Consider the following 144,179-nt stretch of genomic DNA (forward strand, 5'->3'; position numbering starts at 1 on the left):
ACAAGCTCACAGCGCGGCACCGAGTGCCGCGCTGCGAGCTTGTAGATCTGCTATTTTTGAAAAGTTGTGAAAATGTGTGAAAATCTTTGAATATATGTATTTTTTTAAGCGAACATTTCTAACTCAAATTTTGCTTCTGGGGGGGGTCCCTGGAACTAAATATTTTGAGATGGGGGTCCGTGGCCAAATACACATCATCTTGGGGGTCCTTGACATAGGTTTCTTGCACATTTTCACGATTTTTCAAAAATAGCAGATATATAATACAAGCTCGCAGCGCGGCACTCGGTGCCGCGCTGTGAGCTTGTATATCTGCTATTTTTCAATAGTTAACATTCATGGGGGGCCCGCTGTGAATCCTTGTACCCAGGGCCCAGAATTTGGTGTGACGCCCCTGTATACCTTTATGGTCTTCCATTGTTCTCCTCGTGCCTCTCTAGCAGGGATGGGACCATAAACGATATTATCGTTTTTATCGTGATAAAAAACACTCAACATAATCGTATCATGGAGATTTCATTTATCGTTATATCGTCCTCCGTCATGCACTGGGATCAATTTGTCTTTTTTTTGCCGCATATCCGGTACCACTTAAACCTTTAATAATTGGTAAAAGGTACTTATATATATAACATACGTACTTGATACATACTTGATACAGTCTTTTTTTTTTTCACTATCAAATGTCTTTGCCAAAAAAGATAGCCGAAATCGAAGAAATTCCACAAATTAGAACACAAATGTTTAAGAAGTAGTGAAAATAGCCGATCTACAAGCTCACAACGCTGAGCGAAGCGTCGTGTTGTGCGCTTGTAGATCTGCTGTTTTCACTAGTTTGGGTCCCAGGCAAACGTCTAATTTCTTGTACATACAGTAAACATAGACCATTTTGCCAGTCATTGCTTCACTGCTTCCTTAATTCCTTACATTTTATCCAAATATATTTACTTTTTACACCACCAAATGTACCTAATAATTGAGTCAATGGCAGCTTAACTCATTCTGAGCCCCAGACATTAACGGATTATAATGTCCAGAGTGCCTCCTTCAGGTCCCATTCACTCCCGTTGTCTTATTTTGAAGGCCAGAAGTCCATAGCGTAAACACTTCCGGTCTGACGTCATCGCGTCCTGCGCCAGAATCGATCATTGTTTACGTGGTGTCATGGCGGATCGCATCGATCCTTTTTAACATGTGCTTTATAAGCGAGCATCTGCCTCCATCTTCGCTTCTAAAGTGTAGTTTTGAGATAATGGACATTAAAGATGAGATCCCCCGTCCACCTCAATGTTATGGGATGACTATTTTGTGCTCGTGGAGCCGTGATGATGACAAATCAGCGACGGATTTCGGCTCCGGACCTCCGGCCATTCTTCTCTGTAATGTACCCGCCGTTACAGTAATATATTACTTTTCGCGAGATATCTCGGGAATGGCACTACAGATACTCGAGTACATTTCGCGAGATATCTCGGGAATGGCACTAAATCGGTTAATACAACTGTCCGTGTAGAGTACTATACTGGTTATGCAATCTTTGGGGTGAAGGTGGTCCATATACAACAAGTATAGAGTTTAGGTTGTTATGGTGAATAACACAGTTACGATCTCCAGGCTAATAATTGTTATCTGTGATTTATGTCAGAATAGGACAGGCCTCTTATAACCACATGAACTGTAGCGTCCCTATTTTGGGCATGTCCTAATAGGTGGAACATTCGGGATAGGCATGACCCCATGAGCGTGAGGGGAGGGAGATAAACCTACGATCTTTGATGAGCGTGAGGGGAGGGAGATAAACCTACGATCTTTGATGAGCGTGAGGGGAGGGAGATAAACCTACGATCTTTGATGAGCGTGAGGGGAGGGAGATAAACCTACGATCTTTGATGAGCGTGAGGGGAGGGAGATAAACCTACGATCTTTGATGAGCGTGAGGGGAGGGAGATAAACCTACGATCTTTGATGAGCGTGAGGGGAGGGAGATAAACCTACGATCTTTGATGAGCGTGAGGGGAGGGAGATAAACCTACGATCTTTGATGAGCGTGAGGGGAGGGAGATAAACCTACGATCTTTGATGAGCGTGAGGGGAGGGAGATAAACCTACGATCTTTGATGAGCATGAGGGGAGGGAGATAAACCTACGATCTTTGATGAGCGTGAGGGGAGGGAGATAAACCTACGATCTTTGATGAGCGTGAGGGGAGGGAGATAAACCTACGATCTTTGGTGAGGGGAGGAAGATAAACCTACGATCTTTGATGAGCGTGAGGGGAGGGAGATAAACCTACGATCTTTGATGAGCATGAGGGGAGGGAGATAAACCTACGATCTTTGATGAGCATGAGGGGAGGGAGATAAACCTACGATCTTTGGTGAGGGGAGGAAGATAAACCTACGATCTTTGATGAGCGTGAGGGGAGGGAGATAAACCTACAATCTTTGATGAGCGTGAGGGGAGGGAGATAAACCTACGATCTTTGATGAGCGTGAGGGGAGGGAGATAAACCTACAATCTTTGATGAGCGTGAGGGGAGGGAGATAAACCTACGATCTTTGATGAGCGTGAGGGGAGGGAGATAAACCTACGATCTTTGATGAGCGTGAGGGGAGGGAGATAAACCTACGATCTTTGATGAGCATGAGGGGAGGGAGATAAACCTACGATCTTTGATGAGCGTGAGGGGAGGAAGATAAACCTACGATCTTTGATGAGCGTGAGGGGAGGGAGATAAACCTACAATCTTTGATGAGCGTGAGGGGAGGGAGATAAACCTACGATCTTTGATGAGCGTGAGGGGAGGGAGATAAACCTACGATCTTTGATGAGCGTGAGGGGAGGGAGATAAACCTACGATCTTTGATGAGCGTGAGGGGAGGAAGATAAACCTACGATCTTTGATGAGCGTGAGGGGAGGGAGATAAACCTACGATCTTTGATGAGCGTGAGGGGAGGGAGATAAACCTACGATCTTTGATGAGCGTGAGGGGAGGGAGATAAACCTACGATCTTTGATGAGCGTGAGGGGAGGGAGATAAACCTACGCAGAGCTCTTGATGACTTGGACAATCTCGGACCACTGTGGCTCCTTCTGTTTGTAGATGGTCTCCATGGCTGTGACGTTGTTGTAGTTGGACAGGTACTCCTTATAGGCAGCTTCAATGTCTGAGGACAGGCTGAGGAAGGAATCACCTGCAGGGACAGGAGAACACATCAACATGAATCTGCCTCTGGGAAAAGTCATTCTCATTGCCTTCACAGAGTGAAACGTACTGTTAAGACCCTTACCATTTTGTTGAACAACATGAACCCTAGCGTCCCCATTTCCCTATTCTGGGGGTGGACAAACCTTGAAAATAGCCAAACTTTCTGCAAAAATGGTCGAACTAAAAGCTCACAATATGCCACCATGTGACACGTTGTGAGTAGGGCTGTCACAATTATGACATTTTACATGACGATTAATTGTCACTCAAATAATTGCGATTAACAATTTAATTGTGTATTTGTCGTTGACAATTACATTTCTTTTTGGCTTGTAGGCTTTGAAGTTGCACATGGCAACCATGACACATAACGCAAAAATATGGAAATTACTGACTGATTTGTAAATGTTATACTTAAAAAAGAACATTGATAGTGGAAATAGCCGATCTACAAGCACTGCGACGCGTTGTGAGCTTGTAGATCTGCTATTTCCACTACTTTTTGAAAATGTTCGTAACTACATCAACATTTCTCAACATGGAAACGATTATGACGATTATGCAAAACAATTGCGATTACCTAGTTGTGAGCTTGTACATCAAGCATTAGCAGTGTTATGAATTGTGAGCAGATGAGTAATGCACATGATGCATAATCTCTCTGTTTATGTCTGATATAGAGCAGAGAGACACATAAATACATACTCTTCTTTGACTGGGGTTCCCCAGGGGCGTATGCATGGGTCCCTCCTTTTCTCCCCTACACAATAGACCTGTCATCTACAAGTTCACGTGTTGCGTTGTGAGCTTGTAGACTCCCCTACCGTCACGAATGCTTGCCCATTTCCACCAAAAGTTCACATATCAAGATATGCCCAGAATAGGGATTTAGGGACACCAGGGTTCTTGTGGTAAATTACGTTAACTCCATCACCATAATCTTGTGTGAATGAGTCAAAAACATGGGGTTGTATCCATGTTTATCCCAGGTTTTTGAGCGGTGGTAAACCGCTCCATAGAGTGGCTGTGCGTGTGTCTGTAGCCACTTTTCCTCAGCGTTTTGCCATAGCAATGTGTTTTTCCTCAGCGTTTTGCCATAGCAATGTGTGTGTGTGTGTGTGTGTGTGTGTGTGTAGCCTGTATTACATCACCAATTACATCCTAGTCTGTAGCCACTTTTTCCTCAGCGTTTTGCCATAGCAATGTGTGTGTGTGTGTGTGTGTGTGTGTGTGTGTGTGTGTGTGTAGCCTGTATTACATCACCAATTACATCCTAGACCTATATCCTAGTCTGAAGACGTTCAGACTAGGACGACCACCGCTCACTTCACATTGGGTGTGATTTTTAATGTGAAGAGGGAGAGAGAGCGGTAGCCAGACAATATTCCTGTGATCCGAGAAAAGAACATTTAAGGAGGGGGGGATGCCAGCCCACTACCAGACTGGTGCAGAGCAGAGCAAATACACTGCTGCTGCCTCCTCAGTATCTTCAGTGCTATCACCATAGCAACAGATGATAGGGATGAATAGCAGCTAGCTGCTAGGTAGGGCAGTGGGACTCCTACGCCAGATATTGCAACACCAGTGCCTGCACGTGTAAGGGTTGTTTTCTTTGTTTAACCTCTATAGCGGGGGTCTTCAACGTTTTCAGGCCAAGGACCCCTTAGTTGAGAGAGAAATGAAGCAGGGACCCCCAAAATCTGTTCATAGACTCCATATAGTTTCATTGTTTGTCAGCATGATCATCAGTGTATTTTGGATTCATGTTGATGTGAGTTTTCGGATATTTAACCACTTGAACCGTCAATACTTAATGAACTTGACACTTTCACTAGTATGTACTTAAGTCTGCTCTTTTCCCCCTCTACACCAAAGCTCTTTTCCCGAAAAGAGCAGATCTACAAGCTCACAACGCCTCGCGCTGCGAGGCGGCTTGAGCTTGTAGATCTGCTATTTTTGGCTAAGTTCTCTGAATATGGACGCTAGGGTTCAAGTGGTTAATATAAAATAGGAAAGGTTTGGAGGACCCCCTATAGTAACTCTGGGGACCCCCTAGGGGTCCCGAACCCCCTGTTGAAGATCCATGCTCAATGGGGCTCTTAACTCATTTAGTGCCTATCCCGAACTAGTTCGGGATATTCTGGATCAAAAACAATTTTTTATTTGCTATTTTACTTACCCCGAGCTGCTTGGAGCAACGTGGGTGGTCCCGGCTCGCTAGCCGCTAGCCAGCAAGCCATTCTACTCTGTCCGACGATATATTCCATTGAAAATGGTTTAAAATAAAGTTTAGACCCCCCCCCAATGTTCACCCAATGTTCATTGTAGGCGGCGCGACGTATTCCATGGTGCCTCTCCCGAACTAGTCCGGGATATTTAATGAAAATGAATAAAATGATAAGAGGCCTTCTGAAGCCTGGCTTGATTTTTGTAGCTACTAGCCGAAAGCTAACAACGTCCCGGCCGGCCGTAGTTTGCGAACGAAATCGCCAATCTCCGCCTAATCCAATGAAAGGCAACATCTTTAAAGTCTTATATCTCTTTTTGTGTTTTGAGAAAGCGGCGCGAGGTTTCTTTACGGCGAAATCCCCCAAAAATGATCTTTTAGATGAAAAAATGGGAATGGCCATTCTGTTAGCATCTCCATCCGGGACATTTCCATGCTGTGTATCAACGTGAGGGCGTGAGGTCCTGGAAGCTGAAGTCATGGAAGCTAAAGCGCTCGCCTATGAGAGATGCGCTGGCATTCTTTGGCCCCTAGAGGGCGCTGGCACGCAATGAGTTAAGTCTGACATCATTTTGTAGGCAGAGGAGAACTTTTGGTGCCAAAAGGCACCAGCGCCCGTGAATCTTTTTACTATTTTTTACTATTTACACATTTTTCTTCTCTTTCTTGTTGACAGGAAAGTGGTAGAATTATACTTTAGTCGTTATTTTTGTCTCGGATCTGTTTAAATAGCGAGGGACACAGCTGACTACAAAATGATGTCATGGCTTAAAAGCCCCATAGTTTTAAATTAGACGCTTAAAGAGGAAATGGAAAACGGACAGAATGGCTGAAGCTGCGACTGTAACCAATATAGCAAACTATTTTCACTTTCAGTATTTTAGAGCATGTAGGGGGAGGATGTATAAGAGAGAAGAAATGAAGAAGTATTTCATGTACAGATAGATTTTCCAGTTGAAAATGAAACCAGAAATACTGGTTGTGCTAGCTGCGATTAATGTAATGGTTTCTTAAATTAGAATGCACTATCCCATTAAAAGGCAGTAACACGTTATTCCCTTCGTGTGAGGACCTTAGGAATGTCTGGCATTCGAGTTGGATGATTAATAATACTGATAAGCTTAGTTCAAAAGGTTGCCAGCAAGATGTGTGTGTGTGTGCGCGCGCGCGTGCGTGCGCGCGTGCGTGCGTGCGTGCGTGCGTGCGTGCGTGCGTGTTCATAAGGGAAGGTGAGTTGTGTTTATGTTCACTCATTACCAACTACAGTACATGGATGCAAATTGACAGCTGTGAAGGAATAGGGGTCAACACCACCTTTAAAGGGCTGTGAAACTTATTTAAACCTCCACTTACACAATTAATCAAAAGAAAGATAATTGCAATATGATTTGACACTAACTAAAAAGCTAACATTTTCAGAGGGAGGAAAGGAGTTTCAGATAGCATTCTGAATGTGTTTTTCCAGAATTCCTGGCCAATTGAAGTTGCATGCCATGGGAAAAAAAAACATTGTTCAAAGCAAACTGAAATGTAGACAATAGCTGCTATTGTCTAGGTTTCATTTTACAACGGGAAAGCTAAATAAAATGACGTTATGAAAAATCGGTTGCAGGCCTAAGGATGCCAATAGTAGTTTTCAGGAATATTCAGGAAGCTTGTGTTGCCAGGCAACAATCAGAATTCATGTGGGACTTTTTTCCCCCACACATTTTGGCTAATGATGATGCAACAAAATTAAGCACTAGCTGGTGAAAATAGATAGCTTCTAATGATTTTACAAAAAAATAATGTTGCAAGCATTTATATGACGTGTTGAGTATATACTGTATACAGTAAGTTTCTTCAAATTCATCCCGTCAAAAACTAAATGACTTCTCGGAGGTACAGAGACCAGAGGGGGATGATGATGACGGCACCGAGGCAGCTGAAGGCAATCTGGCTGACCATCGTCAAAGAAAATGGAACACCCTCTCTGTCTGTTCCTCTTCCTTTGATACATATCAGAGTCTGTCTTGAGAGATAAGCTGAAGGAGACTTCATAACACCTGACACAGCGACTCCCTTCAGACGACGCGCTTCCGCCGGTGAAAACAAGTGGACACTTTTCAAATCCGACTGGTTTTCCAATCATACTGTAGCATATGTACACTGCCTTAAAGCTAGAACAGTGACAGTTTAAATACCAAACTCATCTCCTGAGCCACCAAAGCCACAATAGCCACATTCTTTAGCATTATTAATGACTTCTGGTTGATATCAAATGCATGGGTAAAATGCTTGATCACCGTTACAGCTCATCCGCACTGCCCGCGATACGATGCGAGCGACGCAAGCGATTGTTTCAATGAGGACGTCCTGACCTACCACGAGCGACAACGCGTCGTGTGCGTCGTCGTCCACCCCTCCCGTTTTCACTAGCGGATCCTCTATTTGAGCGAGGTTTTGCGTCAACGTTCATAGACGTAAATGTGAAAAGTTATAATCCGCACTCACAGTGTCAGGTTTAAGAGTCTTTTTTTTTATGCAGAATAGCAGCAGCAGCAGGCAAACAAACAGACGCGTTTCGGCTACGCCGTCATCAGTGTTAATGGTCTGAGGGGAACCCCCTCAGACCGCTTACTGAAATAGAGTTGAGCTGACCTGGCCCTGCATGAAGAAAGTTACATAGACGTAAATGGCCATGTCCCGTCCCCCAAACACTTTATATTATTATTTATTTATATTATTATTTATTTATTTATTTGACTGGTTCAGGCTACGACGCAACGCAATGGCCGACGCTCTGTATGCGGACAGTATTTCGCGGGGCGTCGCGTCGCTCGCGTGCAGTGCAGATGAGGTGTTATGGTGAGTAAGAAGCACAGCATAATGTGAATACAACAGGAGGGTGTTACGGAGAAGATTGTGTCCCTAACTTACAGAGTGTCTCCAGGAAGAGCGGGTCTCCGGGCTGAACGTGTTTCTGGTCCAACAGGCTGAGGAGACGAGCCGACACATCGATCACCTCCTCTATGTAGAGAAACATGCTGTTGAGGTTGGGCAGGGGAGGCTAGGACACACATACACACAAACACAAATAGAGTTAATAACTTTCATCATTTATAGTGTTCCATTTTCTACCATAGTATACCGTTAAGGATTTCACTCCAACCAAATAAGAAGCTACATCAGGGATCTTCCAACGTTTTCAGGCCAAGGACCCCTTAGTTGAGAGAGAGATGAAGCAAGGACCCCCGTCCCCCAAAACCTTTTCATAGATTCCATATAGCTTCATTGTTTGGCAGCACAATCATCAGTGTATTTTGGATTCATGTCAATTTGTGTTTTCGGATATTTAACCACTTTAACCGTCAATACTTGATAACGTTGACCTTTCACTAACATGTACTTAGTCTGCTCTTTTTCCCCCCTCTACACCAAACCTCTTTGCCAAAAATAGCCGATCTACAAGCTCACAACGCCTCGCAGCGCGCGGTGTTGTGAGCTTGTAGATCGTACATGGTTGACAAAAAAGGAGAAAGGAGAAGGTTTCTATCACACAAAGATTTGGAGGGCCCCCTATGGCAACTCTGAGGACCCCCTGTTGAAGACCCTTGAGCTACATATTTAGCAGAAGACCTCTCCTGGTAGCTACTGGCCTGGGTGAGATGCACGTTAGCAGCCAATCAACAAAACAATCAGACTAGACTAGTGTTTACTACGGTTTAGTTTAAATGAAACCCGCATACACTCAGTCCTCCAAGCTAAATGATTGATATCATGATTGATATTGTGGTCATTGGCCATAGCTGTATGAGTAGAAAGGCCACCTTGGAAACAGAAGGTCCCAGGTTCGATTCCTGGCCGAGGTGTCCCTGTCTCCTGAGCAAGACACTTAAAGGGGAATACCACTAATTTTCAAACATTGCACCATGTCATAAAATACCTTAGAGCTGTTGTGTGGAAATAAGAAATAAGTCTGGATTAACAATATAACCATCGCTCCGGTATGAAGTTGTGTTCGGGTAGGCCGAAAGGACAAGATTGCCCGTTATGAAAAACATCTAGACTACTATTTTTGGGAAAGAACACAAACTAAAAGGTAAAATAACCTTCTAGGCCGAGATTCTCCTTTAACATGAATGTTTTTTGTGTTGCAGCAACTATGTACAATGCCACAGTCATTAATTTAGGCATTCCTCTATCCCGAGTGAATTACAAATGCGGAGCAGGTACCATAGGGGTTCAATTGTCTTGTTCAAGGACACTTTGATAGGACAAAATGTCTGCAGCAGGGACACACACAGGCTTGGAGCAGTTCCATTATGGCAGTGGTTCTCAACCTGTGGGTCGGGACCCCCAGGGGGGGTCCCCAAATTATTTTGGGGGGTCCCCAGATGATTAACTTAATGTGCAACATGGTTTTCTCACTCAACAGTAAACAAACCAACATAAAGTTGAAGTGTATAGAGGGTATCTGCACATTTCAAACCTCTAAAATGACAAATTGGTCAAATTGTCAAATATTAGAGGCAGAAATTGTGAAGATAGCCGATCTACATGCTCACAATAGAACCGTGTTATACACAATGTAATGCCTCAACTCTTAGTGCTCGCCGGGATGGGGGGGGGTCCCCAGTTAAAATATGGTTATTTTGGGGGTCACGGCCTGAAAAGGTTGAGAACCCCTGCATTATGGTACTGCCACTCTTACCACTATTCACCTGTAGCAGACAGGCCAGCTATCACTGACACAATCATCTCCCAGTGGTGGAAAAAGTACTAAGTAAAAGTATCAATACTGCAATATAAAAAAATAAAAGTAAAAGTCCTGAAATCAAAATGTACTTGAGTAAAGGTACAAAGGTATTGGCATCAAATTGTACTTAAAGTAACAAAAGTAAAAGTACTCATTATGCAGAATGTCCCATTTCAAGTTTTCAAATGTATAAATATATCTTTGAAAATAGCTGATCTACAAGCTCACAGTGCGTCACATCGCGACTCATTGTGAGTTTGTAGATCGGCTATTTTCAACTGGCCAAAATGTTTTGTAATAATAATCAAAATCTACAAAGTAATTAGGGAACTAAAGTTCCCTAATTAATGTAGTGGAGTAAAAAGTACAATATTTGGATCCAAGATTAAGTGGAGTAGAAGTAAAAGTATTGGAAATTGGATACTCAAGTAAATACAAATACCTCAAAATGTTACTCAAGTACAGTACTTAAATGACCACCTCACCTCTGGGACAACCAGATCTTATTTTATTGTTGTTTGGGACACGATCAACACAATCCTGAGTTATTTTTTGTGTTCAATCTGTGTTTTTAGATATTTTAGTATTTCAGCATGCTACAACTGGTCATATGATGCATTTTGCATCATGTGATGCAATAGATGATGCAATATCATGCTACAAAGCATCATATGACCAGTTGTAGCATGCTGAAATACTAAAATATCTTTGATTGAACACATAAAATAACTCAGGATTGTGTTGATCGTGTCCCAAACAACAGTAAAATTAGATCTGGTTGTCCCAGAGGTGAGGTGGTCCTTTAAGTAAATGTACTTTGTTACTTTACACCACTGACTTTTTTTCAGCACCCAAGTGTAAAACTGGTAAAACATCTGGAGTTGTTTATTTTGTTTAGTGGAATGGTGGAGAATCTGCACTTACACGCAACAGAACAGAACAGTGAGTTTACAGCCTGACAATGGCTCCATTCAGTGAGTCACATCTATTCCATCTGTGCCCTGTCCCAGCACTAGCACCCACCCCTATGTTTCTCATGCCTCTATTCGCCCTGCTCGTCTAAAGATCCAAACATTGACCAGTAACAAACAGTAGTGTACCATGGGTCCGTATCAGTGTGCCGACGGGCCGGTATTCCGACACTAAAACTAACACTGAAGGTCTTTGCACACTGCTGTGTTTTTCGGGCCGAATATCGGAGTGAATTTCGGAGTGCGTGAAAAAAAAATCAACCTCACGTTATGTCAATCACGTTTGCACACTGCCGCCCGTTTCGTATTTATTTTCGGACCAGGGTTGATTTTTCCCGATTTTCGCAGCTGTCGCACTGAGTCCCTTGCTCTCTCTCTCTTTCCTCTCTCTCTCCCTGGCTTTTGGATTTCGGATTTCCAAAACGCAACGAAAACACGCAGTGCAGTGTGCAACCACCTTAACTCTACCCCTAACCCTAAACGTAACCTCAGTAACCTTACCTCAGTAACTAACCTGCAGACGCTAGTTGGAACAGCGGCCCGTCGGGATAGTGAGCGGACCCCGTGTACCATTACTGAATTGCTTAGGGGTGGGGGGGTTCCCAGATGATTAACTTAATGTGCAATATTGTTTTCTCACTCAACAGTAAACAAACCAACATAAAGTTTAAGTGTGTATAGACAACGCCTCGCGTTGTGAACATGTAGATCGTCTATTTTCACAATAACTGTGTAACCAACCGTGTTACACAAAATAGAATTCCTCAACTCTTAGTTAGTGTTCATCAGGGTGGGGGGTCCCCAGATGAAATATGATTATTTTGGGGGTTGTGGCCTGAAAAGGTTGAGAACCACTGCCATAAGGTGGTTCTACCGTCACCCTGGTTCTTCAAGTGGGGCGCTTCAGTGTCATCCATATTACAGCGTTATGGTTAGGCAATATATCAATATTATATCACTATTGTGATGTGAGATTAGATATAGTCTGGGATTTTTACATTATATTGTGATATATGTGATTTTAAAGGCTACATTACTGTAAAGTTTTCTGAACATACCTAACTGTTCTGATGATAATGTGCAAAAGATCTCATTTTGTAACCTTTTATGAACGCAACAAAAGCCATCTCTACAAAATCATTCACAATATATCTGTATCTGTCTTCCACTTCATAAAGCCAGACTCCACGCCATCTTCATCAGAACTCATTTCATTAGCGGCCCCATAATGAAAGATTATTGGATAGCTCTAATGGGCAATATCTGAGAGGTGATTGAAAATGAGAACACAGCATCTAAGCATAACCATTTCATACAGACACGCTCCTGTCAGTTCAGTTGTGGATTGCTCAAAATGTAACAATAAATGTAATTCAATACATTACATACAATAACATCATAGAATAGCCTGCATCCGATGAATATGTTATCCTACATGAAAATGATGCGCCCAAACAGGCTTGGAATACCCAACTCTTCTCTGCCCACACATGCATGGCATGCATTTTATACATTATGTATTGGGTCATGATTATGAAAGTTTGCTAGTACATACAATGGTAAATGTAAACGGTATGTTTATATGGCGTCCTTATCCAAAGCACTTTACGATGTGCATTAAATTCACCAATTTACGCACACAGTCACACACCAAAAGGACACAGGAAACCATGCAAGACACCAACATGCAAGACACCAACGTGCTCATCGGGAGCAGTTAAGGGTTCAGTAGTCTCGCGTAGCCAGACAACTATTCCACAATCTCCGAATGCTATATAGAGTCTGGAACGGCAGCTCCCGAACGGCGAGTATCGGAAGTAGCCACTGCTGCACTGAACTGTAGTCCCATTGGAAACATAACAGAAACACAATAGCTCAGACAAAGTCATTCGAGCTGCCTATTCTTGTTATGAGTATTTAGTTTAAGAAAACGTTTGAAAACATCATGGAGGTAACACCAATAACACCAGAGAAAGACGAAATAAAGCCCCCAGAAATGTTGAAAGGAGACTTAACGTTTCCAGTAGGACATGTTATTGCTACTGCACCAAGGGAGCGGTTGCGTCATATCCGCTTTATCTCGCACTCATCGTTTCTTCTTCCGTTTGCCAGACTGTATGCCGGGAGCATTTGCCGAAATCGCGGAGGCAACAGTCTGGCCACGCGAGACTAAGGGTTCAGTGACTTGCTCAAGGAGTCAAGGACACTTTGACACTAACCCAGGGGGAGCTGTGGTTCGATCTGGGAATATTATTATTGTATATTATTTTTGGCACTGCAGTCATAAGCTAGTTCCTTATGTATGAATGGACCATTGTAAGCGCTTTGAGTTCACATCTTGCTTTTAAAACACGCTATAAAATTGCAATCCATTAATAAGTATTACAGTATTAGTGATGTGTCGTGACTTTATTGTGGCGTTGACTCTTTCTCGACACCATTTATAATTGTTTTGTTTAATAACTTTTTTACTTTTGCTCTGTATGTTGTTTCTTCTTCCTCGTTTGTTTTTTCACTGTTCACAACAGTACTTTTTCTTTTTCATACTTCCCTGTAACTTGTATTCTTAACTGCTGTGTCGCCTCTGGGCAATTGAATTTCCCCCTTGGGATAATCTATTTATCTAACATTCTGATTCCAAAAGCTGCTTTACCTCCAGAGGCACTGTGGCCTCCAATATTTTCTGTGTATTCTGCTATTGCATTTATTGTAAGATACAAACCTAGTTTTGAGCTGAGCTACAATGAGGCACATATTCCACACCCATCCATACCTGTAGCTTCCCGAGGTTGTTCCTGATGGTGACCGTACTGAGTTGCAGCATCCGAAGGAAGTTCCTTTCAGTGTAAACTAGCTCCTCTATTGCCAACAGCTGTCTCTGGGCAGCCCTCTCCTTGGCTAAGGCTTCCTCTTCCTCAGACCTCTTTTTGGCTGCTGCCACCTCTTCTGGTGACTTCTCCTGGGCCGTGGAGCTCCCTTCCGAACATCCATCTTGGCCCTCCGAAGTGTCTAAAAGTTGCTGCGCTGTCCCCGGGTCGGCAGCCGCTGCCTCTACAAAAACAGATACGGCCGATTCGGTGGCTTCGTCCTCCGAGCACGACGCCTGTTCTCCGGTGTCCTTCTCTGCTTCGCTGCTTCCATCTGTCCCTGCTCCGCCTTCCTCTGCAGGCTGGTGGTCCTCTGAGGGGCCAGCGGCGGGGGGTGGGCGGCGGGAGGTCTGTGAGGGATGAGGCAGCTGAGGACAGGCGGTCTGAGGCCTCCGGGACACCTCCATGTTGGAAGAGACCTCTGCTGGAGCAGAGAAACAAGTCAATTATATGAGATACTTAAATGGTCATTTATATGAGATACTTAAATGGTTTCCTGTGGAAATAAGCTTAGTCTTTTCATGGATCTCCTTTTAGTAGACCTTGTACCAGTGAATTGTACCGTCATGAAACTGTACCTTTTCCTATGCAAACTTCTAATAAAGTCTTCAATCAATCGATCAAACACTGACCATATTCACCAGGCAGACAAAATACCTCTGTACTAGGGCTGTCACAATTATTACATAATCGTCTAATCGCAATTATTTGACATTTTTAAAAAGTAAAAAAAAAAGTGGAAATAGCCGATCTACAAGCTCACAACGCGTCTATCAATGTTCTTTTTTCAGTATAAAGTTGTCAAATATGTCAGTAATTTCTTTGTATATTTAGGTTATGTGTCATATTTACCATGTGCAATTTCAAAGCCTAAAAGCCAAACAGAAATGTAATTGTCAACAACAAAAATAACAATTGAATCGTTAATCGCAATTATTTGAGTGACAATTAATCGTCATGTAAAATGTCATAATCGCGACAGCCCTACTCTGTATAGTGAAATCACCAGGTAAAGATCAGAAAGTCACTTTGCCTGATGATCTTTGTTAGCAGAATAGGAGCTTCAAACTTTGGAACTAGAAGCCAGTCTTTGAATAATGAGTGCTTTACATTTGCTTACCACCTTTTAGTACAAGGTGCACACTACTATTTCTCTTGAATTGTATGCTTCACATGAACATTGACATCTAGACTCTGTCCATTGGGCTGGCAGAGGGCTGCCATCTACTACAGATGCTGCTGCTAGACAGCTGTTATCAAGTATAATCTAAAATAAATATACAAAGATTAAATAGTATAGTGCAAAGATTGTAACCTATACAGCTCGACTTTAAAACTGGTAGTTGTTTCTTCCATTCACAAATGTGATCCGTCTTCCAACCTTAGCTGCAACACATTCTAGACTAAAAGGGTATGACTAAGCAACATTGATCAGAATGCCCGCTATTTGGACAGCACAGAGAGAAAACAAAGCAAACGAGCCAAAGTTAAAGCCATCTCAATTCTTCCTGAAATCAACCGTACGTGCATGAAACTGACATCATATCATTTTACAGCCTCCATGAGATCACATAATAATCCTTACCTCGTGCAGAATCCCTGAATCAGCTCAGCTGCAGTGGGTCTGCGATCCCCTTTCCCCTCTCTCTGTGTTCCCTGTGTCCTAACCCTGTGGAGGAATCTGCTGCTGCAATGGTGAGGCACGCTGTTTGGGAAAGAACACAAACACACACCACTCATTGATGTAACAGTTTGTAACTTTCTCCAATGACTCACACTCACACACACCGCAGTTTGCTGCTCAGCCCCATGTGGCAGGGGTGTGTGAGAGAGGGAGGGAAACGGGGGATGGGATAGGAGGGTCAACAAGCTGTTTTGCAAAGCATGTGTGTGTGTGTGTGTGTGTGTGTGTGTGTGTGTGTGTGTGGGGGGGGGGGGGGGGGGGGGTATGTGGGGGTAGCTGCGAGTTAAAACCTCTCTCTCACACACACACACACACACACAGCTGAATAAACTGAGTGACTGCAGCAGCCGGTGGTGAAGAGGGGGGGAAGTGACGCCTCCTCTGGTCGGCATTCGACGGGGCTGACTGTGCGGGCAATGTGAAACTCTGGAGCCAATCAGGGGGAAAAACACTACGCTGGACGACCAATGAGAACACAGACAGAAAGAGGGAGAGGGAGACAGAGCCCTTTCACACCAAACAAAAGCACCGTGGGGCACTGCATCCTCACTCAGGCCAAGTAATTGTCAAGATTTTCATGGCTAACAAGACAAAATTTACATCTGTTTCCTCCACTTTGACCCTTGAATTAGAACTTTATAGGCACGGTCATACAACGCACTTTTATTCTACCTGTGAGGGCGGATTCTGTCAATGCATTTCAATGGGAATGAAGTGTTTTTTTTTTTTTGCAGGAATCCACAACTGGCAGCAAACCGCTCCATTCCCATTGGAATGCATTGGCAGAATCCACCCTAAAAGGTAGAATAAAAGCCCTTAGATAGAAAATCTAAATATAGAAGCTAGAAATACACTTCCTGAAGACACTGTTCTTTTGTAGTTTGCCCATGCTAAACATATTTAGTGCACAGACAAATCTGACTCTCTCATTTAGTGAGATAAAATGAAAAGAACTGCAACAGACGAACAAAATGTAGTATAGAGCAGTAAATGGTAAATGGTGCATTTATATAGCGCTTTTATCCAAGGCGCTTTACATAGATTGTGCATTACATTCACCCATTCACGCACACATTAATACACCGATGGCGGAGGAAACCATGCAAGGCACCAACCTGCTCACCGGGAGCAACTAGGGGTTCAGAGTCTTGCTCAAAGACCCTTCGACATTAACTCAGGGGGAGCCCGGATTCGAACTGGGAACCCTTCGGGGACCCTTCGTGCTCTAATAACGGTTTCTCTACCCCTGAGCTATGCCGCAGTGGTTCCCAAACCTTTTAGCTCAAAACCCAAAAGAGAGATTAGATGTTTGCCCGGGACCCAATGTAGTGAAAACAGCACAGCTATTTTAACTACTTCTAAACATTTTTGTTCTAATTTATGGAATTTCTTAGATTTTCCTTTTATTTCTTCTTCTCTTTTGGAAATGTTTTTTTTTTAACGTTTTGAAATAATAATTAGAAAACCATGTAGGCATCAAGGAGCCCATAAAAATGTGTCTGCGACCCACAAATGGGTCCCGACCCAGTGTTTGGGAACCAGGGGGAAATTGCATTGGTACATAAAACATCTGCATCAGGGGCGTCAATTGGGTATGGCAGGGGTATGCAGCTGCCATACCCTGGGTCCAGGGGGGAAGATAAAAGTTAGTTCTAAATATAAATCCATGAATGTCTCTTTGTCTATCTGTGATGGTTATTATGTTGGTAAATTACAGTAAAATAACTACAAATACAAAATTTAACAAAATGGTCACTTTAACAAGGTATTATAATTATATTATAGGTATATATAACAGTATATATAACCGTATGGCAACATGACTGGTGCGCGTGCAAGACACCAGTCATGTTGCCATACCTTAGCTTTTTCTGAACTGACACCACTGATCTGCATACAGTGCAAGAATCCTTACTAAACCAGAGAAATAAAAGTGAAAGTAAGCCACCTCAGACAATGAAGTACTTCAGTGCAGGAAGATTGAATAAGTGTGGAATGTGGCTGTTAGACAGACAGGGAGGACATCCAATTGGTCTGTCCTCGTGCGACCGCGTATTTCCCGGTGAACCTAAGCACAACGGTGGGGGCCAATGGGCAAGGAGGGTCGCGAGCTTATGAGAAACAACTAAAATAAGACCGTAAACCTGGCGAAAACAGTTGTGTGCATTAGCGCAAGATAACGATAAAGGAAATCATTAAAGGGAAAACGTTAAATTAACTTCTGAAAAGCCTACTAGGCCTTAAAACCTGGTGAAAACAGTTGTGTGCATTAGCGCAAGATTAGACGAGGATAAAGGAAATCATTAAATGGAAAACATTAAATTAAGGCTTCTAGGCCTACACTAGCCTACTAGTAAAACTAGTGGAACCGCGATCTTGCCACACGTGAATAATTGTGGTTGTAAAAAATAACACAGACTAATATAAATCCTTAGTCTAATAATGGGAAGAAGGGTTTATCATCATGGCCCCAAATAACTTTTAAACATCGTGCAATTGGCGACGAGTCTCTTACGAAATCGGCAAGAGTGCCTCTCAATACAATACACAAACCTCCTCTCCATCATGGGCAATAGTCAGTGGTGTGTGTTCCCCTCACTCCCACGCCCCCACCGTTGCGCTCAGCTTCACCGGGAAATACGCGGTCGCGTCAGTGAGGAATGCTGCCAGGTGGGGTTATGAGCTGCTTCACCATAGTGACGTTGACTAGAGTTTACTTCATTACAGTACTGAGGTTTTTTTTTTAATGAGTATATCCAATTTTCTATAATTTTGCTTCTAACTCCATTACATCTTGGATCCAAATATTGTACTTTTACTCCACTACATTTATATGAAAACTACAGTATTTTCTGGACTATAAGGCGCACCTGACTATAAGGCGCACATAATAGACACTACCGTTGCGTTATGCATCCAACAGATGGAGCTGTGCTAAAGGGAATGTCAATGTCAATGAATGATCCATATATAAGGCGCACTGGACTATAAGGCGCACTGTAGTTTTTTGAGAAAATTAAAGGCTTTTAAGTGCGCCTTATAGTCCGGAAAATACGGTAGTTACTAATTACTTTGTAAATTTTGATTATTATTACAAAACATACATTAACCACTTCAGCACTATTATTTCAAGAGATTTCAATGCATTTGAAAACTTGAAATGGGATGTGTCTGCATAATGAGTACTTTTACTTTTGGTACTTTAAGTACATTTAGAAATTCTGACTTTCACTTAGTTGTAAGTTGTAACAGAGTATTTCTACATTGCAGTATTGATACTTTCACTTAAGTAAAACATTGGAGTACTTTGTTTTCCATGTGTTCACCATAGTGATGATGATGTTGACTGGAGGCTTTCTGAAGCCACGTTGTTGTCGTTACAGCAGCAATCACATGCATGAGATCACGTTCACACTTATATCTTCACTGTGGTGTTGTTGGGCTGCTGGGAGATCATTACATGGACATTTCTTAAAATATTAGATCAGAACAGCAAACAGACAGTCCTGGCCTGTTTTGTTTTGCCATGAGCAAAACCACTTAGGCTGGACTCACACAGCTGCGTGAAACATCTTCTCTGTATCGTCTGAGAATGGCCACTGGGAGCGCCATACTAATGCATTGTCAATGGAAGATTGTTTGGTTTTTTGTCGTTGCCGTGTCTCAAGCTCAACCGCAGCCTGTCTTTTGGCCAAGAGACACGGCAACGTCAAAACACCAAACAACCTTCCATTGAAAATGCACTAGTACGGCGCCCCAAGTGGCCATTCTCAGACGATACGGAGAAGATGTTTCACGCAAATGTCTGTACGGCGCCTTAGGAGTGTTTTGTTTATTGTCTCCGCCAGGACGAAGACTGTTTGGCACTCTGGTCCGTCCGGTCGCGTGTCCGTCTGTGGACAGCTAATCTCCGGCACCGCTGGCCAGATCGACGTGAGACTGTGCAGTGTGCACACACCACACACACTTCCTGGATCATGGCAGTGCAGAACCACTGCCCCAAATGTTTCACATGGGCCTGTTATAGCGCCACCAGGAGGCCGATCTTTGCAAACCATATTATTTGAGCGGTGGCACACCATCTCCTATACATCACTGCGTGTGTAGGTAACTATATATGTAACTTTGCATGTCTGTAGCGTAGCATGAGCTGCAATACCGCTGGGTGACCAGTGGCGCTGTAAAGCGCACACACTCACACTCACTTTTAGTCCCCACGGAGAGGGGGGTTCACTGCTCACTTCAAACTGGTTTTGATTTTTATATTACTCCTACAGATTTTGTACAAACATCACGCAAATTGGTACACAGCATATATAGTCATTAAACGAAACAGTTCTTTCAGATTTTTTAGATTCAATCCCGATTGGCTTAGTTTGTAGGAGTGGCCCATTTTGAACAAAATACCTCAAATGTTAAATTGTCTTTACGAGGTTAATTGTGGGCTCGCCTGAAAGGCGAGAATAATGTTATCCTCATTATTTATATAGTGAGTTCCGCCACAGACAGTTCAAAGGCGAAAACACCATGGTTTCATTATTATTTCCGCCGCATATCGTGTTCCGTTAGCCAATGAGGCGCAATTGGTGGAAAAAAATCTGGGAGTGGTGTTAGCTGGAGTATTGGTTGAGCTTCACGCGACAGTTAGCACGCTGCAGAATATAGTCACGAGCGAGCCCACACTGTTTCGTAGGAACAGTATTTCTAGTTGAGAAATGGTATGGCAGAAACGGCATACATTCATAATCAGTTTGTGAGTCTTACCCAGGTTTCTTTAATGAACAGTTCCATTCAGCCAGGCAGCAGCAGCTATGACAGCATCTGCATCAACAAGATTAAAAACATTTTAAAATCAATTCACACCATTTAATAATGAATTAGTAATTAGTAATAATGAATAATAGAAGTACGTTATCTGCTAATCCTTTAGTTCCAATGTCTGACTGTACCTTGTGCTGTTTACATTTCTCACTAATAAAGCATTCAATCAATCAATAAGCAATCTGTATCCCAATTATCCAATGTAACCGTCTGTCTGTCTGTATGTCTCTCTCTCTCTCAGATGCATTACAAAAGACATACAATAATATAAAAGACAATCAACACTACAGCAATAAAAGCAATGCATATGTACAGTAAATTGTTAGGGTGGGGGTGGGGGTCTTATTTCTGATGTTAAAGGGATAGTTCACCCCCAAAATGACTTTTCTCCCCCTAACCTAAGCCAATAATCTGAGGAGACTCTTTTGAGTCTCCATAGGGAACAAAGTAGGCTCTTTGTGTCTCCATAGGGAACCACTGCTGGTCATCAAATGATTGGCTTAGGTATATGACAAAAACCTAAAAGATATCCATGAATTCAAGTATCCATGGGGTGAGTAATCAAGAGAGAAAAGTTATTTTTGGGGTGAACCATCCCTTTAAGCTTAGACTTTATACAGGGACCAGTTATTACTGACAGGTGCTCTTGTAATGGTCGTTTTGAAGGAGGGGGTAAGAACAAGAAGTCACACTTTTGTATGTCTGTTGGTAGGACATTCCACAGAACGACACACACACACACACACACACACACACACACACACACACACACGTTCCATTTACGGGTGATCGCAGTGACAACAACAGTGCGTGTAGATAGACGCACAAACGCACATACACGGTATGAAAGGATTGGAGAATGTGGTGATCGTACCCTGTCCAGCTCCAATCCTCAAGTACAGAGGATTTTAATGAATACTTTATTAGAAGTTTGCATAGGAAAAGTACAGGACACATTGCAGTTCACTGCTACAAAGTCAACTAAAAGTATCAATTCATACAAGGATAATTGTTATGTATGCAGATTTAATACAACCAATGAACCTATGATGTAAATTTGTGAGCGAGCATTCCAGGTACTTCAGTGCGTCAGGGCGAGCATTCTGCTCCTAAACACTGTCTGGCAGCGATCTGGTGGTCTACACGTGGTCTGTGGAAATGACATTTCAAACGCTTGCAGTAGAAGGGATAAAAATGCATTATTTACTTACGATCGGCGACGGCGTGTTTAGATCCTCCAGCAGCCTCCAGCCAGTCAGCCGACTCGACTCACAGCTCAGGAAGGAAGCAACGCTTTTTACCCTTCAGTAACCGAGGAGAAGGAATGCGTTCTGTCATCACAGATCACAGAATGTTGGCATCTCTCGTGTAAACCGCGGATTTTGTCGGCCCATTGTTTACTGTTATTCTATCTGCATATCCACCTGTTGTGTTTGAGCGGTTGCCGCCTTGGCTTGCTTTCCTGCTGCTCTGCATATAAATAAAGAGTTTGTGGGTGTGTCTTTTTGGTTGCTGTGAGAGGAGTGCTGAACAGTGACCTATATTTTTGTCTTTATCGCTAGAGACAGTAGACGGTGGCGGTGCGACGACTGCGGTCACGCTATCCACACTTCAGGAAAAGCTGGTCGCGCTATCCTCACTTCAAAATATGGTGCGCTTCTACACGGCTGTTTACGGTTTGACAAGGGGATGGTGCGTTCATGCTAGCTGGTAAATTAGAATTTCTAGACTTTCGAGACCAAGGGTGTATAAAATATGGAACTACATACTATTCAATCAACAGATGCTTTAAATTAGACCCCCCCCCCCACGTAGTGATGTCAGTAGCTCATATACTGAATGAATATGATGCATAGTAGTGATGTCTGTAGCTCATACTGAATGAATATGATGTATAGAATAGTGATGTCTGTAGCTCATACACTGAATGAATATGATGTATGGAGTAGTGATGTCTGTAGCTCATATACTGAATGAATATGATGTTTAGAGTAGTGATGTCTGTAGCTCATATACTGAATGAATATGATGTATAGAGTAGTGATGTCTGTAGCTCATACACTGAATGAATATGATGTATAGAGTAGTGATGTCTGTAGCTCATATACTGAATGAATATGATTTATAGAGTAGTGATGTCTGTAGCTCATATACTGAATGAATATGATGCATAGAGTAGTGATGTCTGTAGCTCATACACTGAATGAATATGATGTATAGAGTAGTGATGTCTGTAGCTCATATACTGAATGAATATGATGCATAGAGTAGTGATGTCTGTAGCTCATATACTGAATGAATATGATGGCATAGAGTAGTGATGTCTGTAGCTCATATACTTAATGAATATGATGTATAGTGATGTCTGTAGCTCATATACTGAATGAATATGATGTATAGTGATGTCTGTAGCTCATATACTGAATGAATATGATGTATATAGTAGTGATTTCTGTAGCTCATATACTGAATGAATATGATGTATAGTGATGTATGTAGCTCATATACTGAATGAATATGATGCATAGAGTAGTGATGTCTGTAGCTCATATACTGAATGAATATGATGCTTAGAGTATTGATGTCTGTAGCTCATATACTGAATGAATATGATGTATATAGTAGTGATGTCTGTAGCTCATATACTGAATGAATATGATGTATAGAGTAGTGATGTCTGTAGCTCATATACTGAATGAATATGATGTATAGAGTAGTGATGTCTGTAGCTCATATACTGAATGAATATGATGTATAGTGATGTCTGTAGCTCATATACTGAATGAATATGATGTATAGAGTAGTGATGTCTGTAGCTCAAATACTGAATGAATATGATGTATAGAGTAGTGATGTCTGTAGCTCATATACTGAATGAATATGATGTATAGTGATGTCTGTAGCTCATATACTGAATGAATATGATGTATATAGTAGTGATTTCTGTAGCTCATATACTGAATGAATATGATGTATAGAGTAGTGATGTCTGTAGCTCATATACTGAATGAATATGATGTATATAGTAGTGATGTCTGTAGCTCATATACTGAATGAATATGATGTATAGAGTAGTGATGTCTGTAGCTCATATACTGAATGAATATGATGTATAGAGTAGTGATGTCTGTAGCTCATATACTGAATGAATATGATGTATAGTGATGTCTGTAGCTCATATACTGAATGAATATGATGTATAGAGTAGTGATGTCTGTAGCTCAAATACTGAATGAATATGATGTATAGAGTAGTGATGTCTGTAGCTCATATACTGAATGAATATGATGTATAGTGATGTCTGTAGCTCATATACTGAATGAATATGATGTATATAGTAGTGATTTCTGTAGCTCATATACTGAATGAATATGATGTATAGAGTAGTGATGTCTGTAGCTCATATACTGAATGAATATGATGCATAGAGTAGTGATGTCTGTAGCTCATATACTGAATGAATATGATGTATAGTGATGTCTGTAGCTCATATACTGAATGAATATGATGTAGTGATGTCTGTAGCTCATATACTGAATGAATATGATGTATAGTGATGTCTGTAGCTCATATACTGAATGAATATGATGTATATAGTAGTGATTTCTGTAGCTCATATACTGAATGAATATGATGTATAGAGTAGTGATGTCTGTAGCTCATATACTGAATGAATATGATGCATAGAGTAGTGATGTCTGTAGCTCATATACTGAATGAATATGATGTATAGTGATGTCTGTAGCTCATATACTGAATGAATATGATGTAGTGATGTCTGTAGCTCATATACTGAATGAATATGATGTATAGAGTAGTGATGTCTGTAGCTCATATACTGAATGAATATGATGCATAGAGTAGTGATGTCTGTAGCTCATATACTGAATGAATATGATGTATAGAGTAGTGATGTCTGTAGCTCATATACTGAATGAATATGATGTATAGAGTAGTGATGTCTGTAGCTCATATACTGAATGAATATGATGTATAGTGATGTCTGTAGCTCATATACTGAATGAATATGATGTATAGAGTAGTGATGTCTGTAGCTCAAATACTGAATGAATATGATGTATAGAGTAGTGATGTCTGTAGCTCATATACTGAATGAATATGATGTATAGTGATGTCTGTAGCTCATATACTGAATGAATATAATGTATAGAGTACTGATGTCTGTAGCTCATATACTGAATGAATATGATGTATAGTGATGTCTGTAGCTCATATACTGAATGAATATGATGTATAGTGATGTCTGTAGCTCATATATCTTGAGTGGGACTTGGAATAACAATGTCTGGCTTTTGTGGGGCCTTCGCAGCTCCACTCGCATCCGACCGAGGGGCCTCCACCTCGGACTCCAGAGTGGCAGACCCTTCACCCGGGGACCACCTCCAGGGACCCCTGGCGATATACCAGCGCCCCTGGGGATATAGAGACTGAGAACCGGGTGGCGAGGGGCCGACGCCGCTCCTTCTCGCATCCGACCGAGGGGCCTCGGCTGAGGGACCAACCAGGGACCCCCTGGAGCTCCGGGGACCCCCTCGCGCCGCTCTGATTTTTGGACCTCCAATGTTAACTACGATCGGACAATTATTTTTTTAGAAATTCGGGACTTTGACTTCGTAGACCCCCTCCAGGGGACCCATGGAACCCAGGAAAATTGACAGCGCCCCTGGCACTGCAGCGCACAAAAATCGACAAATATTACCATAATACATTCGCTATACAGCAAATAGTATAAAATCAGATAAAAATTAAGAAGTTTGTTACCATAAAACAACTATGTCACCTTGTTCATGATGTACCTAAGTACCTCTAAAAATATTCCCAACCTGTTTTACAGTGACAATAATTTATAATAAATTCGACAAATATTACCATAATCCATTCGCTATACAGCAAATAGTATAAAATCAGATAAAAATGAAGAAGTTTGTTACCATAAAACAACTATGTCACCTTGTTCATGGTGTACCTAAGTACCTCTAAAAAAATTCCCAACCTGTTTTACAGTGCCAATAATTTATAATAAATTCGACAAATATTACCATAATCCATTCGCTATACAGCAAATAGTATACAATCAGATAAAAATTAAGAAGGTTTGTTACCATAAATCAACTATATCACCTTGTTCATGATGTACCTAAGTACCTCTAAAAAAATTCCCAACCTGTTTTACAGTGCCAATATTTTTTAATAAATTCGTCAAATATTACCATAATCCATTCGCTATACAGCAAATAGTATAAAATCAGATACAAATTAAGAAGGTTTGTTACCATAAATCAACTATATAACCTTGTTCATGATGGACCTAAGTACCTCTAAAAAAATTCCCAACCTGTTTTACAGTGCCAATAATTTTTAATAAATTCGTCAAATATTACCATAATCCATTCGCTATACAGCAAATAGTATAAAATCAGATAAAAATTAAGAAGTTTGTTACCATAAAACAACTATGTCACCTTGTTCATGGTGTACCTAAGTACCTCTAAAAAAATTCCCAACCTGTTTTACAGTGCCAATAATTTTTAATAAATTCGTCAAATATTACCATAATCCATTCGCTATACAGCAAATAGTATAAAATCAGATAAAAATTAAGAAGGTTTGTTACCATAAATCAACTATATCACCTTGTTCATGATGTACCTAAGTACCTCTAAAAAAATTCCCAACCTGTTTTACAGTGCCAATAATTTTTAATAAATTCGTCAAATATTACCATAATCCATTCGCTATACAGCAAATAGTATAAAATCAGATAAAAATTAGGAAGGTTTGTTACCATAAAACTACTATATCACCTTGTTCATGATGTACCTAAGTACCTCTAAAAAAAATCCCAACCTGTTTTACAGTGCCAATAATTTATAATAAATTCGACAAATATTACCATAATCCATTCGCTATACAGCAAATAGTATAAAATCAGATAAAAATTAGGAAGGTTTGTTACCATAAAACAACTATATCACCTTGTTCATGATGTACCTAAGTACCTCTAAAAAAATTCCCAACCTGTTTTACAGTGCCAATAATTTTTAATAAATTCGTCAAATATTACCATAATCCATTCGCTATACAGCAAATAGTATAAAATCAGATAAAAATTAAGAAGTTTGTTACCATAAAACAACTATGTCACCTTGTTCATGGTGTACCTAAGTACCTCTAAAAAAATTCCCAACCTGTTTTACAGTGCCAATAATTTTTAATAAATTCGTCAAATATTACCATAATCCATTCGCTATACAGCAAATAGTATAAAATCAGATAAAAATTAAGAAGGTTTGTTACCATAAATCAACTATATCACCTTGTTCATGATGTACCTAAGTACCTCTAAAAAAATTCCCAACCTGTTTTACAGTGCCAATAATTTTTAATAAATTCGTCAAATATTACCATAATCCATTCGCTATACAGCAAATAGTATAAAATCAGATAAAAATTAGGAAGGTTTGTTACCATAAAACTACTATATCACCTTGTTCATGATGTACCTAAGTACCTCTAAAAAAAATCCCAACCTGTTTTACAGTGCCAATAATTTATAATAAATTCGACAAATATTACCATAATCCATTAGCTATACAGCAAATAGTATAAAATCAGATAAAGATTAGGAAGGTTTGTTACCATAAAACAACTATATCACCTTGTTCATGATGTACCTAAGTAACTCTAAAAAAAAGTCCCAACCTGTTTTACAGTGCGAATAATTTATAATAAATTCGACAAATATTACCATAATCCATTCGCTATACAGCAAATAGTATAAAATCAGATAAAAATTAAGAAGGTTTGTTACCATAAAACAACTATATCACCTTGTTCATGATGTACCTAAGTACCTCTAAAAAAATTCCCAACCTGTTTTACAGTGCCAATAATTTTTAATAAATTCGTCAAATATTACCATAATCCATTCGCTATACAGCAAATAGTATAAAATCAGATAAAAATTAGGAAGGTTTGTTACCATAAAACAACTATATCACCTTGTTCATGATGTACCTAAGTAACTCTAAAAAAAGTCCCAACCTGTTTTACAGTGCGAATAATTTATAATAAATTCGACAAATATTACCATAATCCATTCGCTATACAGCAAATAGTATAAAATCAGATAAAAATTAGGAAGGTTTGTTACCATAAAACAACTATATCACCTTGTTCATGATGTACCTAAGTAACTCTAAAAAAAAATCCCAACCTGTTTTACAGTGCCAATAATTTTTAATAAATTCGACAAATATTACCATAATCCATTCGCTATACAGCAAATAGTATAAAATCAGATAAAAATTAGGAAGGTTTGTTACCATAAAACAACTATATCACCTTGTTCATGATGTACCTAAGTAACTCTAAAAAAATTCCCAACCTGTTTTACAGTGCGAATAATTTATAATAAATTCGACAAATATTACCATAATCCATTCGCTATACAGCAAATAGTATAAAATCAGATAAAAATTAGGAAGGTTTGTTACCATAAAACAACTATATCACCTTGTTCATGATGTACCTAAGTACCTCTAAAAAAAATCCCAACCTGTTTTACAGTGCCAATAATTTATAATAAATTCGACAAATATTACCATAATCCATTAGCTATACAGCAAATAGTATAAAATCAGATAAAAATTAGGAAGGTTTGTTACCATAAAACAACTATGTCACCTTGTTCATGATGTACCTAAGTACCTCTAAAAATATTCCCAACCTGTTTTACAGTGACAATAATTTATAATAAATTCGACAAATATTACCATAATCCATTCGCTATACCGCAAATAGTATAAAATCAGATAAAAATTAAGAAATTTGTTACCATAAAACAACTATGTCACCTTGTTCATGGTGTACCTAAGTACCTCTAAAAAAGTCCCAACCTGTTTTACAGTGCGAATAATTTATAATAAATTCGACAAATATTACCATAATCCATTCGCTATACAGCAAATAGTATAAAATCAGATAAAAATTAGGAAGGTTTGTTACCATAAAACAACTATATCACCTTGTTCATGATGTACCTAAGTAACTCTAAAAAAATTCCCAACCTGTTTTACAGTGCCAATAATTTTTAATAAATTCGACAAATATTACCATAATCCATTCGCTATACAGCAAATAGTATAAAATCAGATAAAAATTAGGAAGGTTTGTTACCATAAAACAACTATATCACCTTGTTCATGATGTACCTAAGTAACTCTAAAAAAAATCCCAACCTGTTTTACAGTGCCAATAATTTTTAATAAATTCGTCAAATATTACCATAATCCATTCGCTATACAGCAAATAGTATAAAATCAGATAAAAATTAGGAAGGTTTGTTACCATAAAACTACTCTATCACCTTGTTCATGATGTACCTAAGTACCTCTAAAAAAAATCCCAACCTGTTTTACAGTGCCAATAATTTATAATAAATTCGACAAATATTACCATAATCCATTCGCTATACAGCAAATAGTATAAAATCAGATAAAAATTAGGAAGGTTTGTTACCATAAAACAACTATATCACCTTGTTCTTGATGTACCTAAGTACCTCTAAAAAAATTCCCAACCTGTTTTACAGTGCCAATAATTTTTAATAAATTCGTCAAATATTACCATAATCCATTCGCTATACAGCAAATAGTATAAAATCAGATAAAAATTAAGAAGTTTGTTACCATAAAACAACTATGTCACCTTGTTCATGGTGTACCTAAGTACCTCTAAAAAAATTCCCAACCTGTTTTACAGTGCCAATAATTTTTAATAAATTCGTCAAATATTACCATAATCCATTCGCTATACAGCAAATAGTATAAAATCAGATAAAAATTAAGAAGGTTTGTTACCATAAATCAACTATATCACCTTGTTCATGATGTACCCAAGTACCTCTAAAAAAATTCCCAACCTGTTTTACAGTGCCAATATTTTTTAATAAATTCGTCAAATATTACCATAATCCATTCGCTATACAGCAAATAGTATAAAATCAGATACAAATTAAGAAGGTTTGTTACCACAAATCAACTATATAACCTTGTTCATGATGGACCTAAGTACCTCTAAAAAAATTCCCAACCTGTTTTACAGTGCCAATAATTTTTAATAAATTCGTCAAATATTACCATAATCCATTCGCTATACAGCAAATAGTATAAAATCAGATAAAAATTAAGAAGGTTTGTTACCATAAATCAACTATATCACCTTGTTCATGATGTACCTAAGTACCTCTAAAAAAATTCCCAACCTGTTTTACAGTGCCAATAATTTTTAATAAATTCGACAAATATTACCATAATCCATTCGCTATACAGCAAATAGTATACAATCAGATAAAAATTAAGAAGGTTTGTTACCATAAATCAACTATATCACCTTGTTCATGATGTACCTAAGTACCTCTAAAAAAATTCCCAACCTGTTTTACAGTGCCAATATTTTTTAATAAATTCGTCAAATATTACCATAATCCATTCGCTATACAGCAAATAGTATAAAATCAGATACAAATTAAGAAGGTTTGTTACCATAAATCAACTATATAACCTTGTTCATGATGGACCTAAGTACCTCTAAAAAAATTCCCAACCTGTTTTACAGTGCCAATAATTTTTAATAAATTCGTCAAATATTACCATAATCCATTCGCTATACAGCAAATAGTATAAAATCAGATAAAAATTAAGGTTTGTTACCATAAATCAACTATATCACCTTGTTCATGATGTACCTAAGTACCTCTAAAAAAATTCCCAACCTGTTTTACAGTGCCAATAATTTTTAATAAATTCGACAAATAATACCATCCATTCGCTATACAGCAAATAGTATAAAATCAGATAAAAATTAAGAAGTTTGTTACCATAAAACAACTATGTCACCTTGTTCATGATGTACCTAAGTACCTCTAAAAATATTCCCAACCTGTTTTACAGTGACAATAATTTATAATAAATTCGACAAATATTACCATAATCTATTCGCTATACAGCAAATAGTATAAAATCAGATAAAAATTAAGAAGTTTGTTACCATAAAACAACTTTGTCACCTTGTTCATGATGTACCTAAGTATCTCTAAAAATATTCCCAACCTGTTTTACAGTGCCAATAATTTATAATAAATTCTACAAATAATACCATCCATTCGCTATACAGCAAATAGTATAAAATCAAATAAAAATTAAGAAGTTTGTTACCATAAAACAACAATGTCACCTTGTTCATGATGTACCTAAGTACCTCTAAAAATATTCCCAACCTGTTTTACAGTGCCAATAATTTATAATAAATTCGACAAATATTAACATAATCCATTAGCTATACAGCAAATAGTATAAAATCAGATAAAAATTAGGAAGGTTTGTTACCATAAAACAACTATATCACCTTGCTCATGATGTACCTAAGTAACTCTAAAAATATTCCCAACCTGTTTTACAGTGACAATAATTTATAATAAATTCGACAAATATTACCATAATCCATTCGCTATACAGCAAATAGTATAAAATCAGATAAAAATTAAGAAGTTTGTTACCATAAAACAACTATATCACCTTGTTCATGATGTACCTAAGTACCTCTAAAAATATTCCCAACCTGTTTTACAGTGCCAATAATTTATAATAAATTCGACAAATAATACCATCCATTCGCTATACAGCAAATAGTATAAAATCAGATAAAAATTAAGAAGTTTGTTACCATAAAACAACTATGTCACCTTGTTCATGATGTACCTAAGTACCTCTAAAAATATTCCCAACCTGTTTTACAGTGACAATAATTTATAATAAATTCGACAAATATTACCATAATCCATTCGCTATACAGCAAATAGTATAAAATCAGATAAAAATTAAGAAGTTTGTTACCATAAAACAACTTTGTCACCTTGTTCATGATGTACCTAAGTATCTCTAAAAATATTCCCAACCTGTTTTACAGTGACAATAATTTATAATAAATTTGACAAATATTACCATAATCCATTCGCTATACAGCAAATAGTATAAAATCAGATAAAAATTAAGAAGTGCGTTACCATAAAACAACTATATCACCTTGTTCATGATGTACCTAAGTACCTCTAAAAATATTCCCAACCTGTTTTACAGTGCCAATAATTTATAATAAATTCGACAAATAATACCATCCATTCGCTATACAGCAAATAGTATAAAATCAGATAAAAATTAAGAAGTTTGTTACCATAAAACAACTATGTCACCTTGTTCATGATGTACCTAAGTACCTCTAAAAATATTCCCAACCTGTTTTACAGTGACAATAATTTATAATAAATTCGACAAATATTACCATAATCCATTCGCTATACAGCAAATAGTATAAAATCAGATAAAAATTAAGAAGGTTTGTTACCATAAAACAACTATATCACCTTGTTCATGAGGTACCTAAGTACCTCTAAAAATATTCCCAACCTGTTTTACAGTGCCAATAATTTATAATAAATTCTACAAATAATACCATCCATTCGCTATACAGCAAATAGTATAAAATCAGATTAAAATTAAGAAGTTTGTTACCATAAAACAACTATGTCACCTTGTTCATGATGGACCTAAGTACCTCTAAAAATATTCCCAACCTGTTTTACAGTGACAATAATTTATAATAAATTCGACAAATATTACCATAATCCATTAGCTATACAGCAAATAGTATAAAATCAGATAAAAATTTGGAAGGTTTGTTACCATAAAACAACTATATCACCTTGTTCATGATGTACCTAAGTAACTCTAAAAATATTCCCAACCTGTTTTACAGTGACAATAATTTATAATAAATTCGACAAATATTACCATAATCCATTCGCTATACAGCAAATAGTATAAAATCAGATAAAAATTAAGAAGTTTGTTACCATAAAACAACTTTGTCACCTTGTTCATGATGTACCTAAGTACCTCTAAAAATATTCCCAACCTGTTTTACAGTGCCAATAATTTATAATAAATTCGACAAATATTACCATAATCCATTAGCTATACAGCAAATAGTATAAAATCAGATAAAAATTAGGAAGGTTTGTTACCATAAAACAACTATATCACCTTGTTCATGATGTACCTAAGTACCTCTAAAAATATTCCCAACCTGTTTTACAGTGCCAATAATTTATAATAAATTCGACAAATATTACCATAATCCATTAGCTATACAGCAAATAGTATAAAATCAGATAAAAATTAGGAAGGTTTGTTACCATAAAACAACTATATCACCTTGTTCATGATGTACCTAAGTAACTCTAAAAATATTCCCAACCTGTTTTACAGTGACAATAATTTATAATAAATTCGACAAATATTACCGGCTCAACGCAGAGACAAGCCCTCCCAATCCCGGGTCCAGTTAGACTAAACACAACCCCCCCCCCCCCCCCCCAAAAAAAAAAATATATATATATATATATTAAAAAAAATATATATATATATTAAAAAATAAATAAAAAATATATAAAAACATAAAAAAATAAAAAATATATATAAAAAAATAAAAAATATATATAAAAAATGTAAAAAATAAAAAAAATATATATATAAAAAAAAATGCCCCTTTAAAAACGGACCGGACCTACCTGTAAATAGCCCCCCCCCCTCCACTTTCACTTCCCCTTTCCCCACAGGCCACGATGATGCTACTAGCGGAAAACTGCCGGCGGCACAGTCCGCTGTGGCGCGCCGCTGCTGAGTGGCCTCATTCTCCCCTCACCCCCTCCCCCTTCCCCCCAAGTCCCCCCTCGACCTCGAACCCGGAACGACGCCGGGACATAATCTCCCAAAACGCGTGAGGGCCGCCGTTCGCCCCACGGCGCCGCCGAGTGGGTTCATCCCAACCCCCGACCGATACCCCACCCCGAACCGGGACCGACGCCGAGACACAAACCCCGAAAACGCGTCGGCGCCGCCCGCCCGCGTCTCAAACTCCCGATCCCGCACGCACGCCGGAACACGCCTGCCGCTCCGAGACCGCCGCCGGGACCACGGGACGACGGCGCCGCCCGAAACCGAAAAACGCGCGGGTGCCCTCGACACCGCCTAGCCGGGCCACCCCCATCCCCCAACAACCGACCCCGCACCTCCAAACCGGACCGACGCCGAGGCCACGACTCCGGAAAAACGCGCGGGTGCCGGCGCTCTCCCCACGAAGTCGCCAAGCCGTACCGTTCCAGTCCCGAATCCCCCCCTCCGACTTCCAACCCGGACCGAAGCCGGGGCGCAAACTCCCCCCTAACCAAACGCGTGGGCGGCGTCGTTCGCCCCACGGCGCCGCCCAGGCGGATCGTTCCAGTCCCCAGACCCCCAACCTCCCACTTCGAACCCGGACCGACGCCCAGACCCAAAACTCCCCCCTACCAAAACGCGTGGGTGTCGCCGCCCGCCCCGAGACACCGCCGAGCAAGATCATCCCGATCTCCGAAGTCCACGGCCGAGTCGGTTGCTGTCAGTGAGAGCGCACTCTCCGGGTGTCCGAGGCGGTGCTACACTGTTTTTTTCCCTTTCCAATCTTTCCGTTTTTCCTTTTTTCTTTTCGGTGGGCACGCTGAGGCACCAGGGAGCCCCCTCACATAAGAAAAATATTTTCAGGGGTACTTAGGTACATCATGAACAAGGTGACAAAGTTGTTTTATGGTAACAAATTTCTTAATTTTTATCTGATTTTATACTATTTGATGTATAGCGAATGGATGGTATTATTTGTCGAATTTATTATAAATTATTGGCACTGTAAAACAGGTTGGGAATATTTTTAGAGGTATTTAGGTACATCATGAACAAGGTGATATAGTTGTTTTATGGTAACAAACCTTCCTAATTTTTATCTGATTTTATACTATTTGCTGTATAGCGAATGGATTATGGTAATATTTGTCGAATTTATTATAAATTATTCGCACTGTAAAACAGGTTGGGACTTTTTTTAGAGTTACTTAGGTACATCATGAACAAGGTGATATAGTTGTTTTATGGTAACAAACCTTCCTAATTTTTATCTGATTTTATACTATTTGCTGTATAGCGAATGGATTATGGTAATATTTGACGAATTTATTAAAAATTATTGGCACTGTAAAACAGGTTGGGAATTCTTTTAGAGGTACTTAGGTACATCATGAACAAGGTGATATAGTTGTTTTATGGTAACAAACCTTCCTAATTTTTATCTGATTTTATACTATTTGCTGTATAGCTAATGGATTATGGTAATATTTGTCGAATTTATTATAAATTATTGGCACTGTAAAACAGGTTGGGAATTTTTTTAGAGGTACTTAGGTACATCATGAACAAGGTGATATAGTTGTTTTATGGTAACAAACCTTCCTAATTTTTATCTGATTTTATACTATTTGCTGTATAGCGAATGGATTATGGTAATATTTGACGAATTTATTAAAAATTATTGGCACTGTAAAACAGGTTGGGAATTTTTTTAGAGGTACTTAGGTACATCATGAACAAGGTGATATAGTTGTTTTATGGTAACAAACCTTCTTAATTTTTATCTGATTTTATACTATTTGCTGTATAGCGAATGGATGGTAATATTTGACGAATTTATTAAAAATTATTGGCACTGTAAAACAGGTTGGGAATTTTTTTAGAGGTACTTAGGTACATCATGAACAAGGTGATATAGTTGATTTATGGTAACAAACCTTCTTAATTTTTATCTGATTTTATACTATTTGCTGTATAGCGAATGGATTATGGTAATATTTGACGAATTTATGAAAAATTATTGGCACTGTAAAACAGGTTGGGAATTTTTTTAGAGGTACTTAGGTACATCATGAACAAGGTGATATAGTTGTTTTATGGTAACAAACCTTCCTAATTTTTATCTGATTTTATACTATTTGCTGTATAGCGAATGGATTATGGTAATATTTGACGAATTTATGAAAAATTATTGGCACTGTAAAACAGGTTGGGAATTTTTTTAGAGGTACTTAGGTACATCATGAACAAGGTGATATAGTTGATTTATGGTAACAAACCTTCTTAATTTTTATCTGATTTTATACTATTTGCTGTATAGCGAATGGATTATGGTAATATTTGACGAATTTATTAAAAATTATTGGCACTGTAAAACAGGTTGGGAATCTTTTTAGAGGTACTTAGGTCCATCATGAACAAGGTTATATAGTTGATTTATGGTAACAAACCTTCTTAATTTGTATCTGATTTTATACTATTTGCTGTATAGCGAATGGATTATGGTAATATTTGACGAATTTATGAACAATTATTGGCACTGTAAAACAGGTTGGGAATTTTTTTAGAGGTACTTAGGTACATCATGAACAAGGTGATATAGTTGTTTTATGGTAACAAACCTTCCTAATTTTTATCTGATTTTATACTATTTGCTGTATAGCGAATGGATTATGGTAATATTTGTCGAATTTATTATAAATTATTCGCACTGTAAAACAGGTTGGGAATATTTTTAGAGGTACTTAGGTACATCATGAACAAGGTGACAAAGTTGTTTTATGGTAAAAAACTTCTTAATTTTTATCTGATTTTATACTATTTGCTGTATAGCTAATGGATTATGGTAATATTTGTCGAATTTATTATAAATTATTGGCACTGTAAAACAGGTTGGGAATATTTTTAGAGGTACTTAGGTACATCATGAACAAGGTGACATAGTTGTTTTATGGTAACAAACTTCTTAATTTTTATCTGATTTTATACTATTTGCTGTATAGCGAATGGATTATGGTAATATTTGACGAATTTATTAAAAATTATTGGCACTGTAAATTTTTTTAGAGGTACTTAGGTACATCATGAACAAGGTGATATAGTTGTTTTATGGTAACAAACCTTCTTAATTTTTATCTGATTTTATACTATTTGCTGTATAGCGAATGGATGGTATTATTTGTCGAATTTATTATAAATTATTGGCACTGTAAAACAGGTTGGGAATATTTTTAGAGGTATTTAGGTACATCATGAACAAGGTGATATAGTTGTTTTATGGTAACAAACCTTCCTAATTTTTATCTGATTTTATACTATTTGCTGTATATCGAATGGATTATGGTAATATTTGACGAATTTATTATAAATTATTGGCACTGTAAAACAGGTTGGGAATTTTTTTAGAGGTACTTAGGTACATCATGAACAAGGTGATATAGTTGATTTATGGTAACAAACCTTCCTAATTTTTATCTGATTTTATACTATTTGCTGTATAGCGAATGGATTATGGTAATATTTGACGAATTTATTAAAAATTATTGGCACTGTAAAACAGGTTGGGAATTTTTTTAGAGGTACTTAGGTACATCATGAACAAGGTGATATAGTTGTTTTATGGTAACAAACCTTCCTAATTTTTATCTGATTTTATACTATTTGCTGTATAGCGAATGGATTATGGTAATATTTGACGAATTTATTAAAAGTTATTGGCACTGTAAAACAGGTTGGGAATTTTTTTAAATGTACTTAGGTACATCATGAACAAGGTGATATAGTTGTTTTATGGTAACAAACCTTCCTAATTTTTATCTGATTTTATACTATTTGCTGTATAGCGAATGGATTATGGTAATATTTGACGAATTTATTATAAATTATTGGCACTGTAAAACAGGTTGGGAATTTTTTTAGAGGTACTTAGGTACATCATGAACAAGGTGATATAGTTGATTTATGGTAACAAACCTTCCTAATTTTTATCTGATTTTATACTATTTGCTGTATAGCGAATGGATTATGGTAATATTTGACGAATTTATTAAAAAATATTGGCACTGTAAAACAGGTTGGGAATTTTTTTAGAGGTACTTAGGTACATCATGAACAAGGTGATATAGTTGTTTTATGGTAACAAACCTTCCTAATTTTTATCTGATTTTATACTATTTGCTGTATAGCGAATGGATTATGGTAATATTTGACGAATTTATTAAAAATTATTGGCACTGTAAAACAGGTTGGGAATTTTTTTAGAGGTACTTAGGTCCATCATGAACAAGGTTATATAGTTGATTTATGGTAACAAACCTTCTTAATTTTTATCTGATTGTATACTATTTGCTGTATAGCGAATGGATTATGGTAATATTTGTCGAATTTATTATAAATTATTCGCACTGTAAAACAGGTTGGGAATTTTTTTAGAGTTACTTAGGTACATCCTGAACAAGGTGATATAGTTGTTTTATGGTAACAAACCTTCCTAATTTTTATCTGATTTTATACTATTTGCTGTATAGCGAATGGATTATGGTAATATTTGACGAATTTATTAAAAAATATTGGCAATGTAAAACAGGTTGGGAATTTTTTTAGAGGTACTTAGGTACATCATGAACAAGGTGATATAGTTGTTTTATGGTAACAAACCTTCTTAATTTTTATCTGATTTTATACTATTTGCTGTATAGCGAATGGATGGTATTATTTGTCGAATTTATTATAAATTATTGGCACTGTAAAACAGGTTGGGAATATTTTTAGAGGTATTTAGGTACATCATGAACAAGGTGATATAGTTGTTTTATGGTAACAAACCTTCCTAATTTTTATCTGATTTTATACTATTTGCTGTATAGCGAATGGATTATGGTAATATTTGTCGAATTTATTATAAATTATTCGCACTGTAAAACAGGTTGGGACTTTTTTTAGAGTTACTTAGGTACATCATGAACAAGGTGATATAGTTGTTTTATGGTAACAAACCTTCCTAATTTTTATCTGATTTTATACTATTTGCTGTATAGCGAATGGATTATGGTAATATTTGACGAATTTATTAAAAATGATTGGCACTGTAAAACAGGTTGGGAATTCTTTTAGAGGTACTTAGGTACATCATGAACAAGGTGATATAGTTGTTTTATGGTAACAAACCTTCCTAATTTTTATCTGATTTTATACTATTTGCTGTATAGCGAATGGATTATGGTAATATTTGACGAATTTATTAAAAATTATTGGCACTGTAAAACAGGTTGGGAATTTTTTTTAGAGGTACTTAGGTCCATCATGAACAAGGTTATATAGTTGATTTATGGTAACAAACCTTCTTAATTTTTATCTGATTTTATACTATTTGCTGTATAGCGAATGGATTATGGTAATATTTGACGAATTTATTAAAAATTATTGGCACTGTAAAACAGGTTGGGAATTTTTTTAGAGGTACTTGGGTACATCATGAACAAGGTGATATAGTTGTTTTATGGTAACAAACCTTCCTAATTTTTATCTGATTTTATACTATTTGCTGTATAGCTAATGGATTATGGTAATATTTGTCGAATTTATTATAAATTATTGGCACTGTAAAACAGGTTGGGATTTTTTTTAGAGGTACTTAGGTACATCATGAACAAGGTGATATAGTTGTTTTATGGTAACAAACCTTCCTAATTTTTATCTGATTTTATACTATTTGCTGTATAGCGAATGGATTATGGTAATATTTGTCGAATTTATTATAAATTATTGGCACTGTAAAACAGGTTGGGAATATTTTTAGAGGTACTTAGGTACATCATGAACAAGGTGACAAAGTTGTTTTATGGTAACAAACTTCTTAATTTTTATCTGATTTTATACTATTTGCTGTATAGCGAATGGATTATGGTAATATTTGTCGAATTTATTATAAATTATTGGCACTGTAAAACAGGTTGGGAATATTTTTAGAGGTACTTAGGTACATCATGAACAAGGTGATATAGTTGTTTTATGGTAACAAACTTCTTAATTTTTATCTGATTTTATACTATTTGCTGTATAGCGAATGGATTATGGTAATATTTGTCGAATTTATTATAAATTATTGGCACTGTAAAACAGGTTGGGAATATTTTTAGAGGTACTTAGGTACATCATGAACAAGGTGACAAAGTTGTTTTATGGTAACAAACTTCTTAATTTTTATCTGATTTTATACTATTTGCTGTATAGCGAATGGATTATGGTAATATTTGACGAATTTATTAAAAATGATTGGCACTGTAAAACAGGTTGGGAATTTTTTTAGAGGTACTTAGGTACATCATGAACAAGGTGATATAGTTGATTTATGGTAACGAACCTTCTTAATTTTTATCTGATTTTATACTATTTGCTGTATAGCGAATGGATTATGGTAATATTTGACGAATTTATTAAAAATTATTGGCACTGTAAAACAGGTTGGGAATTTTTTTTAGAGGTACTTAGGTCCATCATGAACAAGGTTATATAGTTGATTTATGGTAACAAACCTTCTTAATTTTTATCTGATTTTATACTATTTGCTGTATAGCGAATGGATTATGGTAATATTTGACGAATTTATTAAAAATTATTGGCACTGTAAAACAGGTTGGGAATTTTTTTTAGAGGTACTTAGGTCCATCATGAACAAGGTGACAAAGTTGTTTTATGGTAACAAACTTCTTAATTTTTATCTGATTTTATACTATTTGCTGTATAGCGAATGGATTATGGTAATATTTGTCGAATTTATTATAAATTATTGGCACTGTAAAACAGGTTGGGAATATTTTTAGAGGTACTTAGGTACATCATGAACAAGGTGATATAGTTGTTTTATGGTAACAAACTTCTTAATTTTTATCTGATTTTATACTATTTGCTGTATAGCGAATGGATTATGGTAATATTTGTCGAATTTATTATAAATTATTGGCACTGTAAAACAGGTTGGGAATATTTTTAGAGGTACTTAGGTACATCATGAACAAGGTGACAAAGTTGTTTTATGGTAACAAACTTCTTAATTTTTATCTGATTTTATACTATTTGCTGTATAGCGAATGGATTATGGTAATATTTGACGAATTTATTAAAAATGATTGGCACTGTAAAACAGGTTGGGAATTTTTTTAGAGGTACTTAGGTACATCATGAACAAGGTGATATAGTTGATTTATGGTAACGAACCTTCTTAATTTTTATCTGATTTTATACTATTTGCTGTATAGCGAATGGATTATGGTAATATTTGACGAATTTATTAAAAATTATTGGCACTGTAAAACAGGTTGGGAATTTTTTTTAGAGGTACTTAGGTCCATCATGAACAAGGTTATATAGTTGATTTATGGTAACAAACCTTAATTTTTATCTGATTTTATACTATTTGCTGTATAGCGAATGGATTATGGTAATATTTGACAAATTTATTAAAAATTATTGGCACTGTAAAACAGGTTGGGAATTTTTTTAGAGGTACTTGGGTACATCATGAACAAGGTGATATAGTTGTTTTATGGTAACAAACCTTCCTAATTTTTATCTGATTTTATACTATTTGCTGTATAGCTAATGGATTATGGTAATATTTGTCGAATTTATTATAAATTATTGGCACTGTAAAACAGGTTGGGATTTTTTTAGAGGTACTTAGGTACATCATGAACAAGGTGATATAGTTGTTTTATGGTAACAAACCTTCCTAATTTTTATCTGATTTTATACTATTTGCTGTATAGCGAATGGATTATGGTAATATTTGTCGAATTTATTATAAATTATTCGCACTGTAAAACAGGTTGGGAATATTTTTAGAGGTACTTAGGTACATCATGAACAAGGTGACAAAGTTGTTTTATGGTAACAAACTTCTTAATTTTTATCTGATTTTATACTATTTGCTGTATAGCGAATGGATTATGGTAATATTTGTCGAATTTATTATAAATTATTGGCACTGTAAAACAGGTTGGGAATATTTTTAGAGGTACTTAGGTACATCATGAACAAGGTGATATAGTTGTTTTATGGTAACAAACTTCTTAATTTTTATCTGATTTTATACTATTTGCTGTATAGCGAATGGATTATGGTAATATTTGTCGAATTTATTATAAATTATTGGCACTGTAAAACAGGTTGGGAATATTTTTAGAGGTACTTAGGTACATCATGAACAAGGTGACAAAGTTGTTTTATGGTAACAAACTTCTTAATTTTTATCTGATTTTATACTATTTGCTGTATAGCGAATGTATGGTAATATTTGTCGATTTTTGTGCGCTGCAGTGCCAGGGGCGCTGTCAATTTTCCTGGGTTCCATGGGTCCCCTGGAGGGGGTCTACGAAGTCAAAGTCCCGAATTTCTAAAAAAATAATTGTCCGATCGTAGTTAACATTGGAGGTCCAAAAATCAGAGCGGCGCGAGGGGGTCCCCGGAGCTCCAGGGGGTCCCTGGTTGGTCCCTCGGCAGAGGCCCCTCGGTCGGACGCGAGAAGGAGCGGCGTCGGCCCCTCGCCACCCGGTTCTAAGTCTCTATATCCCCAAGGGCGCTGGTATATCGCCAGGGGTCCCTGGAGGTGGTCCCCGGGTGAAGGGTCTGCCACTCTGGAGTCCGAGGCGGAGGCCCCTCGGTCGGATGCGAGTGGAGCTGCGAAGGCCCCACAAAAGCCAGACATTGTGATTCCAAGTCCCACTCAAGATATATGAGCTACAGACATCACTATACATCATATTCATTCAGTATATGAGCTACAGACATCAGTACTCTGTACATCATATTCATTCAGTATATGAGCTACAGACATCACTATACATCATATTCATTCAGTATATGAGCTACAGACAACATCAGTACTCTATACATTATATTCATTCAGTATATGAGCTACAGACGTCACTATACATCATATTCATTCAGTATATGAGCTACATACATCACTATACATCATATTCATTCAGTATATGAGCTACAGACATCACTACTCTATGCATCATATTCATTCAGTATATGAGCTACAGACATCACTACTCTATACATCATATTCATTCAGTGTATGAGCTACAGACATCACTATTCTATACATCATATTCATTCAGTATGAGCTACAGACATCACTACTATGCATCATATTCATTCAGTATATGAGCTACAGACATCACTACATCATATTCATTCAGTATATGAGCTAAAGACATCACTACTCTATGCATCATATTCTTTCAGTATATGAGCTACAGACATCACTACTCTTTGCATCATATTCATTCAGTATATGAGCTACAGACATCACTACTCTTTGCATCATATTCATTCAGTATATGAGCTACAGACATCACTACTCTATGCATCATATTCAGTCAGTATATGAGCTACAGACATCACTACTATATGCATCATATTCATTCAGTATATTAGCTACAGACATCACTACATCATATTCATTCAGTATATGAGCTACAGACATCACTACTCTATGCATCATATTCATTCAGTATATGAGCTACAGACATCACTACTCTATGCATCATATTCATTCAGTATATGAGCTACAGACATCACTACATCATATTCATTCAGTATATGAGCTACAGACATCACTATACATCATATTCATTCAGTATATGAGCTACAGACATCACTACTCTATGCATCATATTCATTCAGTATATGAGCTACAGACATCACTACTCTATACATCATATTCATTCAGTATATGAGCTACAGACATCACTACATCATATTCATTCAGTATATGAGCTACAGACATCACTATACATCATATTCATTCAGTATATGAGCTACAGACATCACTACTCTATGCATCATATTCATTCAGTATATGAGCTACAGACATCACTACTCTATACATCATATTCATTCAGTATATGAGCTACAGACATCACTACTCTATACATCATATTCATTCAGTGTATGAGCTACAGACATCACTATTCTATACATCATATTCATTCAGTATGAGCTACAGACATCACTACTATGCATCATATTCATTCAGTGTATATGAGCTACTGACATCACTACGTGGGGGGGGGGGGTCTAATTTAAAGCATCTGTTGATTGAATAGTATGTAGTTCAATATTTTATACACCCTTGGTCTCGAAAGTCTAGAAATTCTAATTTACCAGCTCGCCTTGAACGCACCATCCCCTTGTCAAACCGTAAACAGCCGTGTAGAAGCGCACCATATTTTGAAGTGAGGATAGCGCGACCAGCTTTTCCTGAAGTGGAGATAGCGTGACCGCAGTGTGCGACGGACGGTAGCAAAGCTGATTAGCAAATCCAGACATAATAAGCACTGTGGTTATGTCTGGTTTTAACTTAATTAAGCCAAACAACAGTGCTCTAGGTCGGAGTGTTCTTCTTATTAATCATGGGTTGTTCTTATTTCCTCTTCTCTGCCTTGAAGACATTACATAATATTATCGTGTCACAGCTTATAAATAGAATATTTTCTCGAGACGACGAGTCGCAGCCGCAGGTGATCATTGATCTTCACATTGTCTGCTCCATTCCTCTCCGCTCTTGATTGTGGTGACACCTAGTGGTCGTCGTTAGTCTTTCACCAATGAATGACTATTCAATCTGTTGCAATAGGCCTACAGTTAATTCTCTATTCTCTACAAAATGTGTTTTGCCCAGACTCCATAATACAAATAAAATAAGTAAGGCAGAGAGGAATGTGGAACATTTCACAAATAAATATTACCGCTTAGTCTAGGTCCTATAACTTAATGTTTGTAATTTATTATAGCTTGAAGAGAACAATAAAATAACGTATAATTGTATGCAGCCTAGAATAGATACCAGCGTTTTGACATGGAATTGTAGATATAAGTCATGTGATATAGGATATTGAATGCTGTTTTTTTATATTGACAATCTGCATAATTTAATTTGTACATATCTGTCAAAAGAACAAAATACAAAAAAGCTTGAGGCGAGCTTACTAGTAAGACACCTCAGGCGACGTGCGACCTCGCCCTAGGTCGCGCCAATTCTTGGCCATCTGACCAGTTATGTAGGCTATATCAGACCAGTTACCCATATATGGAGACTCCTGCATGATAGTCAACAATGTTATGTCAAACAAAAACATGCTCATATATGGGCATTACCAAATATGGGCATACCCAGATTAGAGATATGTCCTTAATTTGATGACATTGGTTCTGGGATATATGGGCATAAAACTTTTGTTAATTAGTAAAGCCAAGCAGGGCCTTGGTGAGTTAGGGCCTGGGTTTGATGCCTGGGGATCTCCATATATGGGCATAAGGGGGGTACCCTAACAGGCAGGGGCGAAACTAGCACGATGCAGCCAACGCATGCGCATTGGGGCCCATGGCGTTCAGGGGCACACGCAGGTCGGAGGAGAAAAAAAAAATCTAATAACAATGTATACAGACGGAGCCTGGCCCCGACACCGCTGTTCTGTCCAGTGTGACACGGTCTGCTGCTTATATTTCCTGTAGTAGGCTGCTACCATTTCAAAATAAAACATGTGTTGAATGATCACATTACAAATATCCAATACAATGACTCTTGTTTTGAAATGCCCGCTGGTATGACAGGAAGCAGCTGCCTGGAAGCTCTATAGGGCCCCTTAGTGCTGCTGACGGAACACAGGCTGAAGAGACGTTCTGACTTCTGAGTAAAAACAACACGTCGGGCATTATGGAATATAACGTTTCAACAAGACTTTGAGGCAACAGTTAATATTTACCATGCTCTCTGAAACCAAGACACTGTGGAATATGGAACAAAACGTGCCCAACTGCTCTTGTTGTTGTCATCCTCCTTACTTTAGCAGGTGAGTTAAGTAATTAATATAAATAATGCTATTATGTATTTGTCAGACTTCACACAAGAGTTTGCGTTGCCTGGTGTGATTATTCCAACATCATTGACTTGTTTCTACAGCTATTAAATGATGAGTTGAACAGAGCGCTTAGATCTGTTAGAAAACAACAGGACACCACTGACACCAGTTGATCTAGAAAATCATGGTGTGTCATGTTAACTTGTTTCCAACGTTCACACCACATTCAAATACATCTTTCCAGATGACAGAGTCAACGGTTGGTAGCGTGACAGGTAAAGCATTGTAACAAGGATCCATTTAGTTCACTACTGAGGCGGTTCAATTCCCACATTATTATTATAATTATTCTTATTTTTATTTTAATCATTCTAACTGTGTTTTTGGAGTGCATGTCTTTACTGTTTCATACAAGTAAGATTCCACAAACAATTGGATGGATATGTAAAGATATTTTATTGAAAGAACATTATGGCATGAATGACAAAGGGAGCTCCGCCCCCCACTTCCTGAAACAACATCTGCCGAGCCAAAAGAACTACAGGTCTCCAGTTAATCTAAGAAACCACACGATCTGTTACACTGGTTTTGCAGTGATGCATCGCTGTCAGTTAAACTGTGCTGTCATTACTGTGTAGGCCTAGTTTTCTTAATGGATGATATTTATAATGCTGTTTTGGAAAAACGGCGTGGTGATGTTTGTAGTGTGTAGAGTAGACTAATGTCAAGAGTAGTTGTGTTGGAGTGTCTCAATTTCAAAGCTGGGGAAGAGGAGTTCATGAGTTCTTCCAGAGAGAGATGGAGACAGTGAGACACTTAACTTGGTTGGGCTACATTTTGTCATGAAAACCTTAGTTGGCGAGTGTGTAGATGTCTTCTTTTGTACTCCCGCATTTGCGCAAATTAATTGGCTGTGCTGGGGGGGGGGGGGGGGGGGGGGGTTGTTGTTGTTGTTGTTGTTGTTGTTGTTGTTGTTGAGGGGCACTTGGAGAAAATCTCGCATCGGGGCACACCGGGGGCTAGTTTCGCTACTGCTAACAGGGCATCACCCCGAAAACGTTAATATTAAGTCCATATATAGGTCTATCCATATACATATATGGACTTAATATTAACGTTTTCGGGGAAGGTAGAGTGTAAATGGTGCAACGTTGATGTAGTGGTTTAGTGCATTGTATGCCCTTCATGCGGAAGTTGAGTGGTTCAAACCCTGCCTAAGCTGACACTGCAAGTCCGCAATGATGCAAGTTGGGAATGCATGCCTCATCTGGTTATGCAATACCTGTTGTACCTGTTGAGTCAATTGTCAGAGTACCTATTGTACTCATTGTCCGTGTCCCCATATAAGGAGATTTCTATATTTGTCCGTCTATGTCACTTTTATACCCACTAGAGATTCACATCTAGAGTTCAGGCCGTCACGTGGCCCTCACACCTACGTCACACCGCCAATCCTACTGGTATGCCCATACATGGAGATCTCTTTATATGTCAGTCTGTGTCCCTTTTATGCCCATATATGGAGATCCCTCATTTATGCCCATGCTCCTTTCCCATATATAGTTTGCGGTTGAAGCCATGACAACTCATTGAGATCAGACAACAGACGTAGGGGCGTAGCTGCTCCTTATGAGTCACGGTGACACGAGCGTGACGATGAGTGTGACATCACAGGTCATGATTACATCACAGTGTAATTACATCATAGGCACCAAAAGGATCTATAAATAGAGTGTGTTCCCCATTATACCTCTTGTCGCAAGCACTTCAACGTGTCTGTCTGTTGGGCCCAATTTGAAAACCGTTAAAGAATGTGAATAATAATCTACCCTTTGTTGTTGTATCTGCCAAGTACATTTTCACACATTTAGTATCCATATCTGCATTTACCAAGTGTAATTATTAAGAACAGCGAGTGAGCCGGTGAGTTTTTTGGGGAGCATGGATTCAACATCTACCAAGGAAACCGAGAGTTGTATTCTGTGCCGCCAGGATGTCGATATATTCTCAGTGGGGAAATGTGACCATCCAGTCTGCTACCGCTGCTCCACTAAAATGAGGGTGTTGTATGAGCAGAGGTACTGCAGCGTCTGCCGGGAGGAACTCGACAAGGTGGTGTTTGTGAAGAAACTGGATGCCTTCTCTGCGCTGCCTTACCAGAAGTTCCAGCACGAAAAGAAACCCAACATCTACTTTGGCAATGGCCAAATCTATGCCCAGTTCAGGAGCTTGCTGTTGGCAGAGTGTCCCCACTGCCCAGAGCCTAACGTGTTCTCCAAGTTCAAGGAGCTTGAACAGCACATGAGGAAGCAGCATGAACTCCTCTGCTGCGAAGTCTGCACCAAGCACGTGAAGAGTTTCCCTCACGAACGTAAGTGGTACAACCGGAAGGACCTGGCACGTCACCGCACGCAGGGCGACCGCGACGACACCAGTCACCGTGGACACCCACTCTGCAAGTTCTGCAGAGCGTTCTACCTCGACAACGATGAGCTGTTGAAGCACCTTCGCCGGGACCACTACTTCTGTCATTTCTGTGATGCAGACGGTGTACAGGGACAGGGGTACTACCGTGACTACCAGTACCTGAGTAAACATTTCAGAGAGAACCACTACCTGTGTGAGGAGGGCCACTGTGCCACAGAGCAGCTAACTCATGCCTTCCGCACGGAGATAGACTACAAGGCCCACAAGCTCGCAGTGCACAGTAAGACCCGGGAAGAGGCCAAACAGAACCGACACCTCGACCTGCAGTTCGGCGTCACTCCGAGACTGCAGAGGAACAACAGAGGTATGGTAACGGGTGAGGACTATGAGGGGGTGTTCCATCCTAGAGATGGAGAAGGATCACAGGCACAGGGTGGCGGACAGCAGAACAGCTCGAGTTACAAACCAATACCAGAACCACCTACGGTGAGGACAATGAAGGATAGCGATCCATTAGACAAAGAAGATAACTTCCCGGCTTTGGGGGCCTCAGTCGCCACACCCATGTTTAGTCCGAAGCCACTACGTCCGATGAGGAGTAGCATTTCATCATTAAACAAAGATGATGACTTCCCGGCCTTGGGAGGCTCAGCCACCATGGCTAGTCTGAAGTCAGGACCAACAGCAGCTCAGGCTTTCAAGAGAGCCCTGAAGGTGGACAACCTCCCCAGGCTGGCCGCTGCATCCATGGTGGCGAACCCGATGACCCCTGTGTGCCTCACCCAGCCAAGGAACACCTCGTCCTTCCATGAGGTCTTCCCCGCTCTCATCTCTTCGATGTCAACACGGAGTAAAAATAAAGCATCCAACAGTCCACCCCAGATGGCTAGTGTGTACCCGGTGGCAGAGACCTTAGAGCAGAGAAACAGGGAGCTGATCCAGTCCATCAAGAACCATCTCCACAACGACGAGTCTCGGTTCAAGCAGTTCAAAAACGTCTCTGGACAGTTCAGACAGGGTCTGATGTCGGCAACCCAGTACCATCAAATCTGTAAGGATTTGCTGGGAGAGAAGTTCCACTGTATCTTCAATGAAATGCTGGCGCTCTTAACAGACACCGACAAACAGCAGGAACTCCTAACAGCCCACGGAAACTACAAGGCTCTGGAGAAACAGTCAGGAGCTGAGGGAGGCAGACAAAAAGATAAAAAGAGCGCATGGCAGACGGCCTCACCTGTGGTCAAAGTAGTCGCCAAGACTAACAGACAGGTGCTCCCCACCAGCCCCACCACCAGCAGACAGGTGATGTCCCTACAAGACTTCAACTCCCACAAGACCTTGCACACCAGGAATAGAGACGAGTTCCTTTCCCTGCAGTCAATCAGTCGCATCATCAGGCCAGGTTTGATGAAGAATAGAAATCCATTAGTCGCAGCTGATGACTTCCCGGCTTTGGGATCCTCAGCCACCACGCCCATGCCTAGTCTGAAGTCAGGACCGACAGCAGCCCAGGCTGTCAAGGGAGCCCTGAAGGTGGACAACAGGGTGTCGGCTGCATCCGTGGTGGCGAACCCCAAGACCTCGGCCTCACCTGTGGTCAAAGGAGCTGCAAGGTTGGGCGGCCAGGTGTGCCCCACCAGAAGACCGGTGCTGTCCCTACAAGACCTCAACTCCCATAAGACCTTGCACATCAGGAATAACGAGGAGTTCCCTTCCCTGCTGTCAATCAGTCGCATCATCAGCTAGCCGCTCCTGCATCATCGTTCTCATTGCTCAACATTGGCAATGAGATTGGGTTGACACTACTTTCCCCCTATTTTGCTCCGATCCAATGTTGCACTTCCGCTGCTGGAACTCATATACTAGCAACCCCAAACAAGAACTGATGATTTATTGTAAAAACAAAGAGGAGAAGTGAGCCAGGCCGGGTTTACATTTGGGGCAGAGGTTCTTCCTCAACCTACTGAGGAGTGTGCAAGTTTCATGCAAATTGACAGACGGGTGGAGAAGGGAGAAAACATCATCAATGAAAGACCAATCAATAACTTTACTTGTTTAACAGTCCTTAATGCAAGAATAATTAAGTATTATTCATTTTGCATACTGATTTGTACTTTTAGTTTTTGCCAGACCCAGGGGGTCGGCCTACATAAGGCTTTGTCGGTCGGTCTGTCGGTCGGTCTGTCGGTCCCTCTTTTCCTCAGTGTGCCTGTCCCTTTTTTCCTCAGTGTGCCTGCTCATCTGCCCCTCCCTTCCCTTGCTGGGCTGATTGCCTTGAGTGCCGTCACCTGTACAGGACCAGCTGAGTTGAGTTGGCTGACGAGCTGCTGACACTATAAATTCCTCAGCCCATCTACAAGCTCACAAACATTTCCAGCTGCTCAGCCTATACAATCCTGTGTGTTCATGTGTTAGTTCAGTGCCATACTAGTGAAAACAGCCGATCTACAAGCTCACTACGCTTTGTTGCTGAGACTATAAAATCCTGTGTGTTCATGTGTTAGTTCAGTGCCATACTAGTTTTCATTGCGGGTCTGGCACGACCAGGTGACCTGGTCTAGTTCTGATGTTCCTTTCTTTTGTGCTTATACTTCTGCATTAAAAAAAAATAAAAAAAGGGTGCAATTAGGTATTTTTTTCTGGTACAGAAAGTAAGATTGTTTTGAAATAATATATTTATTTATATAGTATATATTCGATTTCGAAGCCCATTCTGGGGTCTGCCATATGAACACAATGCATGGCTGAAGTTTGGGTTAGCCTAAAGAAGGACTTTTTCTCTTGAACATAATTATTTTCTTTTTTAATCCCTTATTTCAAATGGTATTTCATTTTTACCATCTATCCTCATAGTAGGGGTGGGCGATATGGCGATAATTATCGTCTCGGCGATACAGCTTTGCCACGATAGGCCATTTCAGAATATCGTTTCTCTCGTGATACAAACAGTCATTTAGAAAAGGCTCTGGATATACAGCGAGTGCACGTTCCATGAGTCGCAGCTCTATTGCTTAATTTATACTTCTATAGTACGGTGGTGTAATTCGCCAAAAAGAACAGATCTACAAGCTATAACGTGTCGCGGCTCAACGTGTCATATAGTTTGAGGATCTGTCCCCTGCTTTCACGGCCCCTCCCCCGTGCAGCACGCAGACAGGCTACAGAGTGTCTACAGCACTCACTGACTGAGTTGTGATTGTGTGCAGGAGCACGGCACAGTGGTCCACGATTTAGTTTCACTTTCACGGGACTTTAGTAAAGCAGTGATGGAGCTTGACCTGCATTCTTTGAAGCATATTTTTCATAATGGATGCATTAAACTAACAGGACGCAAACTACATATCCGTCCTGCTATCGCTATCAGCCATCTCACTGCTTGCAAAGCTGAACTGTGCTGGAGTCTCATCCATAGCTGTGTGTTCTGGCAGTATTGATGAGATGATTTAGATCACCTTGTAAATCCATGCTTCTGTTTTTATTAACTATAAACAAGTAGCTATTTGCTGCTATTTGTAAAGTGCTTATGTTTTCACCATTGATGCATGCGTGTGTCGTCGCGAATCGCGGTGAAATCGTCGCGTCTATTTTGCGTCTATTACATAATTGGCTTAGTTATAAAAACCATGCCATTATTGTTAGTAGAAAAGCGAAAAGCTAGGATGATAATGAGTGAGTAATTCTCTAAAAATAAAGCTTGTATCATAACAAACCTCCTGACTTTGGTTGGTCATAAGGTCATTTGTTTTCCCTCAAGTTTCAATGGTAAGGCATGGGTTGTTGTCAACCTGTGGGTCGAGACCCCCAGAGAGGTCCCGCCAAATTGTTTTGAATATAGCCGATCTACAAGCTCACAACACTCAAAAAACATTTCAAGGGAACCCATAAAACATTTCTGGGACCCATTTGAATGACCTGAACCATCATCACACCAACTAGTAAATATTTTGAGGTAAAACATGATAATTGTTTAATCAAAAATCTGAATGTTATCATTAAAAAAAAACATAGATTAGGCTATCTATCTTTCTATCTGCAGCATAAAAATGAATAGATTATCTATAGAATATCTGTGTGGGTCTAATAAACCAACCATAAGGTAATTTGTTTTCCCTCAAGTTTCAATGGTAAGGCATGGGTTGTTGTCAACCTGTGGGTCGAGAGGTCCCGCCAAATTGTTTTGAATATAGCCGATCTACAAGCTCACAACACTCAAAAAACATTTTAAGGGAACCCATAAAACATTTCTTGGACCCATTTGAATGACCTGAACCATCATCACACCAACTAGTAAATATTTTGAGGCTATCTATCTTTCTATCTGCAGCATAGAAATGAATAGATTATCTATAGAATATATGTGTGGGTCTAATAATCATAATAAACCTAAAAACTCGCATAAAACAGTTTCGTGATAATATCGTGTATCGTGATACTGCATGAAGCATATCGTGATAATGCTTTTATCCAGTATCGCCCACCCCTACCTCATAGGCCCACCCCAGCTGCATTAGATTCACATTATTGATTGATTAGGTTGTGTCACACAATTACAAATCTTGAAAGAACAATATTTTTGGGATCATCTTCACATGTTCAAGATTCCTCTCCACTCAACTTCACCCATGAGTGACCATCCAGATCATTTAACAATCTACTTTGCTGCCAGTGTAATAATAAATAAATGTTTAACACAATAAGAAACAAAACTAGAGAAGATGCATTTAGAAATTGCAAGTGTGGTTGCTGACATGACTATATTCTGCAGTAAACTAACTGTCATGTGAAGCTCGACCAATTGATTCCCCATTGATTATTGATTCCCACTCCCATTGATTCAATAAAGTTACGTCATTGATGATGAAAGTTACGTCATTTTTGAGGAGTTACCCTGCCTGCCATTTCCAATGGGAGCGGAAGAAAAGTCTATAAAAAGTTAGAGGTTACCCTAGAAGTCTATGAAGTTTCCCTAGAACTATCATGTGTTGCCCTGACAGGCAACCACACCAACTAGAAAGATGCAAATGGAAAGTGCAAGTGGGATTGCCGTGACGCGAGTCACAATTGCTAATAAACTTCGTCTTACCATTTGAATTTTCCCCTTTCAATTCAATGGGGGAAATTAATTTACTTGATTGATTGAAGACTTTATTAGAAGTTTGCATAGGAAAAGGTACAGTTTCATGACGGTACAGTTCACTGGTACAAGGTCTACTAAAAGGAGATCCATGAAAAGACTAAGCTTATTTCCACAGGAAACCATTTAAGTATCTCATATAACATTGAATGACAGACGAATAGAACACTAATGCCCATATATGGAGATCAGATGTCAGTAGTCTTTGTCCCTTTTATGCCCATATATGGAGATCCCTGATGTCATCAATATTAAGCCCATATCCAGACATCTATGATGTCAGTCATCTCCATATTTGAGAAGTTAAGATTTTAATTAAAGTCAATGGGGAAAATTAATTAGCGAATAAATGTATATCTAAATTAAACTATATACTAGTAAGACGCCTCAGGGCGACTTGCGCCAATTCTTGGCCATCTGGCCAGTGATGTATATCGGACCAGTTACCCATATATGGAGACCCCTGCATGATAGTCAACAATGTTATGTATAGTCAACAATGTTATGTCAAAACATATGGGTAATGCCCATATATGGGCATTACCAAATATGGTCATTCCCAGATATGTCCTTAATATTGATGACATTGGGACAGGGATCTCCATATATGGGCATAAAACATATGTTAATTAGTAAAGCCAAGCGGGGCCTTGGCGAGTTAGAGCCTGGGGAGCTCCATATATGGGCATAAGGGGGTACCAATATATTTTATGCCCATACATGGAGATCCCTATCTGAACCAGCCACACAGATGTGGGCCATGTCTTGGCCATCTGGCCAGTGATATATCGACGACATCAGGGGTCTTCATATATGGGCATAAAAGGGATTCTGGGGAATACCCATATATAGACTTTTACATGTGATATCACCTGTGATGTCACAGTGATGTGTCAAGGGAACCAACACATACACTGTAAAAATGTGTACACACACGGACACAAGCTGTGAGATTTCTCATGGTAAAAACAATAACACATCTCTTAGCAAAATTCACCCCTACGTGTCCCGATGAAGCCGGTCGATTTGACATATGGCCCAAATGTGTGCCACCCCATGTGTGAGGAGTAGCATGCCAAAAACAGGTTTATCTAGAAAGATGGATGGAAGAAATAAAGTCGGACAAGTACTAGACTACCGTAATTGCTGGACTATAAGCCGAAGAAATCTTGTGAAATACAATGTTGTCAACCAATCATCAAGGACGATGATACACGAAAGAAGAAGAAGAAGCCGCACCTGAATATAAGCCGCACCTGCTAAATTTAGAACAAAAAACTAATGTTTACATATAAGCCGCACCTGACTAAGCCGCAGGTGTCCTTCCTGCTTCCTGCTAGAGCGCCCCTGGTGGCCATTAGCTGTATAAATCTATATATTAATCTTTGTTAAAGACCATTGTAAAACGAACTAACTGGCAGTTAGCTGTAAAAATCTATATACATAAGCCGCACCGTTGTATAAGCCGCAGGGTTCAAAACATGGGAAAAAAGCCGCGGCTTATAGTCCGGCAATTACGAGGTAGTCACACTAATAATTAAATAACAAGTGAGGCAGAAAGGAATGTGGGTGACGAATGGAACGGATAGTCTATAACCGTAGACATAAACATGGTTTTGACATTCTAATTAATTATAAGAAGAGATTTATTTGGAAATCATTTTATTAATTGACTATTGAGTTGCAATGATATTTACATGTAAATGCCAGCATTTAGACATGGAACTGTGGGAATTACAAGCAAGGTCAAGTACTGTTATCTACAAAAACATTACACTACTATGTCTCAGTGTTTTTCTTACAGTAACAGGTGATTAAGGGCCATTTTGGTCATGTCTCACCTTGGGCCCTATTTTTGTCCGTGCTAAACCCTTAAACCTCTTTGCCTTTTTTAACTATTTTGAAAAACATTTTTTAAATAGTTCAAATAGCTGATCTACAAGTTCACAACGTGTCGATGTACATCGGCTATTTGAAGTATTTAAAAATGTTTTTTTCAAAATGGTAAAAAAATGGGTTAGGGGTTTAAGGTTTAGTATGGACAAAAATAGGGCCTCTTGTTTTGTTCTTATCAATCAGAAGTGGTCACAGAGTTCAGATGGAGTTCACACTTTAAGAATCGTATGGAGTCTTATTGTATTATTTAGAACAGGGGTCTTCAACGTTTTCAGGCCAAGGACCCCTTAGTTGAGAGAGAGGTGAAGCAGGGACCCTCACAACCTGTTCATAGATTCCATATAGTTTCATTGTTTGACAGCACAATCATCAGTGTATTTTGGATTCATGTCAATTTGTGTTTTCAGATATTTAACCACTTGAGCCGTCATTACCTAATAAACTTGACCTTTTACTCTGTTCTTAGTCTGCTCTTTTTCTCCTTTACAGCAAACCTCTGTGCCAAAAATAGCCGATCTACGAGCTTGTAGATCTGCTATTTTTGGCTACAGTTCTCAGAATATGGACACTAGGGTTCAAGTTGTTAATATAAAAGGATTGGAAGATTTGGAGTAACTCTGAGGACCCCCTAGGTGTCCCGGACGCCCTGTTGAAGACCCCTGTATTAGAATATGAAAGTGCTGGTCTCGTGTACATAGCTCTGTGCTGATGTACTTGTCTGCTTTGTTTTTGAGTTCCATTCTTTCTCTATAAAGCACTTCATGGTGTCCCTAAAGTTCATTAAAAAAACACATTATAAAACAATTCAACTTGAGCTACTTTCAATCCCCCTCTGCTTCACCATCACCCTCGTCATCATCGCTGTGTCCTCCGAGCCCTCTTGGCAGCGGTGGCGGCGGCGCGTCTCTGGTTGATGGCCTTGGTGCTGACGCGTAGCTTGCGCAGCCGCAGCTGGCGCAGCCGCAGCTGCAGGTCTTTGGGGAGCTTCCCGCCCTTGGCCAGGATCTCCCTCAACCTCTGCTTGGGGGTCTTGGTGAGGCGGAAGTCACAGATGGTGGGGTAGTGGTCGTACATCACCATGCAAGTACGGGTGGACGGATAGTAGCCTTCGGCGACGGCCGTCACCTGGTACTCCCCGGGGTTCAGCAAGCGCCAGTAGTCACCGTCGGCCACTGCGGAGGAGAGGAAACGTCAGGGAGGAAGAAGAAAGGACAGGATGGTACAGGACAGGAGAGGGTAAACGGTGCATTTATATAGCGCTTTTATCCAAGGCGCTTTAAATAGATTGTGCATAACATTCACCCATTCACGCACACATTCATACACCGGTGGCGGAGGAAACCATGCAAGGCACCAACCTGCTCACCGGGAGCAATTAGGGGTTCAGAATCTTGCTCAAGGACTCTTCGACATTAACTCAGGGGGAGCCCGGATTCGAACTGGGAACCCTTCGTGCTCTAATAACGGTTTCTCTACCCCTGAGCTATGCCGCCCCACTGAGAGGGGGAGCCAAGGGTTGAGAAATGTGGAGAAAGTGGAAGATAAGCGGTAGAGTAGGGCTTTCAAATGTTGGCTTATTTTGCCATATAAAAAGGTACTTTGTAACCAACTTGACTTAACACAGAAGTCTGTTCCATTATGTTCTATACCACTATACGCTACTGCACTACTTCACATGTCCTAATAGTCTAGTAGCCAAAATGTGAACCCGGACATGTTGAGTACCCTAAAGTTATGTTAGAAATGTTGAGTATGGGTCCCCAGCATGTAGAAACTGCCGGATGCTAACTTGTATATGTTGAGCAATTTGCATAATTTGCATAATAAGCTTTAATTAGCATAATCACCTATATGGATAATATGTCAAAAACTGATTGGACGATTTGAACAATATTGGAGTGGTTTTGGGGGTTATTGAGGATGCTGAATCCATTTCTGACATTTTCTAAATTCAAAATGGCCGCTTTAAACCGTAAATGGCCATATGGCAACTTAAATTGGGGTGATTCTGATACTTTTTTGTTGATTTTGATAATGAATTAAATTATAAATGTGGTTATTTATATGCTTATACATTATCTGCATTTCAAAAGCCAAATATAGACAATCCACACAAAATGATTAGAACAATGACTGCCACAATAGCCTAGCAAAAATAGTCACTTCATCATTTGGAAAATCAACAAAAAATGATCAAAATCATCCCAATTTAAGTTGTTATATGGCCATTTCCGGTTTAAAACAGCCATTTTGAATAAAAAAAATAAAAAAAATCAGAAATAGATTCAGCATCCTCAATAACCCCCGAAACCACTCCAATATTGTTCAAATCAGCCAATCAGTTTTTGACATATTATCCATTATTATAGGTGATTATGCTAATTAAAGCTAATTGTGCGAATTATGAAAATTGCTCAACATATGCAAGTTAGCATCCGGCAGTTTCTACATGCTGGGGACCCAAACTCAACATTTCTAACATAAAACTTTAGGGTACTCAAAATGTCCGGGTTCACAATGGGGCTCTATGGGCTGGCTACTAGACTATAATGTGTGCACTTATGTATGGAAGCACCACAAATAGACATATTTTATGAAACTGTAACATTATACACAGATATTTACTAGGGCATTCACGAATAGTGATTTTTAATATTCGATTTATTCGACCTCAAAGTATTCGAATAGTCGAATATTCGTCAGGAAATATACATATATTTTTTTAGCAAAACAAGCAATTCTCGGTCTTGTAGTGACAGTTGCATTAGCTAGCTCTTCCTCCATCATGACATCAAGTTTGCAGGCTGGCCGCTGTTTTTTCCCACATGGTAATAGTTCCAGGAGATGAAACGTGACGCATGACATCAGTATAGAGCATTTTGTCCACCAGGGTCATTGACAACTCATTCTTATGACTTCCTATCTAGCCAAGCTGTATAAACCATGAAGAAATAATATTTATTAAAAAAAAAGATTACAAAATAAATAAAATAAAATAAATAAGCAAATATTCGACTTTGGTGAACAACGTTGAATAGTGACTTTGATATTTGAATATTCGAATATTCTGTGAATGCCCTAATATTTTCTGTAAAATACGAAATACATATACACATTACACACAGTATATACAGTACTAATATGTGTACTGTATATACAGTGTATAATTGAAAACAACTGTATGGTTGGTAAGGAGTAAAAGATCATTATGTATCCCCTATACACCATTCAAACTGATCATATTCAACACAATACCATGTGGTTCGACAAAAACAAAACAATCTCCATGAATTCAAGCCTTCATGGGATGATAGAAAATGTGTCATCTTTTGGATGAACTACTCCTTTAAGCTTGTAGCCTTAAACATTACCCATTAACTGTTCTTCTGGTATCTTAAACCTTTAAGTTAGCCAACTATGTGGCATGAAGAAACAGATATTGAATATCAGATATACTGTACAATGAAATTCTACACAAAATAAATGAACTTACATCATTCATCATTCCTCATTCATGGCACACAATATTTGAAGGAACTTTGAAACATTCAAGCAAACTAATTTGATTAAATTGCCTGTGTGTGGCGGTCTTATGGATGCGGCTTAATCCAATAGTAATCAGACCGCGGATTGGCTCTGCCTTCCTAACTAACTAAAGTATACATCCATAATGTTTTTTAGGTTTCAGTGGACTGTACCTGATCTGATGTGATGATCTATGTCATCTACTTTGATGATGGCGTCTGCTATACCAGCCTCTGTGTCTTTGTCCCGAACAACACCTTTAATCCCACGGTGCACCTACAAACACAGAGGACCCCATTTCACATGTCTGTGTCCCTTGAGCAAAGTGTTCTTGAGCAAAGTGACAGGTTTTCAACTGAAATACATATAAATAAAGATGCATGAATTGGGCTTAGAAACAGTGAGAATGTCCCTGTAGGATATAACACAGATTCACAAAACAGACACTTCTTGTTTTCAATTCATGTAGGAGGAAATTGTGTTTTCTATACAGTGAGGAGAGCAGGCCTGGAATTCCATCATTTTAGGGGGCAAGGCCACTTTTTGTGTTTTTGAGGGCACAAAAGGCCAAATGCCAGGCCAGGAAGGCCATCAAATAAAACAAGATTTTAGTCCATTTCAATAATTAATTAAGGCTGATTGGAAATGTAATATGTAGACTAACTTCAGTGAAATAAACAAATGATGGTATTTATAATCTGATCCATGCTCAGCCCTGCACTAATCAGAGTTGCTGGACTGATAGGAAGTTAGAATTCAAAAGACACTGGTGTCTACAGTACATGACAAGAAAGAGACACTGTTGTCTAGTACTACATATTGACCAGAAAGAGGGAGGAGAAAGTGGTACAGTCAGCTGTGGCATTAAGGCCACTGTGGCCTCAAGGCCACTGTGGCCTCAGGGCATGCCATTTTGTTAGGGGTACAAGGGCAAACTGAGGGGTAGCCATGGTTCTTCGTGGCTTCCTGAATTCCTGCCCTGGAGGAGAGCCACCACAGTTTGCAGCATTCAGTGAATAATACCTGTAAATCCACTTTAAAATGCAACAAATTTTTACAATGATTATAAGGATTCTTTTTAACTGCATGCAAATTTCAACTAACACAAGCAAGTCCATCAAGAACAAGAATTAAGAACTGTTTAGGGGTCAACAAACTGTCCAAGGTAAAAGCACCTGCTCCATGTAGACCAGCAGTGACTCTCTGTTGTACTCCCATTCACCAGGCAGTTCACTGGCGTGAGGGAACTTATCACACGACAACTCCACTGTCACCTCAAAGCAGTTTGTGTGTAGGTAGCTGAAATCATTCATACCTGGAAGAAAAGGAACACAAATGTTAAAATTGGCAATTGGGACGAGTGTGGACGGGCTGGCCGGTGGGTGTTGGTCGGGCCGACCGCGATGGTGCTCGCCGCCTAGTAGTTCGGACATCCAGTTGTCCAGAACCGCCCAACCAACCAACCAATATGCCCGTATTGGGGGATTCCAATATATGGGCATATACTGATGACATCAGGGAGATCTCCAAATATGGGCATGAAAGGGACACAGGTAGACAGAGAGGAACAGACATCTCTATATATGGGCACAAAAGGGACAGAGACAGATTGGTACAAAGGGTACCCTGACAAAGCTCTCAACACTATGACTATGACACTATGACATAAGAAAACCTCTAGTAGTATATAATAATGGGCTTTGGGACCCAGTGGCTGGGTTACTGTGAGGGCTCTCCTCCCTCCCAGAGTCCACTAAGGCCTTCCTCCCCTGGCTGATCAAAGCGCTCTCCTAAAAACGCCTGAGTTGAAAATATTTATTAGCGGTTTCAAGCAGAGAAAAGCGGCACACAGGAACACACCAGCGCAAAATGAATGCCTCATACCAGTTCAGTGTCCTTTTGGTTAGAGTGTCTGCCTCAGGGGTGTTTTAATGGGTGGGCCATGTAGAAAGCTGGCCCACCCATCGATTTAAAAAAAGAATCTTTCATTAAATAAGATGGTTTTTTTTGTTGTGTTTTTTGTGTGATCATCATCTTGCTTAATATGAATAAATGAAAAGTAGTTGCTCCAGTGATGCATCTTTTACACTAGCAGCAGTTGGCTACTGTGTGTTTGGAGGGGAGTGTTTATATGTAAATGTGTTGTTGGGATGAAGTGCAGTAGGGAACTCAATGATTTGTATTAGCCTATTAATTATTGTTCATTGATACTGCCGCCCGCACCCGTTTTAACCCCCAAAACACAAATCATTTACAGGAAAAAAACAAAATAATCCAGAGATTTCGTGTGCGCGCAAGAGTCCCACCTTGAGCCCACCCTGAAGTTGCCAGGCCCACCCTATTTCTCTGTTCTGGCTGCTCCCCTGGTCTGCCTTGAGACTGGGAGGTCGGGGTTCGATCCCTGGCCAGGTCATACCAAAGAAAAATGGGACCCAGTGCCTCCCTGCTTGGCACTCAGCATCAAGGGTTGGATTAGGGGTAAGGCATCTCCATATGGTATGGGTATGATCTGTCCAGATAGACAGACAGACAGACAGACAGACAGACAGACAGACAGACAGACAAACAGTCAAACAACTTGAAGTCTCTCTTACTTCCAGGTACATTGTGCCAGTGAGCTCCATTTATGATGTTATTGAATCGTTGGAAGTCCTTGTTGTGACAGGGTCGGCGAATTGGGTTGGACATCACCTACACAATATACAAAAACATTTTTTTTTTACTTTTAACAGTGAATGTCAACTGTCTGAAACATTTAATTGATTTATAATTGATTCATAATAATAACTAGAAAGGTGCAATTCTGGGAAATTGCAAGTGTGGGTATTCACTTTTCTCAAAACATTTATTGTTAAACTTGCATTTACCCATGAAGCCATTAGTTTACTAAGACTGAAATTAATAAAACTCAGTTTCACTGAATAGCTAGATTGGGAATACATCACCTCCAAAAATGCTTAAGACTAAAAAATAACAAAAACATTTATACAACCTTTAAGGCCAGTTTAGTCTGCGAAAATAGTCAATCTACAAGCTCACAACGTGTCACAATGTAGCGCGTTGTGAGCTTGTAGATCAGCTATTTTTGGTGAAGAGATTTGGTGTAGAGGCAGAAAAGGGGAGACTTACTAGAATAGATCCAGATCGACAAAGTATAAAGGGTCTAAGCGAGGGTGTAAGTAAGGACCCACGGACACCTTGATTAAAATATGACCATGTTTATGATCATTAAAAATAACATGAGGAATAACCTGATTGGTGCTGGCGTAAACAGTGGCAAGCCAGCGGAAGAAGCTCTCGTCGGCGGTGGGGGTGTGTTCGTGTGGAGCCCAGTCCCGCGTCATGTCAAAGGGGTAGGTGACCACTAGCTCTCCTCCGTGGAGATTGGCACTCAGCACAAACGGGATGTTCTGCATCCAGTTGATGACGGCCCGCGTCTCTGACGCCACCTGGTGGTGGAGACTGTCAGTCAAGGAGACAGAAAATCCTTTTCTGTATCCTTGACTGACATCCTCAGAATGAGGATGCCATTAGGTCCAAGTGGTTAATAAAAAATATAAATAAAAAGTGGCGGACCCCTGTTGTAAGTAACTCTGTGTACCCCCCCCCCCCCCCCCCCCCCCCCCAGATGATTTTCTCACTCCACCGTAAAGAAACCAACATAAAGTTTAAGTGTATAGACTAGGGGTGCCCAAAAGGTAGATCGTGATCTACCAGTAGATCACCAAAGGTGTGCAGGTAGACCACGACATGCCTCTAAAAATATATCATTAAAATATAAAATATATGTCAATATGACATCAAGAAGGGTTAGTAGCATTACAAAGAACCCCAAAATCTACTATACCACTTCCATACAGAACGGGATGAAGACATTTTCCCCAGTATTTCCCATTTATTTCCCCCTAAAATGTAACGCCAGTGCTGCTATTCCAAAGCCCCCCTCAGGCCCTCAGCTAAAACATTTTGGATGCGTAGATCATGTTGAGCTAGTCATTTTAAAAGTAGACCTCACATAAAAAATCGAACCTCTGTTCGAAGTGGAGCTGTGTGTGTGTGTGTGTGTGTGTGTGTGTGTGTGTGTGTGTGTGTGTGTGTGTGTGTATTGCAGTTGATGCTCAGGGCAGGCTAGACTCAACAGCACCTCTCTGGTCACCCAGGGTTACTACATACAGGCTACATACAGACCCACAGACCCACCCACCCACCCACATACCCACATACCCACACACACGGCCACGTATAGGGTAGCTTGTGTTCCACACAGCTCCAAAAAAGTGTGGGCACCCCTGGTATAGACGGTATCTGCACATTTTCTAAAGTGACAATATAAGGACTTTTTAATACCTCTAAAATGACAAATTAAACATTGGCCAAATTGACAATTGTCGCGTTGCGAGGCATTGTGAGCATGTAGATCGGCTATTTCCACAATAGAACTGTTACAAAATGTAATGCCTCAACTCATAGTGCTCGTCAGGGTGGGGGGGTTGGGGGGGGGGGGGTCCCCAGTTAAAATATGATTATTTTGGGGGTGGCAGCCTGAAAGGTTTGAGAACCACTGGTTTAGAAGATGTGTTATGGAACTTACATAGGCCTCCTCTGAGGCGTACTGCTCGGGGATGGGGAAGTAGTGGTTGATGAGTTTGGACTTGTCCGTCTCCAGTTCAATGGCCGTCCACATGATGGAGTTGAGGTCGGCAAAGTTGTGGTTCATGTCGAAGCCCTCGTAGCTGTAGCGTCCCTGGGCCCACCCTGCCAGCTCTGAACCCTGGGGGATTCACATCTGTATCAGAAACACTTCATTGCCAAGTTTAAGCAGGGGCGTCACAAGGGGGAGTGGGACTGAGTTACTAGGGCACAAGGTGGAGGGGCCTTAATTATTTTATACTTTAGCTATTGTAAAATAGCAGATCTACAAGCTCAGTGCTGCGCTGCGAGCTTGTAGATCTACTATTTTTGTCGTGAAATGTGTGTAGGCCTACATCTTTGAATATACAGTATGTATTTTTTAACAAAACATTTGTAACTCACCCTAACCCTTTGCTTCTGGGGGGGGGGGGGGGGGGGTCCCTGGAACGAAATATTTTGAGATGGGGGTCCGTGGCCAAATACATATTATTTTGGATGTGAAATTTAGGCATTTGGGCATGACATCATCGATGGGGAATCCAAGCTGAGAGAAACTGCAGTCTTTCTATTCCTAGAAAGTGATCTTGCTATAATGGGTGCCTTTTGTTTGACAGTTTGTTTTTTTCCCCCGTTTGATTATGTATTTATATGCTCCGTTACGTGAAGCGGTTTTGATTGCTTTATGTGGAGGTCAAACTTGTCCTTCTACTCTTTGTGTTAATACCAGACCGGAATTTGTTTGGTGCAGTTACGGAATTTGTTTGGTGCAGTAACTGCATTTAGTCATATCATCTAAAAAATGTCAGTCAGAAACGAGCTCAAGTACTATGAAGTGAGCATAGAAGCACAAATAAAATGAAACAAATACATAATATTGTAAACAATATAACGGGACCTTTTTGTAGGCTATCTCATATCCATCAGGGTTCATGGAGGGCAGTAGGTGGATGCGTGTCTCCTTGACCAGACGAACTACGCGCTGGTCACCTCGCTTGTACTCTTGACACATATATTCCATCAGGTTGAGAAGGACTTCTCTGCCCAGCACCTCGTTCCCATGCATCCCGGCCACGTAGCGAAACTCCGGCTCGCCTGTAGGGGGCATAAAAACCCAGGTAGAGTTACAACCATAGACTGTAAAAAATATGGACAGTGGGAAGCCATTAGTCCGCTTGCCAGCCCATATAAAAACCACCGGATGCTAACTTGTATATGTTGAGCAATTTTCATAATCAGCCACTAAAGTTGGTGTCCCATTAACTTTACATTACAGGAAAAATAAGCAAAAAATTAATCTGCTTTAAGTAGCATATGAGGGGTCTAACTAGGGGTATTTCATGATTCTGAATCCATTGCAAGCATCCATTTGCACGAAAATCATTCCTTGGCGAAATATCGGCCTTGGTTTAGTGATTAAAAGTGCCGAATCATCACTTTTCACATGTTTCTGGGGTCCGTTTTAGCCCAAGGAATGTTTTTCATGCAAAACGGATGCTTGCAATGGATTCAGAATCATGAAATACCCCTAGTTAGACCCCTCATATGCTACTTAAAGCAGATTATTTTTTTGCTTATTTTTCCTGTAATGTAAAGTTAATGGGACACCAACTTTAGCGGCTGATTATGAAAATTGCTCAACATATACAAGTTAGCATCCGGCAGTTTCTACATGCTGGGGACCCATACTCAACATTTCTAACATAAAACCTTACTGTACTCAATATGTCCGGGTTCACATTCTGGCTAGTAGACTACATTGGTTTCTATGCAGTGAAAATGAAGCATTTTTGGCCCTTGGTATGGTTGTAGCCATCATTGTTTTAATGGTACCAGAGGAATGCTATTGGCTGCCAACGGTCACGTGCAACCGCAGGGATACATGGGACATTGTCTTGAGCTTGCCGAAAATAAAGCACACAAAGAAGAATCATCACAAGACTATGATCACAAGCCCCTCCTACAGCATAGCATACGCTGCTCTAACATCAAATATAACATAAATTGGACCATTATTTTCACAAAACGCAAATCATGGTGATTGAAACGAGGCTTTAAACTGGTGACAGGAACCATAAATTATTTATGACAATGTTTATTAAGGTAAGAAAATCAAAGTTCGGGAGAAATGAATGGAATCCTATGCAGAGCATGTTGCTTCTGGTGCCAGAACAGCGTAAACTAGCGGCCAATCATAGGAACTTTCAGTTCTGTTTGCTTCATTTTAAATCTGGACAACTACACCCCTGGGTACAACAAAGTGTGCTCTGTCAAGTTAACATGTGCCAAACAGTGGTGGAAGAAGTATTCTGATTTAACAAATTAAGACCTGACGATCTGATCATCTGGCAGAAAACCTTCTCAGGTGCAAATGGGAATTCATTGTACAACCTACAGTTCAGGATTATTGGCCAAAACATGAATTGGCCGCTTTAGCGCCGAGTCAAAAACATTTGGGGCAAAGTTTCACACTGATCGGTCCAGCTGGGCCCAAGATTAGCTGCTCACAGGCAGACGCACTGACTCACAGACAGACTGACTCACTGACTCACAGACAGAATCACATTCACAGGAGATATAACATACTCCCTGCACCCTGAAGATAAGAAGATGTTGAAATTATTTAAAAATGCAATCATTGCAACATTCTTCTGATGTGACCAGCCAAAAAGCTGTTCAGATAACTTACACACAATTCTTTTTTTTGTGTTGTTGTCAGGACTTTTCTAGACATTATCTGTATTATTCTACAGATAATTAATATTACAGGGTCATTTTCATCGGTCAAAACTCAAGGAATAATGGATCATGAGCGGAGAAGAGGGGAGGAGGTAACCACGTGAACCCCATGCCTATTCTGGGAGGAACATTCGCCAAAAACAGCAGATCTGCATTGTGAGCTTGTAGATCGCCTATGAAGAGATTGAAGAGTACAGTTGTAACGCAGTATGATTGACCAAGAATAGAGGGTTTACAGTAAGTGGTTCGGGGTGATTTATACTTAGCTGCGTGACACAGGGTAACCACGCATAAATCAAGGGTTAGAATGAACCCACATAACCTGCTTTTATCATGCCTTTCTCATGGTCATTTCATTAGTCACAACACAGAGAGACCACAGATGTTCCCCTCCTGTTTCTTCTGTTCTGTAAAACACATTAAGAAAGACATTCAATTGTATAATACAGGGGGAAGGGAACAGGGATTGAATGCTGGTCCTACTGTACGTGTTCCCATTGAAACAGTGTTGTTTTTGACAACAAATTTTGATTTAGTTTTAGTCATAGTCTTTTTAATAAAATGTTCATTTAGTTTTAGTCATAATTTAGTCACCTAAACATTTTAGTTTTAGTCTAATTTTAGGCGACTAAATCTACAGTTGGTTTAGTCAACTGAAATGTATTTTGGCAGGGCTTGATGGCATCCTAATGATTGATTTTACACTTGGTTCTGTGCTGAAAATAGCAGATCTACAAGCTCACAACGCGTCGCAGCGCGGCGCGTTGTGAGCTTGTAGATCTGCTATTTTCAGCACGCAACACTGGAGAGCAACCAAACATAAAATGACTCTCTTCTCTACTAGTCCCTCCCTAACGTTTTAGTCTAGTTTTTATTTTGCTGACGAAATTGTCAATATATTTAGTCTTAGTTTTCATCACAGCTTAGTTTTTATTTAGTTTTCGTCAGTGAAAAAAACGCAGTCGACAAACATTTTCCGTCAAGTTTTAGTCGACGAAATCAACACTGCATTGAAACCACTGTCAGATGCAAGGTCAGGAAAAGGCTCAGTCACTGGAACTTTAGAATACACAAGTCTCTGGAAAAAGAAGACTTCAGGGTGAAAAACAGGAATTAGGTCAAGTTGACTGGGAGGAGGGAAGAGAGAAGGGAATGTATTCCCCTTGTAGAGAAGCCAAGTATCTCCAGTGGTGCCGTGCAAAGACTAGCCAGTCATGTGCGATTGGATTTGTCTTTGTAGTGTTTCCCAGTGGCACTGTGACTGAATACTGCAGGATACTGTAGATCTAAAAGCTCATAATTATTACCGCCACAAAACGAATGTTAGTGTTTGTGGTTAAGAATATTTGACTCAAGAGTGTCGTGCATTAAATGCATAGCACAAGATCAGTCAGGAAACTCTGCTCTGTCGACCTGGCAGCCGACCAATGGTCAGCCTCAGCTCCACGCTTTTATTCTCAACCAACCACATACACTTCACCATTAGTCATTAGTCCAGTAAAAATAAGGCTGAGGTGGGACAAAAATTTATTATTTAGTTTTTCAACTGATTCTGACAGGAAATTAGGTCTACTAGACGGGATAAAAAATCTACCATGATCTGCTCACTGCAAATACCCACAGTGGCCAAATCAAGTTGGGCTCCCATCGACTTTGTGATGACTCATCCCTTTTCATCACTAAACCATCATTTTCTGGGGCCATTGTTAGCCCAAGGAATGTTTTTTGTGCAAAACAAATGCTTGCAATGGATTCAGCATCATGTCAAACCCCTAGTTAGACCCCTCACATCCTACTTAAAGCAGATTTTTTTCTGGGTATTTTCCTCCAGTATAGAAAGTCGATGGGAGCCCAACTTGATTTGGCCACTGTGGGTATTTGCAGTGAGCAGATTATGGTAGATTTTTTATCCTGGCTAGTAGACCTAATTTCCTGTCAGAATCAGTTGAAAAACTAAATAATAAAATTGTGTCCAACCTGAGTGTATTTTTTCCCTAGATTTACTAGACTAAATCTGAGGCCATGGTTCTCAGCAGGAAACTGATGGATTGTGCAGTCCAAGTCCAAGGAATGAGACTTAACCCCTGGTGAAGGAGTTTAAGTATCTCGGGGGTCTTGTTCACGAATGAGAGAAAGGGGAAGACGGAGAAGGAGATCAGCCGGAGAATCAGAGCAGCAGGAGCAGTTTTGCAGTCGCTAAATCGCAATGTTGCGAAGAAAAAAAGAGTTAAGCCGGAAGGCAAAGCTCTCTGTCTACCGAGCAATCTTCGTTCCTACTCTCACCTATGGTCATGAAGTGTGGGTCATGACCGAAAGTATAAGGTCGCGGGTACAAGCGGCCGAAATGAGTTTCCTCAGACGGGTGGCTGGTATCTCCCTTAGAGATAGGGTGAGAAGTTCAGTCACCCGCGAGAGACTTGTAGTAGAACCGCTGCTTCTACACTTGGAAAGGAGTCAGCTTAGGTGGTTCGGGCATCTAGTACTGATGCCTCCCGAGCGCCTTACTAGGAAGGTTCTCGATGCACGTGGGAGGAGACCTCGTGGCAGACCAAAGACCAGATGGAAGGATTATATCTCCAAACTGGCCTGGGAATGCCTCGGTATACTCCCAGAGGGATTGGAGGAAGTTGCTCAGGATAAGTAACTCTGGAAATCTCAGTTGGAACTGTTACCCCTGCGACCCGATTCCGGTTAAGCGGTTGGCGATGGATGATGGATTTCCTTGTTTGCAGCATTATATGCTGCTGCTGCCTGTTTAGGAGTGGCTGCTCACAAGGGCCACATTGGCGCATTCTGTAACACTGTCGCCGACTGTCGCCTCACAGCTAGAAGGTCCCTGGTTTGATTCCCGCCGGGGAAGGAGAGGTGCGTTCTCTCCTCCGCGTCATCAGTGCCCATACCCTACTGGTAGGTGGGGTTGGCGAAAGGGCCTTTCTGTGTGGAGTTTGTATGTTCTCCCCGTGTCCCCTAGGGTAGGTGCCCTCACAAAACATGCAGTAATCCTGGTCTCTATACAGCCTTCCCCTGGTAAGCCAGGGCACGTTGATGGACGGGAAAGAAACTGGTTGGAATAACGTGTTCCTTCCACACGCTATACATCCTTCAGAGGAAACTCCACCCTGTCAGTTGATAAGAAGCGGCCTGCTCACTCCTCATGCATTGAAGGAAGCATAAGCTCAGCTCGGGGCTCTCCCCAGGTTGGCATAGTGAGATTTAAAAGAAATGTGTTACAAAATCGTGGGATAAAGAAACCCTAGCTACCACCTGTGGTTTGGGATCTTCTTGTATGTACTATTGAGGAATTCATAAGGACTCTTATTTGGCAGGGTAGTAGTGTGCTCCCTCACACAGTAACAGTAATTAAAAGCAGATCCATTCATCAACAAACTAAATAAATGTATTTCTAATTTAATATTCATTAACACAAGGTGTAATTAATTTCTTAAGTTGTCCTGTACTGCAATTGTTTTGCTGTTACTTGATTCAAAGAAATCTTCAAAACAAAATACTTCTCAACAAGAAGAGAAACTGAATTGAGGGTGTAATTTAACAGGGCCTTTGTACAAGGGTCAGGGCCACTCTGATCAGTTGACAGCTGGTCCAGCCAATACATTTGCCTGGAAGTGTATAAGTAATGCTTCTGTGATCACGCCAGGGGGCGCTCTCCCATCCATAAGCGAGACATAGAGTGAGTATTTGAAACCAACAATATTTTTGCAGCGCACCCCTTCATTGCCTCACTGGTATTCCTGGCTGGCAGTGCCTCTACTACTGTGTGTGTTGGCGGAGGGAGGTCTCTCTCAGCAGTTGCCAGATTTGGCAGGATGTCATGTGGGCTTTGAAGGGGCCAAAGCAAACACATCTACTGCTGAGTGCAAGTGAGGAGGGTCACCAGGCTGTGTGGCTCTGCAGTGCCTGACTGTCTGTCTGTCTGTCTGCAGGGGTGTCACACCAAATTCTGGGCCCTGGGTACAAGGATTCACTGTGGGCCCCCCATGAATGGGAACGCATTATTACGCATTATTTTGTGCTTTAACCATTGAAAAATAGCAGATATACAAGCTCACAGCGCAGCACCGAGTGCCACGCTGCGAGCTTATAGATCTGCTATTTTTGAAAAGTCGTGAAATTTTGTGCAGAGTATTTTTGTCTTCTAAATCCTTCTAAGGTTTTTTTTTTTTTGTTGGTTAGAGGTGCTCAAAACTTTTCATGTGAAGGACCCCCAAGATGATATGTATTTGGCCACGGACCCCATCTCAAAATATTTAGTTCCAGGGACCCCCAGAAGCAAAGTTTTAGTTTAGTATTTCAAAAATAGTAGATCTACAAGCTCGCAGCGCGGCACTCGGTGTCGCGCTGTGAGCTTTAGCTAAAGTTTAAAATAATGAAGGCCCCTCCACCTTGGGCCCTAGTAACTCAGTCCCACTTTCCCCCTCAGTGTGACGCCCCTGTCTGTCTGTGCAGCTTTTTGGAGGGTTGGAGTATACAGTGGCAGCCATTGTAGAAGTCCCCTCGTACCCTGCATCTGTCCTGCATTAGAGGCATGGGGGGAGAATACCAGTGTAGCAAGAAGTGGGACTTGCATAGTACCAAGTAAGGACGGCCAATCACTGTCACCTTCGTAAGTAAATAGGTTGATGATGGTTGCTTTAGCCGTTATTAAGCTGACACGGTGAAAACAAAAATGAACTTCATCAGTGCAATTATGGAACCCAGCTAACAAAGTCATTTAAGTGTTTACAATTTGGTGTTTTTTTTTTTTTACATAGACAAAAGGTTATGCATCTTTTTATATGATATATGAATATAATGTGGGCCGTGTGGACACAAACCTAACTTAGTACTAATTTGTTAGACTAAAACTTAAACAAATCCTGTCGTCATACAGGCAAACAAACCAACATCAATTTGAGCACAGCTCCTCTTCAGTAGGGGTGTAACGATACATTTTAATAGCGATTCGATACATATCACGATACATGGTTGGCGATACGATACATGGACGATATTGGTTCATTCATGGCGATACGATTCAATGATTTAAAATCGATATAGTAACTATTTAGCAAAGACATTTAATCTGTGTGAAAGGTGTGGATAGTGCAGGTTTTTAAGGGAAACCTTTTTTATGGATATAAATAAGTAAACACAGTTACATAATGGACATTGTATATTGACAAACCCGCACCTTGACATGAACCCAGAGATTACACACATTTATCGACAGACCAGTGTAGCTATATGGAAAGGAAAAGTAATTAAACCCCCCTTTTAAATTTTTTCTTCTTAAAAATGCTAAATACAATGGACAAGTAGGTAGGATCGATACAATCGATTCTTTGCACTGCCGATTTGATACGATACAAAATAAAACAATACGATTCGATTTTAGCTGTTTTCATTTCAATATACTTCGATTTCTTTAGTTAAAAACGATATTTCGATACAGTTACTATATCGTTACATCCCTACTCTTCAGTGTGGTATGGTAGACCGTGTCCAATTTTACTTTCAGACTGTGAAATTGTGGATGGTTGAGTCCTTTGGCTCTAATGTGGTAGCTGCTTGTGCGGGGCAGGGTGGTTAACCGCTGCGTATTGCTGTTGCTATCTAAGTACACACAACAAGCTGCTAGTGCAGCAGGAGGCACAGACAGAGTAGTGAAAGCGGCTGCAGTTACAGTACATAATAATAAATGGTATACTGATGATTACCCCTCTCCCCCAACTTGCCCAAGTCATTGTGCAGTCACCCATGATCTAGTGCAGGGTTCCCCAATAGGCGGCCCGTGGACCATTTGCGGCCCGCGGGGGGCTACTGTCTGGCCCACACCAAATCCAGTAATAATGGTGGTATAAGAGCAGCAACAACACTAGTATATCGTCGTTGTCGGCTGGAAATCTCGTATCTCCAAATTTGTACGTTCTTTCGCAAATCATACAAGGCCGTCGCACAAAAGTAGTGAAAACAGCAGATCTACAAGCACACAACGCCTCGCACTGCAAGGCGTTGTGTGCTTGTAGATCGGCTGTTTTCACTAGTTTAAATACTTTTAAAAATTATAAATTCAAAACAAACGGTTTTGGACATACAAGATTTTCACCCGACAACGACAATATCTGAACTGTCACTGGAGTTGTGGCTCTCGGCTTGGTACCCTAGACATAATTCGGCCGTTGGGGAAAACTAATTGGGGAACCCTGATCTAGTGCATCTTTATGTCATTGTATTCTCAATCCTGCCCTAGGGTAGTTTACTCTGATGAAGGGGCGGTAACTCTGAAACGTGTCACTTTCTTGCCATTAAAGTGATCCACCATGGGAATTTGCCGTCAACAATATCTGTGTAACTTCTATTAACTCGAGGGCCCTCTAACTTACCGAGTTCGTGTTTTCCTGGGTTGTCAGAGATCTCCATGACGTACAGTTTGAGGCCTCCATGGCTCTTCCCAATGCTGTAGATGCGAGTTATGTCTGGGCACGCCTCGTTCACTGACTTCATCAACTGGGAAAACAAGGAGGATAACAGCTGGTTAATATCCTGATGGCTTCTCTCTCCCTCACTGACTGATGTAAGATAGCTGCTGTTGTTAATTTCATACTCAAATGGCTTATTTACGAAACTGAAATAAATACATATTTACAGGCAAGAAAATACGAACACATGAACAGCCTCGACAGTTAAAATTATAAATTGCATTATATTTGGCATTTAAAAGACTTGGGAATGAGTGATTTTTTGTATATTTTAGTTTTCCTTTTGGGGATTTGTAGTTGAGTGCTACTTCTGGTTTGACAATTGGATAATTGGGCTCTGGTGGGTGCCGAGATATTCATTCGTGAAACCAGAATGGATTATTTGTTATTTGGGCCCCCATCAGAGCCCAATTGGATATTGGCAATGGGGCACCCACCTAGCCTCGCGTAGCCAGGCTTACTCATCTGCGAAGAGAAAAGCCTGGTTACGTCCATAGGCTGATACGGCATAGAACGGTGCTACTTCCGCCGGGAGAATTTCACCTGAAGTTGTCTTTTTTCGACTAATCACAGTGCGGTGTTGCTGAAAATCTATTCAGCGCAGAAACAGTTTCTGTTCTCCCTCACGCCTTCGTCCTTTCTGCTCGGAGTGCTCGCACAGTAAGCAGCAAACATGGATTCAACCAACTTTACACGTTTTTTCTACTAAACGTTTACGTTTCTACTAAAAAGCGAGTTAACTTACGAGCTGGTCAATGGAGCTATGTTTTGTTTCACCGGGGAATGTAAACAGACTGCAACGCATGACGTAACTTCCGTTAACCGCAGCACTTCCGCAACTTCCGGTGTCTACAGGTTCATGCCATTCACATTGCGTCACCAGAGCCCAAATGTTGGTAAACCCGAAAAGGTTCAAGGTATAAATCAAAAGCTGACATTCTATTGAAATAAATGACAGGTGATTGACTCCTGTCAGACAGTGGTAGCAGAGTCACCTGCTGTAGTCTGGTAGTCAAATTCATGGGGGTGTAACGATATAGTAACTAAATCGAAAAATCGATTTTACTTTGCAATGATCTACTATATCGTTTGCAAAAGCCAAATATCGTACCGTTTTGGCTTTGTATCGTATTGTATCTTTTTTAAAATGCGGTAATCGGTATCGAATCGTTTTGCAGTGCAAACAATTGATTGTATGGAAACTAAGTATTTGTGCCTTGTATTTGGCAATTTTAAGAGGGAAAATGAAAAAGAGCGGTCTAATATCCTTTCCATTCCATATAGCTACTCTTGGTCTATCGATAAATGTGTGTAATCTCGGTGTTCATGTCAAGGTGGGTTTGTCCACATGTGTTGAAATATAATGTCCATGTATTTGCTAGATAATCACAGCGTTTACTTCCATAATAATAGATTTTTTTTACCTGTTTGACATAGATTTAATTTCTTTGCTAAATAGTTACTATATCGATTTTAAATCATTGAATCGAATCGTATCGTCTCGCCATGAATGAACCAGTATCGTTCATGTATCGTATCGTTAACCATGTATCGTGAATGATGCGTATCGTATCGTTGTTAAAATGTATCGTTACACCCCTACAAATTCACCATAGTCTCTCCAAACAGCCCTGTGGTGGTAATATAATATTTGTTCTCTGGTGAGTCTGAGACCACAGGAAGTGGGCCCACTGACCACATGGTGTACACATCCTAGACTCACTGCAAACACACAGTCACGGATGGTCACACATATTATTATTTCTACACTATTGGATGAAAGCTGAGAGTTCAGAGAGTAAATTAACTGGAAACATACGGTTGTGATGTGGCAGGCCACTGTCTATAATCTGTGTATTATTTTGCCATGCTATGGTACTGTCTGTTAAATTATCTTGCCTTCATCATATGGTCGCATTGGTCGGTCTCCTTACAAAAACTACCTTCTCCAGACTGACTATCTTTATAGACATATACACCATGAACGAAACCATCACCATCACTGAAATCATCTTCATCATGATTATTGCATCGTTATCACTAGGGCTGTCACAATTACGACATTTCACATGACGATTGTCACTCAAATAATTGCGATTAACGATTTAATTGTGTTTTTGTTGTTGATAATTACATTTCTGTTTGGCTTTTAGGCTTTGAAGTTGCACATGGCAGATATGACACATAACCTAAATATACAAAGAAATTACTGACCTATTTGACAACTTTATACTTAAAAAAAGAACATTGGTGAGCTTGTAGATCGGCTATTTCCACTTTTTTTTTCTTAATATAAGAACATTTTTCAACATGGAAACGATTATGACGATTATGAAAAATAATCGCGATTATGTCAAATAATCGCGATTAGACGATTATGTAATAATTGTGACAGCCCTAGTTATCACTGTGATAATGTGTCCCTTTGCCTTTCTCATCTCCTTGTAGTTGTGGTGTCTGAAGTCCAGTTTGTCTCTGGATCCAGCAGGTTCAGTCTGCCAGGCATTGATATTGTTGGGATCTGAAGGATGGTGCAGAAAGAATGGAAACAGTTGACACAATAATACCATTATGTCCCAGCTGTCAAACCTAAAAATCTATGTCAGGGGTCTTCAACAGGGGGTCCGGGACCCCTAGGGGTCCTCAGAGTTACTATAGGGGGTCCCCGGTCCTCCAAATCTTTGTGTGATAGAAACCTTTTTTTCTCCTCTTTTATATGAACCCTAGTGTCCTTACTCTGAGAACTTAAGACAGAAATAGCAGATCTACAAGCTCAGAACGCCTCGCGCTGCGAGGCATTGTGAGCTTGTAGATCGGCTATATATAAGAGCGACTAATTACAGAGTGAAAGGTCAAGTTTATTAAGTATTGGCAGTTCAAGTGGTTAAATACGGTATCTGAAAACACAAATTGATATGAATCCATAATACACTGATGATTGTGCTGTCAAACAATGAAACTATACGGAATCTCTGAAAAGGTTGTGGGGGTCCCTGCTGCATCTCTCTCTCTCAACTAAGGGGTCCTTGGCCTGAAAACGTTGAAGACCCCTGATCTATGTCCATAGGTCTCTATTAATAATGAAAAACAAATTTTGCCTTGGAAAAGCACACCATAAATGCTGTTATGTGTAAATCATGTTACCTATGGTCATAGCTTTGAAGTTCACTAAACTAGAATGACATGCTAGTGGGGAATAGTGTAAAACAATAATGAGCTGACAAGTGTCAATAGCAGTTACATATGAATTGATTTTTTTTTATTATTTTTTTTCAGTTTCTCATATTATGCAAGATGATATATGATGAGGTACACGTGACATCACTTGATGCAAACATCAAATGAGTAAATTGCTTATTTTCTGTCAATTACACGCCCCATGAAGCCTTGAATTCATGGGGAGTTTGTTCTGTTTTTGTCGGCCGATAATTTGATGAACGGGTCATCGGTCAGTAGGAGACTCCAAGGAGACTCTTTGAGCCGGTCTTCATTACAAAGGGAAGAATCTCATGTTCCGTGCAGCGCCCATAAGTACACTGCAAGGAGGAGCAGCTCACATTATGATGGTCACTATGCAGCGCCCATAAGTACACTGCAAGGAGGAGCAGCTCACATTATGATGGTCACTATGCAGTGCCCATAAGTACACTGCAAGGAGGAGCAGTTCATATTATGATGGCCACTATGCAGTGCCCATAAGTACACTGCAAGGAGGAGCAGCTCACATTATGATGGCCACTATGCAGTGCCCATAAGTACACTGCAAGGAGGAGCAGTTCATATTATGATGGTCACTATGCAGTGCCCATAAGTACACTGCAAGGAGGAGCAGTTCATATTATGATGGTCACTATGCAGTGCCCATAAGTACACTGCAAGGAGGAGCAGCTCACATTATGATGGCCACTATGCAGTGCCCATAAGTACACTGCAAGGAGGAGCAGTTCATATTATGATGGCCACTATGCAGTGCCCATAAGTACACTGCAAGGAGGAGCAGTTCATATTATGATGGCCACTATGCAGTGCCCATAAGTACACTGCAAGGAGGAGCAGTTCATATTATGATGGCCACTATGCAGTGCCCATAAGTACACTGCAAGGAGGAGCAGTTCACATTATGATGGTCACTATGCAGTGCCCATAAGTACACTGCAAGGAGGAGCAGTTCACATTATGATGGCCACTATGCAGTGCCCATAAGTACACTGCAAGGAGGAGCAGTTCATATTATGATGGTCTCTATGCAGTGCCCATAAGTACACTGCAAGGAGGAGCAGCTCACATTATGATGGTCTCTATGCAGTGCCCATAAGTACACTGCAAGGAGGAGCAGTTCATATTATGATGGTCACTATGCAGTGCCCATAAGTACACTGCAAGGAGGAGCAGTTCACATTATGATGGCCACTATGCAGTGCCCATAAGTACACTGCAAGGAGGAGCAGTTCATATTATGATGGCCACTATGCAGTGCCCATAAGTACACTGCAAGGAGGAGCAGCTCACATTATGATGGCCACTATGCAGTGCCCATAAGTACACTGCAAGGAGGAGCAGTTCATATTATGATGGCCACTATGCAGTGCCCATAAGTACACTGCAAGGAGGAGCAGCTCACATTATGATGGCCACTATGCAGTGCCCATAAGTACACTGCAAGGAGGAGCAGTTCATATTATGATGGCCACTATGCAGTGCCCATAAGTACACTGCAAGGAGGAGCAGTTCATATTATGATGGCCACTATGCAGTGCCCATAAGTACACTGCAAGGAGGAGCAGTTCACATTATGATGGCCACTATGCAGTGCCCATAAGTACACTGCAAGGAGGAGCAGTTCATATTATGATGGCCACTATGCAGTGCCCATAAGTACACTGCAAGGAGGAGCAGTTCATATTATGATGGCCACTATGCAGTGCCCATAAGTACACTGCAAGGAGGAGCAGTTCATATTATGATGGCCACTATGCAGTGCCCATAAGTACACTGCAAGGAGGAGCAGTTCACATTATGATGGTCACTATGCAGTGCCCATAAGTACACTGCAAGGAGGAGCAGCTCACATTATGATGGTCACTATGCAGTGCCCATAAGTACACTACAAGGAGGAGCAGCTCACATTATGATGGTCACTATGCAGTGCCCATAAGTACACTGCAAGGAGGAGCAGTTCACATTATGATGGCCACTATGCAGTGCCCATAAGTACACTGCAAGGAGGAGCAGTTCACATTATGATGGTCACTATGCAGTGCCCATAAGTACACTGCAAGGAGGAGCAGCTCACATTATGATGGCCACTATGCAGTGCCCATAAGTACACTGCAAGGAGGAGCAGTTCATATTATGATGGCCACTATGCAGTGCCCATAAGTACACTGCAAGGAGGAGCAGCTCACATTATGATGGCCACTATGCAGTGCCCATAAGTACACTGCAAGGAGGAGCAGTTCATATTATGATGGCCACTATGCAGTGCCCATAAGTACACTGCAAGGAGGAGCAGCTCACATTATGATGGTCACTATGCAGTGCCCATAAGTACACTGCAAGGAGGAGCAGTTCATATTATGATGGCCACTATGCAGTGCCCATAAGTACACTGCAAGGAGGAGCAGCTCACATTATGATGGTCACTATGCAGTGCCCATAAGTACACTGCAAGGAGGAGCAGCTCACATTATGATGGTCACTATGCAGTGCCCATAAGTACACTGCAAGGAGGAGCAGTTCACATTATGATGGCCACTATGCAGTGCCCATAAGTACACTGCAAGGAGGAGCAGTTCATATTATGATGGTCACTATGCAGTGCCCATAAGTACACTGCAAGGAGGAGCAGCTCACATTATGATGGCCACTATGCAGTGCCCATAAGTACACTGCAAGGAGGAGCAGTTCATATTATGATGGCCACTATGCAGTGCCCATAAGTACACTGCAAGGAGGAGCAGCTCACATTATGATGGCCACTATGCAGTGCCCATAAGTACACTGCAAGGAGGAGCAGTTCATATTATGATGGCCACTATGCAGTGCCCATAAGTACACTGCAAGGAGGAGCAGCTCACATTATGATGGTCACTATGCAGTGCCCATAAGTACACTGCAAGGAGGAGCAGTTCATATTATGATGGCCACTATGCAGTGCCCATAAGTACACTGCAAGGAGGAGCAGCTCACATTATGATGGTCTCTATGCAGTGCCTACCTGGGAGGGCACAGCCCAGCAACTCAGCTCTGAGACAAATGCTGCCGTCAGTTCCATTCTCGTACCACGTCTGGGGGTTGATACGGATGTAGCGCGCCACCATGGATGATGCGTTGAAAAGAGCCAGCACAGGAGTCTCTGGGTCCTGGTTCCCCTCAAATACCTGATACATAGTCACAACATGCTATCATTTTACAAAGCACTAGGAGGGTTCAAGTCGACAGGTTAATAATTTGTTCGCAAATTGTAGGTCACAATAACATTATGAAGACAACTCACTGCCTCTTTGGTCCCGTTCATACAAGGCTTCCAGACCAAGGAATCATTGCTGAATTGGACTTTGTAAGAATGCACCAGGTCCCAGCTGAGTGTTGAAAACATTTACAAACAGACACAAGTAAATACATTTGATACTGTAGTTAGAAAGGATTTTATAAAATGAAACATTTTAGATATTCACCAACTAACAATATATCTCTGCTGTCTGGCCGAAACCTCCTAACTCCAAAATGTTCATTTTCGGGAAAATGAGCTCAAATGGAGTTAGGAGCTTTTGTCCCAGCACTTTTTACTACTTTCCATTGGTTCACTATTATTTTAACCAACCCTCAGATGTAAAGAGTGTTCAATAGCCCTGATTTATGCCAAAAAAATCCCCAGTTAAAATGTGATTATTTTGGGGGTCGCGGCCTGATAAGGTTGAGAACCACTGCTTTAGAAGACTACTGTAGGTCCCTAATTTTACACTTCTATTATTATAATATTATACAATGCATTCTGACCTCCAGATGGAGCTGCGTCCCTGCAGGATGACCCCAGTGAAGCGTGTGGGTCTCAGGGCGTCCACCTCCAACCACTGCTGCTTATCTCTGTGCTGAGCGCACCAGGCTCCGTCGTAGATGTCACCGTCATGGATCCCAGACTACACACAGACAACCACACACACATGCACACACACACGTATTGAAGCAATGAGCCACACAAGGCATGTGGTTACCTGGTATTTTATAACAGCTGAGAGGCGTGGTGAGACACGAGGCGAAGCCAAGTGTCTCCAAACCTCTCAGCCATTATAAAATACCAGGTAACCACATGCCTCGCGTGGCTTATTGCTTTTCTAAAACGGTTACAATATGGCAACATGAAAAACCATAGACATGTACCAATTAAGTTCTATTTCACTAATAATTCATTAAAAGGTCTGCAAGAAAGTAGTTCCCACCTACAAGAAACAGCTTTTTTGCCAACAACACAGGTGCAGATAATTGGTGCACTGTGGAACACTGTGGAAAGAAATAATGCACCTGGGTTTGATATAAACTGATTCAAGGTGTGGATTATAGTCTCATATACCACAGCAATTAAAGGGAAACCAGACAATCAGAATCAAGGAATGGAACTAGTCGTTTTAGAAATAAGGAACAAGCCGAGACACTAAACAGAGTTCCTGGCCAACAAATCAATGTGCGTGTCATCACTGCCATGTAGCTTTCATAGCTGTCATTTTATTCAAACTGACCATAACCATTATTTACTTCATTATTGTTTTTAGAAAAAACCTCTGTCTTTGTGTAAATAATGTCTTATTCCAGTTGCATGAGCATCAGGATGGAACAATGATGTTTCTTTGGATACTTGGTGGCTGCATGGTCACCTGGATGTGAAGTCGACCTCTGTGGGGTCCCAGGCCTCTGCGTTGGTGGGAAGACGCCTTCAGCTGCGTGTCTTTCACCTTCAGAGACTCCAGACCCAGAGGAGGACATTCTGGCAGGCAGGGATGCCAGGAAGCCGTTATCAGCACACACAATTTAGGCATTTGGCACAGAGCGACTTACACCGCCTGATTTGTACTTGGTTGCATGTTGGTGTCTGACTGTGACTGAAAATAATTGAGACCTTTTTTTTTTATCCAGCAAGGGAAATTCAGTTTCAGCTTCACCCTGCTGAGTGCTGCCCACAGAGGAGCCCGGCGGGCGAGCAGTTTGTGTTTTCTTTAAAGTGTCTTGCTCAGGGACACATTGCTGGACATGCCTGGCATGGGAATTTAACCTGGGACAACCGGGGCCTCTGGCATCCCAGGCGGGATCTCTAACCATTCAGCTATGGCTGCAAAATAGTGTACAAAGAAAAGTACAAAATAGATAAACTACAAACTCACAATGTGCTGTGAGTTTGCAGATCTGTGCTGACTGAGACACAATGTGCGACCAAGTATAAATCCAGCTTTAAAATGTGTAATCTAATGTCAGAGTAAGTGGCATGAAGCATAAACAACAGAGTAAATGGCATGTAAATAGTGAGTGTCTGAAAACGGGGCATAATATGCTATGCTAAAAACATTCCTACGATTTGTAGAAAAGAACAGTCTATCTTACCATAAAAAAAACTATATGTGATGAAGTAACCAACATACTCTGCATAGTTTAAATATCTATCAAAATAGGCAACAAGATGTGATGTGACACAAATCAAATAGACTCAAATGTGCAGTGAATACACAATCACAGATGTGCACAAGTTGCAAATATGTGCTTGTGAAAACATACATACATAAAGTATGTGCAAAAGGCATACATGTGACATTTGCAAGCATACTGTAGGTGCGGGCAAGCACAGACTCACACAGTCACACACACAGTCACAGTCTCACACACACACACACACACACGCACACACACACGCACGCACGCACGCACACACACACACACACACACACACACACACACACACACACACACACACACACACACACAGTAAGAGAAAGCAGCGTGGCGAGAACAGGTTTTGGTAAGGGGGTGGGGGATGGGAAGAAGAAGAAGACATTGAAGAAGAATAATGTCATGTGTAAAGGAGGGAGAGAGAGAGAGAGAGAGAGAGAGAGAGAGAGAGAGAGAGAGAGAGAGAGAGAGATACATTGTATACTAAGAAGTACTGCAAGATTTCCTCCAACTTGCCTCAGTTTTCACTACACCCGGTGTGAATAGACAGATAAAACTGTCACTGTCTGTCGGCAGAGCTCAGCTTGATTTGCTCTCATGTCTCTCCAAACACGGGCTCATCCTGCCAGCTGCTTTTATTGTTACCCCCGAAGACCCCAAAATCTAAATTAATTGTGTGTTCAGTCAGTGAAGACATGAAAGAGTGCAATTTATCTATATCTATTATGACTTCAATATAAATTTGGCTGTATTTCAGGAGCAAATAATGTAGAATTTTCAAATACTTTCACCGGTTCACAAAGTGTTTCCCACAACTGTATAGTATCCAAATTCTATGAAAGGTAACAAAAATAAATGCTTTGCCTTGTAAGGCTTTAGGATCCCAGCTGAGCTGACTGTGATTCAGCAGAACATAGTTCCACTCCAAAGTATGGTTCTAAGGCTTTGCTTAGCCAAACTACAAAAGTAAAAATGTCCAAAGCCCGTCCAAAGACACAAGTTGGCATCATGCCATGATGATGATTGTTGTATCCTTTAATAATTTACTGTGCATGTATGGGTGTCTGTCTGTCTGTGCGTGTAATATATCTGTCCAAGCTAATTGACTGAAGCCATACACTCAATGGGGCTTTGCCTTTCCTCTCACACACCAAACAAGTCTCTCTCTATAGGATGTCATTACTCCATCACTGACAGATACAAAAAAGTACACGTGCACACATGATATCTGCCTAAAGGGTTAGGTCTTTTCCCCAGCTGACCAGGCTGCATCTTATGGCAATATGTTATTGCGACCGTAGGTCGCAAGTTCACGAAAACCGGCACATCTTGTCCGCGTATCACTGTCTGAAGGTCACGCCTGACACTGTGGTTCCCCTGACACATCACTGTGACATCACAGGTGATATCACAGGAGACATCACCTATGTAAAAGTCCATATATGGGTATTCCCCAGGATCCCTTTTATGCCCATATATGAAGATCCCTGATGTCATCGATATACATCACTGGCCAGATGGCCAAGACATGGCCCATATCTGTGTGGTTGGTTCAGATAGGGATCTCCATGTATGGGCATAAAAGGGATTGTATGTTGTGATGTCATGGGAACCACATCTCTAACATGATCCCTTTTATGCCCATATATGGAGATCCCTGATGTCATCAATATTAAGCCCATATCTAACAGGACTTCATATGGGAATGCCCATATATGGAGGAAGACAGACCATATTTGTGTGGCTGGTTCAGACAGGGATCTCCATGTATGGGTACCAGGGGTCTCCATATATGGGTAACTGGTCCAATATAAGTCACTGGCCAAGAATTGGCACCACCTCGCCCTTAGCCCTACAGTATACTTATAGTTGAGGCTGACTACAGACTTGATGTTGTGTTACAGTTGGCAGAGCTGACTACAAGAAAATTCTGAAATTCTGAGCCTTTAATGACTGTCAAATGGGCAACTGATCTGCTATTTTCCGAATTAGGAGAACACTGTCTTTAACATGGAATTTCATGCAAAGCGGTTTAGGTCCAAAATGGTTATTATTTACTTGGTTGTAAAGTGGAGGAAATGTTATCCAGTGTGAGGTCACTAGAGACCTCTCTCTCCATCCTAGTAGTACTCCCACTGGGCCGATCTACTCGCTACACTGACCTTTTCTTCTACACTACATTTCTGCCTTTGGTATACACAGCTCCTACTCTAGTGCACGACTGCCCCAGAGTGTGCGTAGTTACACAGACACACACAGCATCTGAACTCTTCATTCCAGCTCTGCTTGGAGAATCTGAGAGATGAGCGTGGGCTTCTGGATTCCAGGGGATATAAAGGTTCAAGGGTCAGGAGGGAAACAAACAGTTGAAGAAACTAACACCCTCCCTAAACCACACGATCTCTGTCAGCGTCTGTGTGTGGGAGAATGTGTGTGTTTGGACATAGCTATTAAGTAGTGTCTGAGAAAGGAAAAAGAGAGCGGGATAATATAAGGAACAATGGGGAGAGAAGGGAGGGGGATTGGGTTGAGAGATGAGCAGGAAATGCTGAATGTTGGTTAGACCAGAGTTTCTCAAACTTTCAAATTTCAATGTCTCCCCTTAAAGGAGACATCCAGACCAAAACACATATAGGGTTAAATCTGCCTTTTATGATCATACCCCTTCATACCTGCTTTAGTCCATTGTTTTCATAGCTGCCCCTGTTGCTAGATTTCGGCTGCCCCTGTTGCTAGATTTCTCAGGCTCTCTCATAACTAACACAGTGGATTGTCCTTAGGCTAGTGCGGTTATTTCTTTAGCTTCAAAGTTAGTATTTTTTGATTGGATTGTGTTTACACAACGTCCTGAGACCAACCAAACCGCTGTTTTGACCTCACAGGCACCCTTACTTGTCAAACGGCTTCTGCTCTGCACCAGAGCAGGGAGAGGAGAGGCTAGAAAGGGAGGGGAGGGAGGGGTCTGTTTGACAAGTAAGGGTGCCTGTGAGGTCAAAAAAGCGGTTTGGTTTGTCTCAGGACGTTGAGTAACCACAATCCAATCAAAAAATACTAACTTTGAAGCTAAAGAAATAACCGCAGTAGCCTAAGGACAATCCACTGTGTTAGTTATGAGAGAGCCCGCCAAATCTAGCAACAGGGGCAGCCGAAATCTAGCAACAGGGGCAGCTATGAAAAAAATCGACTAAAGCAGGTATGAAGGGGTATGATAAAAGGCAGATTTAACCCTATATGTGTTTTGGTCTGGATGTCTCCTTTAACTCTGACAGTGTACAAATGAAACCAAATGAACCCGCTAGGGTTCATTTGGTTCCATTTGTACACTGTCAGAGTTACAGACTTGTATGGGTCAATTTAGACCCCCATAAAGGAACGCACAGAGTCCCTGGAATCCACTTTGAGGAACACTGGGTTAGAATACTCAAGAACCTATGGAAAAGCAGGGAATGTAATCTTTTCCCAGCATTGCTTGGAGTGGGGTTATGATCCAACAATGGTTAAAAGTTTTACCACACAGAAATATGCTTTCTGGCAAACTTACCATTTTGCAAAAGGAATAGGCATTAAGCAGGTGACTTGCATATTGACATTAGCAAATTAGCACATTGCTTGTTTAGGTATTTTGTCTACAGTACAGTACGTTTGCTCTATATACAGAGTATGACTTTTTGCATAGGCAAGGGAACAGCCACATCACTTGGTGAATCCCATCGACAGACTTTGGTCAGAATAGCTTCTTGAAAAGCTTTTATGGTTTGTTTTGCCTTTTTTGGGGGCCAGATGGGCTGTGTTTGACACACAAGATAATCAGAGTATTTGAAAGTCGAGTTGCACAAGTTCTTGTGACTGACGACTTTTACAGAACTATCTGACTTGTGGCAAAATAGCACCCCCAAGATGGTGGTTAACACCATGAGTTATACAAAATAACAATTTTCTTTTTTTTTAATACATTTTTATCCCACATTTCTAACCCATTTTTTTCACCCAGTGCCAATTGCCTATGTAATCCTGGGCTCTGCTCTCCCTCTGCCGCGCCTGGGGAGACAACGGACTGACCTCATGCTTCCTTCTATGCACGAGGAGTCCAAGTTGCTTCTTTTCACCTGACAGTGGAGATTACCCTGGTATGGACGTAGCGTGTGGAAGGAACACGTTATTCCAACCAGTTCCTTTCTCCTCCATCAGGCGCCCCGGCTGGCCAGGGGGGGGGGGGGGGGGGGGCATTATTGAGACCAGGATTACTGCATGTTTTTGTGAGGGTATCAACCCTAGGAGACACGGGGAGAACATGCAAACTCCACACAGAAAAAGGCCCTATCGCCAACCCCAACTAGGGTGTGGGCGCTGATGACACGGAGGGAGGAACACGCCGCCAGTGCCCACATCGCCCCCTGGCTGGAATCGAACCCAGGACCTTCTAGCTGTGAGGCGAAGCGCTAACCACTGCACCACTGTGCCCCCTGACAAAATAACTCTTTAAGGTAAAACCAACACCATAGGGAACCGTGGTCTGATCAGCATACCGTATATAGGCTTCCAGGGCTAATCCCCATACATACGTGTCACTGTGTCCGTGGATATTGACTGGCGCACACTGTGTTTGACTTTAGGTTTGGTTTTCTTAACAACCTTGGGTTTAACCTCGGTAGGTGGCTTCTTGGGGAGGACTTTGGGCTTCTTCGGAACAGGCTTGTGCTTCTTTGCTACCAGAATGCTTCTGATGGCTCTCCTTGCTATGAAAATGCACAGCATTTTAGGCTCTCCCGGCAACATCATTAAGGTGTTCTAATTTGCAGGGGTTTAACTGCATAATTCTGATGTATGTAGCTGACAAGAGTCCATACAGTAGAATAAACTCAATAGCCATGCCAGCTTGTTATGGAAATTTTTGTCATGGACATTATTACAGCATTATAGCCTAGGTCTGTAACTCTGAGTGTACAAATGGAACCATTCCATTTGTACACTCTCAGAGTTATGGAGGTCCTTACCTTGAGAACCACTAGTAGGCCTCCTAGTCCATTATGTGCCAAACATGTCATAGTAAATCAGTCAGGGTCATACATATTCTGAAGAAAACCTGGAGATTTGACATTCAGTAATTGGGTCTTGTGATCAAAATAATAACATGTCATTAGCCTATAATGTTATGTAACAACTAAATCTAGAATTTGCCATGGACAAGTGTTGCCACTTGACACACTTTGTCTGTGTACATGATGACCCCTGACCTAATGTTAAACATAGTCAATAATAGTCAATAGCTCCAAATGTTACTCTTTGTTTCCAGTGGTAGGGCTACCCTGGCCCAGGTGTTTCCCATCAAATAACTCAGGGGTAAAGCACTTCACCATACCACCGGATACAATGAATGTGGAGAACACACACACACACACACACACACACACACACACACACACACACACACATACACACACAGAAGGAACAGACTGTAACAGTGGAGTGAGGGGTTCCGAAAGGAGCTAGACCAGTGGTGTAAAGTAACTAAGTACAAATGTACAATTACTGTACTTGAGTACAATTTTGAGTAGGCCTACAAAACTTTGCTTATACTTTTATTTTGTAGATTTTGATTATTATAACAAACAAAACTTAGGCTACATTTTTTAAATTGAAATTTGACATTCTGCATAAGTAGGTCTACATTTAGCAATTCGAACGTTTACTTGTAACAGAGTATTTCTACGTTCAGTATTGATACTTTCATTTAAGTAACAAATATGAGTAGCCTAATTTTTCCACCACTGTCTGCTGTCAAAATACATTTGTGAATGAATGTAAATTGTTTCCCTAAAATTGGGCTAGCCTATTCCGCGAAAGAAAGGATGCATATACAACCCGCTTACCTAATTCTAAGGGCCCTTCCTCTTCATCTAAAACACGTTGCTCCACCGTCTTATCATGTCCTTCATTCAGATCTTCGGTGTGGAACCGAGCGCTGCCAGCTGTGGCTCTGGGTCGTCGGGGGGTGGTAGTTGTTATGGGCTTGCTGGTGGTCGTCGATGGAAATCGTGTTGTGGGTTGGTGGTGGACAGTAGTGGATTCAGCAGTTTCCCGTGTAGAATTAAGGCTGATGATGATCGTTGGAATCACTGTGGCAGAAGAACTTCGTGGAGTCACTGTTGAGTTTGAATCCAATGCAGATGCGGTTGTGTTCTCGACTGTTGACCTTGCTGAAATAAGTATTAATGATGCACATAAAGTTAAGAACACGGAGAGGCGCACAAGTCCTGCCATGCTGACTGTTCCCATGCAGAAACTTCTCATGAACCCAAAACCCAGCCTCAGCAGCCTGTCGCTGCAGTTCTGCCCCTACAAAGCAGGGGGGGAACGGTCATCCAAGTGACCTCTACATCCCATAATCATCATCACCAGTCAGACATAGGCTACAGTAGTAAAACTTTTAAGGGAACTAGAAAATGGTTCTTTCTTGAAATAATCGGAGATGAGTTTACTTTTGTTAACCCTGGGAAGAAAATTGATCCGTACGATCATTATTAATGCGGTGCGGTAAATAGTCAATTGCGACATCTTGTGGTTGCTACAAGACAGTTCAACTGGGGGCAAGGTAACCTCGCCTCACCAGGCTTTCCCCTCAGAGAAAGCCTGGTCTTCGTTTACTAAACGGGCCGTTTGATCCGGTCGGGAGCGGAAGAGCTCCTACGTTTTTCTGTAGTCCAAAACGGACTACACTTTGGCCGGAAACAACGACCGGAAACAGTTTCAACCCAGTTTAGCGCATGCGCAAGTAGTTAGCGCATGCGCAAGTACGGGTTAAAACTGTTTCCGGTCGTTGTTTCCGGCCAAAGTGTAGTCCGTTTTGGACTACAGAAAAACGTAGGAGCTCTTCCGCTCCCGACCGGATCAAAAGCCCGAAATTGGAAGCCAGCCCAGGCTAGGGGCAAGGTAGACAGTGCAAACGGCCCAACAACAGTTAACGGTCATACATTTCTGAATGACAGCCCAGCAGCTCTGGAGAACTCTCGTCTTCTGGAGGCGGTCAACTAATCGCACAACAGAGTATTTTACATTTATCTGAATATGTAATGTCCAGAACCGTTTTAAGAAATCAAATAATCCATATGCACATGATTGTTATTTCATGTGTAAATGATATTTCTGTATGTCTCCTCCTATCCACCTGTTTCCACCATCATTTACTGTAGAATTATTTGTGGGACACATCCGGTTAACTCATCTACTGCCATTTAAATATGCCTTCTTTGGGATCTGCCCGCCAGAAGTCTCCATAGACTTCCATGTAATTTATAGTGCACAGATCATGCACGCCCATGCACAGATCATGCACCATGTTTGTGCAGTTTGTTCACAGCTTTCAAACAAAAAAAAAACGTGGAAATCCGTTCAGGCATTCTTGAGATAATAGCCATTATGTTTTACATGTTATGTAAACCAAGATGGCTGCCCTGTTTGACATATGGGGTTGTATGGGGGTGAAACATGCAAAATCGCGATTGAAATCGTTTTTACAAGATTTAATGGGGTCCAAAAAAAAATAAAAAAAATAAAATAAAATTATTATTATTTTTTTTTCTAAGTCAAACTCGTCATTGGCAGAGTGGACACATAAATATAACTCGTCAAACTCGTCATAGCAGACATACAAGCTCACATCGCGGAAATGCTGCACGCCTTCTGCGTAATGCACGATGGGACGTTGGAAACAGGTGGATTAAACGGTGTGCCTTTGCCTGGAAACACAACTGCAAACAGTGCATCAGCTTCAACCACTTGCTGTTGTTCCAGTTCAGTTTACTGATGGTTATACGTCCCAATATTCACTCCAGCCAACATTCGAGGCAGGTTTTAACTCTGGCGCTCAGCCTAAACAGTACATGCTAGTTATCAAATCCTGGACATTAATAAATGCCTTCCCCATGATTATGAATATAAAAGACACCTTTCGCTGTTAAAAGCATCTGGTTACATAGTTTAATGACACAGACAAGACATATTACGAGAGGAACATTCAAGCTTTTCACGTGTATTACCAGTACTTACAGTTCTTTACATATGGAAAGGTAAAAGGGGAACAGGGAATAGAGCATTTCACACTATGAAGACAAAAAAAGACAGCCCTTGTTTCTTCTTTTCATGACAATAAAAAAAAAAAAAGCTGGCATCAAACAGAAAATTCTATCCAACCAGATATAATTGAAAAAACAACTCCTAATACAAAAAGAAAAGAAAAGGTTTTTACAAAATAAGGTAGATAAAAAAAAAGAAAGAAACATCTGTTAATTAAACTCCCTGTAGGAGTAATCAAAGCTTCAGTCCATTTAAACTTCCTTTAAAAGAGAATGTTTTATGGGGAAAAAAAGAAAACAAACATCATGCTGTGATGTATGCTGTGAGCACAGCAAAGTTCATAAGGAGGAGGGTGGGTGGAACATCTTGGCTGGTCCAGGGTCAGTAAGGCTCAGGGTTTCCAGAGCTTCAGAAGGCCATCCTCGCTGTAGGTGCCAATAAGGTTCTGGTGAGGGTGGTGGGCGATGCCAATCACATCCTTCTCATGGATCTGGTGGGGACAGGAGGCAGAGGAGGATGTAATGATTGAGCCGTCTTATTGAAAGGTTATACATCAAACAGAACAAACAGGTTATACATCAAACAGAACAAGAAAACCGCACATTTTTATTTTAGCCAGAGTGTGGAATCAAACCTCTACCCCTGGCACATATTTATGCCATACAAGCAAGGCAGAGTAGACCAGACAAGATGGAGTCTAATGCATAAACAAGTCTAAACAACTTTGATGTAATACTTAAAGTAGTAAGCACGGAATACTTAACATAAGTACAAATGAGTAGTCTCATTCCACAACTAGAAGCAGTGCTCTTCCGAGCACAGGTCTCCACCAGGCTGTGCGTCCTGGTGGTGCTACTGTATAATAGGCCAATGTAAAAAGGGTGGCATATGTTCTTCACATTAGATCTTTCATGGCAATCGGATGCTGCATGCATGATTTGAGTGTTCCAAAAATGTGTTTTGCTAAAGTCTACCTGCTGATGGCGCTATAACAGGCCAATGTGAAAAAGGTAGCATTTGTTCCTTGACCTAGTGGAAATATGTGTGGCAAATTTCACGGTAATCGCAAGCTGCATAGATGATTTGAGGCATTTTGTTCAAAAACTGAGCAATCCTGCAAACTTTGGAAGCTAATATTAGCCAATCAGGATGGAATATGAAATATCAGATGGATCGGACTTGATCACATGACTATAGAGATACTGTGTACCAATTTGCGTGATTTTTGGATAAAATCTCAAGGAGTAACATCCAAAAACGTGTTTTACATAAGTCTGCCCAAAGGTGGCGCTATAGAAGGCTGATGTGAAAAATGCAGGGCAAAGGTTTATCCTTAGCCTTTAGGGAGTGCGCTTACAAAGTTTGAAACTGATCGGTGAAGTTATAGGTAAAACCACAAATCGCCCTGTTATAGCGCCACCATGAGGCTGATTAAAAAAAATCAAGTGGCATTTCTTCCTCTGCCTAGTGGGAACGTGTGTGCGCGATTTCATGATAATTGCACTTTGCGTTTGGGATTTGAGGCATGTTGTTCAAAACAGCTCAATCCTACAAACTTTGGAATCCAATCTTAGCCAATCAGAATGGAATATGCAAAATCGGACAGATCCGTGTCGATCGCATGACTGTCGAGATACTGCCTACCGATTTGTAGGATTTTTGGACAAAATCTGTAAGAGTAGTGCACAGAAATGTGTTTTACAAACATCGGCCACTAGGTGGCGCTAGAAAAGGCCCATTTGAAAAATGTAGGGCAGAGGTTCTAGATTGGCATCCAGGGAATGTGTGTGCTCACTTTGGCAGCGACCGGGCCAACAGCGACTGAGATTAGCTGCACACAAACTGCGAGGACGCACGGACGCACGCACGGACGGACGGACGGACGCACGCACGGACGGACGAAGGGGAAAACATACTCTCCCCCATGCCTTCGGCTGGTGGAGACAATGAGTCACATTTCAATTTGTTGGCACTTTCAAATGCGTAGAATGTAAAGCAATCTTCAGGGAAATCTAATCTGAAAAGTTTTGTGATCCAACTTGTAATTGCTGTGTTCTAAGCTCTGAGCTACGTTCCAGCGAACACAATGATGATACCAGACGGTGTGAGGCATCTGTGCTGTCAACAGTGCTGAAACTATCCTGGATGCATTCATTAACATACAAATTACATTTAATGGACAAAATAACAGACTCAGGGAGCAACTCTTTCTCTTGAAAACCTGAAATTCTATGCAACAGCAAAGTAGCATAGCAAAGTTATAATTTTGAAGCAACACTCTTGCCTCAACCTTCAGGTGCACATCACCATTAAAAGGGTTGCACTTTTTTTCATATCTCCATTCATCTGTGTGGTACATACCGTCAGGGTTCTCTCCAGTTTGCCGGTGACTGTGCTGAAGCAGTAGAGCACAAAGTCTTCCCCTACGCAGTAGATCCACTCCCCACGAGGTGACAGGGTACAGCACACAAAGTCACCACCTTCCCTCTTACCCGAGCTGAAACTCCTCACAATCTGCAGGCACATGTAGAGTTAAGAGTCAGAGGTGATAAGAGTACTACTTAAGTTAAAACATCGAGTGACTATGTTCCTTTTATGTACAGGGACATGGAAGTCTTACATTAAAAGAAAAATGCTTAAAGATGAAGTGCCATAATTTATTTCCCCTCTGAAACATGATTATCAGGTATTATAATACTAGGAGGATTTTTTCCAAAAGAGTGTACAGAAAGAGTTAAAATTAGTTTTTATGTGGCCACACCCACCAGTTCATTAAGTATGCCTGGTTGTTCAGGTGGGTGGTGACCCAGCTGAAGTTAGCCACGCCCACAGGGTTGGGTGAATGGTAAAAGGGGAGGGGATGATTATATGATGTCATTTAATCACTGTTTTTGGATCGGCACTTGGATCGACACCTCATGGAAGAAATCCAAAACACAATGGGAATACATAATTGCTCATAACAACCACGCCAGGGGGTCTAATGAAGTACTGTCAACCTCATAGACACATGAAAACCAGAAAAAGAACAAAACTATGGCACCACCTCTTTAATTGAAAAGAAAGAATGGAACTAACCAAGCGTCTGACAGAGTAATAATTCCCTTGTACTGACCTGTCCCTGCATGTTCATGATGACCACGGTGTTGGAACGGTTACACACCACAAAGTGCTCAGGGTTTTTGGGCAGCAGGATGACGTTGTTGACGGTGATGTCTGTACCGGCTGACGTGCCCAGGGACTTAAAGGTGTTGGTGCATTCTGTGGTCTTCACGTTCCAGACCTAACACATACACACACAGGGTTTAACACGGGAGAGACAATACATGAAGTGTAATAAGGAGGTAGGGTCACTTTACCTTCACCGTATCCACTCTGTACGAGCCTACATAGAAGTTTGTAAATGCAAAGTAATATTCCGTCAGGTAGTTTACAAAGAAACTTCTTATAGCAAAAATCCGGGAGTTATTTTGATGTTAACCAAAACATACCGGTAAATGGATTCATCAATCCCTTAAGACCCTTTGTCATGTCAACATGTTTCTTAATAAATCTTTTGCATCATGGCTACGAGCCATGCATCCTCTTCTTTCATTCATTGTATATTTCAAACACATCACATTTGACGTTGTCTTGTTAAAGGAAGAAGTCCTGAATAAACCAACTTCAGAGGTTCCAATAATGCCCGTGTGTAAGAATAATCTTTCCATTTCATATTGCAGAACAAAATAATCTCATTATGAACACTTGCACTTGAATTGTGAAGGCAAATACACAAACAAGTATTCCGAGGTTTATTGGCATTGTGCAAACAGTGCAGTAGCCTTGATCAGCCTACTATCACTTGATAAACACACTGGTGTGATCTAACAATCTCTGAGTAGTTTTCTTCCATACCTTGACCGTTCCATCAGAGGAGGCACTGACGACATGGTGTCCATCAGGTGTGAAGGTGGCCTCGTTGACGAAAGAGGAATGACCGCGGAACTCTTTCAGACATTTGCCAGACTTCAGCCCATGAACCCTGATAGGAAATACAAGATAATGTTGAAGCCGAATGTCAGACAGGCAGAGAGGTTGTCGGCAACGCCACTACTTGATTAGTTGGGTACCAGATTGTGTTCATTCAACCAAATTGCATTCCAATGAAGAAAAAAATTAAATGTTATACCTGATTTATACTGGGTTGCATGCTGGTGCTGGTCACACACACAAGAATAGCATTTATTTTCTACAGGCTCACGACAGGTTGCAATTCGATGAGTTGTGAGCTTGTAGATAAGCTTTTTTTGGTGGGTGACAATGCAGTGAATGCACAACCAAGTTTAAATCAGGCGCAAAATGTGGTTAAGTTCAGGTAACAGGGATTGACACTAACGCTTGCCCAACTGCCCGGGGCAAGTAAAAAGAATTGTCGGGCAGGTGAAGTTTGCTACCGAGTTGCCCGACCGGGCAAGTGCACATTTGAGTAACATAATAATGAGATCTGTGCCTACTTGAACGGGGCTAATGTTCTGTCTCTCTCTCTCCATCGCTCCCTCCCTCCACACACCTCTCTCTCTCTCACACACACTGAACGAACTGCAGCCATTGGCTACGTTAGCTCAGTCAAAAACAGCTAATCCACAAGGCGTACAAACGCACATTATGCTAAAGAATGGCCAGATTAATGCACACGCTTTACATGCTGAAGCACAGGGCACCATGCTATTCCCGCAAGTGCTGAAATCTATAGCAGGGGGGGGGGCAAGTGGGGGGGCAAGTGGCCAAGACCTGAGGGCAAGTAGAACATGACCGTGCCTCTGAGACCTTAGTGTCAACCCCTGGGTAAGACAAGGTAAGACGTGTTACCTGATGGTCTGATCAAAGGAGGCACTGAGCAGCTGGCTGCTGTCTTTGCAGAAACTCAGACACGTCACTCCTTTACTGTGAGCGCGCTCATAGCGCCTGAGGCACTGCCCACTCTGGATCTTCCATACCTACACAAACAGAGACAGTATGCAACGTTTAAAACATTTTTGCATTACAAAATGGTTAGTTGTGCTTTTTTCCCCATTTTAGGAGATGATTAGTAATGAGACTTCTCAAGTTGAGTTGTCTCATTGCACGTCATCTTCCCGTTTAAATTGTTTTAATAGAATAGCCGCCTGACTGTCCGAGTAGTAGCCGACTTTTCATGTGCACCCCTCATAGGTAATAACAGAAAAGAGAGTAAGAGATTAGAGAATGGTTGCACGCAACAAAGACAATGACCCTGCCAGGCTTGACCCTGTGGTATTACAAGTCGGTCTGTGGCACGGACTTGGTGCCAATGTTATACATGTTGGTAAATTGAGTCCAGGATACCTCAACATCGGGCAAATACTTGACAAAAGTGGCCTTATTACAATGAATTAACATAATGGTAAAGAATTCTAAGTACATTAAAATAGATAGTTAAATGAAAATAAATGTTTTAAATAAAGACCAGCAATCAGATTCAGCAACCATTTCTGAAGATTGTTCAAAACATCAAAAAATACAAATATAAATTGTCTCCAGACCTTGATCTTGCCATCCTGGGCTCCAGTGGCCAACATCTCGGTGTCTCGACTGAAGCACATACACAGTACAGCATCATCCATCATCATAAAGTTATCCTGGGCCTGGTATTTCAGATCCTATCACACACACAGAGCAAATGCCATCAACACCATGCTGAAGTCATAAGCATGACCACTTGGAAAAGTATAGGGGGGGAAAGAAGCATAACCAGATACGGTATGTACTGAATAAGGGAGTATTAGATTATCTATCTTCATTAGCACGTTTAGTAGAAATTGATTTTGGTATGACATGAAAATAAATTGATTTTGGTATGACATGAAAAGAAATAGGTCTACTACAGATACGTACAAGTAAGAAGATACAACTCAACATTATCTGAATGTAAATAATAATTTAAAAAGCTAGTATAGCTTTAAGATGACCAAGTAACCATGTCTATAAATGCTGTATGAGCCTGTATGAATACATTACACGCTAGGGCTCAAATCAAACAGACGTCTTAAAATCTCTTTAAACGTTTACCCAGCAGTCAAGATGATCATTTCTAATGAATCACTAGACCGTTTATAATGATTTGGACGCTTCACCCCCAATGCCGCAGTGCATTCGTCACCTTTCTTATCTTGCCAGTGGTGAAGTTCCAGACCTCAATGAAGCCGTCTACGGAGCCAGTCACCAGGTACTGACCATCAGGGGAGAAACGGGAGCACTCCACGTGGGACTTCTGTCCAAACTGTGGAGAAGGGCAAGACAGTGGAACAAGTCAGTCACTCATACTCGAGGGTGGGAAAGCTAAAGTACCAAGTATAGTAATACATAAGGACTGCGGGTCTACACTAGAAACGGAGGGGGAGAGCGATTTCTTTGTTTGGTGCGTTTGGTGTCCATTCTTTCTCCCTGTCCGTAGGCTAGTGGACAACACCCAACCCGACGTATTAAAACCGATTCAAACGTACGTACGCCTGAACTACCCGTGGCACACTTTTGTCAACCGTGGGGCAATAGTGAGGAAAATAACTTTTCCTCTGCAAAAAGAGTGGAAAGATGTCATTCTTCAACGTCTGTAAATATCAACCATACCTCTATGGCAGGGGTTTTCAAAGTGGGTGACGGGGCACCCTGGGGTGCCGTGACGGCAGTCCAGGGGTGCCACGAGATAATTTGATAATATTTGGAATTTAAGTCAAAATCCGTCTCACTTGCGTTTCGAATCGCTCTGTTCTGCAGCTCTGCTCTCGTGTGCTGCGAGGTGCAATACAGGCGCGCGGTCCCAACGGGAGCGGAATTGGAGCTGAGGGCGAGTCGGCCCACACATAACGTAGAGGAACTATGCATTCCGACATATAATATAATGTATGTATGTGCTCTCTCACCCAAAACACAAAATCAAACGTACAGAACTATAAACGGCCCTTCAACTCTTGCAAGGTGTGTTTTTTTTAGTGATCGTTCAATGTATGGTCAGCGTGGCCTAACTCAGTGTTTCTCAAATGGTACTTGAGAGAAAATGGAAAGTGGAAATATTCCATTTTCCATTTTGTTTAATGATAAAACATTGACAAAATAAATGTGAATGTGCTGCTCTGTAATTAGTCGGGGGACCCCTCACATCCTACTTAAATACCCAGAAAAAAAAAGTTTTTCTGGGTATTTTCCTCCTGTATAGAAAGTCGATGAGAGCCCAACTTGATTTGGCCGCTGTGGCGACCCCGAACGTCGCCGACTCGGGCGGCCTAGCTAGATCATTAGAGCATGCCCTGGGCTACATCTGTGCAAAATGTGGCGCTTTTAGACTAATATAGCGCGAAATATCCCTAACGCCCCCGACTAAAACCTTTAAGCCAAATTAAGTAAGAATTCTATTAAGCACAACTGTTACTGAATAAACAATAGGCTACTTACTTTTTATTTTCATTTAATTTATTGACATAAAAACTGGACTTTTGATGTCAGTATTTTCTAATCAAAATGTTGTTGTCGATTAAGGGGGTTACTTGGATTCAGCAATCAGGAAAAGGCGGTACTAATGAAGCCCAAGAAGTTTGAGAACCACTGATCCAAGTAGAGGACATACATTTGTATCAATCAATTCTAATAGAGATGAATATAGAAGGCCTTAACTCATTTAATGCCAGCCTATCACCACTAGAGGGCGCCCAGTGACCAGAGAATAATAGAGATATGCTGGTAATGCATGCCCAAGCCCTGGAGCCATGACTTGCCAGAACACTTTCCTTTGTGCATGTACAGGAAGAGGATGAAGTTAGCTTGAAGTTAGCTATTGGCTACCAAGCATTTTAGATTTAGATTTTCGTCAACTTAGCCATGATTAAACCTTGCACACCTCATGCATGGGAGAAAAAACAGAGAAAATGAGCTCTAAAGATCCTGGATTGCATTGGAGTGGATGGTAAATATCAGCAAATATCAGCAAATATCGTCCTCTGTAAACAGAGGACAAAAAAAAAAATTGGAAAAAAAATGTTTTTTCAATTTTTTTTTTTTTTTTTTTTTTATTAAAAAGCCGAACTAGTTCGGGATTGGCACTCTGGGATGCGATAATAAAGCCGAACTAGTTCGGGATAGGCACTCAAATGAGTTAATACATTTCATTTATATGCACACCAACTTCTTGAAAAGCTTGAATAAAAAGAAATACAGTTGCAGGTACCTTGATGTGTCTGCAGAGCTGTGTAGGGAAGCGCTCCTCTTCCACGTCCTTGACGGCCGCCTTACCCCTGAACAAGTCGATGGTCATACCAGGAGGCAGGAGACCTTGGTGCTGCTGCCACTTGAGAGACTGCAGGAGAGGAGAGCAAGAACATCATGAGTCATGCCCCGGCAACTGCAGTTGTGATCATACTGAATGAGGTTTTCCTTTGGTTCATGTTCCTTTAAAGTCCCAATCAAATTATTTAGCACCTTATCCAGGATTACACACAACTGAGGGAGAAGCGTCATTTCTATTCCAAATTTTAACCAGTGACATCCCATCTAGACAGTGGTGCTTTGGTGTTTTCTTTTCAGGGCGGACGGTCATTTATTGACGTCACGTGCACGGCACGCACGCCTTTAGATGTGTGCGTGCGCCTACATGTGCGCATGGAGCAAATAGAAAATACTGCGCAGCAGTAGAGAGACTAAAAGTTTGCTTTGAATGAATCTCAAAACAGTATACCACAGTAAGCCTGAGGATGCACGCACATGCACATAGAGTCAGTCACCACTGGAAACCTACAGTAGCCTAGGTGTTTAAGTAGCCTATCCATATGAATAGACTTGTGAATCTATGGGGGATGCGCAAGCCCACCACTCACTGGTAAACCTGGTAAACGTGTTATGCAAATAGCCATTTGATTAGATAGGCTATGGCGCGTCGTCACTCGTATAGCCTAAAACTCTATATGGTTCTAGCATGCACTGTTACATGCAGTTCCTGCGCATGCATATGGGAAATATATTGGCCGGACGGCGTCCGGTCACGTCCAGCCTCGAAAGCACTACTGCATCTAGACTCTAGAGGCCACCTACTCCAAACTATATCCAGTCATTTCCTCATACATACCAGTAAGAGTCCCTAATCGGGAGATTAGCGACCGTCACGTCGCATACACAAACTTTAGAAGACAATCGTAGCCAATCAGGAGGGAATATGGGAAATGGGACAGATCCATGTTGATGACATGACTTTAGAGATACCGGTACTGTGTACCTCTTTGCATGATTTTAGGCCAAAATCTGTGGGAGCAGTGTCCAAAAATGTGTAACAGCGACGATACGATGACGATACATGAACGATATTGGTTCATTCATGACAATACGATAGGATATGATTCAATGATTTAAAATCAATACATTAACTATTTAGCAAAGAAATTAAATCTGTGTGTGGATAGTGCAGGTTTTTTAAGGGAATCGTTTATTATGGATATAAATAAGTAAACAGTGATTCTCTGGCAAATACATGGACATTGTATTTACAGTATATATGCCAAACCTGCACCTTGACATGAACACAGAGAATACACACATTTATCAATAAACCAAGTGTAGCGATATGTAATGGAAAAGTAATTAAACTCCCCTTTTTTCGTATTGTTCAGAAATAGTGCAAGCAGGCACACAAAGCCCGTTTCCATATCCTCCTCTCTACTCTCTAGACCGAATAATCTAGACATCGATTAGCATAAGCTTGGCAGCAGCTTGGCTTGCAACGACAAGACAACACACTTACAAATTAATTGGGCCATCAAATGTAATGCTTTAGTGTTGTTCAAGGGGGAGCTGTCACCAAGCTCTGAACATTCTTTATAGAAGTTGTCATTCCTTCAGAAGGAGCACTCAAGTGCTGTTATCTTTGTCAACCAAAGTGCCCCCAGAGGCTCTGCCCTTAAACTAATTTTAATGAGCTTCTAATCTAAGCTGACAATAACCAGAGCAAATGAAATAACCAGCAACAATCAGAGCGCATCCAGCAGCACTAACGATCAATGCAGCCAGCGTTAAGAAAGTGAGAGGAGAAAGCCAGGCTTCTGTACGTGTACACACTGACTGACTGCAGCAGTTCACGTGTCTCTCAACTTACTGTGGGAAAGACAGGGCAGTGTATATATAGTGGAAAATGAATAATGAAACGGTTCCAAATACCGCTATTCCAAATTGATATGTATTGAAAAATAGAGATTTTTGACATTAGGTATGAACTGATCAGTTAAACGTTTAAGAAATATATGTACATGCTTTTTGTGTATCCTCTTTGCTAGCCACTGTTATCATTGTATCTTGTGTTACAATGTGAAATTCTGTAAGCTGTTTTGTGAATGTTTTATTTTTTTGTTGTTGTTGAACTTTTTATTGCCATTCAGTTTTCCGCTTAACCCAGTTGAGTGCTACCCACAGAGGAGTGCGGAGGGGGGAGCAGTAAACAGCGTCTTTCTCAGGGCCACTTCCTGAGGCCTTGAAATCAACCTCCAGCTTCCCAGGCAGGCTCTCTTAACCATTCAGCTATGACCGTGGTTCTGCATCATTACAGTCTCTCTGCGTATAATGAGACAGAGTGCTATTATTACTTGCGCCAGCAGAGCACACAAGTACTGCGTTCGGCTGCGTATGTGGGTAGGTAGCTGTCTGTGTTTAAGCCCGTAGCCGAATCAGGGACCAGCATTTCTGGCAATGTAATCATTAACAGCCAACGAGGGACCAGCATTCCTGGTGATGCCAGTGGTCATGTCACTGGCATCACCAGTGGTGAGGTAAGGTAAGGTAAGTTTATTTATAGAGCGCTTTTCAAAACAACTGTTACAAAGTGCTGTACAATAAGCAATAATAAAAACAACATCACACATGAAATTGAACCACAAGAATACACACAAAGCAGCAAAACAATACATAGAAATCAAAACATCACAACACAAACATATCGGCAGTGCAACTAAGAAAAATGGTTGCGGAACAAATGTGTTTTTAGTAGTCTTTTGAAAGTATCGACAGACTCTGCCTTTTTTAAAGCTATAGGTAGGTCATTCCATAACGTTGGTGCAACTTTTGTAAAAGCTCGATCACCTTTAGTTTTCAGCTTAGTAGTAGGGATTTCAAGAAGGCCTTTGTTGGGCGACCTTAGTACTCGACTATTGACCTTAGGGTGCAATAGTTTGGAAATGTAGGTAGGACTCAGCCCGCGTAGAGCTTTAAAAGTAATTAATAAAATCTTAAAAATAATTCTGCATTCTATTGGTAGCCAGTGTAATGCTTTAAGCACTGGAGTAATGTGTGACCTTCTGTATGTATTCGTTAAAAGTCTAGCTGCGGCATTCTGTACTAGTTGGAGACGATGTACGGAGGAAGAACTCAGTGTAGTAAAAAGGGAGTTACAAAAATCTAAACGAGATGAAATAAAAGCATGAATAAGTTTTTCCAAGTCCTGAACTGATAATAGAGATTTGATTTTGGCAATATTTCTTAATTGGAAGAAGCACGTCTGCACTACCCTCTTCACATGGGGTTCATAAGTCAATTTCTGATCAAACAGCACTCCCAGGTTTTTTGAGCTCTTAGTAAAATGAGTGGTTGATACACCCATAAACTGCCGTATATCATTTTGGATGATTTCCGGTCCTATAATCAGGACTTCTGTCTTGTCTGGGTTCAGTTGGAGAAAAGTTTGCGACATCCAATCTTTGATGGTCGCTAAACATTCTTTTAACTCATTCCCCGCCTCCCCCGATAGTCCCGAGAAAATCCCAATGTCGTTCCCCGCCAGGCCCGATAGTCCCGAGAATTTGCTTTTATATAATGTAATGTTTAATTACACTCTCCCCCAGCTCGTGACAAATTTTTATCCTTTTATCTTACAGAGAACCTAAAATATCACACATCAAAGTAAGTGTGTTTGAAAAAAAGACTGTAATAATGTATAAATTGCAATACAAATGCATATAAATCTCCCCATAACCCACAGTGAACTGGCACAGTGACGCATTTTGCGCACACAAGGCTGGCGGAAAAAAAAGAGAAGAAAAAAAAAGTGTGAGAACAGCTGTGTGTGTGTGTGTGTGTGTGTGTGTGTGTGTGTGTGTGTGTGTGTGTGTGTGTGTGTGTGTGTGTGTGTGTGAACATCTCTTAGCTGGCTGGTGGTCCACGGACCACTGTCTGTTTCAGTGGTCCCCCTGTCCTGATCAGCACAGTGCTATCAGAGTCTCTGATTCAGAGATCTGTGTCTCTCTCTCTCTCTCTCTCTCTCTCTCTCTAGATACAAAATAATTATCGCCAATTCGCCATATAAATGCTTCTAAAACATACCTGAGAATGATGATGGTTGATTAGAATCCACAGGTTATAATCCATATATCCAGGCTATAATATATTGTTTTGTAATGGTCCACAAGCAGCCAAGCAGGCCATTGGCGCCAGGCGGTCCTTTGCAAAGGGGGGTCCCTGGTCGGCTTTCTAACAGGGGGTCCGCGGGCCCAACGCTTCGCTCCGCAGAGCAGTGGGAACACGATAATCAACTCTTACAAAATCAATCAATAAAACTGCCCGATTACATAAAGTTCACGACGCGATCCAGTTGAGTCAGAGACAAGTGAAGTGGTCCCTGGAAGGGGGTCCGTCCTCTCATTACCCTGCCTGGTCTCCAGCCAACACTTCTCACGGACCACCACCAAAACTCCCACGCTCCCCCACCACGCTCCTCCCAAAAAGCAAGAGATCAACTAGTGTCGTTACTAACGAGCAAAGACGCAGAGGAGCTGTTTAGCAGGGCAGTGCAGAGGATTTTTTTAGGGGCAGGGGGAGACATTTTTCCAACATGTCCTAGAATGTGAAAATAGCAGATCTACAAGCTCGACTTTGATTGATTGATTGAAGACTTTATTAGAAGTTTGCATAGGAAAAGGTACAGTTTCATGACGGTACAGTTCACTGGTACAAGGTCTACTAAAAGGAGATCCATGAAAAGACTAAGCTTATTTCCACTGGAAACCATTGAAGTATCTCATATAAAATTGAATGACAAGCTCTCAATGTGTCACAGTCTCAGAGCGATGTGTTGAGCTTGTAGAGCTTGTAGATCTGCTATTTTCACATTCTAGGACATGTTAGAAAAAAGACTCATGCCCCCTTTTATGTCTATTTGTGTGTGTGCACCTGTACAGAGCAAAAGACAACCAGCAGACACACAGAGACAGAGAGAAAGCGCCCCCAAGTGGGGGCTCACAGAAATACTCACAGAAATACTGCAATATAGTATGTGAGTTTTTTGGTCAGATATAGCCAATAAAAATATTTTTCTCTGCATTTTTCTAAACAGAAAATTCTAAAAATAAATCCTATTACATAATTACATTAGTACACTTATCTGATAATGCCTGAAGCCATAAAGACACATCTCAAGTGAGTTATCCACTTGAAAACAGATCATTCACAAAAAGGTCAATAACTCCAATTATTTTGAATTTCCACCTGGATTTTGAAAAAACAAGGGGTTTGAAATGGCCAAAACTCTAGATTGCTACATCGTACATACAAAAAAATATTTTTTGGAGAGACTAGAGGATGTCCTCTTTTAATCCATGCACTGTATGACATTTTCGTGCAAACAGGGAATTTAGGAAAAATGTCTAAATATGAAGAAAATGCTTAAACTAAATGGCAGGGGAGCCTACAGTGAATGTTAAAATGGCGGTCAATGTGTTAAAATAGACAGCTTATTATAGTCAGACGATTTAAAAGAAAAATACAGCTGCGTGTCATCTGCATAACAATGATACGACACTAGATTAAAACGACGAATTAAAACACCCAGAGGAAGCATATAAAGGGAGAATAAAATCGGGCCAAGAATTGAGCCCTGGGGGACACCACATTTTAAATGAGCAGAGGTGGAGATGTGGCCGTAAATGGCCACAGCAACCGACCTATTTGCCAGATAGGAGGCGAACCATTGTAGAGCAGTTCCACTTAGACCCACCCAGTGTTCAAGCCTATTAATTAGAGTGAGCACACCTCATTGCGCGCACCTGGACAGAGTGCAGCTCTAGTTAGACAGGTCACCTACCTGTCCCAGGAGGGCCATGAGACGAGAGGGGGGCACCACGCTGACCTCCCCAGCCAGGGCCTGGGCAATGGCTGCCCGGCGCTTCTCCTTACTGCTGCCATCTGGGTAGGCCTGGAGACACACCACATGACACAGAGCTGTCAAGCATTATTTTATTCATTCAACCTTTTAACCCGCTGAGAAAATATCAAGACAGAACATAAAAAAAAATATGCTTGTGATGTTTAATCAAGTAACTTCATTTTATATATTTTTTAACCAGCTAGTCCCATTGAGGCTCAATTAAAATATATTTTACAAGAGAGGCCTGGCTAAGAAGGGCAGCAGCAAACGTACTAACAACACAGCATAAAAGATGAAAAATACCCAAACAGACTTTACAATAAGAATAGAATTATTGAATGCTTTAACTATTCAAAAATAGCAGATATACAAGCTCACAGCGCTGCGAGCTTGTAGATCTGCTATTTTTTTTAAATCAAGATTGTTTTTGCAAGTCTTTGAATATATCTATTTAAATGCGAACATTTGTAACTCAAATATTTGCTTCTGGGGGTCCCTGGAACAACATATTTTGAGATGGGAGTCCGTGGCCAAATACCTGTAATTTTGGCGGTCCTTGATAAGAAAAGGTTTGAGAACCGCTGATTTAGAGGAAGGATTTAGAAGTCGGATCAAAGATCGGGTCAAAGATATTCAAAGACTTGCACATACTTTCGTGATTTTTCAAAAATAGCAGATCTACAAGCTCACAGCGCGGCACTCGGTGCCGCGCTGTGAGCTTGTATATCAGCTATTTTTCAATAGTTAAGGCATAAAATAATGGTTGAAGTGGTTAAAATCTCATGTGACTCGGACGCGTTCCAGGTATTTGAGAGTTAAAGTTCACATATTGATTCGTTGCCATCTTGATTAACACTCACCTCCCTGGGATCAAAGTATGAGCGCGCCAGCAGGTTCTCCAGGTGAATGTATCTCTCCGGTTGGGTCTGCTTCAGCATGATCATGGGGTCCGTCTGTCTGAGCAGTGAACGGGCTGCACCCAGCTCTCTCAGCTCAATCAGCTCCAACACCACCTGGTAATCAAAACAACACCGCCTCAGCTTAGAGCAGGGATTCCAGTGAGTGATGGCAGTTTACAGTGGTCTTGTACAGGTATGAATCCACCACGGTTGGGTACGTACCTTGGTTTCCAAGCCACAATTCAGATCAATTTCAGTATGGTAAGGAGCAAAAACAGATTACCGATACAAAGAAGAAGCAACAGCTTGGAAGACCAAGTTATCATGATGATGCCATATTAAGCTTGTAATAAACCTAGCAGATCTACAAGTCCACAATGTGCTGCATCGCAACGTGGTGTGAGCTTGCAGTTGTTTGACGCGGGACACTATCGTACAAAGAAGAATACATTGGGAACACTTTCATTTGTCTGAAATAGGCTTACAACAACAGAGAAAGACAAGTACGATGAAAGCAGTGTGCTGCCATTGTTCAGTAGAGAGGTATGTTTCTGGTGTTGTGCTAATACGTCACACTTACTAACTCATTTGAAACAGCATCATGTGAAGATCACTGCTGCTAGGAAAGATAGAATAAAACAAACAGTGTGGTGGATCACAGCTCCCTTTGGCAACTATTAACAGCTGTGTAATTATAATATAATTTAGCCTTTTGATGGCAAGCAATCATTTCAAACTGGTTTGGCAAACCACTGACTATTGTACATTAAAATTGGTAAATGCTAGACTGAGAACTGACAAGGTCTAATCTTTAGACCTTTATAACTTTCCACTAGACTCTAAAGGAAAGTTATGTCCCATTTGAAATGTCAGTGGAATGGTTGGTCCCAATTTGCTGAATAATATTTGAAAACGAAAAATGCTGATGTAATATAGTTTGGAATAATACAAATAATAGGTAGAGACTACTGACCTGTTCATAGAGGTCTATGAGGGTCTTGTCTGGGAGCTTGAGGGACTGGATGGCCTGTAGGACAGTGTCCCAGTGGCCACTGTTGATGTCTGCCACAAAGCTCTCTATGCTGTCCACTGTATTCAAAGACACAGTGGTCTCCTCCTGGAGCGTCGCTAGTGTCCGATGCAAGTTGTTCTCTTTCAGGTACTGCATGATTAGACGGATTACGCTGCAAAAAAACAAACAAACAGAAACATAGTTAACAAATGGTTTGCAAGATAAAGGCATCTAGTGGTAACCGGAAAACTCGCCATAAAACAAACTCGACCCAAACTCGTTTCCCAACGGGTCTGTGGCCTTAAGCTAGATGCAGAATAGACTAAAATCAAATATTTGCTTCTGGGGGTCCCTGGAACAAAATATTTTGTGATGGGCGTCCGTAGCCAAATACATATCATTCTGGGGGTCCTTCACATGACAAAGTTTGAGAAACACTGATGGCAACATACGTTTTTTTCAGAAAATTGTTATGATTTAGAAGACATTTGTAGAATGTGCCTATCAGTGGTTAAGGACCCCCAAAATGTGTTTTTGGCTGTGGACCCCCCCATCTCAAAATATTTTGTTCCACGGATGGACCCCTATCGCAATTTTTTTGTTCCAGGGACCCCCAGAAGCACAGATTTGATTTTAGTCTAATCTGCATCTAGCTTAAGGCCACAGACCCGTTGGGAAACGTGTTTGGGTCGAGTTTGTTTTAGGGCGAGTTTTCTGGTATTCCATCTAGTTCCCACATACAAATAGGCCTAATAATATCCCATAGAACAGTTTTTCCCAGGGTACCAGTCGAGTCTCGTTAATAAAGCATTTTATCAATCAGTGATACATCATGTCTGCAACTCTCACAGAGTGTACAATTTGAACCACATTTCTACAGAGTTATGGGGTCTTTGAAATACAATATATGACAAATATATAACAAACGAGAACCACTGCCATAGAACACTGTCTTTTCAATCATCGATCTGTTTTGCTCTTCGACTTGATGTACTTGTCTTACCTGCCTTCTTCAAGACATGATCCAACTAGTAAATAGTGCTTGATCTTAAGCTTGTAATTGCTAACGTATTACTTATGAGCTCTCATCTTTACCATCTTAACACATATCTGGCCAAATGTCTTGTAATGTAACATTTCATCCTACGCATTGACTCTACTACATTGGTTCTCAAAGTGGGTCCTTGAGGGAGTTCAAGGGGCTCCACAGCTAAATAATAGTTAGGAACCAAATGGACCCTTATGTGTATGTAACTCAGAGAGCGTATAACATGGAACCAAATGGACCCGTACACTCTTAATATAAATTAACATTGATTTTACAATACAAATTAGGGTCTCAGACATAGAATGGCATTAAATGGGGGTCCGTAGCCTAATGCATGACAAACTGGGGGTCCTTGAATTGAAAAAATGGTTGAGAATCACTGCTTTAGAGCTGCAAAGATCTTCTCTAATGGGGGGGTCCCTGGCGTATCTTTTCACAGGGGGTCCGCGGTCTAATAGGTGTCAATTTGGGGGTCTTTGATATGAATAAGTCTAAGTACCAGTACAGTACAGTACAGTACAGTACAGTCACCACACTGAGTGAGGTCTCATTATCACGCATGATATCTCTAGGTAGCCACGTTAGCTCCCAGCGCTAGCTTGGCCAGGATGAGGTAGGCCTCGGTGGCACAAACTAAGATACAACTGCGCACCAGTTACAAGAAAACACCGTCGCAACAGATAGACGTCTCGAAATATTAGAAATGCAACTTACTCTGCTGATTCCACTTCCAGAGACATGATGATTGTTGGTGTAAAATGAGCGCAGAGCAGAGCAGTTGAGCAGCACAGCAGAGAATACGCAGCCTGTACGCAGCACGGACGATCAGTGTTGCCAACTCCCCAGTAACGGAAGTAGCTAGTGGCTCTCCCAGAAGTAGCTAGAAGTCGCTAGGGGTGGGGTGCACGCGCGCTGCGCGCACGTGCACACAAAAGCGCGTGCACGTGAACAGATGCGCGTGCACGTTTCTAGGGTAATAATTCGAGTTTTTGTATTTTTTTGCACGCCGGCAGTACCAGTAGAGAGAGAAAGAGATGTGGCGTGCACGTTTGTGTGTCACTGAGGAGAAGGCAAGCAGCAAATGGAGGCTGAGAGAGGGAAAAGGAAGGAAAATAGGGTTTTATCTATGGCTCCTGTAAACAATATCTGTCTCCAAATCAGCAGAAAAAGTAGCCAGATTTGTCTCTAGAAGCTTTTCACAAATTAAGTCTCTAGTGGGGTCTGGAAAGTAGCTAAATCTAGCGACAAATCCTCTAGGTTGGCAACACTGCGGACGATAAGCTAACAACTACAACAAGGAACCAGTGGGCGGAGCCAGAGTCGACTTGGTGAAGGGGCATGGACATTTTTCAAAATAAAGGTCTAAATGTGAACTGGTCCCGGGAGAAAGCCTGGTAGGCGAGGTTAGTGGCGGAGGAGGCTCCAGGACTCCAGGGTTTATATATTTTGTCTTTCTTTCTTTTTGGAAATTATTCGCTGCAAAATAATAATCACCATTTGGATGAAAGAGGAAACTCATAGTCTCAACATTTAAAATGGCTCGACTTCTAAACGTATCCTCTACTTCACCGAAGTGGTTCGGACCCATCTGTGGGCCAATATTTATGGGTCAAGTGACTCACGTCACGACTCGATATTTATTTATACATTTTAAAACAAACAAATCAAAGACAGTCAATAAGCTATTTTCACTATAGTTTCACAAAAGTTTAATCTCTATTTTGGGTTTTGACCCAAACAGTTGGGGAACCATTGCTCTACTTCATCTGCATGAAAGCTTCAGCTTCCACCTGTCTGTAGTGGAAAGAGCGGTTGATCTTGTATAGTACTAGGCCTAACCAGTAAGACTCCCTAATCGGGAGATAAGCGACCGTAGGTCTCGCTAGAAGTGGGCCATGTGAGAAATGAGGGGTGGGGTCTCCGCGTTGCCTTGGCGGACGAATAGGTACCGGCCCCGGCTCTCCCGGACGCTCCTAGGCCGAGTTAGGGCATTTTATGTGAGCTGCAGTGGAGGGGGTCCTCCACTGGGGGCGCCACCACTTTTGCATCCGTTCTGGAGTAGCAGGAGTGGGTGGTCCCCGGGAATTCCCCGTGAGCAGCCCCGTGGGGGTGGTCATTTGGTCATTTTTGCACATTTGGTATTTTTTTTACACCTGGGCGTCCCCCAGGGACCTGGGGGTCCCTGGAACTCCGGGGGTCCTTGGAGGTTGTAGTTTGGCAGGTAAGGAGTGTGTGTGCAAAATCTGGCATGGATCGGAGCAACGGTTGCGGAGATATGAGCAGGGCAAAAGTGTGACGTCTGACGTGTGACGGACTGACGGACGGACGCACGGACACCTGGTGGAGCTTTCTGTAGTAAGTGCGACCTACGGTCGCAACAAAGACTCAAATCAAATCATTAGCAGTATAGGTCTAGAGTAGACTAGACTGTACACAACATCATCATGCTATGACATTTTTATTACTTATACAGTAGTCTAGGAGTGTGGATCACTAGCATCCTTTAAAATTGCCCTGAAAAACCACTTACAGGCAGCAGCCGTTCACAACTGGTAAAAAAATGAACCTAGCCCAACCCTACCCTCCCCTGCCCCTTCTTTGTATATACTGTTTGTTTAGACTTACTGTTTTCTTTTTTGTTTTTCTTTACATATCTACTGCATAGTACTGTGTTCTATTTGTCTGTCATTCAATGTTATATGAGATACTTAAATGGTTTCCTGTGGAAATAAGCTTAGTCTTTTCATGGATCTCCTTTTAGTAGACATTGTACCAGTGAACTGTACCGTCATGAAACTGTACCTTTTCCTATGCAAACTTCTAATAAAGTCTTCAATCAATCAATCAATCAATCAATCAATCAAGTCTAAGTAATGGCCATTTCATTTCATACTTTTCCATCTGTTGCTATTAAGAGAACAGCCAGCAGGGGGAGATATCAGCATGGTTATGACTCGGAGGGCATCCTGCATTCTGAAGGTCTTTCAAGGTTAAGGATGATGATGCAGAGTGCAGCACAAATACAATCTGCAGTCACATGCCTGCCATGTTTGTTTGTTTTGGACCATGATGACATTAGCCCACTCTGTGCCACCCACTGGAGATGGACTTGGGCTGGCACAAGTTGCTCAACAGCCTGTATTTTGGGAACTGTTTGCCAAAGGAAGGAATGAAGGAGTTTGTGGAACAATACCACATTTATCAGAAAGTGAAATGGAAGTTGCAGGTGTAATTTCCCAAACTAAAATTCCAAGATGTATTTGAATAGGGTGCTGTCTTTCAGTGAGTGGTTGCTATGGGGTAGACTGGACAAGCTTAAGCAACCATGTTGGAAGTGACAACAGAATTCTCAAGTTGTTACCTATTATGTAGTCTAATAATATATAATAAAAAATCAAACCTTGGTTCGAAGTGAAGCGGTGAACTTTTATTCTATGTGTTCTAGAGTTATGAACTCTGTGATCTATACATTCTTTATATTCTGAATGAATTAATGATTTTATCTGGAGGGCCGAATTGTCATGTGAAGCTTGACCAATCCTCAAAGTATCCAATCATCAGACCGGGACGGACACTACACACATACGTATGGACGTACGTACGTACGGACGGACGGACGGACGGATGGACGGACGGACGGACGGACGGACGGACGGACGGGACAGATAAAACCTGTTCATTCTGAACTGAAATGGCCATATATGGACATGGGACACACATTTTGCTTTTTGAAAAAGCCTATTCATTCTGGACTGATATTCTGGACGTACGGGACAGAAAAAACCTGTTCATTCTGGACTGGAGTGACCATATATGGACATGAGGTGACATACATTTTGTTTTTGAAAAAACCTGTTCATTCTGGACTGAAATGACCATATATGGGCGTGGGACACACAAAGCCACTCATTGGAAGCGGTTTTCACCGCTTCAAAAAAAAATAAAAAAAATAATACACGGCTACATTTGTACACTCTCTGAGTTAAATTATGGATTTGGTTTTGTAAATGAGTGCTACCTATCACTGAGCCATCAGTTCCAAAGGAGAAACAGCTACCGAATCCCGTGAAAATCAACAAGAGTTGTCAGAGTAAAATAAATATTTTCTGTTCTATTTTCCAAGGAGCCATACAAAGATGGTATTGCAGATTAAAAGGCAGAAGAAACATTCTTATTAATCTAGTTTCCGCTGTGAATGTTCACTAATAAAGGATGAGCTGTCACAGGGAACGTGAATTAAAAACAGAACTCATCAAAGTGCAGCGTGCAGGAATGTTTCAAGGCTGACATTGAGTGATAAGTAGGATACTGAGGAGAACACACAAGTTACCGAAACAAAAAAATCATTCATTAGACAAAATATGAATGCCTGGCTGTACCACGCAGTGCTCTACCTTAATAGCTACTTATAAAAAACTCCTACACAGATCTTTTGCTGACAAAAAAACTAACAAGGAAAACACCCAACCTGCACTCTCCTAATAAATCAGGAAAAGAACCAAACAACCAAAATATCTGAGCTCTATTTTCTTTGCCGTGTTTACACCTCATGAGAGCTTGCACTCGAAGTCGAGTGTACCAAGCAAATATGTACAATTGAACTAAAGGACCATTCATTGTCAACAAGAAGCCTATCGCTAATGGCCAGCACTGTGCCTGTCTGTCATTTAGTCCTGGAGTGCCAGGAGAAACAGCAGTGGGTGGGAGTGCGATCATCACCCTGGAGGCTGATCTTGATGGATCTTCCCCACTGGACCCCTGGCTCCTCTCAGATCAGGGCCGTTTCTATTGGCAATTCCATCATTCTCCGTGGCAGCATTAGAAAGGCAAAGGGCCTTCATTGACGACCTTTTATTGATAGTCACACAGTCTCCAAGGCTCAAAAACAGGAAGACTGGAGACCGGAGAGGGATGGGGAGTAACTGTACGAGCACATTCTGGGCTGTATTCAACGTGCATTCAAATCCCTGGAGTGGTGCACATATAACGCACACAAAGGCACCCAGTTAGGTCTATTCACAGCGTAACAGCTGGGGCCGGGGTGCTATGAATTGTGGTTCATGGAGCTGACACACACTGACTAGGAGATTGCACTGCGCCTGTATGGTGGTGTACTATAGTCGACACGCGAAAAGACAGATATGCCTGTCCCTGAGCAGTCTGGGTAAGAGCGATACATCGGTAAGAGTCATCATTCTTCTTTAACAATGTAAATGGGGGGCTATTCGCTTACCAGGCAAACACCAGCACTAGAAAAGATCCTGTGGCTAAATGCAGTTGGATTTGCATGAAACCCCATGTACACTTACTGTTGATAAACAAACACACATGCATGCATGCATGCAAGCATGTACAAACACACACACACACACACACACACACGCATGCACGCACATACACACACACACAAACACATACAGATGGATGCTCGGCTCGCACATAAACAAGGTCACATACACATAATTGCTGACACAAGCTGATGTTTTTAAGTGGTCTATATAATGCTGTATCTTTTCATAATGCTTGGCTTGCTGGGCGTCTTGGCTTGGCCGGCTGCTTGCATTTATGTAAATCTCTACAAGCTGAACCCCCTTTCTTGGTGAGAAGGGCTTTTTGTTAGGTTGCTTGATTGATAATTCACAGGAGGGTGTGCGTGAGTGCGTGCGTGCGTGTGAATATAAAATGCAATGGGAGTGTCTTGTCAGTGGTGAAAGATGTGATCAAAGCAATGGTTCTGGAGTGTGATGCACACGCTGCGCCGAGCTGTGAAATCTCAAGTAAAGACTAATGGGCTGCTGAAGACACTGGAGAGTGCTTTGCGGCAGAAAGCATCGGGGACCAGAAGGAGAATGAAGTAGCTCAGTGTCGATTGCTGTCAAAAGTTACTAAGTGAGAGTTTGATCCTCTTACATAGTAAGCAACACTATTTAAGAAGAAGTGTTTTCTAATTAATTCTGTTTGAGAACAGCATAGTTCCAGAGACTTTCTCAGTTTTTCTTCACCAGTGAATAATTTAGCTTCTAACTGCTGGCATGATGCTGTGTGCCTTAAAACTGTGGTATTATCACAGTAGGCCTATATAAGCTCAGATCAGATGCTTATTAGTGAAGATAAGACTTATACGATTATTACATCTCAAAATGTTATTTTCCGGGGGATATTTGTTAAATATTCTAGGCAACGTTCTCGATGCCCTTCCAAATGCAATCCAATCAACAGTGTTAACCACTTTGCCGAACGAAACCCCCATGGGTCTACTTGGCCTCCTCCCACGAATGTTTTAGCTGAATGTTCACCTACTGGTATTATGACATGCCCAGAATAGGGACACTATAGTGTTCATAAATGCCTTTCTCAAAGGCATTGTGATAGTTATTGAGGAAGAGTGTTGCTCATTAGCTCTACACTTGCATGTCTTGAAATTCTCTAAGGTACAGTAGCCTACAGTGACAAGAAAGTATGTGATTATTATGTTGAGGTTGACCAACAGAACTTCATCGGCGTTTGCAATCTCAGAATCCAGGCAGTGGCAATCTCACAATAAGCAGCTGCAGCAGGTGAAAATGAGGTCATTTCATTATGCAGCAACATAAAAGACAAAAGAAATGCAATTTGCAGTTAAAACAGGTAATAATTTGCTCCTGTCTAATATATTTATACAATGGGAAGAGATTGTGTCGAAGAAAATCTGTGCATATGGTTACCCAAGCTATCAGCAGCTCATTTGTAAACCCACTTCAACAGAGCATCTGTATGGGCCTCACACACCCTTCTCAGGGACTTATTGATTCCCCATGCCTCACTCAGTGCACGCTCACCATAATAAGTACATCCATCTTCCTCCGGTCCCCACAGAAAAGGGAATACACTATTTTGGGATGGGGGAGTGAAACCCATTCCATCCCATCTCTCCTGTCTTTGGTAAAGAATTACCTATAGTATACAGGGGGAAAACAAGAAGAGAAAAATAAAGAAAGAATGGGAATTGCAAACATAGCCAATCCACAAGCTAGGTCACAAAATGTGACGCGTATTGAGCTTATAGATATACTATTTTGGCTATTTTTGAAATATTTCTATTTCTAAATTGAACATTTTTTGAAAATTCTGGACAATCTGACCAGAAAACATACTGTACCATGCACCAGCAAGAAAAATGTATGGCTAGAGGGAAGATATCAAAAGTAGATGCAAGGATCTCCCCCCGTCCCCATCCCCCCCAGAAAAACCAAACCCTGCCTGTATATTGTCTTCCTCTTTACATACCTCCCATGAACGGCTGAATATTATTGAAAGGAGCCATACAAACAGGGTGGCAAAGGAGGGCTAATTTTCCAGGCTGTGACTGGCTACATCTGGGACAGTTGCACGCTGCGCGGAGTCCATAATGGAGTAAATTCATCCGTGGTGGTTTAATTAATGTGTTCCTTTCGAGTGGAACAAAGCCGGTTAAAGGGAGGGGAACATTCAGACACAAAGATGTAATTATACTAAAAGGGAACATAGGCTACTGTATAAGGAAGCGTATGCAAATAGACCTACGTCTGCGCAAACACACATAGAATTTGGTACACCTATTTCTACCATGCAAGCTTACCGTATAAAAGTAATATTTACCGGAAAAAAGGTACAATTAGACATCATTCAAGGCTCACACCTCTCTGTTAGAGTGTTCTTTTTGATTGCAGCGTTAACATACATAAAGCCATCAAATCATTAAAAACAGGAGGTCCAAGGTGCTGACAAGTACTCCAAACAGCCCAAAATAAACTAATTAGGGTCCTGCTTAACCTTCCCTATCAGACTCACCTCACCGCTACTCACCAGTTAAGAGTGGGGTGGCTCAGAGTAGATGACAGAGTACAGCAACTTGCAATGGGCCTGGTGTACAAGATACACTACACCACTATGATACCCAAGTACCTGTCAAAATACTTTATAAACATTAAGGATGTCCATAATTACAACACCAGAGGCAGCGCCACAGATCACTTTCAACCCAGAGTCAAAACCAACAAAGGGTCAAACTCTTTTTTCTGCTATACCACCAAAATGTGGAAAACCTTACCGAAGGCCATAAAGGAGTGTGGATCACTAGCATCCTTTAAAATTGCCCTGAAAAACCACTTACAGGCAGCAGCCGTTCGCAACTGGTAAAAAAAAAACTAACCTAGCCCAACCCTACCCTCCCCTGCCCCTTCTTTGTATATACTTACTTACTTACTGTTTAGACTCTGTTTTTTTGTTCTCTCATTTTTCTTTTCTTTATATATCTACTGCATAGTACTGTGTTCTATTCGTCTGTCATTCAATGTTATATGAGATACTTAAATGGTTTCCTGTGGAAATAAGCTTAGTCTTTTCATGGATCTCCTTTTAGTAGACCTTGTACCAGTGAACTGTACCGTCATGAAACTGTACCTTTTCCTATGCAAACTTCTAATAAAGTCTTCAATCAATCAAAGCTCTTCAATGCTGATACAGAATTAACCAACATTCTCCTTCCAGCGTTTACTCATATCTGGGAGGAAGGAAAGATACCATCACTCTGGACAAAAGGAGAGATAATTAAAGTACAAAAAATGACACACTATCAGGCTGCAACAAGCTCCCAGAATGATATTCCGCAAGATCATCATAAATCAAATGGTGTCAGCAGAGAGTGAGACCAATGCTCTCAGGAACATCACTGAGCACAGTAGGGCAACAACAGCTATAGGGTATATATAAACAGAAGGCTTTCAAAAGCATCCACCATGATAACATCTGGAAGAACATCTATGTATCCCCTCTCAAATTGTGAACATCATCCATCAGTTGTACAACAGCTTTTCCTCCAATGAAGGGACAAACAAAACGTGCTTTGCTGTAGAATCTGGAGTCTGCCCACGTAATGTTAATATTATATATTATATTATATAACATTGAACCTCGCCATAGACTGGGTCATGTGGAAAACAACAGAAGATCAGGCGAGAGGAATTCCATGGACTATTATCCTTGAAGTCTTTGCAGACGATCTAGCCTCCTCATACCGGTACATCTCACCACTTAAGTTTGACTGGTAGCCTAATCAACTGCAGCTAGACCAAAACCAAATGAACGGATCAAAATAAACAGGCATAACTTCACATACAGGTAGTATTATTTCGTTTTAAAAGTTCAGATTCCAAGGGCAGGGTAGCGTTCCACCCGTGACACTGCAGTCGGACCTGATCGCAGAAACTCTAGACCAGTGGTTGGTTGCCTAATGGTGCACTGAGACAAGTCTTTGATTGATTGATTGAAGACTTTATTAGAAGTTTGCATAGGAAAAGGTACAGTTTCATGACGGTACAGTTCACTGGTACAAGGTCTACTAAAAGGAGATCCATGAAAAGACTAAGCTTATTTCCACAGGAAACCATTTAAGTATCTCATATAACATTGAATGACAGACGAATAGAACACAGTACTATGCAGTAGATACGTAAAGAAAAAAAAATGATAGAACAAAAAAAGAAAACAGTAAGTCTAAACAAACAGTAAGTATATACAAAGAAGGGGCAGGGGAGGGTAGGGTTGGGCTAGGTTAGTTTTTTTTACCAGTTGCGAACGGCTGCTGCCTGTAAGTGGTTTGTCAGGGCAATTTTAAAGGATGCTAGTGATCCACACTCCTTTATGGCCTTCGGTAAGGCTTTCCACATTTTGGTGGTATAGCGGAAAAACAAGTTTGACCCTTTATTGGTTTTGACTCTGGGTTGGAAGTGATCTGTAGCGCTGCCTCTGGTGTTGTAATTATGGACATCCTTAATGTTTATAAAGTATTTTGACAGGTACTTGGGTATCATAGTGGTGTAGTGTATCTTGTACACCAGGGGCCAGTTGCACCACCAGAACGTAAGTTCTGCCCTAAGTTAGGGAGTAAAGTCCTTACTAGAGGCTTAGTAACTACTAGTTAGTTTGTAACTAAGTGAGTTACTAACAGGTGTTGCACCACGACTGCTTAAGGCATAACGTAACTAGTAATGCGTAGACTGTTCCTAAAGTAATGTATAGTCGCATAAAATGACGTCATAGCTCCCGAATCCAATGAAAACGAACTGTTTCTAGTAAAGCTTGTATCGTCTTTTGTCAACAGAGAGCTCTGTCTCTCCACTGGCAAGTACACAAAGTCACTGTTATGCGTGCACAGTGCGAGCGCATCCCTGCGCAGCGCACTGCCCTGCAAACGGATTGTATCACAAATTATATTGGCCTCATACATCTTTCCCCGTTGTGAAGTAATATAAGCATATTTGGAGACACAGGGAAAGAGAGCGCACCGTTCAATTCGCTGTTGTGCTGTATGTGCAGTGGTTGAAAAGTACTCAAATGAATTAAAAAAGTATCAATCCTGCAATATAAAAATACTCTATTAATAGCACACACATCGTGAGCTTGTAGATCGGCTATTTTCAAATGGCCGAAATGTATATTGGGCTTAATGTATGTTTTAAACAGATGGGTCGTTTCATTGTTGAATTAATTAAATAGCCGATATAATGCCGTCTGCCACGTTAGTAGTGTAGTTGCTCTACTCCCAGTCTCCCATAGAGATAGGTTACTTAGTAAAGACTTAGTGCTACCCAAGGGGAGGTGTAAATATTTAGTTGTTACTTAGAGATACGTAAGAACAAATTTGTGTGGTGCAACACCTGACATTTTAGTAATGCGTAAGTCTTGACTTAGAAGCCATTTACGTTACAACTAGGCTACGTTATAACTTAGTAACAGCTGGTGCAACCCCGCCCAGGCCCATTGCAAGTTGCTGTACTCTGTCATCTACTCTGAGCCACCCCACTCCAGGTGTGCTTTGGTATTTTGTGGTAACTAACCACACATTAGTAGGCCTATGTAATAAATAATAATTATAATAATTAGGTCCCAACGCCTTTCATTTATGAATCCTAACTATAAGGAGCAGGGAGTGATATTAGTACAGTGTACTAGTACTAAAATGTTATGAATTATTTTTCAAGTACAGTACTCTTTCCCAATACAAAAGTCAAATTGTATACTGTAGCTACCCTAAAGAATACATTTTCAATATTTGATTTGACATTACAAAAATTGATTTATAGAGTGATAAGAGTGATAACACGTGTTACAGAGACTATTTTGCATGGATATTAATAGGTGCCTAAAAGTTTGACTTGCCTTTGGTGTTTATTACAATGATTGAGATTCCACCAGACGCATTTCAGACACGGCCCAGAAGCGACGGGTGCTAGTCCACAAAAAATATTTAACAGTGAAAGAAGAGACAGTGAAAAGAATTGTCATGTTGTTGACAGCATCCAATGCAGCATCATCAATACAGCCAGCAAAAACAAACAGAATATACTGTACCAAAGCTGTGTATTCTTAACACTATGGAGCAGGCTTTAAAACAGAACAGGACACCCATACCAGGGACGTGCTGGCCATTGGGAAAAGCGGGACAACTCCCGAACGGCCGGTTCATTGGGGGCTGGGCGGACAACAAAGTAAATCGTCACTGTCGGGCAGAAACCTTGTATTAACAAGTTTCAAATTTGTAGATTTTTTTCGCAAAGCAAAGCCCTGCTTCATCATACAAGGCCGTCGCACAAAAGTAGTGAAAACAGCAGATCTACAAGCACACAACGCCTCGCACCGTGAAGCGTTGTGTGCTTGTAGATCGGCTGTTTTCAATAGTTTAAATCATTTTTAAAATGCAAAAATACATACAAACATACAGACAGACATACAAGGTTTCCACCAGACAACGACGAAATATAACTCATGTAATTGGCCCACTGGCTTGTCACTTTGTCACAAATCTTTGAGTAGCAGCAGCGCTATAGAGAGAGATCTCTCTCTATAGCATGCAATGAGGGCCTCTCCAACTCTTTTTTCCCAGGCTGAATCAGGGGCCCAGCACGTCCCTGACCCGTACAGTCTAAATTATCTACCTCCCTTACATCATGACTATGAAAAATCATACCGATACAATCTCCAACAATAACTATTTCATATTCAGAGATTTCAGACTCGCTCGGCAAAACAACATTTCAGAGATGCCACTGGAGCTGGATTGGACATGTGCTCAGAAAGCTGGGGAAACATGGAGAAGAAGGCCAAAGGCATACAGAAGTGAGTGGAGGGAAGTTGTTATACCAGTCATGCCATGGTGAATGACTGACTGACTAGTATCCATATAAATAGCACAGGGACAGGAACATCTTTATCGCTGATTCTGGCCATTTTCACCGTTTTATAGTAACATAAAGCTGGACTGCCGTGGGGCATGCTCCGCTGAAATAATGGGGCATATTTTTCCTGCTTTATATTGTCATATAAAGCAGGAGTCTTCAACAGGGGCTCCGGGACCCCTAGGGGGTCCTCACTGTTACTACAGGGGGTCCTCCAAATCTTTGTGTGACAGAAAATGTTGTCTCCTTTTTTATATTAACCACTTGGATCCTAGCGTCCATATTCTGACATTTTTAGCCAAAAATAGCAGATCTACAAGCTTGATCTACGAGCTTGTAGATCGGCTATTTTTGGCAAAGAGATTTGGTGAAAAAGGGAAAAAGAATGTCAAGTTTATTAAGTATTGACGGTTCAAGTGGTTAAATACGTATCTGAAAACACAAATTGACATGAATCCAAAATACACTTGATGGTTGTGGTGTCAAACAATGACACTATGGAATCTCTGAAAAGGTTGTGGGGGTCATCTCTCTCTCAGCTAAGGGGTCCTTGGCCTGAAAACGTTGAAGACCCCTGATATAAAGAGACAAGACGATCCACTGCAGCGTACCTTTCCAAACATCGGGAGTGGACCAAAACTTGCTCACAGACGGGGATGGTGGTCGGGACGGTTAGTGCAGAGACGGTCCCAGAATCTGAAATGTCACCTCTTCTCGTTCTGCACTGTTAATTTAATCTGATCATGCTTTTCAAAATGCAAGGCCCATTTGGTCCTGGGCTGTCACAAATGAATGAAAGCAAGACCATTTGAAAAGATCACATCCTGATAATGAGAACCCAAATGGGGTAGCTTTTTAAAATTGGGTATAATATTGATGACATACATTAGAAAATATTAAACCACCCAAGAGCCGACTATATCTCCTGACAAAATGTACTTTACAACAATTACAATATTTTATTTAACTATCGTCATCAATATTTAATATCAATGGTCTTTTGTCAGCTGTGTGCTCTGAACAAAACACACAATAACTCACATTACCAACTGTAATGTGTAAGGTAAAATACATCCAAATAGCCTTTGTTTGACCTCTTCAGAATGAGACAACAGGGAACAAGGAATCCTGAGATAACTGTACTATAAAATATTCTTGCGTGACGGTGCTGGCAGGCCGTTTATAGTACCAGTAAGACTCCCTAATCGGGAGAGAAGCGACCGTAGGTCACTTATCTCCACAAATAGGGCAAAAATGTGTTTTTCCAAAATCTTCCTGATCCATGTTGATGACATGAGTGTAGACATACTGTGTAGTGATTTTCGTGATTTTAGGGCAAAATCTGTAGGAGCAGTGTCCAAAAATGTGTTTTTAAAAATCGGCCTGAAGGTGGCGCTATATGGGACAGATTCATGTTGATGGGATGAGTGTAGACATACTGTGTAGCAATTTGCGTGATTTTAGGGCCAAAACTGTAGGAGCAGTGGCCAAAAATGTGTTTTAAAAATCGGCCTGAAGGTGGCGCTAGAAGAGGGCCATGTGAGAAATGAGGGGTGGGGTCTCCGCGTTGCCTTGGCGGACGAATAGGTACCGGCCCCGGCTCTCCCGGACGCTCCTAGGCCGAGTTACGGCATTTTATGTGAGCTGCAGTGGAGGGGGTCCTCCACTGGGGGCGTCACCACTTTTGCATCCGTTCTGGAGCAGCAGGAGTGGGTGGTCCCCAGGAATTCCCCGTGAGCAGCCCCGTTGGGGTGGTCATTTGGTCATTTTTGCACATTTGGTCATTTTTTACACCTGGGGGTCCCCCAGGGACCTGGGGGTCCCTGAAGCTCCGGGGGTCCTTGGAGGTTGTAGTTTGGCAGGTAAGGAGTGTGTGGGCAAAATGTGGCATGGATGGGGGCAACGGTTGTGGAGATATGAGCAGGGCAAAAGTGTGACGTGTGACGTGTGCCTCACGGACGGACATTCTTTTACACCTGGGGGTCCCCCAGGGACCTGGGGGTCCCTGGAGCTCCGTGGGGTCCTTGGAGGTTGTAGTTTGGCAGGTAAGGAGTGTGTGTGCAAAATTTGGCATGGATGGGGGCAACGGTTGTGGAGATATGCGCAGGGCAAAAGTGTGACTGACTCACAGACAGACAGACAGACGGACAGCCGGTGGAGGTTTTGGTAGTAAATTTGACCTATGGTCGCAACAATTTAGGAATTAATCCGTGGGCCGTATAAAATTCGTCATCGGGCGGCATTTGACCCCCGGGCCGCAGTTTGGACACCCCTGATATAAGGGCATTCCCAGATATGGGAACAAAGAAGGTAGCTCGCACTCACTTTTTTGGTCGCTCCAAATTTTTATTGTCAAGCAGCAAAAAATAGATTCAGATATGGGCTTAATATTGATGACATCAGGAAGAACCCTATATGGAGCATGACATGAGGCGTGGCGGAGGGACATGATCTGCAGGTTTTCATACTAAATGCGACCTATGGTCGCAATCAATCAATCAATCAAACTGCCTGCTACACCAAAATGGTTTATATACTGTTTTTGAGAATACACTTTTACACACAACATTTTAAATATTTATTGCGACCGTAGGTCGCACTTACTATCAAAACCTGCACAAACTGTGAGTGAGTCCGTCAGTCTGTCTGTCACACCTCACACGTCACACTCTTGCCCTGCTCATATCTCCGCAACCGTTGCCCCGATCCATGCCAAATTTTGCACACACACTCCTTACCTGCCAAACTACAACCTCCAAGGACCCCCGGAGCTCCAGGGACCCCCAGATGTAAAAAATGACCAAATGTGCTAAACTGACCAAATGACCACCCCAACGGGGCTGCTCACGGGGAATTCCCGGGGACCACCGACTCCTGGTGCTCCAGAACGGATGCAAAAGTGGTGGCGCCCCCAGTGGAGGACCCCCTACACTGCAGCTCACATAAAATGCCGTAACTCCGGCTAGGAGCGACCGGGACAGCCGGGGCCGGTACCTATTCGTCCGCCTTGCCGGCGCGGAGACCCCACCCCTCATTTCTCACATGGCCCTCTTCTAGCGCCACCATGAGGCCGATTCTTGCAAAACACATTTTTGGACACTGCTCCTACAATTTTTGCCCTAAAATCACGCAAATCGGTACACAGTATGTCTACACTCATCCCATCAACATGAATCTCTCCCATATAGCGCCACCTCCAGGCCGATTTTTAAAAACACATTTTTGGACACTCCTCCTACAGATTTTGCCCTAAAATCACGAAAATCACAACACAGTATGTCTACACTCATGTCATCAACATGGATCAGGACGATTTTGGCAAAACACATTTTTGCCCTATTGGTGGAGATAAGTGACCTACGGTCGCTTATCTCCCGATTAGGGAGCCTTACTGGTTACTCTGCCCACAATTACTGCAAATGTTATGGACTTGAAGTCGAACAGTAGCACGTTACTATAGCCCTAACCCATTTCCAATGAATAGGCTATAGTGAACACATGTCTTGATTATTGAGTTGCCCATTAATGGCACATATACAAATCTCTTTACCCTGGTGAAAGCTACTGTACCGATCTAATAAAATGCTGGCATCATAGACTCATATTAGGCTATCAGTGTGCACAGCTGCTGCACCAGACAGCTCCCAGTTGTATATAATGTATGTAATTGAATGAATGTGAGGAAGGATGAGGCCAGAATATAGAGAAACCGTGCTCAGCGGACCTTTCTTGGATGAAGATGAAAAAGAAAAACTAGGCAGCCCTAGATTGAAACCATGTATGGCACACGCTTCTATATCTTCTATTACCATATATCTTCATTTGTTGAAAGAGAGAGAGGGGAACTGTTTGAAGAAGCAAGGCCAAAATGATCCAATGCCCGTGTACCATAAACTGTAAGGGAGACATTCTCTCTGCCACGTCGCTGAGGGTGAATGCACACAGACATAGGCAGACACACAATCAGCCCATAAACGTGTGTGTGACGCGCACGCACGCATGCACACACACGCGCGCACACAGCACATAGTGCCACACACAAAGGGAGTCAGGGACACTTGAGTTGAATAGCAATGTGATGTAGAGTCTTGCATCAGTCTCTCAGTCCCCATACCAAAACACATGAGCTTCACATGGCTGATAAGCAGGGGGGGGGGGGACTGCATCATTCCCTTTTTAGCAAACAAACTGTCATGAAAATCAATTACACAGTACACCTCTGAGTAAAATCTTTGCAATTTGAGGAATAGACACGTTTATGGAATCAGGGACACATGCCTATGCCTATTGTCTGACTTGTTCAATAAAGATTTCACTTAATCTTTATTGAAAAAGCACAGAGAACGTGCGGCTGTCCTTGATTCTTAAAGCAAGCACAACTGTGAAAACAAAGATTACTCTCAGCTGGCTGCGGAGACACCTCTCAAACTGAATCAGTCTATTCTGAACAAAATTATTAATCTCTTTTCTTGAGGGAATAGCGGAAGAGAAAACATATCTGCAGGCCACCTTTGATGAAAGAAATTATTATGTAACGCTAGTCAGCTTTTGTGGCGAAGGAGAATGGTAGGGGATGGATTTAGTCAGCATGCAACGGTATTTCTAAACATCCATTATCTTAATACATCCATGGGTGAAAAAAGCTGAAAAGAGATGTTGTTCTGTGGACTGAGGGATGTTGTTATGTGGACTGGTTTATCCTGGTCAACTCCATTACAGAACTCTAGTTTGACAGTCACGAATGAGCAAGACCAGGAGAAAATAGGATACACAATTCAAAACTCCATCTGATCATTATGAGCTGCTGCTCTGGCCAATAGCAGGAACATGAACATTATGTGCAGGGGCGTCACAAGGGGTAGGAAAGTGGGACTGAGTTACTGAGGCCCAAGGTGTAGGGGCCCTAATAACTTTGTCTATTGAAAAATAGCAGATATACAAGCTCACAGCGCGGCACCGAGTGCCGCGCTGCGAGCTTGTAGATCTGCTATTTTTGAAAAGTTGTGAAAATGTGTGAAAATCTTTGAATATATGTATTTTTTAAGCGAACATTTCTAACTCAAATGTTGCTTCTGGGGGGTCCCTGGAACGAAATATTTTGAGATCGGGGTCCGTGGCCAAATACATATCATCTTGGGGGTCCTTGACATTTTCTTGCACACATTTTCACGATTTTTCAAAAATAGCAGATCTACAAGCTGTGAGCTTGTATATCTGCTATTTTTCAATAGTTAACATTCATGGGGGGCCCGCAGTGAATCCTTGTACCCAGCAGGGCCCAGAATTTGGTGTGACACCCCTGATTATGTGATAAAGTGACTTTCTCTTGTCAACAATCACTGTCAACACACCCTTTGAGCATTGCTCTAATGCAGCTTCAGTTGCCAAGAGCAGAGGTCTGCTGTTGCTTCTTGGCTCCTGCTGATGAAATGTGTGTACTGCAGGGCCAGGGTTCCCCAATTAGTTTTCCCCAAGGGCCGAATTATGTCTAGGGTACCAAGCCGAGGGAGGGCCACAACATTGTGGGAGGTGACGGCAGAATTTCTGCTACTCCAGCAACAGATATACAGTATTTTGCTGCTCTTATTAATTATTATTGGTTGTGGCACTAATAATTTAGCCCTGTGATCCTTAAATCCATGTGTTGAGTGTCACACAAGGAGGAATGCACTCTTTAAAGTTGAAACAAAATAAGTTAAAAACCAATTAACCAGTCTGCTTGAAAAGTAGGCCTATAAGCATCTGTACAACAGCTGCCAGTTGACAGCGCAGAGACAAAATTGCCTTCCTTTGATATGTACTAGCATCAGCTGGACACAGACAGACACAAACCTTCCCTCTGCAGTGCTCTAAAAGTGACTGGAGTCTGTCTCATTTTCTCTCCAAAAGCCCTTGAATATGATTGAAAATTATTAAGGATCACTGTGATTATGGTAAGCTTATGTTTAATCACTAAGCACAGGAATACTACTCACACCACGTCCTTGTGGTGGTGCAGGCTCACCACAGTGAAATCATTTAGGAGATGTCTAAAAAAGACAGAAGTGGCCGAACACACTATAGCCAAGTGCCAAAAGTTTTATTAGGACATAGTAACTGAGCATAATTGTAACTTTCACTAGTCCCCTAAAATACTTTAAAAAAACAAAAGACAGAACTCCCCCGCGGGCCGCAAATGGCCTGCGGGCTGCCTATCGGGGAACCCTGGTGTACAGTAACTAGGGTTAGAAAAAAGAGCAAGCTTGAAAACTTTCTTCATTCAAACAAAGTAAAATTCAAGGAAAGAACACCATGTTTATTATTTTCACAGGATTCCTGCAGTATAGGTAATCCTATATTGTTCAGCCTGTCACCAGCATTCTGACTGTCTAGACTCTACTAGAAAGACCGTCGCCATCCCACAGAAAGACATACTGTTCTAGTTGTTGATGTTAACTGAAGCCGGTGCCTAAAGAATACAAATAATGCTCCCATAGTGTCAGACATGCCTGACTCAAAGCTCCTTGAGGAGAAAGAAATCACAAAGTCAGTGGAGTGGAACAACCCTGGAGTGGAGCCAGTTCTCTGTCCTTCTAAACAACTCCCAGTCCCCTGCACTCTCCATCCCTTTGTTTCTTTGGGTGCAATAAATACAATCTCTTGTCAAAGATAAAACACACAGGATACAAGACGATGACAATTTGAGTACCTGAGACGAATAACAGTCTAAGTCCATATTTGATTTTTTTTAATATATATATTTTCTGATTTACCAGACTGTAAGCCAAAAACTAGTAATTTCTAATCTGTTAAATTGTTAATGCACTCCCCCCTCATTTTGTTTAATAGTCTGCTTTAATTGCGACCGTAGGTCGCATTTACTATCAAACCCTGCACAAAGTGTAAGTCCGTCCGTCAGTCCGTCCGTCAGTCAGTCTGTCTGTCTGTCACACCTCACACGTCACACTCTTGCCCTGCTCATATCTCCGCAACCGTTGCCCCGATCCATGCCAAATTTTGCACACACGTTCCTTACCTGCCAAACTACAACCTCCAAGGACCCCCGGAGCTCCAGGGACCCCCAGGTCCCTGGGGGACCCCCAGATGTAAAACATGACCAAATGTGCTAAACTGACCAAATGACCACCCCAACGGGGCTGCTCACGGGGAATTCCCGGGGACCACCCACTCCTGGTGCTCCAGAACGGATGCAAAAGTGGTGGCGCCCCCAGTGGAGGACCCCCTACACTGCAGCTCACATAAAATGCCGTAACTCCGGCTAGGAGCAACCGGGACAGCCGGGGCCGGTACCTATTCGTCCGCCTTGCCGGCGCGGAGACCCCACCCCTCATTTCTCACATGGCCCTCTTCTAGCGCCACCATGAGGCCGATTCTTGCAAAACACATTTTTGGACACTGCTCCTACAATTTTTGCCCTAAAATCACGCAAATCGGTACACAGTATGTCTACACTCATCCCATCAACATGAATCTCTCCCATATAGCGCCACCTCCAGGCCGATTTTTAAAAACACATTTTTGGACACTGCTCCTACAGATTTTGCCCTAAAATCACGAAAATCCCTACACAGTATGTCTACACTCATGTCATCAACATGGATCAGGAAGATTTTGGCAAAACACATTTTTGCCCTATTTGTGGAGATAAGTGACCTACGGTCGCTTATCTCCCGATTAGGGAGTCTTACTGGTGTTATCTGCTCCCTTTGTCTGCTGAATATTGCTTGTACGGACTTAGACTGTTGTTCCACAAACTGCTGGAGATATCCTGTTTTTCCACTTTCCATAAGTATTATGTCTTATAATTCCTAATATATATGAGTTAAGTAAAAAGAATAGAAATCAACAAAATAAAGGGGGAGTTCATTAAGAATTTAACAGATTAAAAACTTCTAGTTTATATTTTACAATCTGGTAAATCAAAAAAATATCTATATTCAAAATTTTTAAATATGGACTTAGGCTGTTGTTCGTCTCAGGTACTCAATTATCTTACATATTTGACATAGCTCATATTATATTAAGAATATTTGACATATCTTGTTTTAGTTAAATAACTTGTTTTGTTTGTTTACTGTATTTCTTCCTCTGTTCTTTAACCCTTTCTTGGAACTGCAAATGTTAACCAGATAACAAAGCTTTTTTACATGTAAACCTGTGATGTGACAATAAAGCTGTTGAATCTAATAGTTAGGTTGAGAACAACATGGACACCAAACTGCTTCACTCTCTTCTGTAGTGTGGGGAATCCAAAGACCCCAAAAGTACAAATAATTCATGCACACACGAGATCACTTGAATTGATTAAAGTCATTATTTTGGGACTTTCCTACAATGCATACTAGATGCGACGCGTGGTGAGCTTGTAAATCTGCTGTTTTCGGTCGTATGATGGAGCATAAATTAATACTATGAATATGTTCTTGATCTGTCGGTTATTGACTCAGCTCTTGATGGAAGGACAAACACTATTTACTTAAGTGATTTTTAAACTGCATTTGCTATAGTCTGGGGCTATAATACATTTATTTATGTTGGTAACATGTACCATATAGAGACTGGACAGACTAAAACAAACCTTATGATTTTCCCCCCTACAACATGATAATCGGGTATTATGATTAAATGATTATAATTGGGCCTGACTCAAGAGGCTAACGTTAACTCCATAGACACATACAAAACAGAAAAGTATAAATATGGGAACATTCCCTTTAAGAAATCAAACAGAAGAATATTTATGAAAACAATCTTAATTTAAATGTTCAAACGGATTGCGGAATGGATCTTTACAGGCAGTGCTTCCCACCTAATGTCTCTCTTGACGAGCAGTAAGACTCGGAGTGCACCAAATCATTTTTAGCACAATTGTGTTGATTGTTAAACAGACTCTCCCTCCTCTTCTTGCTGAGATAATAGTGCCTGAGTCATAAGTCCAGGAAGGAAGACATATTCTGTAATTGGCACGTCTAGAAATTCACAGCCAGATGGTAATTTGATGCTGCACTTTAAAAAAAGATCCCCACCACATTAAACCATTACCAGCTATTCTCCATGAGAACCTGCCATAGAACAGTATGAACCTCTATTCACAGGACACACACACACACACACACACACACACACACACACACACACACACACACACACACACACACACACACACACACACACACACACACACACACACACACACACACACACACACACACACACACAGGGCGAAAAGCGACCTCACCCTAAAGGGAGAGGTCCCGGCGTCCGCAATGTCTTTGCCATCTGGCCAGTGATGTATATCGGACCAGTTACCCATATATGGAGACCCCTGGTACCCATAGATATTCACAGATATGGGCTTAATATTGATGACATCAGGGATCTCCATACAGTATATGGGCATAAAGGGATTTGGTTCCCCTGGCATCACAGGGATCTCCATATATGGGCATAAAAGGGATTTGGTTCCCCTGACATCACAGTGATGTCAGAGCGTGAGAGTCAGCGTGATGACAGAGCGGCAAACTCATAGACCGTAAAAAAAGCGTACACGGACGGACGGACAGACACGGACATGATGTGCCGTTTCTCATAGTAAACTGAGACCTTCGGTCGCAATAATAATAAACTGGAGACTGACCAGTTCCATGCAGGCCCAAGGTGAAGTGGATGACAGCACTCAAGAAGCGAGAATGCAGAGGAGAAGGCCAAGAAAGCCATCACTGACGCAAGTTAGAATGTCATCATTTCTGTCAAGCTTTAGAAGACCTTTCTAGGACCAGTTGCAAATTGCAGACAGGTGCTCTCTTATGGCTGTTTTGAAGGAGGGTCTTTGTCTTGGTTAGTCATATAATGAAATCAGGACAAGAAATGTCATAGTAGTGCATATTATATTATTTCTGAAGGTGTGTGAACTGCACAGAGAGGCACAGAGGTCAAGGGCAGCTTCTATTAAAAGCAAATATGAGCGGAGGGTGAAGGTGAAGGAGCTCTCATACCAGGTACTGTATAGTATATATCATGGTCACTTCATGCCACCTCACTTCATTGCATGATCGTTCATCTATTTTTTAATGGCAATCTCACTTTAGACTGAAGAGGACAAGAAGAATCCTGAGGATCTCGTAGACAAACTGCAGATGAAGGTGAAGTCCTACTCCTACAAGAGGCAGGCTGAGGAAGCGCTAAGAAAAATAATAGACAGTGATGTGTGTGGTTGCAACCACACTGAGGAATCATAGATTTCTTTTTTCAATATTTCATTTTTGAGCGGTGGTAGACCGCTCCTATAAGTGGCTGTGTGTGTGTCTGTAGCCTTTTTCCTCAGTGTTTTGCCATAGCAAAATGTGTGTACGTAGTAGCATCATGTTTGTCTATTGATGTCATATGTCGTATGTCTGCAGCCTTTATCCTCAGCGTTTTGCCATAGCAAAATGTGTGCGTGTGTGTGTAGCATAGCCTCAAATCCTAGTCTGAAGACGTTATGCAAGCACGACCACCGCTCACTTCACATTGGGTGTGATTTTTTTTATTCTATTTGTGTGGTTAGGAAACCAGAAACCACAAGGAATCATAGGAATTGCTTCCATTAATAATGCTGGTATTTCCCTGAGTAGCACGCAGAAATATAGGCTTTACGCAGAGTCAACAGATTGCTGCAGTGCAGCAGCCGCATTGTGGGCGATGTGTATGCTGACCTGTTAACATGCTAAAAGGAAAAGCAAGATATTTCACAAGTCCAAGAAAAAACCCACGCTGTATTATGTATGCAGTGTGTTCTGGGGGCCATCATGGCTAAATTATTACATTTTCCAATTTCATCGTCTTTGCTGAGCAAGAACACGGTCATAATCGTGCCCAGCACTCACTCGACAACACTCTGGGGTTAGTAACCTTAGGCACAGGTGCCAGCATTGGCACAGGTGAGGGTGATCACTGGCACACTGGCATAAGTGTCAGAGAGAGGTTTTTCCTTTTAAGATTAAATATTCAAATAAAGTTTAATAAGTTAAATGAAGTCCCCTTACATATATGCAAATTACACCCTGCACATAATTCTACATTCATTCATAATTCAACATTCTCCCAATGGGGGGGAGATAGGTGGGTTATTGATCTAATCCAGGGGTCTTCAACGTTTTGAAGTCAAGGACCCCTTAGCTGAGAGAGAGATGAAGCAGGGCCCCCCTCTATATATTGGATAAATGTGTGATGCAGATTTTCTTTTTCTTCTTTTTTTTAATTTGTTTTTGGGCTTTTATGCCTTTATTGATAGGACAGTAGACTGACAGGAAACGGGGGGAGAGATGGGGAGCGACACGCGGCAAAGGTCGTCCGGATTGGGAATCGAACCGGCAATGTCGCCAGGCATGTGGCAATGCCTAAGTGGTATGCACCTGGACCAGTAGGCCAGCAGGCGCCCGTGATGCAGATTTTCATCGATTTCATAGATAGATTCATAGACTTGTTTGACAGCAATGTCATCAGTCTATGTTGGATTCATGTTAAAGTGTATTCTCAGACATTTAACCACTTAAATCGTCAATATTTTGTAAACTTGACCTTTCACTATCTCTTTTTTACCACCAAACCTATAGCCGATCTACTTGTAGATCGGCTATTTTTGGCTAAAGTTCTCCTCAGAATAGGGATGTGAGGCCGGGTTCAAGTTGTTAATTTAAAAGAATGATCGATAATTTGTGCATACACACACACACACACACACACACACACACACACACACACACACACACACACACACACACACACACACACACACACACACACATGGAAGTAAAAGTTATTTCATGAAGTGATTAAGACACATGTACAGTATATAGCTTGAGAAACCGTTCAATGGAACGGAATGGACAGGTGGCGCCATCAAGTTTTAGTAATTACTTTCAATGGGGTGCATGACGTCGCATTCGCTTTCTAGATATGCTCACATGCGCTATAAGCGACCGCCAGGTCGCATGTAAAAAATTGGCCTTGTGGTTTAACAGCCAAGGAGTGTTTGTGCAAAGTTTGGCATGAATAGGGGCAACGGTGCCGGAGATAAGAGTAGGGCCAAAAGTGTGACGTGGCGTGACTGACAGATGGAGGGTCTGACGGTCGCAATAAATTCCATCATATATTTTTTGCTCATTCACAAATGAGTATCCTTAACGTTTTGTCATTGCTACGAAGTCCCAATAGTCCAAAAGAATCTTTGGTTAGTGTGATGTTAGCTTAGGGCTAAGCTTAGTTATAATTTGCGCCGTTGGACCAATGGTACTTCGGAATAATGGGCCGTCTGACTAATGTCATGGCACCTTTGCAAATGAGGTCAGTTCAAGCTGATTTGACATCCTCAGCGGGATTTCATTTCTTTCCTTTTTTCTTTCTTCTTTTTTTTCTTTTACTTTTAAGCCAGGGACTATTTTGATCCTCATTAACATGAAGGACATCTTGACTTTTTGAGGCTAGCTCCTCTTTCATGTCTGTAAGATGTCTTGTCAATAATTCATAAGCAGAGATGAGATTTGTAACTTGGGTCAGATGGAGTTGAATGAATCATCTTTGAGGTTTTTATTTTTTTTATTGGGGGGGGGGGGGGCTATTCCTACCGGAGCTGAGGAGAGGAGTGGGAGGAGCTTGTGCAAGGACGCGCTGTGATTGGTCAGTAGACCAGCAAGACTCCCTAATCGGGAGATAAGCGACCGCCACGTTGCATACACAAACTTTAGAAGGCAATCGTAGCCAACCAGGAGGGAATATGGGAAATGGGACAGATCCATGTTGATGACATGACTTCAGAGATACTGTGTACCGCTTTACGTGATTTTAGGTCAAAATATGTAGGAGCAGTGTCCAAAAATGTGTTTTGCAAAAATTGGCCTGATGGTGGCACTAGAAGAGGGCCATGTGAGAAATCAGGGGCGGATGGATTTGCCATCCATGGAGTGTGTGCAAAGTTTGGCATCGATAGGGCCAACGGTGCCAGAGATAAGAGTAGGGGCAAAAGTGTGATGTGACGGACAGACAGACGGACGGCCGGTGGAGCTTTTCATAGTAACTTGCGACCTGGCGGTCGCAACAAACGCTCTCGCCTAAACATTGTTTGCTATTCTGTCCCTATCGGTACTCAACTCGAACAACGCTGAGTCGGCTTAAGCGACCTTCGCAACGCTCGGCCAGGCGACTTGCTCGCTATAGCTCGCTCTGCAGGGCCTCACGTGGCTCAAGGTCGCTTGAGACGGCGCGCCTCCGTCATAGAAGATGGGAGGAGTCAGTTTACTAGGCTACCTCTGTCATGGTTTTGTCATTAAGAGAGCCTTTCATCTCTACGGGTACTTCTGTCTTTCAAAATAAAGCCATTCTAAGCAACATAACAGCATACGATACAAATCACATCATAAGACAAGACGAAATTGAGAAAATAGCAGATCTACAAGCGCCTCTCTATTTTCACTAGTTTTGCGCAACTAAGCAGGGCTAAACGTACAAATGTGAAACTTGGAGATACAAGGTTTCTGCCCGACATTGACGATATAACATTTTGCCATGGAAACCAAACTTCTAAACACAATATAAACACTTACAGTAAATAGGTTGGGGTGTTCTGAGTGCCCTGGGTCTCATGGCTGGTATGGCATTCACTTATCTTCAGGTTTCTCATAATCAGGAAATTAGCTCATTACTCATTCGCGTAAGGGAATGTGACAACCCACGTGCATTCTTAAACAGAATATTTGAGTAGGCAACCCCAAATTAATGTTTAATTATTAATGGACACATAAACACACTCACTGGTATTTTTCGTCTTGAGGAAAGCTAGTACTGAGCAAACAGACATCGTTGCAGACATACGCTATGCTTTTTTCTGTATAAGAAAAATATTGGGATCTTGGCCAAGCTTGTTCATTTGGGATTGTGATTAGTCTAGCCTGATAATTAAAACATCAGAGACCGCTTGTCAAAGGCAGGCGCACAAGAAATCGCCAATGACACATCTCTGATATATTATTAAAAATTACAGACTCTCCCAGTATTTCAGAAGGAATAACATCTGATATTAGTATAGGAATTGGATAAAATACAGTATTTGTGAAAAATATAGAGCAGCCATTCAGGCAACACTTTGGTTCCCCCCAAAAATAAGGGGGAAAACACTAATGTAATGGAGATTAGGCGACAAATTGTCCCTTTCAGCTTCCCCAGACAGCAGAGACGACAAATCTTGTCTTCTATCCGCAGTAAAAGTCATGATGCAGACGTTGGCTCCTTTCCCACCGGGCTGGAGGAACACAACAAACAAAATCAAAGTGACTCGGGAGTTTCAGGTCATACTCTGCACTTTAAAGGTCATTTCATCATGCTCAGCTGCCTTGTCTTGTTTCAGTCCATCTCAGAGCAAGAAACCCCCCAAAACACACAACAAAAACATCTAGTAAGCCTATTCTTGCTTTGTGAGGTGTGTTTCTCTCTTTCTGCTTTGTCTCTTTCTCACATACGCGTGTGAGCACACGCAGGCACACACACACACACACACACACACACACACACACACACACACACACACACACACACACACACACACACACACACACACACACACACACACACACACACACACACACACACACACACACAGGCGTGCACGCGATAAATGCCAGCACTCACAAATATATTGTTATTTTAAATTCCATGAATCTTAACGTTTTCTTTCCACTTGTCACTGAATGTTGAGGGGATTGGGGAGATGGGCAGTCTGGTTCCGTTGCAGAATGTCAACCATGCATTAATTCAAAAAAGGAAATTATAGCTCAAACCTTCAATCCGCTCTGAATTTCCACACTGCAGTGGATATTCCACTCCTCATCAGTAATAGGTTTATTTACATTCATTTATTCATTTTTCTTTTTTATTATTATTATTGTTACATAATACATAGGCCTACACAAGAGTAACATTATTTGGTTTTGATTCCTCAACATTGTAGCAGCACCAGATGACGAGTTTGAAGACACGTATTGTGTGACTTTCACAGAGAGGGAGCTCTGAAGTCTGAAGGCCATTTTGGGGGGTAAAATCTCCATAAGACGCTTTAGAGAAAAGCTGAGTGACAAAAACCACCAGGACTTTCATAGATAAGCTTCAAAAAAACATATTGAAAACTAAATATAACATTATTTGGCCGGAGTCCGTCTTTAAAACAACAGTGTTGAAGTTGACCAAAGTGTCACACTGTGTGCTCCTCGACCTCACGTGAATGGATGTGTTTCTACAAGTCACGTTGAAAACATGTCACCGCTCGTGCACAAGACATGCACAAACACAGGATTGTGCATCGCACCGCAAGGCGTTGTGTGCTGGTAGATCTGCTATTTTCACTAGTTTTGTGAGACAGTCTTGTATGATGAAGCAGGGTTTTACTTTACGGAAAAACGTACACATTTGAAACTTGGAGATACAAGGTTTCTGCCCGACAGTGATGATATAACATTTCACCATGGAAACCAAAGTTCTAGACACAATATAAAAACGAGCAGTAAATAGGTTGGGGTGTTCACATGCCTGGGTGGCCTGGGTCTCCTGGCTGGTATCGCCAGGGGTGTTTGCCAATTGGGTATGGCAGGGGTATGCAGCTGCCATACCCTGGGTCCAGGGTGGAAAATAAAAATTACTTTTAAATATAAATCCATGAATGTCTCTTTGTCTATCTGTGCTGGTTATTATGTTGTTAAATTACAGTAAAATAAAGTGCAAAACTTTACAAAATGGTCACTTTAACAAGGTATTATAATTATATTCTCCACTCTTGTATTCTCCCCATCTTGACAAAATGGTATATTCCCAGGATCCGCAGGTCAGCTGCACAGGTGCAGTGCATTATTGTTAATTGTGGCACGTTTACTAACATGCCAAGTTTAGCTGCACTTGAACAACCATTCCAGGCTGCCATATCCAGCCCAAGAAACCGTAGAAACGGTGTATCATGCCTGTTGCTAAGGTATGGCAACATGACTGCTGTCTTGCACCCGAGCGAAGGCGCGCGTGCAAGACACCAGTCATGTTGCCATATGACTGGGTATCGCATTGCACTTATCTTCAGGTTTCTCATAATCAGGAAATTAGCTCATTACTCATTCGCGTAAGGGAATGTGACAAACCGCATGCATTCTTAAACAGAATATAATGAAAATACTAGGCACATCAGTCACATGAAAAGACCCTTAGTTACGTGTGGGTGTATCATGTTGCTATGCATTGTGAACGCGCTTATGGTGACTGACTCAACTTCATCCCTTCAGTTGGGCTTAATGTATTCTGCCTGGATGTGTGTCTGTAACTGTGTGTCTATATCAGGGGTCTTCAACAGGGGGTCCGGGACCCCTAGGGGGTCCTCAGAGTTACTACAGGGGGTCCTCAAATTCTTTGTGTGATAAATCATTTTTTTTATATTAACGATTTGAACCCTATAGCGTCCATATTCGGAGAACTTTAGCCAAAAATAGCACACACAAATTTGTAGATCTTTGTAGATCGTCTATTTTCGGCAAAGAGGTGTAGAGGGGAAAAACACAAATTAACAAGAATACAAAAAACACTGATGATTGTGCTATCAAACAATCAAACGATATGGAATCTATGAAAAGGTTGTGGGTGTCCCTGCTTCATCTCTCTCTCTCAACTAAGGGGTCCTTGGCCTGAAAACGTTGAAGACCCCTGGTCTGTATGAACACTGTGAAAGTACACTATAGAGAATAGATGCACTGGTAAAGCACCTGCCCACCACCACCACAACAGCAGCAGCAGTGACAACACACAAATGTTTGTGGGAAGGAATCAATAGACCGTTTGTCAGCCTTTTGATTGGTCCATGAGACTCCCTGACTGACCAACCAGAAAAAATCATTCACTTTTTGCTATCGGGGGTGGAGTTGTGCAGTGGGAGAATGTTGTGTTGTGCTTTCAGCACGGTGCGCACTGTGGAGCACGGCGAGCGTGCAGTACGGCCCCGCGCGACAATAGCGATTTCGATCATTATAATGAATAAGCTTCAACAGATTACGACAGCCAGCCTATTTTGCAGTGGATTTATAGGCTGGCTGACAGAATTCCTACCCAAGATGCACTGCGCTTTCTCTCTCTGTAACTCTCCTTCGATTTTTTCAGAGGATTAAACAAATTAAAACATATATTTTCGGGGGAAACCCTCTGTTTTGCAATGTAACTACTGTACCTTTGTCTTCCCTTTTTATTAATATCACCTAGATGTTTTTCCTTTGGTACTTTAAATAGCAATAATGAGGCTATGAAAAATCTTTTTCCCCCATCCACTTCCACTATAAAAGAATCTGCCCTGGTAAATTTGTTCTACCTAGTAACAAGAGCAAAATGGGGCGGGATTGACATACGGTCTATTGACATAACAACTAATATGGTGAGAAAAATGGGGGAAAAAAGATTATGTACTGTAGTGTGCTGTGTCATAAGACCTCAAAGATGTGCATAAGGACAAAAAAATCAGTATGATTTGAAAGCTGTACTTTAGTTTGTGGTAATTGGTAAATTATGCCATCTCATCGTCGTGGCTAAGCTGATGTTGCTCAGCTGACCGCAATGACTGTTTGCAAGTCATTTGTCATTGTTGTTCTTGTTAGCGTGCAGCCGTGCACTGCTTGGCAGAACACCTAGCCAGAGGCTGTTGCATGAGGAACCACGGCTGCCCTAGATTCCTTAATTAATTGATCGATGTGTAGATGTTTCGGGCCTTCGGCCTCAACATTTCCTTCACGTATTTTTTTTGTTATTAAGCTGCCTCGTACCATACATATGTATGGCAATTTCACAAATAATGAAATTGAATGAAAAAGTATGTCTATGTCTTGTTGTCTGTGGAAAATTAAAAAGAAAAAAGAAAAGAAATAAGAGGAAGAAGAAAAAAGAATAACACACACACACACACACACACACACACACACACACACACACACACACACACACACACACACACACACACACACACACACACACACACACACACACACACAGTAATAGATGGCTAGACTAACGATGACTCATGTAAACAATTCCTGTTATCAGCCTAACTCAACAACAGATTGGGCTGTAAATGTCCGGGTTATTGTTTTTATTGTATTTTATTTCAAAGTTATACGGACAGAAACAGCAGAGCTTCTTTCAGGTGGCCTCTGAAGCCACTGTGCTTCACGCTGCTGTGCTCTAAACCAGGGGTCTTCAGCGTTTTCAGGCCAAGGACCCCTTAGTTGAGAGAGAGATGAAGCAGGGACCCCCACAACATGTTCATAGATTCCATATAGTTTCATCGTTTGACAGCATAATCATCAGTGTATTTTGGATTCATGTCAATTTGTGTTTTCAGATATTTAACCACTTGAACTGTCAATACTTAATACACTTCACCTTTCACTATGTATTTAGTCTGATCTTTCCCTCCTCTACGTCAAAAATAGCCGATCTGCAAGCAGTGCGAGGCGTTGTGAGCTTGTAGATCTGCTATTTTTGGCTAAAGTTCTCAGTATATGGACGCTAGGGTTCAAGAGGTTAATATAAAAAAGGAGAAAAAAGTTTCTATCACTCAATGATCTTTGACAGCTTAAATCCATGATCCTATTTGATTAGTACAGTATGTGTGCGTGTGCGTGTGCGTGTGCGTGTGCGTGTGTGTGTGTGTGTGTGTGTGTGTGTGCGCGCACGCACGCGCATGTGTGCGTGCAATTCGTGTGTTCGGGATCATGCATTGCTGTGAAGCAGTGCTGGCTCTCGATCACACACTGGCTCGCTCAAAGAAGGCACTTGATACAAGTCCAGAGAGAGATACAAGCATTCAAGTGTCCTCAGCCCAGTCTCAGCTCAGTCAGAGAGTGAGAGTGAGAATACGATTGCTTTCATGCTCCTCGGGCCTTGCTGCCAGCGTGTGTTGCAAAAGCTGTTGTCTCTAAGCAACCGCCATATAGGGCAGTGGAAATGTAACCATGTGTACTAAAATATCAAGTCCACTTTACCAGCACTTTTCTCAAATTAACCGGGCAGATGCTGGTATCTTGGAACTCACCCTTGCTGCACCATCAAGAGCAGGGGTTTTCAAACTTTTTTGACTGAGGGCACCCCTGTAAATAACGTTTTCAACCACGGCACCTCCGAATTACTCTGTACGTTTTTGAATACATCATATTAAAGAAATATGCGTTTCCATCAGAACTGACTGAAAATAACGTTATACTTGACATTTAACCACTTGAACCCCAGCATCCCTATTCTGGGGGGGAAGGTTCACCAAAAATAGCCGATCTACAAACTTGTAGATCTGCTATTTTTGGTGAAGAGAGTTGGCCGTAGATGGAAAAAGAACTGTGAAAGTACAAGCAAATCAGGTCTGTTTTACTAAGCATAGTGAAGTTAGCCTGGTTAACAAACCAGACTGCACAACACCACCCCCTGGCGGTAGTGGTGGTATTGTGTAGGCCCTTCACATTAAATAAGCTTTTTCCACCAGCCCTCAGAAAGGGTTAGCCAATCAGGGCTGTAGGCTTAGGGCACGTTTTGGGTAGTGGCCTGGTTCAAAACCATTCAGCCAATCAGGCGAGTCTGTGTGTATTCAAAAACATCCCCCCCCCCCCCCCCCCACTCTATTACAGACATCAAACAGATCGTAGTCGTTGATGCTTTCATTGAACTAACGACCTATTGACACTTGTATGGCTCAATCAATTACCGCAGCTCACAAGCCCTTTGAAGTTCAGAGGGAGCAATTAAGAGCATGTCACCTTGACATTTTTTTAAACCACCCCTTGGAAATGAAAATTCTGCTCCCGAGTCCAGACTAATATCCGTCACGGAGTGAGGAATTAGTATGAGCAACGCCAGGCTATAGTGAAGTGATATTGGTGTCGTGCTATATTGATGAATTCCAAATGTTATCAGATTATTCTGAGTCACCCCTGGACTGGCATCATGGCACCCTAGGGTGCCGCGGCACCCACTTTGGGAAACCCTGAGTTTAGAGCGCCCATCACTTTTGAGTCTTGACTTTACTGGTGGAGAGGCCCAGGGGCGTCACAAGGGGTAGGAAAGTGGGACTGAGTTACTGGGGCCCAAGGTGGAGGGGCCCTAGTAACTTTATCTATGTGCCGCGCTGCGAGCTTGTAGATCTGCTATTTTTGAAAAGTTGTGAAAATGTGTGAAAATCTTTGAATACCGGTATATGTATTTTTTAAGCGAACATTTCGAACTAAAAAATCTTGCTTCTGGGGGTCCCTGGAACTAAATATTTTGAGATCGGGGTCCGTGGCCAAATACATATCATCTTGGGGGTCCTTGACATAGGCTAGGTTTCTTGCACACATTTTCACGATTTTTCAAAAAATAGCAGATCTACAAGCTCGCAGCGCGGCACTCGGTGCCGCGCTGTGAGCTTGTATATCTGCTATTTTTCAATAGTTAACATTCATGGGGGGCCCGCAGTGAATCCTTGTACCCAGGGCCCAGAATTTGGTGTGACGCCCCTGGAGAGGCCCCTCAATATCTGAAACTCAGCAACACAGACAAAGTCAGATTATTACAACTAGGTTAGCACCTAGCCAAAACTATGTTGAATGTGGTCTTTATTTTTATTTTTTTTGTGATTTAGGACCTATGGTTGATAATTCGGACCAACTCCCACAGCGACATTGAGACAGTTAGTTGTGTAAACCCTCGATCAGAGCCGTGTACAATGATGAGCGGGAGTCTGGAGATGGAGATAATGGATGGATCAACAGCATCAGCGTTGTCAGTTCAATCCACCTCCATCTCTGGGAAGCTATACTCATCAACCATTAGAAGGTAATTTCCTACTCTCAGAGTGTGAACGCTGGATGATTGTTTAGCCTCAATACCTATTGGGGTAAATTGGTCCATTGCAAAATACTCTCACTCTCTCTCTCTCACTTTCCTCTCTCCCTATTTTGCGCACCATCCTGAAATCAGTATGAAAGAAAAAGCATCTATTTTTGATTCAATATTGTTATGATCTTGTCCTATATGTAGCCTAATGCACAAAAAAAAGATAATAAAGATTTCTCTCAAGCTAGATCACGCTTCACTCAATTTTAGCATGCATGACTACTACTGCTATTCATTATATTAAAGGTGATACACCATGAAATTTCACTTTTCCTATTTTAAAACCTTTTTTTGGGGTCCCACTAGCACCTTCTATCCTCACAAAGTCCCATTTCTGACCGTTGTGTCTTTCTCTGGTTTTGAGAAGGCGAAGGTTAAAAGTATCCCACGGGTTCTCAAAACAGGCTATCCAGATTTGCTGCCGATTGTGACGTCATCTGCCGATTGTGACGTCATCATAAAAAAATAAAAAAATAAAAATAAAATGTTTTTCAAAAAACTTAAAAAATAAAATAAAAAATGTTTTCAAAAAGATTTTGGGGGGGTGGCGCAGTTCAGGCCAAAGGTGGTACTGCAGCTGAAATGCTCTGAGAGCCATTCAAAAATGAGAGAGGCTCTCTATTCAGGAGTGGTAATTTAGCCTCAAACCTTTTGAAAAACGTTTTTTGGGACATAAACAATATGACATAAATACATTTTAAATGCTTGGTGTATCACCTTTAACACTAGTAGAGTGAGAATAATACCTTTATTTGAATAGCTCAGTTTAAAAAAAAGTGAGGAAAGTTTGTTCTGAGAGCCTAGGGGGACGAAGTTGCATAGCAAATACGGTAGACAGTTGTTTTTGAGATATATTGTTTGTGACCAAAGCAGTCGAATGACAGACTGGCATTAACATTCGTAGAGCCGAGGCGCTAGAAAGAAATGCTTCTTTCTGAATAATACCCAAAGTCCCAAACCCAATATACAGAACTTCCTAACAGCGTTGGTTGCTGCAGGGGTGGTGATGTGATCACGTGGGTTCTGTCACAGTCCTGCTCCCCTGCTGACACGTTTCTGCCTGTCAATGCAATTCTGGCTGGTCCAAGCGAGTGGTTGGTGCAGGGGCGTCACACCAGATTCTGGGCCCTGGGTACAAGGATTCACTGCGGGCCCCCCATGAATGTTAACTATTGAAAAATAGCAGATACACAAGCTCACAGCGCGGCACCGAGTGCCGCGATGCGAGCTTGTAGATCTGCTATTTTTGAAAAATCTTGAAAATGTGTGCAAGAAACGTATGTTTCTATGTCAGTGGTGTTCAAACGTTTTCATGTGAAGGACCCCCAAGATGATATGTATTTGGCCACAGCTAGACCCCCATCTCAAAATCTTTAGGTCCAGGGACCCCTCCCCGGAAGCGGCACTCGGTGCCGTGCTGTGAGCTTATCTGCTATTTTTCAATAGCTAAAGTTACTATAGGGCCCCTCCACCTTGGGCCCTGGTAACTCAGTCCCACCTTCCTACCCCTTGTGACGCCCCTGGGTTGGTGTGTTTGTGCGAGCAGCAGCCGTGTGTGTTGTTTGTGTGTGTGCCTTTTGCTTGTGTGATGTGGCGACCTACTGGGGGAACTGAACAGAATCTCCAACTATTCCTACCGGCCCGTTTCCATTCAGTATTCAGATAGAGAGAGAGACCCAGTGACAGGCACTGTCTGACATGCCCTTTCAGGCGGTCTATCTTTGTAATAGAAAAATCTACGTGTAGTTCTTTTTAGTTTTAGTTTGTTTTTTCAGGCAGTTGAAAGCCGAGGGCTGTCAAGAGGCTGGTAGTTCAGTGTGTGTCTCACATCACGTGCCAAGGTCCTCTGCCTCTCAGCCCCTCCACACTCACCATAGTGTATTTCATATCCCTGCTGTATGCCGTTTGCACACTGCTCTGTGAGCCATTTCAATTTATGCTGGGATAGCAGTATTGTTGTAGAATAAATGTTACCGAGCACAGCAGAAATCTCAGCATGCTAAACAGAAAATGTCTTTCTAGCTCTGAGGCTCTACGAATGGTAATGCCAGGCTGTCATTCCACTGCTTTGGTCACAAACAATGTATCTCAAAAACAACTGGCTATTTGCCAGTGGTGGAAAAAGCACTCATCACATTTTCTAAAAAACTTTACACCACTACTGTTTGCTATGCACCTTCGTCTCCCTCTCAGAACGAATCCTATGGATTTACTGTAGGTCACCTCATGATAGGCTGGGTTGAGAGCAGGGACATGCTGGGCCCCTGATACAGCCCCGAGTTGGAGAGGCCCTCATTGCGCGCTATAGAGAGAGATCTCGCGCTGCTGCTCCTCAAAGATTTGCCATTTCAGATCATGACAAGTGTGACAACCCAGTGGGCCAATTACTGTACATGAGTTATATTTCATCGTTGTCGTGTGGAAATCTTGTATATGTCCAAAGCCGTTTGTTTTGTATTTATCATTTTAAACATGATTTAAACTAGTGAAAATCAGCCGATCTACAAGCACACAACGCCTCGCACCGCGAGGCGTTGTGTGCTTGTAGATCTGCTATTTTCACTACTTTTGTGCAACGGCCTTGTATGATGAAGCAGGGCTTTGCTTTGCGAAAAAATGTATACATTTGAAATTTGGAGATACAAGGTTTCTGCCCGACAGTGATGATTTACTTTGTTGGCCGCCCAGCCGCCAAAATGGAACGAAGGCCGACATAAAAAAAAAAAAAACTCCTAATGGCCGGCCTGGACCGGCCGGGAATGAAGCGGCCGTTCGGGAGTTGTCCCGCTTTTCCTAATGGCCAGCACGTACCTGGTTCAGTCAGATAACTCACGATAAGGATTGATACAATGTTTATTATTATGAATGAGTAATGCAAGTGTGTATATGTCACATTTATTTTGGCGTCAGGCTCTGCTCTCCCTGCTCAGCACAGCACAGAAGAACATCAATAACCATTAGGAGCAGGGAGATATAAATATATATAAACACCCCCCATGGGGAACAGAATTAGCAGCAGAGCCTACTGGTGGTGCTGGGGAGGCGGTGGGGGCAAGCAAGTGCCAGCTGCCAATCAGCAAGGCAGGAGGAGGAGACAACTGAGCAGGCTTTAAATAGGTTGGCAATGATCAGCTGACTGCCACGTCACCTGTGACGCAAGACTGGCGTAGTAGCATTGTATCAAACTGAATGCAACCGCATTGACCCACTCAAGTTATGCTGGCTGAACCCATTCCGCAGGCTACATCCATTTGTGAGGCCACCGTTTTCCTTACCGTGACACACCATATTGATCATCTATGGAAACATACTGTATTTAACTTTGTGATGCAACTGTTTAAAGCAGGGGTCTTCAACGTTTTCAGGCCAAGGACCCCTTAGATGAGACTGAGAGAGATGAAGCACGGACCCCCACAACCTTCTCATATATTCCATATAGTTTCATCGTTTGACAGCACAATCATCAGTGTATTTTGGATTCGTGTAAATTGGTGTTTCAGATATTTAACCACTTGAACCATCAATACTTAATAAACGTAACCTTTCCCTCTGTACTTAGTCTGCTCTTTTCCCCCCTCGCTCTACACCAAAGCTCTTTGCCGAAAATAGCCAATCTACAAGCTTACAAGCCTTGAGCTTGTAGATCTGCTATTTTTGGCTCAAGTTCTCCGAATTTGGACACTAGGGTTCAAATGGTTAATATAAAAAAGGAGATTTTGGTGATTTTTCAACCCCCTGTTGAAGACCCCTGGTTTAAAGGAAAACTGTCTGTTGATTTTATATTGAATGTCCAAATGTAATTATTTGGGGAAAGATGCAAACAGTAAGTGATTTCAAATCACCCTGCATGTCTTTGCAGTATGGCATTAGTTTGACACTTTATTAATGCATTTAGAGTGAAACAAAATGAGTTGCCCTGCATACAAAAACATATCTAATAAGTAAAGTTAAGGATCAAATGTGATGATAGATCTTATATATATTGAAATGTACAAAAAGGAAATGGTTTTGCAACTTTCAACACATTGTGAGATTAATATCCCACAAATTATTGAAATGACCTAATAATAATAAATGTATTCATTTATCTATTTATTTTGCTTGTCTACCTTGAATTCATACATCCGGTGTCTTTCTCTACGTTTCCAAGGATTTGTTGATTAACTGTAATATAACAACATTCAGCCATTGGTGAAATTAAATGACACAGAATTAATGACACAGCAAGTCATAAGCAGTTCATTTCTTCCACATAGCGTGCTACCATGACCTACAGTTGAGTTATTTATAGTGTGTATGGGCACGCACCCTATATATTCAAATCCTAGTCATTAGAGTTTCTCAGTGTCTGTATCAGTGTCTGTCTATGTGCATGAGTGTGCACACGTGCGTGCGTGTGTGTGTTTCGTACTGCATGGTATAGGCCTCTATATTATGTTCTCCCTTCATTTAATGCCCAGTTAAGTGAGGCAAGTACTGAGAGATTGCATGCCAGTCTCTCATGCTCAGAGTAGAGGAGTATTTGTCATAGTAAGCAACCAGTTTGTCTGTATTCACGAATACAATATGTGAGAGATCGTCATAATCATGCTACCAGGCAGGCGACTAGGGGTGACATGGTTAAAGACAAACCCAGAACAAATGCAGTATGCAGATCTGTAATGTATAGGGCAATTAATATATGGAACACGTTACCAACTATGATCACTGAAGCACCCAGTAAGGCTAGGTTTAAGAGACTCCTTAAAAGATATTTGACTAATTATCCTCATTTTAGTTTAAATTAATTGACCTGTAGTTGGTTTCATTGTCTTGAATCTTTTGTCTGTACATGTTTTTATTGTATTGTGTTGTGTTATGTATTGTACTATGTATTGTTATGTTTTTTGTGGACCCCAGGAAGAGTAGCTGCTACTTTGGTGGCAGCTAATGGGGATCCATATGAATAAAGAATAAAGAATAAATGATGGGGTTTAATGACAGTCAGCGAAGCGACAGCGCTAGTTGTTTATGCAGGACATGGGAGTCACCCCGCCCTAGTCAGCTGTCAGTCAGCTCTGTTCACATTCTTCATTCTCATATCTGCTGGTCATTACGTCACATGACTGCCATACTCCAATCAAAGCTCTCAATCAGTAGCGAAGGCTCCTTCAAATACAGTACGGCTTGCTTTCTCTACCTATGCTTGGTGTCCGAAGCTTCGGGACATTCGCAGCTAGC

The 144,179-nt window shown here is 41.3% G+C and overlaps 4 protein-coding genes across 6 annotated transcripts in view; 1 reads left to right on the forward strand and 3 right to left on the reverse strand.

Annotated features, from left to right (window-relative positions):
- Positions 1 to 21,863, reverse strand: part of arhgef37 (Rho guanine nucleotide exchange factor (GEF) 37) — a 139,245-nt gene extending 117,382 nt beyond the window's left edge. For 2 of the 3 annotated variants that reach the window (XM_080746229.1, XM_080746227.1), the window contains exons 1-6: positions 21,729 to 21,863; positions 20,461 to 20,517; positions 15,598 to 15,717; positions 13,919 to 14,436; positions 8,356 to 8,485; positions 3,048 to 3,195 (exon numbers count right to left, since the gene is read on the reverse strand). In XM_080746229.1, coding sequence (XP_080602355.1) covers positions 3,048 to 3,195; positions 8,356 to 8,485; positions 13,919 to 14,419 — 779 coding nt within the window. In that variant the 5' untranslated portion in view covers positions 14,420 to 14,436; positions 15,598 to 15,717; positions 20,461 to 20,517; positions 21,729 to 21,863. The remainder of the gene's footprint in view (positions 1 to 3,047; positions 3,196 to 8,355; positions 8,486 to 13,918; positions 14,437 to 15,597; positions 15,718 to 20,460; positions 20,518 to 21,728) is intronic. The other variant, XM_080746228.1, reaches the window with a different exon arrangement.
- A 25,259-nt stretch (positions 21,864 to 47,122) lies between these two features.
- LOC308302558 (E3 ubiquitin-protein ligase ZNF598-like) lies at positions 47,123 to 49,354 on the forward strand (the record flags this gene model as incomplete). Its single annotated transcript, XM_080746815.1, has 1 exon — positions 47,123 to 49,354. The coding sequence occupies one exon, from the start codon at positions 47,123 to 47,125 to the stop codon at positions 49,352 to 49,354; it is 2,232 nt and encodes a 743-aa protein (XP_080602941.1).
- Positions 49,355 to 55,391: 6,037 nt separating this feature from the next.
- On the reverse strand, positions 55,392 to 86,957 carry LOC308302055 (putative carboxypeptidase X1). Its single transcript, XM_080746230.1, has 14 exons — positions 86,533 to 86,957; positions 79,879 to 79,988; positions 79,007 to 79,146; positions 78,504 to 78,588; positions 78,225 to 78,387; positions 74,437 to 74,528; positions 71,912 to 72,035; positions 63,691 to 63,887; positions 62,755 to 62,934; positions 61,415 to 61,612; positions 60,758 to 60,854; positions 59,339 to 59,478; positions 58,337 to 58,439; positions 55,392 to 55,810 (listed from the first exon to the last, which is right to left on the reverse strand). Exons 1-14 carry the CDS (start codon positions 86,951 to 86,953, stop codon positions 55,494 to 55,496), a joined length of 2,367 nt encoding a protein of 788 aa, XP_080602356.1. The 5' UTR covers positions 86,954 to 86,957; the 3' UTR covers positions 55,392 to 55,493.
- A 1,718-nt stretch (positions 86,958 to 88,675) lies between these two features.
- Positions 88,676 to 106,681, reverse strand: LOC308301459 (WD40 repeat-containing protein SMU1). The gene is made up of 12 exons (XM_080745456.1): positions 106,573 to 106,681; positions 104,772 to 104,982; positions 103,760 to 103,912; positions 102,837 to 102,947; positions 96,954 to 97,082; positions 94,896 to 95,015; positions 94,279 to 94,395; positions 93,587 to 93,714; positions 92,633 to 92,759; positions 91,851 to 92,018; positions 91,097 to 91,249; positions 88,676 to 89,225 (listed from the first exon to the last, which is right to left on the reverse strand). Exons 1-12 carry the CDS (start codon positions 106,596 to 106,598, stop codon positions 89,127 to 89,129), a joined length of 1,542 nt encoding a protein of 513 aa, XP_080601582.1. The 5' UTR covers positions 106,599 to 106,681; the 3' UTR covers positions 88,676 to 89,126.
- Positions 106,682 to 144,179: the final 37,498 nt, after the last annotated feature.

This window comes from Nannobrachium achirus (genome assembly GCF_963921795.1).
Source record: "Nannobrachium achirus genome assembly, chromosome: 17".
Taxonomy (NCBI): domain Eukaryota; kingdom Metazoa; phylum Chordata; class Actinopteri; order Myctophiformes; family Myctophidae; genus Nannobrachium; species Nannobrachium achirus.

Coding starts and splice junctions, on each gene's coding strand:
- LOC308302055 (XM_080746230.1), bottom strand. CDS start 86,953: ATGAGAAGTTTCTGCATGGGAACAGTCAGCATGGCAGGACTTGTGCGC. Junction 63,888..71,911: donor CCCAGGAAAACACGAACTCG/GTAAGTTAGAGG, acceptor TGCCCCCTACAG/GCGAGCCGGAGTTTCGCTAC. Junction 60,855..61,414: donor TTTACGCCAGCACCAATCAG/GTTATTCCTCAT, acceptor TATATTGTGTAG/GTGATGTCCAACCCAATTCG.
- LOC308301459 (XM_080745456.1), bottom strand. CDS start 106,598: ATGTCTCTGGAAGTGGAATCAGCAGA. Junction 103,913..104,771: donor TCATAGACCTCTATGAACAG/GTCAGTAGTCTC, acceptor TTTGATTACCAG/GTGGTGTTGGAGCTGATTGA. Junction 92,019..92,632: donor CCTCTGATGGAACGGTCAAG/GTATGGAAGAAA, acceptor TGTATGTGTTAG/GTCTGGAACGTGAAGACCAC.